Raw genomic sequence first — 121,896 nt, 5'->3', positions numbered from 1 at the left:
AGCAATAGGACTAATTCTGCTGTGTTTCTTGTGTCAGCTTCTCAGTGTTTGCCTGGAATTGACACTGGCTGTTCTCAGCATTCCTCTGGCAAGTCCTAAAAAGCCACATCAGCTGGAAGATGCAAGGAGAAATGCAGGGAAGATCTGCATAGAAGTTGCAAAAGATCTCTGCAAATGTATCTAAAACTTTATCTCTATAAACACTTCCAAGACCGTATGTCCAGATGAGCACCTTGACCTCATCCTGATGTGTTCCTTAGGTAAGGTCTGAGCACATTTCTGCCCCTTCTCTTATCTTCCTGTGTCTTAGCTGGGAAGACAACTTGGCTGTACAGAATGGCCAGAGCAAAAGGCATCCTTTGGTTAGTCCTTGATGTGTTCATCTGGGGAAGCCAGGGTCCCAAGGCAGGCTGCAAAGTTTGCTGCAGCACTGCTAGTGTGAATGTCCTTTGAAATAACTGGGCAAGGCTGACTCTGAAGTTTGCAGTTAAAGGCTGATTCACAGCATTTTATACCTCCTTTGAGACCGACCTGGGCTACAGGCGCAGGTGTCTGAGAATGTGGCTATAGCAAACCTCCAGTTCACCACTGATCACTCTGAGAAAATGGAAGGGACATGCATTCCTAGACAACAGATCTTGCAGATGTATGGCCACTGAACGGTGGGTGTTCTGACCTCCAATTAAGGACATTTCAATGTACAGTCTCTCTGGAGTTTCTGAGGAGCTCCAGCGGAATTGTGCCTGCTGACGGTGTCTTTTCTCCTGAGGAATTAGGGCAGCTCTTTACTGTCCCTGGCCTCAATCGGACACAACTTGCTGACCCATACTGTTTCTGCTGCTTCTCTGAAGAACTGATTTCCTGTACAGGTTCAGTGCTTTGAATTTATTTTGTGATGTGGTCTGTGTTTTGTGGGTCTTTGGATAGGAAGCAGCTGTGACTTAACCACTGTTTATCCCACAACTCCCAGTCATCTTTACTGTTGCTTTATTTTTGTGACATTCAGTGGCTCTCCTCTGTCTTGTATGCAAATCTTTGACTCTTTGGTGTAGGGATTTTTTTCTGTTTTGTTTGCTGAGCATCTTGTACAGCTCTCTTGCTGAGGCACTGGGTTTCACTGTAGAGCAACATCAGTATTAACCATGGTAATGAAGTACCAAGAATCAGCAGTACTCCAAAATGGAAAATAGCAACATACTGCTTTTGAATCTCGAAGGAGAGAGCAATGATGTGAGAGAATTAAGTCCAGTCAAGCCCAAAGATATAATTCCCAAGGGAATGCGTTCCACCAACGTGGCACTTGTTGCAAACTAGAGTATCACAAAGATGAAAATGCACTTTGCAGCATGTCTTGCGTCACATCTCTGACGTTTGTGATTTACCCAAGGTCAGGGTAACATTACCTTCTCTCAACCCCAGGTTGTTTGTTCTCCCTCTCTTTGACTGAGGGGAGTTTCACCTTTACTAGATATCTCTGTACACAAGCAATTTGCTCCATGGACAGATTTACTCTCTCTCGAGGGTCTGTAAGAGTTTGCCTTTTTCCAAAGGCTACATAACTACTAACACACTGAAGCAAACCCAGCTCCCGATTCATTTTACTTTCCCCGTTCTAAACGTTCCCATTCGGATCATGAAACGAACAGAACAGGGCGTGGGCTGGAGGCGCGGGGCAGCGGCTTCACCTCCGTCCCGCGGGAGCGGCGGAGGCTGTGCGGCCCGGCCCCGGGGTGGTGCCGGCCGGCCGTGGGTCCCGCCCCGCTCACCTGTGCGGATCGGATGGCCGCGCTGCTCCCGCTCCAGCTCCAGCCTGCTCCTCGGAGGATGAACGCGCCGAGGCTGCCGGCAGAGCCCGGCAGGGAGGTGAGAAGAGAAGGGGCTCCTCTCTCCGGAGGGACGGGCTGGTTTGGGCCGGCGGGCAGCTTGCGGGTCTCCTGCCTCTGGGGAGCGGGGAGGTCAGAGCTGGCCGGGACCGGTGCAGCGGGTCCAGGTGGAGGTGTGTCTGCCTGCTCCGGATGAAGCCTGGGCCCGTCCAGCGCGGCTCAGCTCGCCGGGAGTTGCGTTCAGCAGTGCTCCATGTGCAGAGCCAAATGCTTTAACCACCAGAGCCTTATTTGCTGAGCAAATACTCCCATGCAAACATAAATCAATGGGGAACAGTTGTGTTACTGAAGTTGTAACAAGCAAGTAACAAGCTGATGATGAGGAAATGAAGTGTTGCTGGGGGACTTTTCAGTGGTGCTATGGGAACTGCGGACTGATCTTTTTGACTCTGAGTGCTGTGAAGTATGTGGTTCACTCCTACTCTGAAGCAAACCAAAGGGAATGATGGAGAGCAGGAAACATCTAGGCTTCGTAAATGTGATGTGATCACTGCTGCCCTACAAATTTTGCTTATAACTGCTGGCATCTGGCCAGCGTGCTGCCCAGAGTTCTGCTCCTTGAGGGGGTTAACAATAACACATAGTGGCAGTGCAAATGACCAAAGCCTATATATATCTATGTCTCTATACATTACTTTTCCTCTTCAGAGACATAGGATATCTGTGTCTCTCAAGAATGAGCTGAGCTGAAGTAGAGTGCTGTGTTAGCCCATTTTAGGGAAAACAACTGCAGGTGTCTGTCTCCTGGAGGTAGTCTGCATCCCAGACTACTCTGAGGCAGCCTGTGGCTTGGGCTTCCGCCCCTATCAGCACTGAGGTGCAAAAGCCCAGGACTGCACATCTGCCTGCCCTAGGGGAGAGAAACAGCTGCAGATGTGGGGAGGTGGGAGTGCAGCCCTGCATCGCTTCTGCAGGAAGAGCTAGAGGTGAAGAGCAAAGGAGGGCCCCTGCCTTTCTGTATTCTGTGCCAAGCAGTACTTACTCTGACACAGGTTGCTAGTGGAAGGGCAAATGCTCTGGGGTCCCTCTTCAGCTCTGCTCCCTTGAGGAGTTTTGGTACTGGACTTCTCTGTGACTAAGTCTTCCCATTTGCAAAATATCCATCGAGCAAAGTATTCTATGTACTTACAGTGAAAACTGAGATAGCTGTTATAGTCCAAGCCAGTCAAATATGCCTGTGAAAGAAGACCAAATTTGCTTATAAGTTTTACAGTGTGATCATCCCAGCAAAACCATTCAGTTTGAGCGGTACCTGCCTAAAAGGATATTATTGTAGTGTGATATTTATTCATAGCACTCACAGAATTTAGTATACAAACGCAGAATTTAGTATACAAACACAAACATGTAATATATTAAAAAAAAAAAAAAAAAAAAAAGCCACAGCATTATTTTTTCAAAGTTACGAAATAGAGGAGTTTTGAGCAGAGAAAAGAAATACAGGACTTGAGTTTGCTTTCTAGATGAACTGGAAGAAACTATTTGCTTGCAGTGAGTTACTCTTGTTTACACTGATGTGAGAATCATCACACAATTGTGGGCTGAAAGGTAATTCTGCTCTTCCTCAGGCAGAAGAAATAACCCTCACTCTTGTATTTAACATCTTCCTTTTTCTTCAAGTAACATCATTTCTTGTATTGTCAGTGACTAAAAGCATGAGGTAAGCATTTGATAATTTGTTATTACAGAGCTGTGTTTTTTCTTTGGTTTCTTTGGTTTAGTCAGTTGCTTTGTTTTGTTTTCAACAAAATAGAGGTATACATAGAAGGCTTTCATTCTAGCTACCATGATTTTTTCCTCATATCTATTTTGAGTTACAAACACAGCATGTAGTCTGACTAATTTAAATTAATATTTAGGTATTTACTTTGCTCCCATATGGGCATGCATGTTAGTTTTTAGTGTACTTTTGAAATCCATTGGACCAATATGAAAGGGTTGAGAAACCGTTGAGCCTCCTCAGAGCCCAGAAGATTTTTTTGAGATATACAAGCTAATTTGTACCTTCTTAAACTGGTTTACAGTAAAAGAACTATGAATAGAGGTAACTGTCTTCAGAAGCTGGCTATGAAGTACAAGATTTTCTGTAAAATGTGACCTCTGAAGTAGTATATTCTTACTGCAATGAACTCAGACTTGCAGATGTTACTTCCAATAGCGCCAACGTAAGCTTACCAACCTTACTAACCTACGTGGTTAATATTGAGGTCAGAGTGAAGCCTCTGACTGAATTTGGAAGGGATACAAAGTTTGGAGCAGTATATTTTCCTCATTATGGGGAGATTTGCAGATGTAAATGCCATAGAGAGTGTGTATCTCTTGCTTTTTACTGGAAAAATAGACAAGGTTGTACAGATGTTCCACTGAAATCTTCCAGAATCACTCATATGCTTAAAGTCACCATGCTGAAATTAGTCCTGTAAGAAACTGGTTTCCTGTACAGCGTAAAATTTATTGTATAGTTGCAACTAAAGGCAGTGAAGAATCTTTAATAGTGGAAAAATGGGTGCGTATGCGTATCTTCCAGTGTCTGGATGCCCTGGTTAAATGCTGAGGCCATATGAAATACACAATTCTGAGGGAAGAATCTGCATCAGTACCTTACCTGTCCCTCCTAGGTAGGTCCCTGGTTGAATGCTATTTAGAGTAAAACCTTCCATGTTAGTGGACATAAGCCAGGATAAGTAAGCCATAAGACATTGTACAAGGAAGGATGTATGTGTGTGTGTTATATGTTCCCTCTCTACCCTGTTCAATAAATCTATGGCTGTATTCTCACAGGCAAGATGCAGCAAAAGTAGCAATATTAGAAGAAAATCTTTAACCTGCCTCTCCATTTCTTCTGTTCCAGCTGTGGACAGTCATCCTATTCCTCTGAATCCACCTACTTTGCCTCAGCCTCTGCTCATACTGGTCATCACTTGCATGTTCCATTCCTCAAAGTTCCTCCTGCTGTCAGATGAAGCAGCAAGTGACTCTTCTTTCTATTGCCTTTTGGCCGTCCATGTAGCTCTCTGTCCTGCAGCCTTCCCTCCTCTCAAGCATTCTGGCACTCTGCACAGGCAATTTCATTACTTTGGTGGTAATTCTTCCCCATTAGCCAAAAATCAGTGGAACAGAACAGGGAGGGCTACTCAACAGTTGCATTTAGTCAAGATTTTCCAGACATGTGACTTATACTCTATTCCTACGATTAAATCTCTGACAAATATCATGCCCAGACAGAGGAAGTCCACATGAGGTGCCTGCAATGCTGTCTAAAATAAATAGCAAAATTGTAACAGAGCTGAGTAAGAACAATATAGAATGTTGAGCATTGGGAAGCTATGGAAACCTAAGTATTCCCTGTCTGATGAAATAACTTAGCAGTGAATCTATCTGAAGAAATGGACTGCAAATAGCTGAGAATATAATCTAGGATGAGATGTGACATCTTTGAAGTCAAAATACAGTTTACTCCCACATTCTTTTTTTATTAGCTAAGTCTCAACCTAAGTAGCGAACAATTCTTAGGAGTCTTTTTGGGACGTTTCATTTACAGTGTATGTATGGATTTCATGTGGGATGGTCATGGTTCTGTTCTAAATCTCCAGTGTGACCCACAGCAAGTTATTCAGATGCTAAGCTTATTTTTCCCATTCATTAAAGAAAGGTTAGTTCTTCAGTATAGTAACACTAAAATGAGAAAGAACTATGATATACTGCAAAAAAATGAACTTATTGCTCTATTCATAGAATCAAAGAATCACTAAGGTTGGAAAAGACCCCTAAGATTATCTAATCCAACCATCAGCCCATTCCCACCATGCTCATTGAACCATGCCCCGCAGTATTACCTCTTCATGTTTCTTGAGCACCTCCAAGAATGGTGATTCCTCCACCTCCAGGGGCAGCCATTCCAGCACCTGACCATTCTTTCTGAGAAGAAATTTTTCCTAATATCCAACCTGAACCTCAACTAGTGCAACTTGAAGACATTCCCTCTTCTCTCGTTACCTGGGAAAAGAGGTCAAACCCCAGCTCACTACCGCCCCCCTTCAGAAAGTTGTAGAGAGCAGTAAGGTCTCTCCTGAGCTTTCTCTTCTCCAGTATGGACAATCACAGTTCCCTCAGCCGCTCCCCATAGGTCTTGTGCTCCAAACCCTTCACAGCTTTGATGCTCTTCTCTGGACATGCCCTGGGGTCTCAATGTCTTTCTTGTAGTGAGGGGCTCAACAATGAATGCAGTACTCAAGATGTGGCCTCACCAAGGCTGAGTACATAGGAGCAATCACCTGCTCCAGCTGACAACACTATTTTGATACATGTCAGCATGCCATTGTTCTTCTTGGCCACCTGGGCACACTGCTGGCTCATGTTCAGCCAGCTGTCAACTAGAACCCCCAGACCCTTTTCCTCCTTGCAGCTTTCCAGCCACTCTGCCACAAACCTGTAGCAATGAGTGGGGTTTTTGTGACCAACGTGCAGGACCCAGCACACGGTCTCGTTGAACCTTTGGCCTCAGCACACCAATCCAGCCTATGGATTTTACAGGACATGTTCATCTGCAGCTAAGTGTCTTAGGCTCTGGTAGACTGAAAGACCTCCACCCAGAACTGCAGCCTAAGCAGCAACAACTGCTGCACCAATTGGGTGGGGATGAGGCATTGTTCTCTTTATTTCCCTCACAACCAAGCCTGATTTCACACTGGGTGTCAAAGGCAGCCGTCAGTAGGGCAGTGCTGCAAACATGCAGTATGTGCAGGACATGAGCCACAATTTTGTGAACTTAGACAAGAGGGGAAAAAACTACTGAGAGAAATGTGTTTGCTAGGGCCAGCATGGACAGGCTCTCTCTGGTAAAGTCATTATTTGTCCTATAGGTTGGTAATCTCAGACTGGTTCTTGATGGATGACTGAGTGTTCATATTGCTACAATGGAATTGACTGGCACAAGCAGAAGACCAAGCAGCCTCCCTGTGCTGAGGCATTTTGTCTATGAAGCCATCACTCCTATGGCAATGAGTGAACTGGTCTCTGATCATCATGGGACTGCTTTTGGTGCACCAGGAAGTGAAATGGAAAGCTTAGAGCATATTGTTTGGCATCACAGTACCTATACCAGTCTATTTTTGTTTTTCTACTGTATTTACAATGCTTATTAAAAACTGGAGGGAGGAAGAGTGACCAAATATCAAGAGATGTTCCAAGGAGTGAAAAGATGTATAGAGACACACTGTTTGCTAACTGGATGTTGGGTAAATGTTGTATTAGGCAGCAAGTGTAGAGGCTGGATGACAGTACCAATTCTTGAAGGATTTATAAAGTGCCATGGAAAACAGGAGTTTAAACTAAAATGTACCAAAGACTTAAGAACCATGGATAGCTTTACACCTTGTGTGCACTTTCACTGAGCTCAATGACACTTCATTGTAGGAAGCCGAGGAGGTGTGCAGATCCCTGCCAGACTGAGCCTGATGGTCTCCGGGACTGGATGCAGGGGCTGGTACTAACTGGGCATACAAGCTGAGGCTGCAGGGGCAGCTCTGAGCCCTGACTGAAAAGCCGCATTCACAGCCGTTGAGCAGTCCTGGCCTTATTCCCACACCTGCGGTAGATGCTGTGTGGCTCCGAGCTCGTACCTGCAGTCCCGCAAAATAACCAACACTTGCTTACCAATGGCTAAGAGAAGTAAACGCAGTCAGATTTTTCTGTAGAAGCACTTTAGAGACCTTTCGCAAACGAAGCGAGTTGACGGAACGGGGTCGAGGGGACCGGACGGGGCCGAGAGAATGCCGAGAGCCGTGGGGCGGCCCCAGAGGGGAGGGAGCGGCGCCTCGCTCCGCCGGGCGGGCGCGGCGACGGCCGGGAGGCGTTGCGGGCGAGGTGGGCGCCGAACGAGCGGAGCGGCCGGGCAGAGCTGCAGGCTGGGCGGCGGCAGGGGGTGGCGCCACGGGAAGCGCGGCGCAAGGCGGCGGCCCCGCAGCCCGGGCGGGCGGCAGGTGGGAGCGGGCCGCGGCCGGCAGTGAGCGGAGCGGGGCGGGGACGGGATGGGCTGCGCGCCCAGCATCCACGTCTCGCAGAGCGGTGTGATTTACTGCCGGGACTCGGACGAGTCCAGTTCCCCCCACCAGACCACCACCGTTTCGCAGGGTGCCGCCACGCTGCACGGCCTCTTCGTCAAGAGCGACGCAGCCGACTCCATCCTCGCTTATCAGAGCCGGCAGCCGCCGCCGCCCTGCTCCGACTCCCGCCGCAGGGAGCCCAGGGCGCCGCGCTGCTGCGGCATCGAGGCGGAGACCCAGACCGGCAGCGCCAGCCTCAAGGTGAGCGCCGAGCGGAGCGCGGTGGGAGAGCCGCTCCGGCGCTGGGGTGCAGCTGTCCCCCCAGGCTCACCGCTCCCTGCCCGCCTGCAGAGCCCTGGGGCGGAGAACTGCGCGGCCGGAGGGGAAGGGCTGCTCCCGGCGCTGCGGTGGGTGGCGGGGAGCGGGCGTCCGGGAGAGGTCCGCTGGTTGGTTCCCCTTAGAGAAACGCGCCTCCTGGATGCTGCGCTCTTCCATTCCTCTGTCGGTCGGAATGAGCTGTTGCCGTCCGCAGGAACTCAGCCACCCCATTCTCACGGCCGAGGCTCCAGCAGCGGGCGGACAGCGGCCGTCTGCCGGCTCCGCTCCGAACCGGGGGGTCTGCGGCAGCGGCCGGAGGTTCGGCGCCGCGCTCTGAGCAGGCGGGCAAGGAGCTGCTCCGGGATGCTGCATTGACTCACCGCGTGCTCCCGGCGTCGTGGGGCACTGGTTTCCCTGCGAGCTCCCTGTAGGGTTCTGTTTTGCAGCGTCGCCCCGCTCCAAAACTTGCTCACAAAACAAGCGGTGTAGTGTTCACAGAAGCACCCCAGGGTGTGCCTCCTCACTCGTATTAATAAAGCCAGGTATCGTGCCGTAAAGTTGTTCTCTGGGCTTAAGTAGATTCTAGTACTCGGTTATAATTAAGAAATTAGGAGATTAGGTTAACTTAAAATATACTCTGTAATTAAAAAAATAAATCAGAAAACATCTAATGCAAATGTAGGTTAAGTCACGGAAAAAAAAGAACAACCAAAGCAACTGAATCCACTTCAATCCACAAATAAAAAAAAAAAAAAAAAAGTTGATTTTTTTTTTCTACTCACAGTGGGATGCTTCGTGAGATAAACTACAACTCTTTAAAATGCAGAATAGAATAGTTGTGCAAATTAGAAATTATTGCACAGTTCTTTAAGTTGAAATTTGGAAGGAGGTTCTGAAAGTGGCAATACGATTTTTTGTTCTTAGGGATTGTTTATATTTTGTTTACATTTTTACTGTTACACCATGCACTCTTGTAAGCAAATGTACTTGTCAGCTTTCTGGTTGTCAGAAGTGAGTGTATTTCAGATGTTTCTCGGCTTCGTAATTGGCACCCAAATGTCACTGCTTCAGTGACACTGTTCAGTGTGGGGACCATACTCAGGGAGATGGTGCTTCTGTTTAGTTAAGAACTGCTCCAGTGACACAGTGGAGATGTTTCCATGTTACATGCATTAAGATCTTTAAAATATTTTTCGTCATTTTAAAACCAAGTCAGAGCTCCCCATTTTTGCCACCATTCCTTCCACTATTTCCTCTGGGATAATATCTTCTTTTGTGTCCAAAAGAATATTACAGAACTATCACAAAGGCAAAGTAATATTTGGTATCTGGCTATATAAAACAAAAGAGCATGGAAATACAGTTCTTCAATTAGATTACAAAATTTACTAACATTTGAAGAAGTTTTCTTTATTTTGGTAGAGAATATGTGTCTAGGAATACCTAAGGGCTTCAGCTGCTACAGAGCTTGGTTGCACGTATTGGCAGTGTTGAAATGTCATCTAACTGTTCAGGCAATGAAACAGACAGGGGTCAGAAGGCTTGTAGATGTATGGCAGATTGATATAATATTCCAGTTGTGTAACTGATCAGCCCACTTAAGCCATGCTGCTTCATTTGTCTTCATTTCCTGCTCTAAACTGTTCCTTAGTTGTTTACACAATTGAGTACTGCATTATTTGCATTTGAACTTATAGAATGTTTTAAAACTGGTCCACATCTCAGTATCAATCTGGCACTGAAAGAAATCAACTCATAATGACTTCAACTCACTGTAATACAAACAAAAAAACAGAACATATCGCTTGTCTCTTACAATGTCTTGCCTAAATTTCAGATTTTAATATAATTATTTATAATCTGTTCTTGCTGGGGAGAGATCTGTGTTAGAAAGACAGTTTGTTTTGCTCTTCTTTCTTTCATTAAAAAGTTCTGAGTTGTTCCAGCCATTCAGATGTGTTGGTCACATCCTGCTTAAGATTATGAGTAGTCGTTTTGTATTTCTAGCATGAGTGCATTGCTCTGTGGCTCTGAGAACCTTGCTAACCAACACCTACAGATCAGCTGACAGAGAAGTTAAGGGGACTTGCTGAGTATTATAGATGATAGAGATGATAGACTGTGTAAGATGAGTCTGCATCATAACTTGAAATAGGACCCCCAATTTGAGGTTCCCAGTCATATGCTGTACTACTAAAATATTTATGCGCAAGCACTGAAGTGAAAAACTGCCATCCCTTGCCCATGTTTAATTCTTAATAAAACACATGCTTTATGTATTAGCTATGGCCAACTGATAACATACTCACTGACATCATATCACTGCAGACAGTAGATGCAGTCTTCTGTGATGAGTTGACTGCAACACGAAAACCTACTTGTAAACAATACAAACAGTCTCATGGCAGCAAACTATTAACATCTCAAACCTTTCATTAGCCTTTATAAAGATACGATGCACTTAATTTGCTTAATTGAAGGCTAACATTGAGTATGAGATGATACTGAGTGAATAATATTTGCTTGATCCACTGTCTAAATATCACCAGTGTTCAAATGCAAATATACCAGCTGTTCAGCAAGAAGAAAAGGCTTTTTGGACATTTCTTTGGTGATGTGAAAAGATAATTAAGTATTTCCGCTGTAGGACTTAAAGAATGCAAATGCATATTTTTATTATGGCCAGTACAGATCTTGAGCAAAAGTTTGTGCATGGATGGACACTTCTTGCACACTAAAGTACTTAAGCATTGGCCAGAGGACTACAAGGACAAACAAGCTTTACAGCTCTTATCACTAAAACATAGCAACAAATGGGAAAGCAAAACAAACAAACAACTCCACAGTCTTTCATTGACTGATTACTTTATCCTCTTCTTGAAATGACAGGAAGCTTCTTTGTGGAAGAGAAAAATGTGTCTGTGAACCTCCAAAGCTTTTGACGGTTTTCAAGCATTTCCGTATCAAAACAGAAGCGAAGCTCAGGAATAATAAGAAATGAAATGGACCAGTATCTCTAGTACTAGTACTAGTTCATGAGAGGAGACCTTGTTGCTCTCTTCCAATATCTGAAAGGTGCTTACAGCGAGAGTGGGGCTTATCTCTTCTCACTGGTGACAGGTGACAGGATGAGGGGAAATGGCCTCAAGTTGCACTAGGGTAAGTTTAGGTTGGATATCAGGAAACACTTCTTTACAGAAAGGGTTGTTAAGCACTGGAATAGGCTCCCCATGGAGGTGGTTGAGTCACCATCCCTGGATGTGTTTAAAAGCCATTTGGATGTAGCACTTAAGGACATGATTTAGCAGAGGGTTGTTAGGGTAGTATGTTTAGGTTGTGGTTGGACTCGATGATCTCTAAGGTCTTTTTCAACCTGAACACTTTTATGATTCTATGATTCTATGTTAAGTTCTGATGTAGAAGCACAGAGAAGATGATCCTCCTCAATATATAAAGCACCTAGCTTTTCTGATTTACTTATTTATGTTTTTATTTTATTGGGAAATATCAGAAATGATGCAGCTGTCGGTTACAAATCTGAGGACATCAAAGTGCTATGGAGAGTACTGAGAAACTCAGGTACAGACAGTGCTGTCCCGAGGTCCACAGGCCCTGGTGAAACATAGCCCTGTGCACTGCCTTGATCTAAAGTATGTTTCTTCTTTTTACAGAAGTGTCATGTCCAAGAGTGCAAGAAGTCTGTACTGCACTGCCGGCACTTTTTGTTTTTTTTAAACTGTACTACTGTGCAACTACTGGCTGGTAGTACATTCTGTAGAACATGGGACATGTTAGACACAAAGTAAGCTTGAAAAACAAAGCTCTTGACAACACTAGGAGAAGCTGTCCTGCTCTGTGACTCAGTGTGACAATCTTGATTTGACATCTGAGACATCATAGTTCTCTTGAGCATACTGTGGGACTGCAGACCTGGGAAATGAAAATTAGGGGAAATCCAAAACGTATTGGTATGTTGAAGCTATGAGACAGTGCAGGCTATTTTCAATTTAGCCCAGATGGTCTGTGAGAGGTGCTATCTGGAACAACTCTTGCCATAAAAAAGGTTGCTAGTTGAGAAGTGCTTTTCTTGGACTAAGTCTGGGGACTTCCTATATCAGCATATTGAAGTAACTTTTGCAAAGATTTGCTGCTGTATTCGCCCTTTTCAGTCCTCCTTAACAGGTGCTGTAGTTGTACTCTTAAACACTGACAGTGGAAGTGTGTAGACTGAAGTGTTACAGAATGCAGAAAACTGTCATCAGAAAATAATAAGCTGCTTGGCAAAGGAAAAAGAGCAGTCTGATAGATTAAATTTAGCATTGAGTCAAACAGCATTCTGGATTTCCAGAACTATTCTAGGTGATAGACATTTCTATCATTTTATATAAAGCATGCCTGTTTTTTGTTTATTTGTTTCCTTTTTCCTTAGCTAGTATAGGAAATGTGTTGTAAGAGATCAATTTGACTCAATCATTTGGACACGGAATCAACAGTCATCTCAGGATGACTGCACCCCCATAAGTCTTTCAGAGCCCAAAGTAACCAACTAATAGTAGCATCTGTTTCCTACTTTGTACCATTTGCTATGTGCAAAATAAGACTCTGACACTTTATTGTTTGAGGAGCCTGATTTGGATGATATGTCAATTTCTAATACCCTTTGGAGCACTGAATGCAGATGAGAGGGGTTTCAAACTGACCACGCAGGTGAAAGAAATAATGCAAACTGAGACATTATGCAGTGCATCCTGAGAATAATGCATGTTCTTGGGATGTAGAAGGAAACTTGAATCCCTGCAGTTGATAATATCTTTCAATTTCTGCGTGCTTTGTAATTGCTAGGGTGTCATACAGAAAATGGGTGCATCATTTCCCCTCTTCTCTCCTTGAGGAAAGGAATAACGTAGCAAGCTATATACTAGCAGTAGCGGATTGGTTTAGAAAGTGAAGTAACTCAGCAGTTTTAGGCTGTACAACTAAACCTTACACCTGCTCTGCAGGTACCCTAACCCACGGCAGATGTGCCAAAAAGCTAACATAAACCCTTCCTTACAGGTGGCTTCTCTACATTCATCATCAGTTTGCCCTATTGCTGTAATGAGTGTTGAGGTGCCAGACTCTCAGCTGTGCTTAATCCTCTTGAGGGTCTTTCAAGTTCTCCGTGTTTTATTTCAGGCAGGTTGCTGTACCTCTTCTAGTTCCATGGGTATGAGTGATCCCAGATCAGGTAGCTACACACTCAGCAGAATAAGAATTGGTGAGAGCGAGCAGTGAGGCAGATGCAGCATGGAGCCAGGAGTGAAAAAGCAGCCATGCTTTGGGCTGCATTTTCCTCTGATGTCACCTGTGGTGCTGCCAGATTTCAGGGTATTTTATTTTTGTAGACCATTCTCTGCTTGTATTTCTTGGCTACCTGTTGATCTCTCCTCCTTTCCCAAAGGCTCAGCTCTGTCTCAGTAACAGGCTTATTTAGTGAAGCCCAAAATGAAGGGTGCATATTATATGTGAAACTTGTAGGTGTTTTTTTAATGTACGTGTAACTTTTCTGAAATTTCCTTTGACGAAGGCTCTATGTACCTGTGTGGTTGCTAGGAGATAGTATGTGAAGTGTTTTGTAGTGTAGCAGAGTTTGCCTCTTTGGGGGGATTGCTGTCATGGTAACCAAGGCCCAGAATTTTCTGGACTTCAAAATAAGTCAATGGTAGCAAGGTTGTGGCTTCGGAAAATCAACTGTTACCTTTACAGATGCATAAATAAACATAGAGTGCACTGTGGTATGCAGGGTGTGTGTTTAAAGTGCACTGTGTTGTGGTTGAGGACATAAGTTTGCAGTAGTGAGTGCTACACAGTGATCTCTTGTGTGTTGCTGTCTCCCTCTGGCTCAGTTTAGGAGCTGCATTTCTAGCCCAGCAAGACACCTGTCCTGCAGGGCCACAGCAGCTGGCTGTGCCTCACTGCTCTGTGGGATGGTGTTTGGGGGCAGTTCTTACAGGCTATGAAGTACAATCATTCTGTAGGAGCTCCTGCTTCTCCCCAAAACACTGCAGTGCTGTAGGCTTCTGGACCTTGAGCCACCTTTGCTTCTGGGTGAGTGAAGGGCACAGTATTATTTCTAAATGAGTCAGAATGCTGCACAGCCTTTTGGAGGCACTGTCTAGTGCAGGTAACTCTCTTCACGTGAGAAAAGCAGCTGGACAAGTTCAAGTTCCTTCACAGGTCAACCATTTGTGTCAGCCACTGCTTCAGCCTTCTGCATCCACTTATTCATACTCTTCCTTCTCACCCATGTTGACAGCTGTAAAAGAAAAAAAATGCATTATTGATATTCTGTTCCTTTAGGTTACCTCTGTATCTGTGAAGAGAGGATTACTCTGGAAAATTGATCAAAAAGAATCCTATGTACCTCAACCTATTGATTTGCCCATCAGGTGCCAAATATTTTATATCTTCAATATAGAAGTAGAACTAAGAACTTACTGCAACCCATCGGCTAAAAGGTGCTACTTTAGAGGCAGTCTCAAGTATGAAACTCCTGATAGTAATTTGAGTTATTCCTTTGAAAATACAAAACTGATTTTGTCGATTCACAATCTGTTGATTTCTTGCCCTGGATTCCTATTGCCTCTTAAAATGACAGCATTCTTTCTAAAGGAGGAATGGGAAAATCAGGCCCGAATCAGGTGTTTTTAACATGGAAGGGAGGAGCAGAAGTTGCAGAGATATGGGCCACTATGACTGCACACCAAATCCCAAGCAGATCCACAGGGATTCCACAGAACCACTGTTTCTTCCTGGTTCCTGTGAGTTTACAGAGTGTGAGTGTGCATAAATATTATGAAATATTACAAAATTATATTTAAATGAGAAATGCAAAGAAGTGGCTGAGTCTGTAATGTCCACTGCGAGGTAGGGGAATGAGATGAAATGGGCAGAAGAGAGCTTTGAAGTACTGTAGCTATTGGAAAGCAAGCTACTGAACAGCTATTTATAAGCGTAGGACAAAACTGTGCTCATAGCCAGTTTGTATGTGGAGCTGTAACCTGTTAGATTTAATTGCAACTTATTTATTTTTGGAGGAGCAGTGTCTGACTTCCTTCTTATCTTACAGCCATTTTAATGAAAATATTGGTATACTTACCAATGGCACATGGCCACTATTAAAAAATAAGCTTAGTTTAATGTGGAATTGGGCATGAGGCCTATTAACTTAACTTTGGAGCTGCTTTCAGTACTCCTTTTTCCCTTTCTTTGGAGGTCAACAATTTGGCTACAAGAGCAACAGAAAAGCTTTCTGTTTCCCCCGTTACTAGAGCAAATGACTTTTGGAAGGCACCGTAAACTTGAAAGTTGTCAATAAGATTTCTTTTGAAACTGACAGAAATGTTCCTCAGGGTTGGTGATAATATGGCAGTTAGGCTACCTTCTGGAGAACAGACACCCAGGTTCAGTCCTCTGATTTCAAAGAATGTGTCTCCTGCCTCCTGAAGTGCTGACAGTAGTGGATTCCTCCTTCTGTATGTCTGAGACAGCTTCTGTGAAATCCACCATTTGCAAAGAACTCTTCCTGCTTATCCACTTGTGTCACAAAGAAAAGAGTTACCTAAGAAGTTGCTTGATTATTGTGGAAAATAACACAGGCTTTCAGGAGAAAGTGTTATGTTCTATCTCAGAATAAAACTGTTCAGATGCATTAAATAATTAAGGCTGTGTTTATGTGCTGAACTGTGTTGTGACTTGTGGAACCAGTGAGTTAATTGGTGAGGGGCGTGTTTCTGCAGTCTGTCTTCAAGCTACTTCTCTTTACCTCAGAGAACACAGTGAGGGAAACCACGATGACCAAAAGTCTCAGAAGGTCCAGTTTCCTAGGTTCTTGAAGACTTGGTGAGGTGGGGACTTGCAGAGGCAGTACTGAGCAGGATATCAACAGCATCCAGTGAGCACTGCCTTTTAGGGAGACTGAAGGATCTGCTTGACTGTCTTTGTTCTGGGGAGGGGTTCATAGAATCACAGAATGGTTTGGGTTGGAAGGGACATTTAAGATCATCTAGTTCCAACCCCCTGCTATAGGCAGGGACACCTCCCTCTAAACCAGGTTGCTCGAAGCCCCATCCAGCCTGGCCTTGAATGCTTCCAGGGAGGGGGCATCCACAGCCCCACTGGGCAATCTGTTCCACCACCCTCACAGTAAAGAATTCCTTCCTGATATCTAGTCTAAATCTACCCTCTTCCAGTTCAAAACCATTTCTCCTCATCCTCTCACTATATGCCTTTATAAAATGCCCCCCTCCAGCTTTTCTTCAGGTGCTGGAAGGCCACTATAAGTCCCCATGGAGCCTTTTCTTCTCCAGGCTGAAGAGCCCAACACTCTCAGAGTGTCCTCATAGGAGGGGTGCTCCTGGGCTCATCTTTGTGGCTCTCCTCTGAACCCACTCCAACAGCTCCATGTTCTTTTCTTCTTCTGTTGGGGGCTTCAGAACTGGACACAGTACTCCAGGTGGGATCTCACAAGAGCAAAGTAATGGGGCAGCTCCCTCGACCTGCTGGGTTGGAGGCACAGAAAGGTCAGCAGAACACTACTGAGTCCAGTGGGTGCTTGGAGGAGAGACGGTGAAGGCCTGAGATTGATTAAAGCCTTTAATACTTTTTTTTTTGCCTAAATATATAAGAGTAATGACAAATGACAGAACTTGGGCTGCCCAGACCTCAGAGTCAGAGGATTAGGAGTGAGGGAGCACATACTTTCCATCTGTGATCAAGGAAATTATAAGGGAACAGCTGTAATAGCTCAGCATTCATAAGTCCACAGGGCCTGAGGGGATTCGTCACAGACTACTGAAGGAATTAGTGGGTGTTACAGCTTAAAACCTCTTAACAGTTTACTGAAAGCTGTGGGGTCTGAGGAGGTCCCTGTGGCGGGAAGGTAGCAAGCATTATACCTAGCTGCAAAAAGAGTGTGAGAGAAGACCCAGAAAGTTACAGACCTGTCAGTCCAACTGTCTCTGGAAAAGTTATGGAGAAGACTGTCATGGAAGATATTGAAAGCATTCAAAGAACAAAACTGTTATCACATGTAGCCAGCATGGGTTAGTGAAAGGGAGAACCGTACCTCAGTAATCTGATCTCCTTTGTGATGAGGTCTCCCATATAGATGGATGAAGGGAGTCAGCAGGTGTTGTCTTTCTGGGTTTTAGTAAGACCTTTGATATTTTCCTCACAGCTTCCTTCTGGACAAATTGTCCCACTGTGAGATTTGTTCATGTTGCCTTGGGTGATGAAGTGGCTCGATGGCAGAGCATGAAAGGGTAGTATGGGGTATACTGAATGGAGGCTACATTTGGTTGGCTGGTTTGCTGACAGTCACCAGCTGTGTCTGGTGTTCATTCTAAGGCCTATCCTGTTGCACATTTCAATGATTTGTATGCAAGAATGGAGTGCACCCTAAGCAAGTTTGCTGATGACACTGAACTGGGAGGGGCTATTGCCTCCGTGTAGGGAGGAGAGGCCTTGTAGAGGGATCCAGAGACATTGGAGCATTGGATAATCATCATGAGCATGAAATTCAACAAAGAAGAATGCTGGATGCTGCACCTGGGGCAGAGTGATGCTGTACACAGGCGTAAATGGGAATCAAATGGGGAGCAGCTCAGGAGGAGGGGACTTGAGAGTGCTGGTACCAGCAGCTCAGCCTCAGCCAGCAGTGTGTCCTGGCAGCCAAGGGGCAAACAGTGTCTTGGAGTGCATTAACACAGCACAACCATATGGTCAAAAGAGGTGACTCTCAATGTGTTCAATGTTGGTGCGGTCTCACCTTGAATACTGTGTGCAATTCTGGGCTTCACAGTATAAGAAGGGTGTTGAGGTCCTTGAAAATGTCCAGAGGAGGCAATAAAGCTGGTAACTGGACTAGAAGACATGAAACATTTCCTAGTGTGGTGTCTGCACCCCATGGATGTTAGTGTTCAAGAGGCATTTGGACAATGCCATCAATAAATGCTGTAACTTTTGGTTAGCCCTGACGTGGTCAGGCAATTGGACTTTGAAGACCACTTCCAGCTGTTCCGTTCTGTTCCATTCCATTCCATGCAAAGCAGGACGTAATTGTTCAAAAGAAAATCAATTCATCTGCAGCATTTGTGGAAGGACCATCTCTTATAGGGTAGAAAAGACCTGGATTTAGACATAAGACAAGGGTAGTGGGGCTGAAGAAGCATATGGGAAGGAAAACGTTTTGGGGAAAATATTTTTCCTGGTGTCACTGATTGCTGATGACACCTAAAAGTCCTGAGGATGTCTGAATTTAGGTATTCTCATACAAATCTTATATCTACACTACAGGAGTGTAGTTTGCAACTCACTGCTGAGAAGTTTGTTTTATAGTGGTCTTCTTGAAAATGCTACTTCTGAAGTTTTATTGTGGTATTCTTAAGATATTTCTAAAGCCATTCAGTTACACATCTGTTTCACTGCAACAGGGAATTCATAGATGGGTTCACTGTTGCCTGAGGTCATCTAAATAGTCTGGGCTTTTTCTGTGTTTTTATTTTTCCTTCTCCACAGTGATATAGGGCTACTAAATCTATGTCATCTTGTATTTGAGAACAAGGCAAAAGTATCTAATAATTATCCAGACAAGTTGGAGGATTCTGATCAGTCTGTTTGGAAGATGTACATTCTTGAAAGTAAAGTCTTTGTCAAGATATTTTTTCACTGGAGTACTGCTCCAAGCAAACCATCACCATCCTGATTTACAGTAGTGTTGTACCTGGGAGATACCTGGGGGAAAAGTGCTGGTAGCTCAACCACTGCTTTTACAGGAAAAGCAGCTTACTGCAAGGTCTTGTTGATCTAAGAGAGCTTGACAAAAAGGAAAAAAAAAGGAACAAAAATAAACAAGTATATAAACAATAAAAATAAACCAGTCAGGGATAAGGATGAAACTTGTAAATATGAAGATACTTCTGGTATAACTTCGTGAAATTACTCCTGTGCTCTAGCATGAAGGGTTAACACAACCTTTTAGCTCTGTGGGAATTAATTTTATGTTAGTGTCAGCTTTTTTTTTTGAAAGTGACTTTGTATTAACGTCACTTTATCTAGTGCAATATTTTTTCCTGATGCATTCTGCTCATTTTAGTGACAGAGCTACATTTTACTATGCTGGTCCTTCAGCTGTGCAACAGAATTTGTTTACTGTACCATTAGTGGAATTGTTCTCATTTAAAAAGATATTTTTTTCTAATGCAGTTGAAAACAATAGGTTTGATAAATATTGTTAAGGTCACAAGCTGGAGGCAAGCAAGATATATGCCAATTTTAAAATACACTTAAAATTTCATAATTGTAAGTTAGAGTTTAGGCATTCTGGTTTTGAAATTGTCATGCAGCAAGCTTAGTTGTTTAACTGAAGTACTCAGGTGTGAAGCCAGATACTTAAGAAAGTAAAATATCTTAACATTAGCAATAAAATAAAAACTAGGGAGCTGACCAATGTTACATTCAACTGTAAAACGTGAGGATATTGCACGACCTCTAGTAAGATCCTGCAATGGACTACGCCTGTGTGATGCCCTTGGATCCTCATTAATTTATGTTTCTGTATTTCTCTGTGTTCCTGGATTTTGCCATAATAATTAACAGTTTGTCCAGGCAAATCCTTGCAGAGTTAAGAGGAGGAAAAAAAAAAAAAAAAGAAAAAAAAAAAGCAGGTGAAAATCTTAAAAATAGTTCAAACCAACAGTTTTAGCCTTCAGGCTTAAATTTGTTTCTTTCCTACTCTATCAACTTGGAAGATTCTTTTGTTGTCTCTTTGCAGATATGTGTTAACTGGAACAGCTGATACACACGTAGATCTTTTTTGGCCCTCTGGCATCTCAGTGGCTTAGGGACTATCCATATAGTTCAAAGAGTTCAGTAATGAATCATCTTCAAAGGAGAGAATCTTTTTCATGGGTTCCACCAAATTTATACAAGGGACTATTTTTAGATCAAGGACCTTTTTTTATTATTTATTTTTTATTTTTTACCCTTGGGACTTAAAGGCATCTGTGGCCTTGCATAAGATTTGAAAAATCTGCTGTTCTGAAAGTAGGTTCTTCAAGGCTATCCTTTCATGTTCACATTATTGCATTATTGTTATTTTTAATTTAATTGCAAATAGTCTGCAGATAGGTTAAAATTGTGAAGAGCTCTGTATTTCTATATCTTACATGTAAACCAGAGAAGGCTGATTCCCTGTACTGTGAATGCAGATGTCTGCCTGTGACAGGATGGTGCTTAATTACTATGCTTATGTTTATTTTCTTATGTCAGTAAATGATGCAGTTTATCTGTCCAAGCCTAAGATACACTTGTGTTTACAACTTGGTGCTTTATGATACACATACGGTCTGGAATATAGCTTGTTAAATATCAAGTGAGTGAAGAGTATCTTCAATGTACCCTTATTTTATTTTTGAATGTAAGTAGTATAGTTGTACAGGATCTGCTGGGACAAAATGGAGGAGAGTGCAAACAATTTTCTGTCATTTGCAAGGTGTTTCATCTGTGTAATCAGTGTTTTGAAAGGATAGTAGTGGAATACAGGATCATAGAATCACCAAGGTTGGAAAAGGCCTCCAAGATCAGCCCGTCCAAACATCCATCCATCACCATTATTTCCTACTAAACCATGTCCCTCAGTACAACATATAAATGTTTCTTGAATACCCCCAGGGGACAGTCATTTTTGAGTTTGAGTAAAAACAAACTATCCTTGCAAGATACTGTCACCAGGCACATTTAGGAATACTTGAATGGTAAGGTAGATGGCCATGAACTTAAGCGTAGGAAGTTCCACGCCAATATGTGAAGAAACTTCTTCACAGTGAGGTGTCAGAGCACTGGAACAGACTGCCCAGAGGGGTTGTGGATTCTCCTTCTCTGGAGATATTCAAGAAAATATCCGCTTGGATGCCTACCTGAGCAGCTTGCTGTAGGTGGCCTACTTTGCAGTGGGGATGGACTCAGTGATCTCTGAAGGTCCCTTCCAACCCCTACAATTCTGTGATTTGCGATTCTGTGCATTTCAAAAGCTTATGTGAGACATCAGGTTAAATTTGATTGCAGACATTTGTTTGTAAGAACGTTTAACAGGTAACAGAACTAGCTTTCTGACTGAACACCAGAAAATTAAGAAAACAAATGTGATTATCTTTTTAAGGTGCTTGACAAAGAATACTCTAGAATTTCTTGTGTATCAAGAACAGTATATTTTTTTTCAAAAAAGAAAAAAAAAAAATAAAAGAGATTAAACTACAAACCAGTGTTCAGTAATGCAACAGTAAAACCTTTATGCCTTTTTGTACTTTTCTGCCCCAGTGCAGAAATGTGTGATTTGTACATTGAGTGGCAAATTTGAAGTTCACCACGTTAGGATCCAGATCTTGCTTCGAGAAGACTCCACTGGCATCAGTGAGATGAAGACTTGGTCTCTTGCAGAGAAGATGATGGCAATGGGTAAATGGACCTTGATATCTTCTCTTCCTGTTAATGAGCAGTCATGGTCCAAAATCACTTCCCTCTTACATAGCCCTTATCTGTTATAGCTGTAGCTAGTAGTTGGGCTAGGCAGTGTAGCATCTCCAAATATTTTGTTCCTAATTCTCCCTTGTAAGTCTTAAATATTTGTTGATGATTAAAGGAGGCAGTGGCATGCCACCAGTACTGTATTCTAGCTTTACATCAGTTCAAGATGTCACCAGTTCACTCATTCTTTCAGTACAAGATCACTGAAGAGGATATTCTGCCATTTTTGGTTGTTTTTTTTGTTTGTTTGTTCTGTTTTGTTTTGTTTTGATGGCAGATCCTTATGTATGGTTGCTTAGTTTATGCTCATCTTCAAGTGAGGATGATCAGGGTGAGCCATTTTCTGGTATCTGCAATCCATTTTTTGTGGTTGTTCTTTTTTTCTTTTCTTGATCTTGTTTTTTCTTTTCCATACGACCAGTTGCAGAGGTGTTTCTGCTGCTGAGAATGAGATCAAAGCTGAATACTTTTAAATGTGTGAGCTCCTTGGTTCTTTCTGGTCACAGTTCACATCCTGTGTCTACTCACTGCCAAGCCTTTGCAATTATTCTTTGATGATCAATTACTTTCTTACTATGGAGGAGAGGAGTTCTGCCTCCTTATTCCAACTGTTACGAAAGCAGTTGAGTATCTGGCAACAGATCTTATCCTACCAGCTTGTATGCCATTAACAGCATCAGACAGGATAATCTCATGTCACAGACATGTGGCTTAAAACAGTATTTTCATTACTGACCATTACAGGATTGAGCATAAAAGAGGGATGATAATCTTCCATGCATCTTGTCTTAACTTCTTCCAAATTTTTGCTGCTTTTCTCTCAGAAATTTGCTTGGCAAGTGACTTGTTTATGGGAAATGGATACTGTATGGAAATATCACTTCAAAAAGAGAAATATTTCTGAGATAAAATTTTGGAAATAAGTGTGAAGTCAATCAAAACTTAGTAAAGTTAACCTTAGATTCTGTTTATACTTACATAAAAACGTCCACCTGAATTACTGCATCTACAAAGGTTTTACTCCTGGTGGCTTGGAAGATCCAGCTGAAAAACTTCCATCTGTCTGGCAATGCTAACTAACTTAAATCATTTCATGCTGCATCTGGGAGGTCCAAAGACATGTTGTCATAGAGATACACACATTCATTTTAAACCAGCTTTACACTGCTACAGCTTGAGGCGTAATGATTACAGCAACATCAAGTGTGAATCACACTGAGAAGCTGATCCAGTGTGGAAACTGATACGCTTCAGCAGCTGGCTGCACTGAGTACGCATAATTACTGCCCTTCAGTGAGCAATCTTGAGGTTGGAAGCAGAGGACACAGCTCAGTTCTTGCTGAGACAGTTAGCCTTGTGCTGAGGGGCCTGACCAGGTGCCTTAATTTCTCAGTTGTGTCACCCCTGTAGAGAACAACCAAGTGGCATTTGACAAATGGATCAGACCTAGCTAGAAAGACTCACTCATTCCACAGATGGGATTGTTCTACCTGTTGCTACTCCTCTTCATTTGGTGACTTTTTTTAAAGTTTGGTCAGTAGGCTGCTATTTGATCCATTGTTGTTATGCTTCTTTCTATGGAGAACCTAGTCATATGAGGGAAGCATATGAATGGTTATCTGATGTAACTGTCAGCAACGGAAATGGAAAGTGACTGACAGTAGTGTGTGTTCTGTACTTAAAAAATCATGAAGACTCTGTACTGCTTCATGCTGTACACATTTCAATGATAATTAATCTCAGAAGGAAATGTCTGCAGTCTACCTTTCGAGAGTAGCACAGGCAATCATTAAACCAAGCCATCTTAAATAAGACAGATGTTCTTGCAGCTGTTTTATTTTCTCAGAATCAGTCTTTTCACTAGAGCTCATTTATTAGTCCTTGCCTAGTAAAGTATATTTATCCTATTTCTGTACTCAGTTGCAGCATCTTGCAGCATTCAAGGATAATAAGATAATTTGTGGTGGCTACCAATGAAATTAGTTTGTTCATGCTATAATCTAGTTACTTGGACCTGCATACATTTTCATTGTAATTACTGCAAATGTCTTATGCACCAAAGGGAAAAGTCAGTTGAAGTCTCTGGCATGCATAAGAAATGGAGGAACAATTCTTATCTGCTGAGTGCATAGGTGAGGTTTCCATTCTGACATCATATTTTCACTTTCTGAATTTGTTCAAGTGACGACACTTGAACACTTGTTACACTTGTTACACAACTACAAAATCATACGTTTTATTAACTGTTGAAGTAAGGAAACTTTTTATATAAAGTAAGTTCAGGAGTTAAGGACTCAAAATTCTGAGATGGCCTGATGTCTTTAATGCTGTGGCTTTTGGCTCCTCTGAGATGTCTGGCTGCAGAAAGAGTTCCTAATTTTCAATCATGTATGTATCGTGAGTGAAATTAAAATATCAGGGTTGGGGACAACTTTTTATTATTATTTTTAGGGGCAAAGCATATAACGATATGTCTTGGGCTCTTGCCATAAAGTCAGACACAAAAGTGTTGGTTATTATGAATGTGTTTCAGTAGAACTTTTGCAGGAAGAACTGGTCTGCAAATATATGTGCCTCTTTACTGGAAGCTGTGAGAGGAGATGGAAGAGAAGGAACTTCTAGAACAGGAAATATTAACCATAAACCAGTTCAGACATTTATATGGAAATGGCACTTTTTCAACAATTCAGCAATTCAACAAACAACAAGTGTGTTTCCATTAGTGTTTTTTTTTTTTAAATTGACCCTGAAATGGGTCAACACTGCACTCTTACATAAAGTCTCTACAGTTCTCATCACCAGAAAAATGACTTCTCACCTTTCTCACCCTTAATGCTAAATTATTTTGAATTCCTTTCCCACGACCTCCTAAAATCAAGTAAAGATCATAATTTGGACCTGAGAAGCAGCATTCGCCTTTCCATAGGGAAACAAAAATCAATAGCCAAGATGTACATAAATGTTGTATCAAGGCCATTTTTAGACTTTGAGAAGCAAACTCCCGTTCTTCAGTGTCTGCAGGATAAAGTAACCATGCTGGCTGTTAAATTGCCTTAAAGGCTTTTAGATCTATTGTCTCATACCTGCTGAAGAACTAGAAATACGTTGGTTCACAGAAACTTTGAAAATGAGACCTTTCATCTAATTTGAGAACTTCAAATGGCTTTGCTTTATTGGTAGAAATGGCTGTTTCTGTGAAAAGTATGTTAACTGATATATGATCCAGCAGTGTGGAAGGCCAGCTGCATCCTGGGCAGCACCAGAAGAGATGACAGCAGAGAGAGGGAGGTGGTTGTCCCCTCTGCTCTACTCTCATGAGGTCCCACCTACAGTACTGCATCCAAGCTGGTGCCTTCGTGCAAGACAAACATGGAGCTGTTGGAGTGAGCCCAAATTATTTCCTGAGGTACAGTCAATTTTCAAAGAAGTTAAGAAATATTTCATTGACATAAATGGAGGGAAAGAAGCTTCCGGGAGGGGCAGAGAAAGTTATTTAGGCAACCACAGATTTACCATGTTGTCACACATGGTAAAAAGCAGTGCCAGAGTTCCTAAAGACATTGTGTTACACTGAACAGAAGATGCAATTCACTATAATGTTATTAAGCTTACTGGTCAGCCTAATGTGAGCACTGATAAAAGCAAAGAGATTTTTCTAAAGAAAGGAAAGTTAATAACCTTCAAGGTTTCGGGAAAGAATTTGTGTTATCAAAGGCAAAGCTATTCAAAAAGCTACAGCAAATGGGATGAAAGTAATTTAGGTAAGGTAACAGAGAACCTTGAGGGCACAATAGTAGAAATGGACTGAAATTCAAACAATATGAAGTGCTGCACTGTGCACTTTGGTTTGCTGCAGTATGCTGGAAGACTCTTGGCTGAATACATCAGAAAAATCAGAGGTGATGTGAGGAGTAGCAGGTTTTAAAAGTGAAAGGAAGTTTCTCTTATTCAGAGTAGTGTTCCAGGACTTCAGTCAAGTAACGCCAGAGATGAACAGAAACAAACTTTTCCAAAACAGGTGAGATTAAAGGGATTATAAAAGATGACTTCCCACAGTTGCAGGGACCTGCTCTCTGACTGTTTAATCCTTTCTTGAAAATGCATTTGGCTTCACATAGCAAGTTTCTGTTAAAGTTCAAATGTTTCTTATGAAATAAAAGAGACATTGAGCTGGAGGCCTCCTAACAAAATAAGTAGTGAAATATCTGTAATTGTTACAGTCATTGAACATAAAAAGCTCCTTTGTGGTCATACACAAAAGTCAGACTGGCTTGATGATCACATTGTGGAATCCCTGTGATGAATTGATAGTACAGTAGGAAAGCTGAATTCTCCGCACTGAGTAACACAGGAATATCATTGGTTATTTCAGTTGTGGTATTACAAATATTTTAATACTGCTCACTACAGAATCTAGGTCTAAAGTCTTCAGGGTCACATAACATAATCTGAACAAGAAATTTCCACATTCACAACTCCTCCCAGTGAAGTAGCGCTTTTCATCTGTGCTCCTTTTTAGACCTTCGTAGTGTCACAGAGCCAACCAGTTGTTCTATATTTATCTGCCAAATGCAGGTTGTAACCACTTCAAGGTTGTTTAAGGATTCTTCCAAGTGCAATGACCCTGTAGAAATGTAAGTCCAGCCACTGCTCTGGTTTTTCCAGTCAAGCTGGATGGTTCTACTGGTGTGCTTAAATATCTTGCTAAGTTAGGCTTCAGTGAAGGGCAGGATTGCAAATACATAATAGCAGGTGTAATGGATCAGATCAAACTGCCAAGATAATATCGTGTCTCTCAGAATGGTCTACACTGGATAATAACATGAGGGCAAGCTCATGATACCTCCTGCAGCCACTGCTGACCACAAAATACAGAGATCTCTTAAATATATAGAAGTCATTTTTTATTTATTAATCCTCAAAAAGTACAATGTATATTTTCAGTGTCCCCCTGAACACAAGTTTTGTGTTTTATGGAACACTCACTCCTTTTTGTATTTGTAAATAATAAAGCAGGGCACAGTCTGATGTATTTTGTAATTTGTAGTCATAGAATCACAGAAGGGGTCGAGTTGGAAGGGACATCAAAGATCATCCAGTTCTATACCCTCTGCCATGGGCAGGGTTGCCAACTACTAAATCAATCACCAGGCTGCCCAGGGGCCCATTCAACCGAGCTTTGAAACCCTCTGGGGATGGGGCATCCACAGCTTTACTGGGCAGTCAGTGCTGACATCTAATCTAAATATGTCCTCTTTCAGTTTAAAACCATTCCTCCTTGTCTTACCGCTATCTACCTGTGTAAAAAATTGGTCTCCTTCTTGCTTATAAATTCCAAGTATTGGAAGGCTGCTTTCAGGTTTTCCTGGAGCCTTCTCTACTCAAGACTGAACTAGCCCATCTTCCTCAATCTTTCTTCATAGGAAAGGTGCTCCAGCCCTCTGATGATCTTTCTGGCCCTTTTCTAGACCCACTCCAACAGTTCTGCGCCCTTGTTTTGCTGGGGGCCCCAGCCTGGACACACCCAATCCCATAATCTATCTCCTTGATGAAGGTGTGAAAGAGTACTGTCCCAGGACAGACCTCTGGGGAACACCACTCATCACTCATCTAGACCTGGACATAGAGCCATTGAGAACAACCTTCTAGCTATGACCATCCAGCTAATCCTTTATCCATCAAACTGTCCAAACTTCAAACCCATACTTCTCCAATTCTTAGATAAGGATGTGTTGTAGGAGCATGTCAAAAGCCTTGCACGTGTCAAGGCAGATGACATCAGTTGTCCTTCCACTGTCCACTGACGCTGTCACTCCATCACAGAATGCTACCAGATTGATAAGGCACAGTTTGCCCTCGGTGAAGCCTTGCAGGCTCTTGTGATCACCACCTCATCCCTCATGTGCCTTAACATAGCTTCCAGGATGATTTGTTCCATGATCCTCCCAGGCACAGAGGTGAGGCTCATCAGCATGTATTTCCCTGGATTTTCCTTTCTTCTTTTCTTAAAAATGGAATGGTGTATCCCTTCTTCCGGTCACTGAGGACTTTGCCTGATAGCCATGATTTTTCAAATATGGTGGAGAACAGCCTGGCAGCCACATCAGCCAGCTCCATCAGGGCCATGAGATACATGCCTTTGAGCCCCAGAGACTTAACGAACATTTATTCTCATTCTTGAGAATTCAGAATTTATGCACAAGTAGCTCTTCAGTGGAGTTATGTGTAATATTGACTCTAATCCACTAAAATGGGGAAATGATACTTGAATAAAAGCTTAATTGCCAAACAGTTTGTCAGTAAATTGGAACTGAAATCTTCCGTGGCTTTCAGGGACATGATTTCTAGATAGAGGTGATTGGAAATTTTCAGAACTTATATATTGCAGAGGAAATTAATTTTCTTTTAGAGTTCACTATGTACATACTTCCTGTTGTTACTACTTACTTAATTCTGGGAGAAAAAAAAACAAACAAAAACAAAAAAACAAAAACAAAAACAAAAAACCACTAATCATTTGGAGAAGAAGTTTTTTCAGAAAGCTTTTGGTGATTTCCTCCCTGCATGTGAAAATAACGCTGAGTAATACAGAAACTATTATTGCTTATTGCTTAAGTAATAATTTGCTCCAGTGCAGCAGGCTAGCTCAGGGCTATGTAATGCCTTCCTTCTATACTTTTGCAGAGCTTATTTGGATTGTATTTGCAGGCAGTGTTAAATCTTAACATTAGATGTTGTTTCTACCACTATTTGCATGAGTAGAGTAGGGACAGTGAAATTAGTATGACTGAATTCTGGTGTTTAAGACTGAGTAGTTAAGTTTCCAGATTTGTAAGACTGGGTAATTAACTTTCCAAGCTTATCAGGGCACTTCTTACTTTTTGCATCTGCTACTCCCTCTTCGTCTGAGTCAGATTTTCCCCTTCTTCTGACCATTTCATTTGTACCACTAAGCCGAACTTGTACAGATGTTACTCCCTCTTTCTCACTTTTTGTCTTTTTTTGGGTAGGTTTATAGGATCAGACAATCCGTATTCCCTTATAAAAATACCTGAGGTGAGGTGAGTTTTCCCTCTGTGATTTATAACCTAAATAGATGAGACAAGCTTCATGAACACTTTAGTCTTGAATGACAAAATAGAGAGGTTAATAATGCTGGTCTTGAGTAACATCCATGCAGTGATCCATTCATGCCATTAGATGATTCACCAGGGAGCAAGGCATTGTGCACTTCCCAGGAGGTGATATATGAATTGATATATGAATGTATTTGACATCTCTTAGATTCATACAATACTGCTGCTGTCTGGATTATCTGCAATGGTTTTGTCAAAGTTAAAATAGAATGAAATTAAATGTGATCATGAATTATTCAGTCAGTATGTAAGCCTCTGGGTTGTTTTGATATGTGCTTTGTTGTCTGCACAATTTTTTTAGTGTGAGACATGGCACATGCGATCATTGACTGTATCTGCATAAAAAAAGGTAATGTTTAGCTGGAAGCTGTTTTCTTGAGAGAACCTTAGTCTTCATACTTGAGATGGTACAGTCTACTCAGAATAATTTTTTTATCTGGACTTCCGATAAAAACAGTAAAACAGTTAATTCTAACAGGGAATTATGTTAGGAAATTTTAGGAAAAAAAAAAAGTGTACATACATAACTCAGGGAGATAATGATTCTTGCTTTATATGGTGGTGGTACTCTGTGCAATCGGAAGTTTTGAGATTTTTTGTTTGTTTCTTTGATTGTTCGTTTCTGGTTTAGGGGTTTGTTTTTTTTTTAGTGGAGTTTCTATGTTTAATGCATTAAAACATTGAAGTAGTCATCTTCGGTTGAAGACAACTCAAACAATCCATCCTCGTAAACAGTCATTCACCCTCCTGTTTATACACTCTCTTCAAGTACTAGAAGGCCACAATGAGGTCTCCCCAGAGCTTTCTCTTCCCCAAGCTAAACAAGCCCAGTTCCCTACAGGAGAGGTGCTCCAGCCCTCTGATCATCTTAGTGGCCCTCCTCTGGACCCGCTCCACGTCCTTCCTGTGCTGGAGACTCCAGGCCTGGACGCAGTACTCCAGAAGGGGCCTCACAAGAGCCGAGTAGAGGGGGACAATCACCTCCCTCTCCCTGCTGGCCACCTCTTTTTTAATGCAGCCCAGAACACAGTTGGCCTTCCGGGCTGCAGCCGCACACTGCTGGCTCATGTCCAGCTTCTCATCCACCAGGACACCCAAGTCCTTCTCCACAGGGCTGCTCTCAAGTGGCTCTTCTTCGAGTTTGTATAAATACCTGGTTTTTCTGAAATAGTTTAGACTTAGTTGCTGTATTTTTCCCTGAGACTGATGTCATAAGGTTTGACTGGATTCATCAGTAAAGTATGAGACTCATTTTCTTACTAAGTTAAGACTGGACAATAATGACAAATAGACTTACAGAAAGAAGTCTCTTCAGACTGAGATCCACAGATGTTGAGTGTATTGTGTGCACTTCGTCAGATGTTTGTTTTCTCTACGCCAAGTGTCTCCCTGCAAAGACATTAACAAAACCTGAAATGTGCATGCGAACAGAAAAAATACACTTTCAGAGAAACCTCTGCTGACAAAGTCAGTATTCAAAATAAATGTCATTGGAGACAGTACTCCAATAAATAGTTTTCTTTCCACAAGTCTAAAAATTTTGCTGTTTGTGAAACAAGTCTATCTCTTCAGTACCTTTGTGCTGCTGCTGGATTGAAACATGGAAGCTTATTTTTCTTAAAGAATATTATTAATGACCTTGCCCTAGCAAATATACTCAGAGTTGCTAAAGTTTTATTTCTCTGAAGGAGTCCATAGGAGTTCATTGTTAACCTTTAAAACAGGTTTCACAGAATCACAGAATTGCAGGGATTGGAAGAGACCTAAGGGATTATCAAGTCCAACCACCCTGCTACAACAGGTTGCCTACAGTAGATCATTTCAATTTAAAATGAAATATGCTAGGGGTTTTCCCAAAACTTGGGCTGGAATTGCTCGATATTACAGGTGGGTAGAAGAAGTAAGGTAAGACGTAACTACATTATGATAGCAGATATTTCTCTCTTACGTTGTAGTTTACAAGTCAATAATTTTGGTCATTCTTTAGATTTTAATTCCTTTTTCATCAGTACAGGCTGGGAGGTGGTTGTCAGAGCAGCAGTTGAACTGGAAAGGCATAGACAAAAGCATGGCTGGCCTGATGTAGTGTTACAATAGCACCAGTTGGAGCAATTAAATGACCTCCAGGGGTCTCTTCCAAAAAATGTTTTTGTGATTCTTTACTCATTGGGATTACAGTGAGTATCTCTAAGCATTAGTCAAGGCCCCTTTTCCTGTTTGGGTTCTGAATACCTAGTTGTAACAGAGGGAGTTTACTCCTGTTCCAGACCTTAAATGCCTGTGCTTTGCTGCTCTGTGAGCAGGAAAATGTAGTAAAAATTTAGAGAAAATACTGTTGAAAATTGATACATTAGATTTTTGCTGTGACTTGTTCCCTGGTTAGAAAAAATATGTTGCAGCATAAGCTTTGTTTTGTTTTGTTTTGTTGGTTTTTTCTGTAAGAGATAACCAGCACCTATGATAAGTGGTGTCTTGAAATGTCACCTTGTCACGGCTAGCTTGGTTTCATAAATACTTTATTACAATAGTGTAGATATCAAGCCAGTTTTAATTAAATATACCTTTAAAATTCTACTTAATCACAAGACTGAAAAACTTGCAATACCTTAAAATAGTTTGATGTCCAAAGGAAGAAACTCCTGGCTTTCTCATAAAAGATAGGAAGTAAAATGTTAAGCAGGAAATCCAATAAGAAATGGGACTCTTTTTTCTTAAAATCAGTACTGAAATTAAAGAAAAAAAAATGTAAGATCCATTGAAGGTAGGATTTCTTGAAAGAAAAGTGTTTGGTATCAGAGTGCGATGCAACATTTTATATTTTGATGTCTTCCTAGGTGCACATTTTTCATTTATGACATTTTTATTAATTTTATGTTATTGCTATAAAAACATCCTTGACAGTTAGTACTCTGATAATGTTATGAGACTATGTCCTTCTCAAGTTGCACAAATGGCTGACAAGGCAACTGAGCCAGCTATCCTCTGGGTACTCTGCTCTTGGGAAACCTGAGAAGCAGATCATCTGGGTATGATCTGTGTACTGCTGTGGGGATGAGAAGAGATTATTAGGACTTAGTTGGCATATTCACCCAGGAATTCATATAAACCTGAAATTACTATATAACTAACTACTAATGGTGATGTGTCACCTGTTCTTGAAACTGATCTCAGTGGCAGCCAGCAGAATAAAAACTGGATAATCATAGATTCAAAGAATCACCAAGATTGAAAAGACCTTCAAGATCATCTAGTCCAACTGTCCAACTATCACCAATATCTCCCCACTAAACCATGTCCCTTAGTACACATGTAAACATACATTAGCTCTCCTTAGGGGGTTCAAAATGTCATCTAGGAACTACATTTTCTTTCCTTTAATCTTTAAAGGAACCTTTAACGATCACCCAGTCCAATTCCCCTGCATTGAACAAGGACATCCACAGCTAGATATGTTGCTCAGAGTGTGGTCCAGGCTGGCCTTGAATGCCTCCTGCGATGCAGCATCTACCACCTCTCAGGGCAGCCTGTTTCAGTGCCTCACCACTCTCACTGTGGAAGACTTTTTCCTTATATCCCATCAAAACCTACCATCTTTAAGTTTGAAACCATTTCCCCTTGTCCTCTATGCTTTTAATTTTTATTTACTAGTTCCTGTGTATCTGCTGTTAAGCACTGTAAAAGGTGTTCATGACATACTGAGGGGTCAGGCTTCTCTTATGGATGGATGCCTGCAGTTTGCAGTGGCTAATAGCTAAATCAACAACAAGGCCTTATTTTTGCTAAGCAGTATGTGCATTTGATCATTATTTTCAATTAATAAAGTAACATAATTCCATGTTAACCTTAGCTATCCAAATGTTCAATGCTCTTCTGAACTCTGGGAAGATGGCAGCAGGCTGTCATTGAAGAGAGCAGTGGTTTTACAGCCCTTTAGTGGGAACTAAGGAAATCCAGGGCCTGAGCAGCTGGGAAAGCAAAACCACAAATCAACTGAAAGCTGCAGAAAACGATGAATAAAAAGTCAGATGGAAGCATTCTGAATTACTGAGGAGTATACTACAACAGAGCTAGCTCTCTGCTGTGTTGGTGAGAGGGGAAAATTATCTGAGATAACTGATTAAATGAATGAATCAGGGAGGAATGGTGTCTGTGAAAGCCATCTAGCCAGGACCAGATCTCAAAACGCCAAAAACCATCTAGCTCAGGACCAGATCTCCAGCAGCAGGAGCCCTAAGAGGAGCAGATAGCGATTTGTTTTGTTTATTCTCCCAGCCACTGACAGATTATGATTGAGGGTCTTACTGAGGCTGAGGTGGCATCTTTCTGAAAACATTTAATTTTTATTTTGTGAATGTGTCCTTATTTCAACACATGTAAATTGCCAAACAGGACAAGAAAGATATTTCCTGTAATAGCTGATGCTCACAAAAGAAGCATGTGAGAGACCCTAAGCATAGAAAGACTGAGCTCAAGTGATTACACAAGAACATCAGTGAATGAACAAGAAATTATTTCAAAGACAGAAAGAAAGAAGGAATGAAGGAGAGAAAGAAAAAAAGAAAGAAAAAAGAGAAAGAGAAGAAAGTTTGGGGTATAGTTCTGCTGAACAACATGAGACAGTTAAAGAAGGGAAAGAAGAGAGGCACATAACATCGCTCAACAATGGAAGAGGACATGTTCACTCAGGTTGTTGACAGCTACACGCTGGGGATGTTTTAGAAAAGCTGTGAGCCCTATGTCTCAGAAGGGAATTCAAGCCATCGAGTGAATGGAAGGTCAGAGGTCCAGTATGGAGGTCACTTGTGATTGTAATCTTTTTCAGGGCCAGTTCTCGGTCAGGGAAAAAGGGAGATCTCTACCAGGCATGTTTTTCCTGTGCCTGTCCAGAAGACTGTGCTATACCATTTTGCTGGCTCCAGCTGCTGTTGTTTCTCTGGAACAACAAAGAGTTATTCAAGATTATTTTGCTGTGCTAATTAGTCACCATGTTTACAATAGTTGTGCTATTAATTATTGATGATTCATAAACTGCAGGGGCCTTAAGTCTTCAGTCTCATGAGGAGTAAAGCTTTTTGTATTAGTGATTTAAAAGAGTAGAACTTAATTATTAGTGCTGATTCCATTTTGCTTAGTGCACTGCTTTGAAAGGAAGGTAATTGATAATCACCGATTTATATAAAAAGAAAGGATTTAAGAAAATACCATTTGCTTTGTCTTTAATTCTTTGATTAGTAGCTGATTCCTCTGGAGGTTACAGTGACACTGGAAATAATGGTAGACAGTTTGAAATGTTAAAACAAAAATTTCTTTACAGTTTTTAAGCTCTCTGTTATCCCCAGATGGATAGTTTATTTATGATGTCTGTTCCTCTGCACTGTGAAAACAGGAATTTTCTCAGTGACCTCTTTGGAAACAAGCTCTGCATGTTTTACCAGAAAAGTTTGTCATGAAATACTGTACTAATCGAGTTAGGATGCAAGTCTATTAGCAGTCCTTCCTGCCAGTCAATAAAATAATGGGAGATTTATTTTAATTGGAAATCATCAGCAATGAGATGTTCACTTGAGCCAGGAAATGAGCAGAGGTATGGTCATGGTATCATTAATGTGCAGCATCCACATCATCATACTTTTCTAGGATTTAGGAAGATTTGAAATTAGTTCTTTCTGGCCAAGGAGAAATCCATGCTACTTTTTTGAAGGCGAGGCACTTGTGCCTCTTCTAGCAATGTTTTGAAAGAAAAATGAGACTGTTATTTCTACCAAATGCAATTTAGGCATACAAATCTAGGAGATTGATTTAGTTAGTAAAATGAAACTCAAAAGTCCAAGTCCATGAAGGAAGATTTTGAACATACTCCTTGTTATATCCGATGAGATGGTTTATGAATCCTTCCCATGTTCAGTCCTATTATCAGCCTTAATTTGAAGATGCCCCTCTTATTTCCATGTGCTGTATAAAGAATGGCTTAAAGGTCATTCTTTCAGAATGTCAGTCTTTCAGGAAGAGCAGCACCGTTTCTACATCCCTATATACAGCTGTGACTCTGCATCTCTCTGCAGAGCAGGACTGTGACAAGCTTACCTATGTTGTGACTCTCAGATTTTTCTAATCCTCATGAAGCTCTCCTATTGCCAGCAGAGACAGGAACACTCTCAAATACTAGAGGGAAGAAAAAAAAAACACAGGATCTGATTTTCAGGTCCTTCCATTCAGGTATTTTCTGTTCACAAGTCTGACGTGAAAGCAGCACGAAGAGAAGATCCTAGTCACAGTTATGTGAATTTTTATTTTATTTTTTGAATACCTGGGTGAAGATAAGTGACACAATCTCTGAAAAGAATCTGTTAGACTTGACGGTGGAGATCTGTTTCTTAGGCACAGTTATTCCATCTTGGACAAAACTAAGAAATGAAAATTGAATGCACTCTGAAGTGGTAGCAAAGAAGAGATCGCGTAGTTAGAATGTTACTTCCATAGTGGCACTGCTAAATGAATCATAAAATGGTTATTGATGTCCTAAGTGTACTTTGTGAAAAATGATAGACTCTTATCAATATGTTTTTTTAAAACATACATTTTAAAAAGAAGCTTTTGGACTGATATAGACCAAAGCCTCTTCTGTATCTGTTGACTGTTCCCCTTACTATCGATTCTACAAATGAGACTACTTAAGAACATTTATTTAAATCAAAGTGATTCACAATTTAAAAAATATTTTAGTTTTTTAAATAATGCACTGTAATATGAACGTACTTTTTTCTGATTTTTATCTGTTTGCTTGTGGGGGGAGAGGAGTTAGGAGCTTTGAGAGAACTCTGTTTCCCCAGCTTTATTAATTACTTCACAGCTTATGATCAGCGCTAACTTCCATTTCTATACTAATCTCTCTCCTTGTGTTATGTTCCCTTCCAACATGGCAGGAGATAAAGTGGGATGTTGTGTGTGGAAAGGTTAGCTATTCTTATATTAGAGGCAGTTTTTGCTGTGGAAAACAATGGCAAGGCTTTGTGGTTTAATATTCTGGAGAACTGCCTGCTACCTTCTGCCATACGAGGGACTCAAAAGATCAATGCTCAGGGATGCATGAAAATCCAACGTGTCATTTGTCACTATGCATAATTCCACTGTCTCAAGTGCAAGACAAGGCTGCTAATACCTGCAACACGGGTGTGTTCTCCAGGGAATAAAACCAAATACTAGTAACTTCATCCATGTTGAATATTTATGTAAAGTCCTTTGAAAAAATACTATATTTGAGGATAAGGTAATACCCAAGTAAAAGGTTTGACCTAACAAGCAGTACACAGCAAAGTGGTGCAGAAATAAGAATCCAGGACACCTGGGAGTCAAGGAAAGTTCTGGAAATAAGCCTGCAGTTAGGGCTTTGTTGAAATACCTGACCTGCAAGGCAGTTGCTTGAACTACCAACCCCAAGCACATGGAGTAACTGGTATCAGGAAAGCAGAGAACCTGCCCCCTCAAATATTGCTAACTTGTTAGTAATCTTCTGTAGTGTGAGGAGAGCAACATTCAAAGGGTTCAAAGACATTTTTAAGTACATACATCTGTGGGAGGACATAGACATTGTTCAGTTGCTTGAGAACAGTCTGTAACTAATCTAAAGTGAAGCAAATCAGCATTACAGGAGGAGTATATTGAAATGTATCAGTACACAAAAAGCACGAAGGTAGTCCAGCTACTGGGAAATAAGGGTACAAAACATTGAAAGCCAACGTTCACTGATTTTGTTGCTGTAGTTTTAAACTGTGATGTGCTCTCAAGTCTTCTGAAAACACCCTGATTAGAGATATCAATGTTGTTTGGTTTTTTTCCCCCCTGTAAATTAAAGGCTACATTTCTGGAAAACAGCTTTAAAACTATTATCCAAACAAACTGTCTTGTCTGAAAACTCACTTTTTTTTTTAACCAAACATATTAAAATATTACTCTCAATATACATTAAAAAATCTTGAAGGTGTGTATTGCATTCAAACGAATAGGGCAATATTTGGCCAGAAAAATAATAGTTTTCCATAATCTTAAACAAAATAAAAGTCCTTTGTAATCGAAATGCTCTGGGGAAGGAGGAAGATGGTGGTCAGATTTTTACTGTATTAAGCCCTACAATGTTTAACTTAGAAGTAAATGAAACAAAATTGTGAGCGTGGTTATGTGTTATCAAAGCTACACTTACAGCAGCTGAATAAAGGCTGCATGTTTGTGGCTATCCTTACTGGCTAGTCTTACTGGCTATGCTTGATCTTTCATTCTTGCTTGCAAAATGCTGTCTTGCCGAGAAGTAGAGTGGAAAAAAATCTCTATTACTCTTACTTAGCAGGCTTCAGCTACAGAGGTACAAATTGGGCCTATGAGACTGACACAAGATCCAGTTCAGGTAAGATGTTCTCTCAGTTTTTTGATACAGTCAATTCAGTGCTAATGGGTGAAAAAATTAAGGTGTAGCCCTCATGGTTATGCATAATGTTTTAATTTTACTTCTGCAAGGTCTGTGAGTTGGATAATTGGTGTTTTGGTTCATCTGAGTGCTTGAGAAGAGACCTGTGGCTAAATTAACTTGGTAAAGAAGGTGCTCACATTTCCATTAACATCAAATCATTTGTTTTGTGTCCTGTCAGTGGGAGTGTGTCCATGTGTGTGTGCACCAGCAAGGAAAACAGCTGCTTCTGAATGTTAAAAGCTGCGGAGTTCTGATTAGCCACAGCAGAAAGCAGTATTATATAGTTTAGGTACCAGGCAAGTTTTGCTGGGTTTTGTACAGCAGAACAGAGAGCTATGCTTTTACAGGTCACAGACGCAAGAAGTCACATGTGTTCCAAAAAGAGCATTGAATTTTGTCTCACAAGCATCAGCTCTACCCATACTCATTACTGTTTCTGTACAATTTATACCTCTGTCTGTAAACAGAGGAATGTCAAGAATATTATTTTTAACATATAGTGTAATCTTTAATACTGCTCCTGTAAAGCTGTGTCTATTAGAAGTAACTTTTAGTCTTGGTCATTTAACTGCAAAATGCAGAGATATTTAGCAGCCATTCTTTTTGTGTTTGTTGTTTTTGTTCTTGCCATGCCTGCCTACAAGTAGAAAAATCTACGCATGGAATCTACGCTATGCTATTCCTGAGGTCATAAAGCCTTAAATTTTCTTTATATATTAAATATGATAATAATACGTATAATTCAGTCTTAACAGCGGCTTGATCCGCTGTTGATACCATGTATGTCATAAAAAGACTGCATAACAGTGGGGTCAGCAGTAGACCAATCTTCATTTTAGCAAGTAATTTAAACATAAGTATGTGGAACTTATTTTAGAAGAATGCTGAGTAGACTGTGCTAATCTGCAGTAAGATGCTCAAGATAATACTCGAATAAGAGTACTCATTCTCTATGGCAACATTTTACTTTATTTACTTTGTAGAAATTGGATTTGCAAAAATATACTAGCTGTATTTGCTGTTATTATGCAGTTTAATCATGTAATAGTTCTTCATGTAAGAAGGGAAATTGTTCTGGGCTTTGTTTAGAAACTTTCTTGACATTCATCTTTATATTTAGTTAGCTGTGGGTGTTATTTTGTCCCTTAGTTAGTTAGTGAAGAGATGAATTGTGGTGCTACAGAAATCCCAGAATCACAGAATCACAGAATGGCCAGGGTTGGAAGGGACCTCAAGGATCATGAATCTCCTACCTCCTGCCACATATCTAATACTAGACCAGCTGCCCAGAGCCCCATCCAGCTGGCCTTGAACACCTCCAGGGACAGGGCATCCACAACCTCTCTGGGCAGCCTGTTCCAGCACCTCACTACTCTCTCTGTAAAGAACTTCCCCCTGACATCCAACCTAAATCTTCCTTCCCTCAACTTAAAACCATTTCCCCTTGTCCTGCTGTTATCTAACCTTCCAGAGTTGACTTCTCTCCTGTTCATAGGCTCTCTTTAAGTACTGAAAAGCTGAAATCAGGCCTTAAGTAAAACTTGCACCTGAAGAGTATTTTGTAAAGACTATGCCATACTCTAAATTAATTGCACTAAAAGAAAAATACTTTCTGTAAACTCAGTTCCTTTATGGAACAAGTGACATGACCTCAGCTTATTTGACAAGGATGGCACATACCTATTCATTTAAATAATGTGTGCTAACCTTTTATATTCCATCTTAATGAATGATCTATGTATTTCTCTGTGAAGTGCAAAGATCTACCAACTATCCATTTTAAATATCTTTATGTGGTGCTTAATCATGTTCTTAATTGTCTAGTAAGGTAATACACTTTGTTAAAACAATTGTCACCGGAGCTTTTCATAGCAATGTTCATTGTATGCTTGTGCATTTTTTGAACTGTTGTTTGGCACCAGACCTATGCCAGCTGGCAAATGGGTTGTGTTTTTTTGTCTGGGAGGTGACCTTTGTTATGGCTATGACTTGCCATAAACCATTTAATAGATTTCACCTCAGATTTTATGACCATCTGTGTTAGAGGACAAATCTGTTTTGGTTTGTACCAGCTTTTACCCTCCAAATGCCCTCCCAGCATGCAGCTTATGTGTCTGCCCCAATTTTGTACCAGCGCTTACAAATTGCCTTAATTTGAGACCTTAGAAGTGACTGAAAAAAATGTACATACATAGGTCACTCTGAAAGTAATGCCTCCTATTGGTTTCCATGGAAAATAACACAGATACAAAGAGCACAATAACACTATTTGATAGAGCAAATTCTCAGCTACAAAACACTATTTTTCAACACATTCACCATCGTTAGCTGTGCATTTTAATTGAAAAAGAGCCTGCAGGCTGCACTTGAAAGAGTATGCACTAGTGTAAGTTACCCACTGTTTCACAGTTGCTGCGGTGGTGTTGGTAGGAAAATGTTGACCACACAGTTCATCCTTTATCAGCTTTACCAATAGCAGTCAGAAAGCACCAAATCTGGACTATACAGTAGATGCAATAGGAATTCCAGCCGTGTCGATGTGCTCCATGGTCTTCAAACTTGTATGGGGCCTGGCATTATTGTTTTGCAAGGGAAAGGTTGTCTTCTTCTCTGACATTAGTCTGGAATTTCAGATCTTCAGCTTAGACAGCATTTTGTAGCAGTCTGAGTTGATGGTTTGTCTGGGTTCCAGGAAATCCAAAAGGATCACCCCTTTTGTATTCCAAAAGATAGTGCACATCACTTTACTTGCTGAGGGCTATGTCTTGAACCTTTTCTTCAGTGGGGAATTCCATGTTGCTAATCCATGGACTACCATTTTGACCCTGTCTTGTAGTGGTAACACCACATCTTATCACCAGTAATGATGCAGTCCAGGAGACTGTCACCTTCAGGCTTGTATTGGTTCAGTAGGTCCTGAAAAAACTTGCTTATGATGTTCATTCTCTTCCTGTGTGAGCATTGGAGGAGCCTACCTGGCACAAACATAGCCATATTCTAACATTGTCACCATTGTTTCCAACACACTGAAGCTGATATTCAGCTCTCTACACAGTTCCCAGGTCAGAATCTGCCAATTCACATGGATGAGCTGATCAAAATGCTCTTCAGTTTGTGATGTGAATGCTGTGCATGGCTGTCCAAAATGTGGCTTATCTTTCATGTCACTGTCACCACTGCTGAAACACAACACACCACCTACTGCCTCACTGTGTTCATATCCACTGTTTGACCTCCTTAAATGCTCAGCAGGCATCAATGGATGACGGTGGGTCAATAAATGTCATTTTTTTCTGCATGGAAGAATTCAGTGACTCACCTTTGCTTCATACACACTTGCACGTCAGACACGATTTCATCAGAGTGCCTCTCTGCCTCCATCTGTCATATGGCAACAAAATGGAAAGGAATACTGGCAGGAAGGTTCAACCTCTACTGCCATAGCACCAACATCTGCCTCTGACGTCATGGGACATCATAGAATAGAGGCATTACTTTCAGAGCAGACTCATTCTAAATGTGCTGCTTCCCCCAGCAACATGAGAGAAAGATGTGTTAACATCCAGTGCATATAAAAAAGAAATATGGTACTCATTTGCAGAACTAGGCCTGGCAGAGGTTGGTATATGGGACTTTCCTATATGATTTTTAAGTCAGTGCCCTATATGATTTAAAGATTAGGAGAAAACAGGATCAGTGATTGTCAGGAAAAATCGGTGGATGTGATCAGGAAATTCTGTTGGGTTTAACACTTTTGATAGAGGAGATAATTCCTTAATGGCCAAAGAGTTGGCTTGCATCAAATGCCTTCACATGAAATCAAATGGATTGAATGGGAATCTTTTCAGCTGATGATTAATAGGAGCTTAGCTTATGAGATCAGACCATAGGTAGAAACTTATCAACTACTGGGGACAACGTTGCAGAACAGGAAGCCAATTTACATCTGCAACCTTAATGATTGTTAAAGCAAGGGCAGAGATAGAAGGTCAGACTATGTTATGTTTCAGCATACAATCTGAATGTCTTTTAAAGCAATGACTAATGGAAAAACTCTTGTTCCATTATTTTTATATCAAATTAGAATGAAACCATGTATGAGCTGTAGTTTTCCCTAATGACCAATGAGTTAACAGTTTGGAATGAGAAGGAGTGGAAGGTGAGGAAGGCACAGAAATTATAGTAATTATCACTCCTAAAGCTTTTATTAGCATTTGAGTTGAAGTTTGTCATCATCTCCTCACAGAATTTAATGTACTGGAAGTGAATGTGGTTGTTTCCTGCAGTTAATCTGGTGTTTTTCTGCGCTCATGGCTTTAACACAAAAACTGAAATGCTTACTCTTTTTTTTCCCCATAGTCCTTGTCTTCTATATTAATAAGTGCATTTCTTTCTTGTTTGGTCTAAGCAAATACCTCTTGCTTCCTTCCAGAGAACTGCTGTAGAATTTGTCTGCCACCTGTCATCATTCGCTCACTTTGTTTTACTGTCTAATCCTGTTCCCCCTTCAAATACTGCATTTTCTCCCCTTTTACGACAGTCGTTGGTCATCATCACTTTCACAGTGTTGATTCTGAGCTCCATGTCTGTTCTGATCGTGATGATCTTCCCTCATGAGCCGCAGCCAAAGTGTTGATCATGTCCAGTGTCTAATTGTTTGTCCTGCCCATTGAAGGTTTCACACAGTATCCCCCTGGCTGTATTAAAGACAGTATTAAAATAATTTCACTGGGATACTGCAAGGGCATAAAAAGGTTTAGGTATCAGGTTATATGACTTCTTAAGTTCTATTTCTGGTTTTCTCATTGTTTCCTTCTGGTGTATATGCACCTGTGCTCACCGGGCTGTATTTTGAGATTTTCAAAGCAGATCTCTGTCCATTTTCTGTATTTGCATGATAAACTGGGAACAAGGCATCCAATAGCTGTGCAAAACAAATTCGGAAAAATGTGGTAGGAGTTCCAGTAGATTACAAAAAAAAAAAAAAAATCCCAGCAGGAGAAGTCTATGATATTCCTATATCAAAGCAGCACTGGATAAAAAAGATCTCTTCACGGCAAGGCTAACAAACCATACACCAAAACATATAAATGTTTTCCATCAAGAAATACAGATTAAATTCAATTTCCTGTCATACTGTCAGTCTGATTTACACAGATTGCTGTATTTTCATTTTGATTTGGGGAGCATTAGCTTGCAACGTATTTGCATAATTCAAGTTTTGCTGTTCTCATTCTTTACAGTAAGCTTCATACAAAATTTAATGAGAAGGTATGGTAGCAATGCTTTAATGGTACTTTTTAAAGTTAATATTCTCTGAACGATTCACACACTGATACTTAGTTTCCAGCGGGGGATCAGGTGGTTTAACTAAACTCCAGTATTTTGCATCTGGTAGATGGCTGAATTTTGCAATCTTGTATTTCCAAATAGGGAATGTTGGGAGAAGAAAGATATCAAAATGTGTTCAATGAAAAACCTGTTCTCTAACACCAGCTGGAGCCAAACAGGATTGAATCGGAGTAGCTAGTTTACCAGAGTATATGCAAAGTATAAGCAGAACCATGTAACTGCTTTGAATGTTTGGTAACTGGAAAACATTATAGATTAGGTAGAGTAACAGTTGCTACCTTGGATGATGAGTGGCAGTAACCCAGCATATCCTTACTGATAAATTAAAACTTCCAGATGAATTTCTTAATATTTATTGAAGTTCCAAAGATACAATTTTTTACTACTTTTTAGTGAAATCTTGAATGGTCCTGCCTGGGTAACATTAATGGATCTGTTTGTTTAGAATTCACCATTGCAGACTGCTCAGGATAAAAGAAAGGGTATGGTTACACTGTCCAGCTTCTAGGCTGTTGGTGTTGAATTTCATGTGATGATATCACAGGCATACAACATCACAGATGAAAGGTTATTAGCCTTCCTTGTGAGCATTTTTGGAAAATCTTGCTCAGATTGTTTCAGTGAAGTTGGGGGTTACTTTTGTTTGTAAAATGAACAGGATTTTGCTTTATATATAGATTATCCTCAGTCTTCTGCCTTTTTGTGCAATACCTATAGTTGAACTTTTGACTTCTTAAAGCCTTTCTTTTTCACAGCATTTTTTCAATAATTTGATATTTTTCTTTATCTGTCACATGGAGTGGCCTGGTTAGTGATCATCTGCGATGTCTGAATCATCATTTTCCTACTATCCAGCCCTGTCTCTACCTGCTTGTCTATTGTTCTTTGCTGTTTTGAAAGAAAAAGGCAATTAATTTCCAAAAGTTTCTTACAATTTAAAATGTGTGTAACTCCAACAACCTGAAAATGGGAATGATGTTTGAACATATGCTCGGTGAGTCTGGCAGCTGTTTAGATAGGTGCCTGTGTGTCAAAACTGCCTGAATAGTCGTAGTGCTCCTGAAGCCATGATGCTCTAAGAGCGAGCACAGCAAGGTAACTTGTCACCTGCCAACATGTTTACATCCAGAACAATCACAACTTATTCAAAAGCAGTAAATATCAGTCCTACACCGTTAATGCTATGTTGATAATCACTCTATTAATGAAGTTATCCACTGTGACAGCTCTTTTATCATCTGTAATCCAATATTTCCACTTTCTGAGTGGACTTGATCTTTCAAATAGTAGAAGTGGTTGTTAAGATTTTTGCCATGTGGATAACTGTTCTGTATGTTTAAACTGATGTTGCTCTGCATGCTTTGCAGGTTTTGCTGATTTTCGCAAAAGAAGACAGCCAAAGTGACGGCTTCTGGTGGGCCTGCGACAGAGCTGGTTACAGGTGCAACATTGCCCGGACTCCAGAATCAGCACTTGAATGTTTCCTTGATAAGCACCAAGAAATAATTGTTATAGATCACAGGAACTCCAGATATTTTGATGCAGAAGATATCTGCAGGTAACTACAGGGTCTTATGCTATTCTTGAATTCTGGAATATATTATACAAAATCCATACTCTTGATTATAAGAAAAAAAAAAAAAAAAGAAGAATGCACAAATTGGAAATTTGGGCATTGAGTACAAGAGGTTTTCTTCCCTCTTTAAGAGGAATAGAATTTGAAAAATAAGCTTTTGGCCAGAGTGACATTTGACCTGTAGAATTCTCTCTTCAAATCATGAGCATTATTCAGAGCATAAGCCACAGCTGTTGTGCAATCACTCTGTGCTTTCTGTATCTGCTTCTCCCCAAGTCTCCTTTCCTGAGTTAGTGCTATAACAAGATTTTAAGCTGCAAGGCTTGAAACTAATGCTATTGTTTGTCCAATACGTCACGCACACGTCAGTGAGAGCTCTTCACATCACTCTTCTGTACATGTGGAAATGGAAAATCAGTTTTACCATGCAGCATGCTACATTTCTCAGTCCTGCATGAACTGAAATTTCTGTTGCTTATAAATATTGTTGACAAATATTTTAAAGTTCACATATTTAAGGTTACGGAAGTGTTTCTGGAAGAAGTACACATGTATATGACAACTCTTTATTCAGGAGAGACTGACGTGTTTGAAAAAAACATATCTTTCGCTGGTGAAAGATGGAGTGTTCTTGGTTGTGTTTTTTTCAGTCTCTCAGTAACATAAAGTGGTGATATTTTGTTAACCATGGTGGTCGTAGTCTTTTATAGAGAAGTGTATTTGCTATGCCTTCTTTTCTTATCAGTGTGCCCCAAAAGCACTTTGTACACTTCAAAGAAAATATTACAGTATTTATAAGGACAGTTGTGTAGGTGGGAGAAGGTGATGGAGATTCTTGTTTAATTAGTTTTTGAACTAACAGATATTGAGAGTGCATTGTATAGACATTGCATCTTGTCAACCCCTGCTTTCAGGGCAGCCTGCCCTGCCCTTACCTAGGTAAGAAGGACAAACTTTTACTAGGTTTGAAGAGTATTTGGAGTTGTTGTGTATATACTGCAGTATATTTTGCAGATTCTGAGGAGGCTGATACGAAAAGAAATTGAATGTCTAAGTGAGGACTGCTTGGTCCTATTTTCATAACTCGTTGGACTCTTTCAGTACTGTTTTTCATTTATATTGCCTGTGAAGACATTGTTGTAATACTGAGAAAGCACGTGGTGTAACTGAGAAAATGTTGTTTTCTTAGGTCTATTCGTGCCACAAAGCCATCAGAACACACTGTAATACTTGCTGTGGTTCCACGCACGTACGTTTTACTCTGTGTTGTGAAATATTTTTGTTTTACTTTAAGAGAATGAGATATAAAAATTAGCTAATAAAAGAAGGTATCTCATAGTTAAGATATAAACTCCTAAGTTTAAAAACTTACAGAATTAGTTTAATGTTAGTTATTTTTTACCTGAAATGGTTAAGTGATGTATATGGCCTATTTAAGTATTCAATTACTTTCATTCATATAGACTAATATATCACCTTGACTTCAGAGAATTATTATGAAGTGGCTTGCATACTGAAAAAAAAAAAATAGACACCGATACATTTGTTTTTAAAATGAAAAAGTAGAAAGCTGTTTATTGTGTAAAGAAAATAGATCAGATAACAGCTGTGGTTATTAGGTAACTAGGTAATGGAGTAAATGGTACTAAACTTGGTATTGTATTGTCCTGAATTCCTTATTGAGTAATTCATACTTAATGCGTTCTTACGGACTTAAATACATCTTTTATCAAATATCTTAGAAAAAGAGTGGTTTCCCATCATTATTAATACTGCTAAATCCATTCTAATTTTGTTAACTTCCTAGTTCAATTAAAACATTTGCAAATTGAGTTGGCAGGAGAAATTTTCCTGACAAGTTTAGAAAATAGATTATGTTTGCTGCTTAACAGGACCTTATAGCTTGTTTCACATGTCACTTAATAGCATTATTTTAGTTTCTTTCTTGTAGAATATCACAGGATATCCTTTGTTTTGTTAAACTATCTATCTATTTATTTATTGGAACATCCCTGTGTGTCTATGAAGAGAATAGGGACCTCTGTGTAATACCTATCAAATTTACTGTAGAAGTTATTTTCTGGCTATAATAACAGCTGCAAGTATATATAAAAGACTGTATCATCTTTGACAGGCAGAAGATCAACTTCTGTAATATCATGATTTGATGTGTGTATTTTATGCAAGAGCATTCGTAGTACATTATATTTGGGTAACTGCTGAATTGATGCCATCTAGTTCCTGCATGTTGTGTGACCAGCATTTTGTCTTGTAGATCTGCTGATCAAGAAGAGACTTCTGTTCTTCCCCTTCTTAATGCAGGCTTTGATAGGGTATGTCTTCTTTCATATATTATGTATTCAATAAAGTAACTGTGATTGCTTTGTAAATTAGAGGCACTTCAACTTCCTCACATTTAAATCCTTCATGTAAATCCTTCATGTAAACTATATGTTTGCTTCTATCAAAAATGAATTTATGAGATAGTAGTCATGGTTGATTGGATACTCTTGTTTTCAGAAATGTATTGGAAAAGCGTATGAGTAAGAGGGTCTGTGATCCAGGTAGTCCTTCCAGAATAAGCAGGGGTATGGCTCTTCTTTAGGTAACAGCAATAGGATAAATGGGCCTCAATTTTCACCAGCAGAGGTTCAGGTTGGATATTAGGAAAAATTTCTTTTCAGAAATAGTGGCGAAGTACTGGAGCAGACTGCCCAGGGGGGTGTTGGAGTCGCTGTCCCCGGTGGTCTTTAAAGAAAGGGTAGATACAGTACTAAGGAGTATGGTTTAGTGAACGGGATTGATGGTAGGTGGATGGTTGTAGTGGATGATCTTAGAGAGCTTTTCCAACCTTAATGATTCTGTGATTAAATCCATGAGCTTTGGACAGATGGTGAGTAGATTTTGTTTATGAGCGCATTTAAAAATCGAAGACATGGCACCCTAATTAATGTGTGCCTAGTCATCTAGACATGTCTGTGTGCATGCTAGGAATCTTTTCTGAATGGAGTAACAGCCTAGTCCTGCTCCTGCTGAATTGAAAAAAGATAATGTTTTGTTTTGTTTTGTTTTCAGTAAGGTTTGAATTGAGTTGTTACCTTGGGTGAATCCTTTCTATTCAGAACATTATAAGCTGTCCTGTACAAGAAACCAGAGAAGGAAATAATTGTTTATTGCTTTTCTTAAAATGTCTTTGTAGTGGAGAGCAGTGATTCTCAGTTCTGAAGAAACAAGCTGAAGTTTTTGAAGCTGAAAATCTAGCTTCATTTGCTTACCATCTTCTAGCCTTTGTTTGAGTAGCTTTGGGTGGTCATTAATGTTTCCTAATGTAACATAAAGCATCTATAATATTAAAGCTAGCTCTTCATAAGAAAGTTAATCAGTAGGAGCTCATCAGTAGGCTCTGTAGTTAGGGGGTATTAAATATATATATTTAGAAGAATTATCCCAGTCAGAACATTATCCTGAGTTCATACTGAGTCCAGTATCTGAGCTAATTCATGCTAAGCCTGAGTTTCTTCGCAAAAAGAATATGCACCTGAGTCACCACTGTGGAACACTGCCAGAAAGAGGTAATAGATCTTGCCTCTCTTGCAAATATATATAAAACAAAAGCATACAAAAACCCCAAATAAACAGCTTCTCCAAATAGAGGGACAGCACATACAGGGATCTTTTCCTCAACAATGTCATAAAATTGATTTTTGAAAAATCCCACCTGCTCAAATTACAACTTTATCTTCCCTAACTTTATTTTTATACTCCACCTTTTCCAGTAGTTTACTTTGCATTATCACTATTCAGTGTATCAGCATTTGTCATACTAGTTCCCATTCTTCGTCCTTCTCTTGACAAAACTTAATCGTAATTGTTCTGTTTGATGGTACCTGTCTTTTAAGTGCAACTCCAAATTGATTAATAAAGTGTCTGATGCTGTAGCCAATTAGTTTATCACTTTTTTTCTAGAATTTTATAGACAAAACCTCAATTTTTACATTAGATTCAGAGCTGAAGATTCTCAAGAGCTCCCTTAATATTTTGGGGGGAATATACCTACAAATACATCAATCTTAATATCTTTTTCCTGCTGTGAAAAGTGACAGTTATAGAAATATTTAATATCTTAACATGAGGAGTCAAGTAGGCCCATGGTAAATTACTTTTAAATTTGGGCTTAAGCCGTTGGTTCCCAAATCACATTTTTTCATGAAGGGGAGAAGCAAAGATTCCTCAGACAATGCTCTTTGTTCTTCACAGATCTGACTGCTGGCTTTTGACTCAGCATGCAGCTGTACTCTGAAAACTAATGATGTCACAGAGTATTTTCTGTGAAAAGCAGAGTCTGCAGATGTATTTACAAATCACTGATGTAAATCCTCACAGCAGAAGTTTACTAGTGAGCAGTAAACTTGAACTGAAGTCAGAGAATGTGCTGATACTTTTGTGATGAATGTTAAGTTTCTCATTGCAGCTGGACCAAGCACAATACCTCTCTGCTAACTGCTTCTGCATAACAAATAGAGGACATTCTTTCCATCTGGAGCATATAAAAGAGGTCTTGTTAACAACTGTCAAATTTTACTTTTCTGCACTTCTGAATTCAAAAGTGAGAGCTCATTGACATTACTTATGAATTAAGGTTACTGCAGTTTGTGAGTTTCAGCTGCAACACTTACTTGAAAACAGATGAAATGACAAATGTCATTACATTTATTTTAATTTTTAGCATGGATATTTTATGTCTTTAAGGTATTCTGTTCCTGTTTTGAATTAGGGCATAGGTGTTCCTAATGAAACATCCAAATGCTACTGATTTTATTTGAGACTGTTTTGTTTTGTTTTTTAGATTATCTATTTCTAACTGAATACCTAGAACCTAGTGGCAAAGATCACAGTTGTGGTTTCAACGTATTTTTATACTTGCTTTGTATTTATCTAGCAATATTGTCATAGTGACTAGAGAATCATTCCCATGGAATAGATGATTGCTTAACACAAAAGGCGCAATGAAAGCATTTCTACAGAATCCCAGAATAGCTGAGGTTGGCAGGGACCTTTGGGTCCATCTGGCCCAACCCCTGCCCAAGCAGGACACCCAGAGTGGATTACCCACGTCCAAGTGGCTTTTGCACATCTCCAAGGAGGAGACTCACAGCCTTTTTGGGCAACTTGTGCCAGTGCTCAGCCACCCACACAGCACAGAATCATAAAATCATTTAGGCTGGAAAAGATCCTTACGATCATCAAGTCCAGCTATCATCCTGACACTGGCAAGTTGGTGTTGGGAGGAACCTCTGGAACTCCATTTTGTGCCCGTTGCCTCTCATCCTAACACTGGGCACCACTGAGGAGAGCTTGACTGTTCTTTTTGCACTCTCTTCAGGTATTTATTTTATCTCAATGAGGTCTGTCCTGTGCCTTCTCTGTACTGACCAGTCTCAGCTTCTCCAGTCATTCCTCATATGAAGGATGTTCCGGCCCCATTTTCGTGGCCCTTTGTTGTCCTGTTGCCAGCTCTCTTTATAATGTTAGAGTTTTAGATGCAAGAACAGGAATAATAGATTACAAACCTTCCATTCTATTTCATGCACTCTTGGTTTGTTTTCCAGCGATTCATGGAGAATAGCAGCATAACTGCTTGTTACAATGAACTCATGCAAATAGAACATGGGGAAGCGCGGTCTCAGTTCAAATTACGGTATGTAGATGTATAAGAAGGCATAAGAAATAAAGACTGTTTGGTCTACATTTCCAACTGCAGATATATGTACTTCATATGCTAACATTTCCTACAGCCTTGTTCCCTGATCAGTGACAAAACAGGACAAATTTAAGGGCTTTAGTAAGTGGTACCTTTAGAAAGCTTTGTTGATGTGCTTCATTCACTGCTGGTTTAAATGAGAGTTTTCGTTAATGCAGAATGCAGTACTTGTCCTTTATTCTGATGCTTGCCTGTGCCCTTGTGTCTTGAGATGCCCACGTTGAGTTTGGCAATAGTACAGCAGCCATCACTGGTATTGCAATCAGAATGAGATCCCTTAGCAGAAATATTGCAGAACAGCTTCTGTTCATTTAATTGAAGGGTAGCACTTTAATGCTGACTTGTGTGTAAGAAAGGTTTATGGGCTGCAAAGTGACACAACAGGAAAATTTCTCAAAGTCAATTTTATATGTGTGAGATTTCATGTCTTGAGCTGAGCTCAGTCTTGTGCTGGCTCTTCATACTCTGTTTGTGCCAAATCAAGACCACGTAAGAAATATTTAATTGTAAAATTACCTTCCTAAAATAAAAAGGATACATAATTATATAATCAGTTTAATATGACTGATTTTATATTTAATACTGGTGCTTACACCTACATGTAAATACCTTTACAATTCTACTATATATAAAAAAAGACCTTTGAGTTGTCACACAGAGAAAGCATATCTGTCTGGATTATCATAAATGAGTTGCAGTTCCTTCTACAGAAAATACTGTCACTTCTCTACCGGAGTCAGTGTTGCTGTTTAAGCAGTAGATTTTTTTAAGATTCCATTCAAAAACCTATCACAGAGGAACTTAATGTTCAAGCAAATATGTGTTTGTGTATGCAAAATATAATTGTAGAAGAATTTTCAGGAAAAAAAAATGGGATTCATGCTGTCACAATTTTAGTATGTATTTTCCAAAGCTCAGCAGAAAAAAAAAAAAAAAAAAAAAAAAAAAAACAGAAATTTTAGAATTTAACTAGAGCTGAATCTGACTTGGTTCAGTTGTAAATGCAGTGTGAAATGTGTGACTTGTGAATTTAGTTAGCAAACATCAGTTTATGTTCATACAAGCAATACCTGTAGCTTGTGTTTAGGTCCAATAAACCAGATTTTGTAGTAACAAGCATACTGTAGACAAAAAGGAAACTTCTTCCAGCTGTTGGATATCATCTTGAGGATTACTCTTCTCACTGTTCAGACAGCATTCCACTTTGCTGCCTGACGATGTCTCAAGTAAGATTCTTAGAGAAACCATAAAAATATGTGCAGATGACCTTAATTTCTTAGCTGAGGACATTCATTGCTTATTACTCTGTGTGTAGTAGCTTTTTGTCATTTCCATCTTTCTCTTAGTGTTTATCGAAACATAAAAGAGTGGAAATTATCCTTCTGTTTCCCTAAAACATCAGTGTATGTGTCAATGACTTCTTGTGTTTGTTTTGTTTTCCTTTATTTCTTTTTGTTATAAACTTTATGTCCTTCTCACTGAAAATTACCTGCTGTAACATATAGAATAACCTACTTTAAGAATTTGGTGCCAGTAGAGTTTAAGCATCTCTGTTCGTGATATCAACTATAAATGCAGATAATTAAAACTCAGAAACAGGGAAGTGTGACTCACATATTGGTTGCCATATTTTTCTGTGACATTATTTAAAACTATCACCAATAAAAAAAATCTTGAAATTTGGAGGAGAGTGTCAGTCCTCAGAAGCTTTTCAGCTACTGACAATTCTCTCTTCTGTGTTATTTATGTAAACAGTGTTGTACCATCCGCTTTAATTTGGCTTGCTTTTACTCTTCTAACATTAGTTATGTAAACTGTGAACTTCCCTTTAATTTATGTGAACGTATAGCAAATTAGATGTTTTCTGTGTTATCATATGTTTTGCATATTAGTAACACAGCATGCATATATGTACACATGTGTATGTCTGTATATGTACATCAGCTCTGTGCACTACTGTTTCAGAAAGCTTTGGTAACACAGCAGCACAGCTGTGGTATTTTGGAGTTTGTTGCTGCCACTGCCCGAGGCAGACCTAGAGGAGTTAAATACTACTTTTTTTTAAAATGCAACAAGCTTTGTGCTAACATCTGGGGGATCGAAGTAGCCTTCTGAAAGATGAATTTTCTGAGAAGGCATGCTTGTAATTTAGAGAAGCTGATGCCTTGCAACTTCTTCCTGCCTTTACCGAAAGAGGCAGATATTCTGATTGAGTTTACCATGAAAAAATAAGCACAACTAGATTTGCTAGCCCTACTTGGGTACAATTTGCTTTCATCTCTGTGATTTAATGAAATGGGGGAAAAAAATGTTGCACTGGGTATTTGTCTCACAGGGTTCCTGGTCTTTGATATGTCTTTGTATATGTGAAAAGAAAGACATAATGTTCTCAGAAAGTAAACCAGTGGGACAAAACCCAGGATTTTTTAGGTGTATGCATAGAAGAGAAAGTCTGTGAGATTTTTGGACCAACCCAGGGAAGCAGTATCTGAAGTCATTTCAGTGAACAGAACTGTCTTTCTTATTCCGGATGGGTACACTGTTTCTTAGACAGATTTTTTGTTTCTTTTGTTCTAAAGTTTTTTTGGGCATCTGTGGGACGTGTGCCTTTACCAAAGCTAGGCTTAATTGCCAGATCAAATGAAAAAGTACATTTTGAATATTGCGAACAGTTCAAAACAGCTCTGTGTTTTCTTGCAGAAAGCTTACTTAATGACTTGTTAGTGCTGGTGTTCCAGATGAGCATCTACCACTGAGATAACTCAGTTATTTTGCACAGCACAAAATCACACCATGGAGCAAACTTGAACTGCTAGGTTGTCCCTTGTAAAATTACACTGGTAGTTCATTTTATTGCATAAACTGAAGGAGTACAGTTGTCTTCTGCATACAGTGCTTCTTCCTACAAATCTTCGACCACATCATTGTGTATGTATGTCTTCGTGTGTATTTCCTTTCCAATTTGTTTCTGAGTTACTTCCATGATGAGCAAAGCTACCAATATCCTATATTCCTTGATGCAGAGGTAGAATACTTCTGTGCTAACCATGTACAGATCATCAGTATTAATCACAGTCTGTGAGCAAGACATTTCCACTAGGTTATAGCTGTATACAAGGATGTTTATGCATGGTGCATTTTATGCTCCCTGCAGTGAGACATACACAGCAGATAATTGCTCTGAATTTAGGCCAGGAAAAGGACAGGAATCTATCACAGTACGTTGTCTGAGTTGTGTCTTTTAGTATGCACTAAATCTCCATAGTTTTATTGTGTTAATTAATACATTGTTTTAATTAACATAATTAATTAGCATTAAATAACATTATTTCAATCCCATTCTGTGTAAATTATAGTTTAAGCAGTATCAGTCCTGTAGCAAAAAAGTAAAGATTTTGTTTTCCTGCATTAGTTCAGGGATAGCCCTGAAAAAATGGAAGGTGGGGATTATTTTGCTCTTAATTAAGACTAGCCTGTATTAAAGTCAAGCCACTGAATTATAAATTGAAAGCAGGAAAAGTGATATTTTTCTGACTAGGATTTTGTGATGGCTTAAGTCATTTCCTCTATTGTGTAGCATTACAACTTCTTTGATAATCAAGGTTGCTGTACTGAAAAATTTACATTTATGCTTATATGTATGTGTGTATATACACATGTAAAATAAGCACAGCACATTTTACATATGTGTATGTCAGCACATATTTTATTGGGGTATATATTAGGATATATTTTATATACATAGATTCACAAAATTTGCTGCGCTGATTTTTGTGTTCCCTATCCTTGTTGTTCACAAAACTTTCTATTGCATGTGTATGCAGCCATTTGTTATTTTTACTAATTTTTATTTCCTGCTCTACAGAGGGTGTTTGGAAAAGGCAGCGCGCTATTGAGTGGTGCGGTGCCTGTGAGCAATTTTACAATGTGACCACAGAAAAATATGTCAGCAACGGGAATGTCCAAAGATTAAATTCCTCAGAAAATTATAATGGTGGTGGCTACCTGGTTTGGTTGAAACAGCATGCTTATTTGTGATTAATCCATGGATAAGTACAGTGCAATAATCTGTTTACGATAAGCAAAATGTTCTAACAATAAAACTAATGTGAATCATTTGCTAATTTCAGGGCATGTAATGCAGTATTTACAGCATTAGAACACTGTCAGGAAGCTATAGAAATAACCAGTGAAGATCGTGTTATTCAGGTATGGGGAAAAGATCAATCATTTTGTAGAATTCAAAGACAGAAACCCCGAAGAGATCTTTGTTCTGTAATGTCTCTTCTAACTCAGTGTTTTGCTTTTGTTGCCATATTTCTGCAGCATTTCTGGATGCTGCCTGTTGACACTTGCTGAATTTCTAGAACATTTCCTTTTCTAACTTTACTCAGATGATCATTTCCAGTTGCTAATAGTAAAATGAACATGAAATCTATTGCAGAAATACATACCCTGTACAGTAAAGGGGCTTGTTTCTTTCCATGTTTTCTATATCAGATTCTATGTTCAACTCCGTCTGTTAAATAAATAAATAAATAAATAAATAAATAAATAAATAAATAAATAATATGTCTCTAACAAATGTAAGTGAAGTGTTTCACTATTTGCATAATATTTTATGTGACAGACTGCAGGGATGTTGGTTTTGGATTTAGGTGTGAACCCTAAAATACTTTGATAGGCTTATGTGAATAATTATCTTCTAAGTATGCCCTTCTTATCCCTAATTTCTTTTGTTTCACAGTATGTTAATCCAGCTTTCGAGCAGATGATGGGGTATCAAAAGGGAGAGCTCATTGGCAAGGAATTTACTGAGCTACCAAAAAGTGACAAAAACCGTGCAGATCTGTCAGACACAATCAACGCATGTATTAAAAAAGGAAAGGTAAGTAGCTAAAATCAGCTTGGGCAATTCTAATTTGGATTTCCAGTCTATTTTATTTTTTAAATTCTGGGTTTAAAAACGCGAGACTGTGTTCTCTCGAGTTGCACATCTGAATTCTGTTCCTCTGATTCCTGAACTTTTTTGAAAATATCAGGCAATTTTTCACAACAGAAATATATGAAGAAGTTTACACTGTCCTTAGACAAGCAAATATCTGCTTAGCTACACTGAGGATTACAAGATTTTACACTTTTTTAGAATATAAACATGAACTGGTATGTAATTATTTACTACACAAGGACTAAGCGATAATAAATGAATATTTGACTGCAAACTATGTATTATTAGATGCTTTCTGTTGTGCATATTTTCTCAGGAATGGCAAGGGGTTTACTATGCAAGAAGAAAATCTGGAGACAGTATCCAGCAACATGTGAAGATAACACCAGTGATCGGTCAAGGAGGGTAATTAACATCTCCAGAGTACAGTTGCTTTTATTTTTTTTAATCCTTCTGTGTGCTTTCCCTATCCGTGCATTTGACATGAACCTCCATGTATTAAGGAGCAGGATGGTGATAACACTGCTGACTTCAAGCTGTGCAAGAAAAAAATGCAATATTAAGAAGGCCATGATTTTTACTGATTTGTCCATTTTGGTGTCTTCCCTTCCTGGCTAAAGAACTGTGAAATCATAAGAATGGATAATGTTGCTATTATACAGACAGCTGAAAATTGGTGTTTGGGTTGATTTTACCATGCATTTCTCTGTGAAGTTACTCCAAAGTATTCAAACTGTTAACCAGACAATTGGAAGAGTCAGCAGCCAAGTGATTCATTTTTATGCACACTTGCATGTGCTTGCACTTTTGTCATGTATGATGTGCATGTTGCCAAATTCTGCTCCTAGATGTGTGAGTGAACTCTTTCAGCATCAGCATAGTCATGTATCTTAGAACAAAAACACAACTGTTTCACTGCTTGTTGCTCAGTCAGTTGTTTGGTGTTGGTTTTAGTATCTTGTTCCATTAAAGCATCTAGAATTCAGCTTAAAAAAATAGCAGTATGTCATTTCACTTCCCTCTTTACCATCTGATGTGATAACAATAGATTATTTCTGTTGGTAGGAAGATCAGACACTTGGTATCCCTCAAAAGGCTATGTTGTACTAATGAGAACAACAAGCAGGTACTGTGTTTCTTTGATATCATAATTCTCATCTCTTTTAGTAATTATATTTTTTGCTTAAGAAGTTGATGTAGATCACATTCTCTCATAAAAAATGTTGCGAGTGAGATTATCACTGGTTGCTGGATCAAGCAAAAAAATATATATATTTGCATTGAGCTTAGCCTTTTTCTGCTGGGCTGTTCTCTTATTGTAGGACTGCTGAGTTGAGAAAGACTGTTACTCTATGGAACGTGGATAAGACAGCTGTCTGTGGTACTAGGGAGCATCATGTACTGTAATGGAAGGGAGTTCAAGGTATTTTTTCTACAACAGCTCTTGACAGTCTGATCTGACTTATGTTTGATAATGACCTACGCTCAGCTGTTACAAGATCTGTAAATATGTGGATCTTGAATAAAATAAAAATTGTGTAGTATTGCCTTCGGTGTAGGACCTGAGATATCATATACTCCACAGTGTGTCTGTTGTGGAGGAATGTAATTGCAGTCCAAGCCATAATTTGAGCCTCTCTCAGTGATTCTTGGCTGCACTCAGCAAAGTACTCCCAGCAGGTTAAAGGTGATTCCTCCCCTCTGCTCAGCCCTGGTGCAGCCACACCTGGAGTGTGTGTCCAGTCCTTGGCCACCCATACAAGTGCATAGCGGAGGGGGTCCAACAAAGGTCAGCAAAGATGATGAAAGGACTGGAGCATTTCTTCTGTGAGACAAGGCTGAAAGAGCTGGGACTGTACAATCCAGAGAAGAGGAAGCTCCAGGGAATCTCATCAATGTCTGTAAATACCTGAAAGGGAGGTTGCAAAGTGAATGCAGCCAGGCCCTTTTCAGTGGTGCCTAGTGCCAGGACAAGGTGCAGTGGGCACGCACTGGAAGACTGGAGGTTCCTTGCACATGTATTCACATGTGGTCAGGCACGTATCCACCAGGTCCTGTAAAAACTGTGGAGGCATGAGAAGCTGTTTGGCTGATCTGCTCCTGCACACTATTTGAAATAGCCTTTGAAGCCACTGAGCATGTTGTATGTTTTGCTTCAAAAACCAGTGGAATAAGAAATTTTGGACTTCTCTGAGTCAAAGAGTGAAATCTATCTGTGGTCTATGAGAGTGAGATTGAAGGTAGGGAGCATAAGGGGTAGCTATTAAAATTTAAAGTGAGGATGTGCTTATGGAATATGATACATTTCCTATAATTTCCATTTTTTCCTAGAAACGTGGGTTTTAGGAAATGAGTATATTTTTTTATTTAAAATTTTAAATGTGTTTTTATGTATCTGAGAATAAAGACCATGTGTGCATAAAGATGCATGGAAGATCACTAGGATTTCTAGATGCCTGTTCTTCAGTATAACAAGCCTATCCTAATTAATAGATTACTGAAAAAAAAGTATTGGACGTTAATAGGTAATATTCTGTAAAATTGTCTGTTAGTTGAAACCATAGAATCAAGTCAACAAAGAAATATGCATAGCTTTTGGAAGAAATTTGAACCTCTGCCACTTAAAAACAAAGCTTGAAATGTTATGAACTGACCTCCTATTTGGATCAAAAAAAGATTTTAGTATTAGCAGCATAATTTACAGTAGCAGGATTTTAAAAGTACAGCCTAGAGTGCAGGAGACTTTTGTAATGGAAGAAGTACTAATGTTACACAGTATTTCTTTTTTTATTCATTAGTAAAACCTCATTGTTCATGTTGTTTCATTTACAGCTGCTTTGATGTTGATTTGAAAGCAAAGTACCATTTGATGTATTTTTCTACAGTGTACACACAGCTGAAAGGCTGGTGCAGTGTAAATGTAATACTCTTTATGTAAGGTGATCAGTACAAAACAATTACAGACTTGCAGTCATCTGTTAAAAAAAAAAAAAATAAAAAATAAACAGCAGTGCAAGTCTTCCAGTTCTTTGGACTAAGTAGGTAAACTTAACAATAAATATTATTTACAAATACGTGTTAAAGGCCTTGCTCTCTATACTACTGGCACTGTTGGAAAGCACTATCAGTTTGTGTTTTTCAGTGCTGAATCACGAGCAGTTATCAGTAAATAAAGCAAAATGCAATGATCTTTATGCCTGGGCATCTTAGACAAGGTTGTATGACCTCTGAAACATTCTGAACAGATATAGAAATCTACTAAATGATTAAAGATTACAGCCTGACAGAAGTTATATTCTGTAGAGATTGAAGGTCTATAGGGAAAAAATTAAGGTACAACCCACAAAACTAGGTGGGTTTTTTGTTGTTGTTGTTTGGTTGGGGTTTTTGTGTGTATGTGTGTGTATGTGTGTGTTTCTGTTCTGTGGTAGAAATCTCTCCTGCCTCTAGTACAGTATCAGATGCTCTGGCATCAAATAGAAAACTCTTAACAGCATCTTGAGGTCTTCTTATGGTTTAGATTGGGAATGGTGGTTATGTGTAACAATATCTGTACTGTATTTGTAAGACTTCCTAAATTATTTTTGCAGTGATGCTGCTCAGATTTTTTTGATTGTGATCAGCATTTGAACACTGCAGTTTTGCACCCTCTAGTGGTAAAGAGAAGTTCAACAAAAGAGAAAGCACTGCTGAGCACTGCAGGAGCACTTCATTTTCTGCAGCAGTTGGTGGGACAGACTGAAAAACCATGAAAACGTGATGAAAACTAAATAAGTTTATCAATTATTTAATACACATACAGTGTTAATAAAACGGTCTCTGGGGTATAAAAGTTACCTGTTGGATTTGATTCACTTAGCCTTGTGATACTCCCTATGTTTCCAGTTCTCAGTACACTGCAGTATTTTCAAATGCTGTACACCATCCTCTTGGAAACAGTTTCAGGGAAACGAGGGCAAGTGTCTACCTGTGTAGGCTTTCTGCATTTGTGAAAGAAATGTTTTCAGAAGTTGAGGAATTCAACAGTTAATGGCATTCTGTCTGCAATTGCAAAGAATTTGGGTAAGAAGACCACAGACAGAGCTTGCACTGAAATACAGCCACTTTCTCCGTTCCTCCCTAATGCACTGAAGATGTGCTGCCATTGAGTCAAATGGGACTTGAGCAAAGAATTGTATAGAATGAAGTTCCGGTGTAGGCAAGGCCATTACAAGCACTCCTATTCTTTGGTTTCAGAGCAAGTAATCTTATCTATTTCTTTAGATGCTCTGACTTCATCCTTGGGTTCTATCGGAAGGCAGTCCCTTGCTTTCATCTGCTGTTTTGTGTCAGTATGTTCCCATAAAAAGAGCATACCCCTTCCTTGATAATGCAGCAGCTGGGTGAGTTGATTATGTGCCCTCAGGCACTAGAAATTGGTTCAGGTGCAACAGGGTGCTTCTTAATTTTTCTATGCCATGGGGCTCAAATAGCCCATGCTTGCCTTGACATCCTTTCATGAGTTGCCACCTATGTGTTGGGAACACCAGCATTGCAGCTGCAGCTTCTGCTGGCCAGGAGGCCTCAGCCTGCCAGGGACATTCAGAATATATAGTCCTTCTAAGCTACTGCCTCTTGCTGAGATGTCTTGTTCTGTCCAGATGGTGGACAGTTCATGAAGTTTTGAGGCTGCCATTCTTTGGGGATTTCCTTGAAAGATTGGTACCCTGTGCGATAAACAATGAGAGTGGCCCAAATTCTTTTTTTTTTTCCAGCACTGGTCAGTGTGTGGGTCTGATGAGATTTGTATTTTATGTTGGACACTCACCTAGTTCCTGACCGAGGAGCCCACACCACAGCACTGTCAATGTATGTGGTGGCTCCACCATCTTGCTCAGACCATGTTCAACAGGCCAGCTGCCTTTGGGAGGCTAGTGCAAGGCGATGGCTCTGGGCAGCTCAAGGCAATGGGTGCCTGCCAGGGGAGCTGGGACCCCAATGCTTGCTGCAAGTACACTGCTGTTGTCTTCAGTGAAGCAAAAGAGAAACACATTTCTTAACATTTCACTATTTCTTGTTTTGAAAAACAACTCTGGAAAGACATTTTCTGTGGCAAATAGAATATTTGCACAATTGGTTTCCTCCATTGTTTTTTTTCCTCCAGTTCAGTTTGTATTCAGCTTTTGTTAAGGATTTTAATTATTCTCTCAGAACACTTTCTGCAGAAAATTAAAAATATAGAGAAGTTATGTACTTGGCAAAAACTGAGATCCACTTCTGAATACTTAAATAAATAAAAATTTATTCTGCCATAAAATATATCAGGGTTATTTTCAGAACAAAAATAGTTTGTTATGGAAGCATGCAAGGAAATCAAATGATGTACATATTTAATTACAAGATAGTATCTGTCATGGTTCAAGTTTAGATCCAAATCATTAATGCTACAGTGCCTCAGCATAATTATATATGGCTTAAACTCAACTTTCAGATAACTTTCTTTAGGAGGAAGTTTTTCACTCAGAGAGTGGTGACACATTGAACAGGTTGCCCAACGAGGTTGTGGATGCCCCATCTCTGGAGGCATTCAAGGCCAGGCTGGATGTGGCTCTAGGCAATCTGGTCTGGTGGTTGGTGACCCTGCCTGTGGCAGGGGCTTTGAAACTAGATGATCTTTGAGGTTCTTTTCAATCCAGGCACACGCCCACAACATCATTTTCTATGATTCTATGCTATGATTCTGTGATAGCGTATGGAAGGTTACAAACATTCATGAATTACTATGAATACAGTCTGGGAGAAGAACTCATTGGGAGCAACCCTGTGGAGAAGGACTTAAGAGTTCTGGTGCACAATAAACTGGACACAAGTCAGCAGCATAAGCTTGCAGCTCGGAAGGTCAACTATGTTCTGGGCTACATCAAAAGAGTAGTGGCCAGCAGGAAGAGGGAGGTGATTGTCCCCCGCTACTCTGCTCTTGTGAGGACCCGACTGGAGCACTACATCCAGGTCTACGTCTCCCAGTACAGCAGGGATACAGAGCTATTGGAGTGGGTCCAGACAAGAGCCACTAGGATTATCAGAGGGCTGGAACTCTTCTTCTATGAAGATAGGTTGAGGGAGCTGAGTTTCTTTAGCTTGGAGAAGATAAGGCTCCATAGAGACATCATTGTAGCCTTCCAATCATAAAATCATAGAATGATTTGGGTTGGAAGGAACTTTCAAGATCATCTAGTTCCAACCTCCCTGCCACAGGCAGAGACATCTCCCTCTAGACCAGGTTGCTCAAAGCCCCATTCAGCCTGGCCTTCAATGCTTCCAGAGAGGGGGTATCCACAACCTCTCTTGTGCAGCCTGTTCCAGTGTCTCATCACCCTCATAGTAAAGAATTTTTTCCTACTGTCTGGTTTAAATCTACTCTTCCAGTTTATAACCATTTCCCCTTGTCCTGTCACTATCTGCTGTTATAAAAAAGTGCCTCCCCAGCTTTCCTGTAGGCCCACTTCAGTACTGGAAGGCCGCTGTAAGGTCTCCTTGGAGCCTTCTCTTCTCCAGGTTGAAGAGTCCCAGCTCTGTCAGCCTGTCCTCATAGGAAAGGTGCTCCAGCCCTCTGATCGTCTTCGTAGCCCTTCTCTGGACCTCCTCCAACAGCTCCATGTCCTTCTTGTGTTGGGGGATCCAGAACTGGACACAGTAGTCCACGTGGAGTCTCACGAGAGCAGAGAAGAGGGGCAGCATCACCTCCCTCGACCTGCTGGTCACACTCCTCTTGATGCAACCCAAGATATGGTGGCCTTCTGAGCTGCAAGCGCACATTGCTGGCTCATGATGAATCTTTCCTCAACTGACACTCCTAAATCCTTCTCAGCAGGGCTGCTCTCAAGCCATTCTCCATCCAACCTGTGTCTGTATTTGGGACTGTCCCAACCCAGGTGCAGGACTTTACATTTGGCCTTGTTGGACTTCATGAGGTTGGCACAGGCCCACCTCTCATGGAAAGATCAGGATAGAACTGGGCAAAACGGTTTTAAACTACAAGTGGAGAGATATAGATGAGAGAAGAGAAGGACATTTTTTAGTCAGGGCAGTGGGTCCCTGTCACAGCTGCCCAGAGGAGCTGTGGTGCCCCATCCCTGGAGGTGCTCAAGGCCAGATTGGTTGGGTCCCAGGGCAGACTGAGCTGGTGGGAGGGCAGCCCTGCCCACAGGCAGGGGGTTGGTATTAGATGGTCTTTAAGTCACTTCCAACTACTGCCATTCTATGTTTCTTTGAGTCTGTACATTGTCTGTACATTTTAAAATTTAAATAAACATGTTCTTCATCTTACTGATAGTCTCTCTAAAGCATATCACAGCATTTGAGATTACAGTGTAATTAAAAATCACTGTGAGAAGCCATTGTACCATGTATAATACACAATACAAAATGAAAAACGAACAGATTTATTCACAGAAAATAATACATCTGAGACTGTACTAAGTGTTCATATTGTGGAGATTTGCGAATGGAGATTGACATTCATGTGACTGTTCCTATGTGCTGAAGCCTAGGTAAGGACTAATTAAGTTTGTGAATTGAGGCCTGGCAGGATTGTCTCCAGTGTTTGTGCATCCTTGTATTTATAACAGAAGTGTTGTTTCTCCTTTTATGAGCTTATCAGTTCAAGATAAACTATGTAACAGCTCTCATTTCTTAACTTACATGGCTCTTCGACGTCATGCCTACAGCAAGGGGTAAGAGAAATACTCTAGAAGTACTGATATGCAGTTTATTTTTCATATAAATGAGGAATGTGCCAGGGTTTTCTTTCAGTAGTGGGAAGTGGGAAGTGATATATTCAAGAACTCCAGTTTTGGACTGGAATGAGCAGTTCAGATGCCTTGTATCAATGTAGTTTATGACAAGCTTGCACAATCTTATTCTGTTGAGATATTTTCTGTGAGAGTTTCTGCATAATTGTAGGAGAGATGTTTAAGCTTTTAAAATGATTTTTATGAGGGAAGAATGCCATCTTAAATTCCCTCGAACAAGATTTATGTAGAACATTCCTGCAGGATTTCCTCTTCCTTTTTTAATTCTTACCGCACAAAGTAACGCACTCCTTAATTTTGTTTTTGTCCTTCATTCTCTTCTGTTTCTTTATCTTCTGTCCCCAGAAGCAGAAAGGAAAACAAGATGGAAGGGGCTCGGGAGTGATGAAAAAGAGGTTTCATGTAATTCTTTTCTTTCCTGAGTAATCCCTGCAGCAGCACAACACTGTGCTCTGTCACATTGACATGGACACAGAGTGCATAGATGCTATCTTGCTGTACTTCACTTTTTACTCATTGGTTGCAGCCATGAGTTTGCAATCTAGTGCTTTGTTATAGGCAGGCAGGCAGGCAGGCAGGCAACGGATTTGATCAAAGGAACTACCTACCACAGATGAGATAACTGCACTGGATTCCTCGGTATAATGTATAATGAAAGATGTGCAAATGCAGCACGAAGGATTGCTCATCTTGAGTAGAGTTGAGTTGAGTTTCAAGGCTTGTTTGTCTAGAGTAGGTGGGAATGGGCTAAAGTGGCCAGCAGATATTAAGCTGTCACATGTTGGACAGACTGTGTGTTTGTTTCTGAAAGGAATGGAAAACCAGAAGAGCTTTTAATTTGTTATTGTACTACCAAGCAGTAGGTGGAAACATTAAGATGATGGAAAAGTCCTACTTAAGTTCTAGAAAAACTGAAATATCTATTAAATTTTCAGTTGTTTCAGAAACACAAACAAATTAGATATTGGGTTTTTTTTGTTGTTGTTGTTTTTCGTTGTTTTGTTGTTTGTTTTTGTTTTGCTTTTTTTCATTCATGGGAGTGATTAAAAATCACTGAGAAATAAATTTCTGATTGATGAGACCTACCTTTTCCTCAGTATCTCAACTGTTCTTTTTTTGTCTTTTTTGAAAATGATCCACTGTATCACTAGTCCATGAAAGAGTGTATACAAAATTGGCTTAGACAGTACAAAGAAAATAATGTAAAAAACACTGTACAGAGGACAAGAAATGAATAACATCTTAGGTTTTTTTTCCTCTAATTTTGCATTTTATTTCTGGAATCTTTCATGTTCGTATGAAATTTGTACTTAAAACGCTACCTAAAAAGAAACCTCAGATCTCTTACAGACCTTGGCATTAAACAGGAACTGATTGTTTCTACATAAAAGCACTGTTGTATCTGTAATTTCCTGCATTGAATGTTTGTTTGCTTTCATATTATTTCTCTACTTCTAATTACACGTGAAGGACAGTCTTTTTCTACACACACACACATATACATATATATATATTAATAATAGTAAATGTTGGATAAGGCTGGTGTTGAATGTAGCTCTTTTTAAATCTCTGTGTGTTGTTTTTTTTTTCTTTACATACATAATTTACTCTTGGTGCATCTTCAGCTCTGCAAGAGTCACCGCGATGAGAATTATTCAGGAGACAATTCTCAGTCAGGTTAGAATGCTATCATTTACCTTTATATACTTCTGTCCTTGAAGTCGTGGCCAGTCTTTGCTGCTCTGAAATGTTGTCTCCTCCCTCTGTGGAGCCTATGCTCAGAGAAGAAGGCCAGCTGCTCAAATGTTGCACCGTAACTGGGTTTGTAATAGTCAATAACAATTCGGTCTACTGTGGAGAGTGCTCAGAAAAAAAGTTGTGTTGCTGTTTGTTGTATTAAAGCATTGTATCTCATCCCAAAGCTTATGTACCTTGTCACTTCCTGCTGCTTGAAATAAAAGTGAAGCTGTGCCGATTTGTGCCAGAGTATCTGCCCTGTCTACAGTGTGCAGGCTGAAGCTACTCATGTCCCATCAGCCCTGAGCGTGGTGGTGGTGTTGCAGAACATCTGCACAGCCCTTACTCCATGTCTTAGGAAGCTCTGTTTACTTGCAGACAGATTCAAGATCTCAGCCAAGAGCTGTCTGCAGAAGTTACTAAAGGTGACTTCAGGAAGGAACATAAGGAGATAATCACTCCTTTCCAATGCTGTTTAAATAACACTTTTCCCTAGACATCCCTGGTCTCCTAGAGGAGACTCTAAAAGGATGATTTGAAGTTCGCAGTGGTCTTCTGTTGATCTGAGGAAGATGCAGCACTACTGCCTTATTCTGAGAGAAAGGTCCTTGCACTCTGTTGCTTTCTAGAACTCAAGACCCTTCCCACAGAAAACACTGGGAAGCATCGCTGTGCATTATCAGGCAGCTTCTGATTTTCACTTGGGAAGATATATCATCCTGAGAGATTAGGAAGTGAATTCATGACATTCACTGCTTTTCAAAGTAACATGAGAATATGCAGAAACACTGGAGAACTTTGTGGTGCAGAATAAAATCTGCAAGGGAGGGTGAGAGTGGGGATAAGTGACCACACATGCAATTTGATATCCTCATTCTCATTGTTGCCGTTAGAACTGATCCATGTTGTGTTAAATGGTTTGCTGCTGTGTTTGCTGTATTAAATGCAGGTTTTCTTTCTCACTATTCCTTTCCTAGTAATGGAGTCTGCAAACAGAGGAAGATGAGAATGCCTGTGAATTAAATTGCAGAATACTTCTTACTAGTTAACATAATGTTGTTAGTGTACTAATCTGTTTGAAAGATTTAGGTGTGTAGGCTTACTTGTTACTGTGACAAGCAAGACTGGAAAGCCATATCATATAAGTCATGTTGATAGCTATGGTACAATTAAAGCAAGTAGCCAAAAACTCACAGGGACTGTTAGTCTGGGCACAGCACAGGTAAGACAACCCCTCATCTTTCTTGTGCTGAGGATCCCAGTGGTGAATGCAGTACTCCAGATGGGACCTCACAAGAGTGGAGCAGAGGAAAACAACCACCTCCCTCTCCCCGCTAGCCAGGCCACATCCTCACAGAATACTCAGTACATGTGGATTATTTTTCTACCTTCAGCATAAACTGGTTTAAACTTTCAGGTGGCTTAGGTATTAGGGAGAAATTATTTACTTGGAGGGTGGTGAGGCACTGGCACAGGCTCCCCATAGAAACTGTGGATCCTCTGACCCTGGAGGAGTTCAAGGACAGACTGAGTGTGACCCTTCGCTGCCCACAGCAGGTGGGTTGGAACTGGATAGTCCTTAAGGTCCATTCCTATCCAAGACATTCTGTGATTCTATAATTCTTCACGGTTTGTAATAAATCCGGATGGGAAGAGATTCCACTCACCCAGTGAAGGGTAATTTATTTTATTTTATTTAATTTTTTAAGTATTTTCAACTGCTGTAGAGTAGCTTTTCTATGCCTCTCTGTAGGTGGCACCAGCAAAGTTTCCAGCTGGCTACCTGACATTTAGAACAAGGAGGGTTATCTTGCCTCTTACTGCCACTTGCAGCTCTGTAATATGTGTAAATGTTTGCTCTCGCTCTAGTGTCTTTTAAAATCCTGCAAAAGTTAAAGTAGGAAAGGGATTTAGAATTGGAGTCCTACTAAATAAATTAATAAAATGTCATGCTTTAATAAATTAATAAAATGGCATGCTTTAATTATCTAGCACTTAGATATCAATGGGAAAAGATGCTTTCAGTTTCTTCACAGTGAACAAGGACAAATTCTTAAGGCAAGAACTGTATTCATCATGTTTCATCATGTTTTTAATTCTGGAGGACTGTATACTAATGTTTTGTTACAAAGGGGCTGCATATATATGGTCTTGACAGAGGTGATGATGGTTGGTCCTGATTCTTCACATAGTGGTTATCTCCTTTTGAAAGCTTTCTGTGGTCTCTGATCTTTGAGTGTTATCTCAGATACTCTCTGAATAGGCACTATGAAGTTTTTTGCAGAGGTGCCTAGATACAGTGTTGTTGTTTTTGAGGGTAAAGGAGAGGGCAGACTGCATTGTGTTGGAGGAAAATAGCATTTTACTGAGTGCTCTTTTATATATAATTGAGACATTTTTCAGTCATTTACTTGAGTTTGTTTCATCTGGCTTTTCCATTTGTCTGAATATGATGGTTTCTATTTATTTTTTTATTTGTTTTAGTAAATTGCACTTTCAAGAAAGACAGCTTGGTGCATGGTTAATTTCCACAGCAACTGGTTAATTGTTTGTAATTGTTCTCAATATGTTGCATTTTTCTTAAATAGCATACAAATAATTACTGAAATTAAAAACAAAAGCTGTCTGAATATGGAGAGAGCAGAATAGTCCTTCTGCTGGGGCCAGGAGAGTGTTGGCTGAGATGGGATTTTTCTCGCTTATCAAACTTTCTGGGCAGTTAAGCTTAGGGTTGTCCAGTGCTCAGTGGAGAACGGCAGCAAGGGTTGCTGGAGGGGTCCACCCTGAAGTAGAATTAACTGTTCATGGGCATGCCACTGCCTATCTCTGTTACTGCAGAAGGGTCTTTGATAGCTACCTCAGGCAAAGACAGGCTGAAGGACTGCTGCTTTTAGGCAGCTGAAATTAGGCGAAGTGAGCTCCCTGCTCCATTAATGGTCTTGACCTTCTTCCACAGCATCTTTCCAGATGTCCTTAAGCAAGTTGCTATACCTTGGTGTACTCCAAGTTTGTATCTCAGTCCCTCAGTCCCCAGTTCTGAGCTGTAGATTACAGTATTTCCCCCACTTATGTAGTACTGTAAAGATTATTTAAATAGTGTTCAGAGTTTGGAGAAGCATTTATTACTGGCACATTTTAAAAGGTTTTGTTTTGCATTTACAGAATCCCATTCCTTCAAATGCAAGAACAGAAGGAAGGACTCAGCTGATGTTAAGTCAATATCTTCACAAAGTAGTGACGGTAAGAAAATAGAAAACAGTTAGGAATAAGGTTAGAAATAAAGAACAGAGGCAGCAAAAACACAGAGTGAAAGAGGAACCAGACAGGTTCATGGGTAATTGATCAGAGATTTCTTCAGTGTCTCACAACTTCTTTAAAAATTCTTTATTCTGAACTGCAAAGCAATGTCCCAGCATGAGCATCAGTGTAAACTGTGCTGCATGTCAGTGCCTTCACTGAGAGGACTCATGGCTTCATTGGTGGGGGACATGAAGGGACTGATTTCTGCTGGTTACTTGAGAGCAGAGCTGCTGTTGATCCCACCTATGACTGCCTGGCAAGCCTGGAATGGTGGTGGCAGAGATTTTCTTCTACTTCGGTGTGTAGTGAGAGAAGCACCTTATAGGGTGCAGTAAAGGGTTTCATTGGAACAACTGCAACACTGAAATGAGGGGGCTGCATTCTCTCACAGAAGAAGCTGTGGCTGACTCAAGTCCATCAGCACACAAGGGGAGAGTGGGAGTTGCTGGGCATGAAGTACAGTGTAGTGTAAGTACAGCTTTCTTTTGGTATAGCTGAAGTGTGGGATGGATGGATGGATGGATGGATGGATGGATGGATGGATGGATGGATGGATGGATGCTTGGATGGATGGATGCTTGGATGGATGGATGGATGGATGGAGAAAATCTGACAGCAGCAGTGAGAGGTGGCTGCACAGGAGGCAGCCTGCAATGCAGGAAAAAGAACAGCAAAGCATAAACTTGCAGAAGGTGAGATTCAGGAGAAACTAGTGGATTCCGGCACGTTGTTCCCTAATGGCAGCCTTTGGCACTGGATAAATGGTGCCAGATAATTAATTTATACTCTGCTACGCCTAAACAGTGCTCTCTCTAATGGCAGCTCCAAGTTTACAGACCCGGCGGTACTCTTCTATGGCAAGGATCCACTCAATGACAATAGAAGCTCCTATCACAAAGGTGAGTCCTGAGCATTGCCTTTTCTACAGGCTCAGAGTTTGGAGTTGTCTTTATAGGGAAATATATAGGTTTTGGCAGTACAGCTAGATCTTTACTGCATCTTGTATTTAACAAAATATTTAAAGTAAGACTTTGTTTTCTTAAACCTTTCTGCACCTCTCATTCCAAGACTTAATCATGAAGAAAAAGATAGAAGAGGTAAAAAGGGTGTCTGTCCGTGCTAGATGCTCTGCTTGTGGCAGGAAAAGAAACCTGCTTTGTTGTCTGTGCTTGTGTAGGAGAACAAGTACTTCACAGTCTCATTTTTGCTTTTGCCATTGGTATTTTTAAGAGCATACCGAAGAGGCAGCCTCTGCACTGCATTCTGCCTCCTACTTTCTTGCACTCATTTCTTCACCATCCATGTTACATTATCTGCTATCTCAAACCAGCTGCATGATAATTTATCCCACCAAACAGCGTGCCTGCTATCTCCTGTCCTCAAACTAGTGTTTACTCTCCCAGCTTTTTGCTTCCTACCATCTACCTGTCCATTGCAGCAGCTAACTCCTCTCCTTCTCCATAAGCACAGCCTGTCATGCCCTTGCAGCAGTTCTGACTGAGGTTTTATCTGAGTTCGGGCATTGCCAGGAGCAGTCCTTACGGCTGCTGTGCCATTGCTACTTTCCTGTATCTCAACTTAGACATATTGTGAATGGCAACAAAGGGCCATCCTCTTCTCCCTCGTTCGCAGCCCAGCTGTTGCTGCTCTCTGCCCTTTTTCACATGCACTGAGAAAATGATGGCTTTACATCCATTGTGAGGATATCTGATTCATAGGAGCTCTTGTTTTTTCTTTTTCTTGAGACTAAATGATTTCTTCTGAGCAGCCTTGGCGGTGCTGCAGAACTGTGATGTGGTTATGTGTTGGTCTGCTTGCCTCCAAATATTCTGAGTACTTCATACCTTTCTGCTTTCACTTCCCAAGGAGTCTGCCGTAACAAACAACAGATGGGTCCCAGGGACTCAAAACAAAGTTACATTTTCAGAGTTAAAGGACTGAGGGAAACTACACAGGATTTGCTAGATGATGGGAAGTAGTGTAATTCAGTTAGTAATGTTACATAGCAAGAAAAATATTTGGTATTCACTCTTCCTTGCCTACCTCCCTAATCTGCTTTCAGGTTATTAACATAATTAATGCTGCCCAGGAAAACAGCCCCATCACTGTAGCAGAGGCCTTGGACAGAGTTCTGGAAATCCTGCGGACAACAGAACTTTACTCCCCTCAGCTAGGGACCAAAGACGAGGATCCTCACACAAGTGATCTTGTTGGAGGTCTGATGACTGTAAGTAAAATTAGTAAAGATGAAATCACTGTTACCAGAGTCATGCATCACAGTTGAGTGATCTGCTACCACAAACAGCTGAAGCAGAACTGTAATGTATTGCTGTTTCACTTCATTGTTTTGGGTTACGTACCAGGATGTAGTAAGACACGGCTATATGTCAGTCTGTTGGATGCATTCATTCTCATACAAGAGTGAACATAGTCACCACTAGAAACCGTATCGTCTAATCTGCTTTGTCTCAAGTAGATACTTTTTAGATACTCTAGAAACTTAGATGGAATTAGATGGATTGTTCTACAGCTACTCAACCTGACAACTAGATGAGAATAGTGGCTTTTACTTTCATCAAGGTATGATTTTGGTCCTCTAACAGTAGCAAAGCTGTCTGCCAAAGACAGACTGCCTGGATTTCAATGTGGATTGCCCCATTCTGTAATGAACACTGAGCTAATTCTTGTCAAAATAATGAAAAGGAAACAAAATAAATGATGGTGGTTATCGTGAATGATGAAATGCTTCGAGTGTGAATGGAGGGGTCAAGAAGGGCAGTACATTGTATTGTTAGTAATATCCTTTCTGGAGGTCTTGTGCTAGTGTTCTTAGATTCTTTCGTGTCAGTTTTAAAAGACTTTAAAGCAAGAATGACACTTATAATTCTATTATAGTGCTACAAGTAGAAGCAGTACTTTCAGTGCCCAGGTGCAGTAGCTAAGAGGGAGTACATGTATAGTGTTTTTGCAGGCAATGAGACATGGAAATTATTTTTGCCACCTTGCCTCTAATAACCTTGTTTATTTTAGGATGGCTTGAGAAGACTGTCCGGAAATGAGCATGTGTTTTCCAAGAGTAAGCCACCATTTTAAATTTCTCTTTGCATGTGTGATTTCATTTGTAAATGCTAATGACAGAGAAATTCATGCTAGCAGTGGGATGTATGTCTTCAGAAATGATCATCTAAGTGACTGCAGAGCGAGTGTTGGACTGCCTCCATTTTGGATCTGAAGCAGATTCAAATAGCTAAAACAATGCATTTAAAATGTAGAAAATCAGGCCAGAAATTTAACTAAATTATCATTTGTTGATCTATTTCATTTATTTCCAGATAATCAGAAGTGACAAAAGCCACATATAGTAGGCATTTACAAACTTTGTACTGTAAGGGAAGGAGTCGTTTTTCTTAAAAGAATTGTTTTCTAAATAGAATACTGCATGTAGGAAGAAAAAATCCATAAATGCTGTAATTCCCAAATTCTATTTCAACAGATATGAACCTGAGCCATAGTCACCTTTCAGTGCCAAATACTATCAGTGATGTTCCACCTTGTATTGCACAGCTCCTGGATAATGAGGAAAGCTGGGACTTCAATATCTTTGAATTGGAAGCTGTTACGAATAAAAGGTACTTGATTCCTTTCTCTGGGTGCCCATAAAACTGTCGCTGAGGTGCTATAGCATGAAGTGCTCTACTCAGGAAAACTGAAGAAAGATATTGCAAGTCTGTGAGAGTTGTCTTCCTATTTTGTGTGTGCATGCATGTACATGTCCATACCACCTACAACATCTACAAACCAAGCATGCATCAGCTTTAAGATATATGCACAGGCCACAGGAAGCTTTTTGCAGGCTGTTGTCTTCCCTGACATCATCTCTGATCCTTCCAGGTTCAACTCCTGTTCAATTCCTACCTTGTTTGACTCTCCCCAGTTTTCTCAGGTCACAGCCCACTGCCGTTACATTCTAGATGTCCCACCAATGCCCTCATTCCTGCTATTGCACAAATGGTCAGGCTGGAAAAAGCAAGCTGCTCCCCTCCATTGCCTAAATCACCCTATGATTTTGTGAGCTGTGATACAACTGTGGCTTTTGATTATAAGGACAAAAACTGGGCTGGAGGATAAGCCAGTGATAGGATCAAGAGCCTGAGATCGATTAATTGATTGTAATGATTTTAAGACGTAATCAATATAGTTTGCATATTGCCAACCTGATATATTCAGGAAGTAGAAATCTGTACCCATGGAGTCGTAAGATTATGTGAAACTCTGTTTCGCACTTTATCTTATTGTTTCTTAGCCTTTGGGATGTGGCTGTGTTGAAATTGTGCTTTTTTCTCTTCAAAAGAAAATGTATTTTTGATTGATTGACAGATACTCAAAACACAAAGGAACAGAGCTTTTAAGCATTTTTATCTGAGGCTTCTTTAAACCCAAGATAAAATCTTAAGAATCGGTGAATCTGTAGTGGAACTGTGCCACTTTGCAAAACACATCAAGTCTGAAAGAAGACATAACCATTTGAAACCTGATTGATTAGGCTTTATAGAGGTTCAGGTGCGCAATAGAGGTGCTCGATATTCCCCCCACCTTTTATTGTTAAAATCTTGGTTTCTTTGACGAAAACATCATTCTTTAGAAGTACTTACATTACAGCAGTGCTATTTTCTGTTGTTGTTTTCTAGGCCACTAGTTTATTTAGGCTTAAAAGTTTTTGGCCGGTTTGGGGTTTCTGAGTTTTTGAACTGCTCAGAAGCCACACTGCGAGCATGGCTGCAGGTGATGGAAGCCAACTACCACTCCTCCAATGCATACCACAACTCCACACACGCTGCGGACGTCCTGCACGCTACTGCCTTCTTTCTGGGAAAGGAGAGAGTTAAGGTAAAACTGTTGCCTAGGAGCTAAGAGTTGGGTATTCTTGCTCAGGTGCCATACTGAACTGCCATTTTATATGCAACGTTCAAAGTCATTTGTTTACTCAAATAATGGTCCTGGATCCATGAAGTTACTCTGCCCTTGAAGACTTTTCCTGTGATGCCTGCAGGCCCACACAGTTTCTCTGAAGTCTGCTGATTGGAGGAAGGAATTTATAGTTACAACTAGCGACAATAAGAAAAAATCTTTTCTCTCTTTTATTAACTGACTGTTAGTTCTTTGTAAAGCTTTGCAGAACATACAAGGTCTGTAGGAGTACAGTCAGTATAGAGTCATTCAGAAAGATGTGCAAAGTGGAAGTGTGCCTACAAGAGGATGTTGTGACAACACAGTAAAATGTAAATTAATAAAGTAGGGTTTGGGTGAGGATAGAGGATTTTGGAGAAGGTAACCAGTGTGCACAGTGAGTGAAAAATGACTGCAAGGAGGTGGGTCCCTGCGCTCAAGCTTAAGGATGTGTATTTGTGGATACAAGAAATGAGCATAAATTATTTTGTCGTAATTTTTGTGCCATGTCATGATCTCTCTCTCATCTGTAGGGAAGCCTTGGCCATTTAGATGAAGTGGCTGCATTAATAGCAGCCACCATTCATGATGTAGATCACCCTGGACGGACCAACTCTTTCCTGTGCAACGCAGGCAGTGAATTAGCTGTCCTTTACAATGATACTGCTGTGCTAGAGAGCCATCACACTGCACTAGCATTTCAGCTGACGGCTAAAGACAGCAAATGCAACATTTTCAAGAATATTGATAGGTGAGTCTGCTGGAGAAGGGCAGTATGTCTGCATGGGCTAGTTGTTTGGGGATTTCAGTCTGGGGCAAATTAAGAGCCTAACTTTTGAACCAAGAAATGTAATTTGAATGGAGACATTGATAATCAATCGTTTCCAGAATCCCAAGTAAATATTATTTTAAAATAGGTTTTTATTCCCCCACCCCCTTGCTCTGCATTTTGTCGCACTGTATGTTTTGTATTGTTTGGAAGCACATGGGTATTTGTTAATCTTTCATGGACTGCAGTGGCATGGTCCAGCTGGCAGGCCCTTCTCAAACTCTGCACCTTTCATAGCCATGAAGGCATCAGCTCATGTGGGTGAGCCCATGAGCCATGTTTTGCAACAGTCTGGGAAGGGACAAGGGAAGGACAAGGTTCAGTCTGGCAGGACTGTGAGCAAGAACAACTTTTGTTTCCTAGAAATCACTATCGGACATTGCGCCAGGCCATCATTGATATGGTTCTGGCAACAGAGATGACGAAGCACTTTGAACACGTGAACAAATTTGTGAACAGCATCAACAAGCCAATGGCGTCTGAGGAGACCAGCTCACATGTAAGTGCCTACATGACTGACTTTGCATCTTTCGGCATTTCAGTGAAGTTTTTCCAAGACAACATAAGGTATCATTTCATTCACATTGTATTGACTTGTCCAAAGGACACAACTGGATTTGTAATCTCACACTTTAGTGTGAAAAAATATTTTCTGTGCATGTCTGGACTCTACTTTTAGCTTACTTCTATTTTATAAGCCTTGATCTCAAGGCCATTTTGTGTTCCCAGGACATGGAAGTAGATGATTTTGTTACATGCAAAAAAAAAAAAAAAAAGCCCATGCCTACAATCCTCTGAGGAGAGGGACCTCCCTAAGCCTGGGGCTCTAACTGAGGAAACTGCAGTTTTGTTCCTATGTCATCAGGAGTCTTCAAGCGTCAAGGAACAGCGCTGTTGCTTCCTGACATCTCTCCATCCCAGCCCCATTTCTGATTTCAACAAAAGCAATCTGAGCCATTTTTCTTGTCAACTCATGTACTTTAATGCTCCACAGCCAGCCCAGGCCTATTTCATGTATTGTCTATATGTTTACTAGCTCAGGCCCCTCTTTGCCTTCATTTGTTGCCTCTTGAGTTTGAACATTGTCTGACATGGTTCTCCTGGCAGCGTTACTCACCTAAACAAAGATCATCTTATCACCACTTGGTGAAAGAAGCATTTAATTAGAAATGGGAAAAAGAAATAAGAAAAAGGTAAAGTTCAGTTATGCTAAAAAATTAAAATAGCTTCCATTACTTCCCCATAACTCAACTTCTTCCTTCATAAACTGTCACAGATGCAGAAACCAACCAGGACCAGTGAGGTTTATGACTTCAGAATCACTTTAACTGGCCTGCCTGGAGGGACCACTGAGCTCCATTCTCCCAGCAGTCTGAGCTGGAAATCACAAATGCATCTGAATTTTATTTGCTTTGTGTACCCTTTGCACTGTTAGCCCCAGCACTTCCAAGCTCTGGAGGGCTCACTGGATGTGGAACTGCGTCTGACTTTGCCTGATGCATCTGTGCTACCAGAACTCACATGGCGCAGAGGGACAATGGTTAAACACCACAGAGGTCTCCATCACGGTTCTGCATCGTGCTGCCATCACACCACCTAAGCAGAGCTTTTCACAGGCTAGTTCTCATGGGAAGGCCAGCCAAGACAGCAGTGATTCCACTCTACATCAAAGCACACAGAACAATAATGCCTCGCTTTGCAGAATCAGACACTTTCAGATTTCTCTGCCCGTGTTTAAAACACTTGCCAGACAGCAACTTGCTCCAATTTCTGAAAAGCCTCCTTCAGCCTCCTTTATCTTACCTGGCTTTTTTAAAACATACATGTGTTAGAAGCAATACAAGTGCAGCAAAAGCCACAAATCTTAGAGATTTGTTTTTTTCCCTAGTGTAGGTTGTTCTGTTCCTTATTTTTAATGGTAGCTCTTTTAATCTTTTTAATCTTGAACAGCAGTGTACAAGCAGGTCTAATCTAGCCGCTCTTTGCCAGGCTGCCCATGCTGAAAAAATTAACTGCTAAGCATAAAGTTAAAAGATTAATGCTGAATTGGCAACTGCAAAGTATCTGCCCATAAACCACAAAGATATTAATTTAGCAGTGGTAGTAAAAAGTATTTATGTTCAATTTTTGACTCAGAGTTGAATTTAGCAGTGAAGGGAGACCATAATTACACAAATGTATTATTTTGAGTATAGCATTAATGCCATGTTGAGCTAAGATAGAGGCTTTTTATTACTCAGTAAGGGGCATAAGATACCTGTGCCCTTCTAATCTATTCAGGACCCAGAAGATGATGTCACAGCAGACATTTCACAAATGCTCAGTTCCCTCCATTCATTCTCCACAGCAGTCAGTGGATGCTTCAGTATGTGGCTGCCTTGTCAGCAAGCAGAGACTGTCTGCCCTCAATCTGCCACTACTCCATTTTCCTACTCTTGATCTCCTAGATTAAGTGAGGCTCAAATTTAGCAGGCACCAAAGACAAAAGGTATTCCAGGCCTAAGGCACAAAGTCCAGCACAAAAAGGGGCAAGTGTCATTGAAAACACAATGGAACTGAACGCAATGAAACTGAGTGGCATACACTTGCTTTTCTGCCTCTAAAAGAAATTGTGCAAATCAAATCACTCCTCTGTGCCTGCCTCAGTTTTCTAATCTGTGAATTAAATCTGAAAACACCCACATGGATGAAGCAGGCTCTTCCCATCACAGCCCACAAACTCTAAACACGGCAGTGACAATGGCCTGTCAGCTTGCTGTAGATGGATGACTCCCTGCTCTGATCCAGTTCCCAGAAGGCAAGGCTGGGATGCAGAGAAGGGCGACCTACCCTAGCTAACAGAGCCTCTGTTTATTTCACAAAATACATTATTTCTGAGAACCTCCCAAACTACTATTAATGGTGCTGCTACCATCAGCTACTCTGCAAGGCTGCTGTTCTGAGACACTGCTTTCTCCTCTGACTTCCTGGTACTCTGCATGGAGGGAGAAGGCTGGGTACCTACCTGCCACATAAGTACTGCTAATAATGATACATTTAATCCTAGCAGGGATGCTGACCATCAGTATTTATAACCAATTCTCTGTTACAGAGTGAAGGCAGTGACTGTGAATGTACAGCCAACATGAAGAACTTTCCAGATAACCAAACACTGATCAAGCGTATGATGATTAAATGTGCAGATGTAGCAAACCCATGTCGTCCCCTAGAACTATGTATTGAATGGGCAGGGAGGATTTCAGAGGAATATTTTGCACAGGTATGTACATTTTTATTCCTGGATTACTATCCTGTAATAAGAAGGCAGCTATTAATTGGTCTGTTGTTCCAGTGGAATCTGTCTGGCATCACTGAGGACTCTACAGTAGTTTTCTCCCCATTCATGAGAAGAATTCACTCCAAAGTTAGTTCATTTGTTTCTTCTGAAGCTCGGGGTACAGAGTGGTAGAAAGGCTTTATACATTCAACTTTCTCCATCTAACAGAAACCAAGTTACTTGATTAACTTCAGTAAATTTATTTGTCTAACATTCAATCATCATCACTGTTCTAGCTTCTGGTCCCAGTCAATACCTGCCCTGAATAGAGCATGATGAGCAATTCCATGCCTGATAAACCCCTCAACTGAATCTGATGCTGATGCTTTCTCTTCTAAGATGATACCTGAAGGATCATTACCATAGGCAGAGGATGGGGCAGGCCACTATGCAGGCACATGGGCATAAAAATGCTTATTGCATGGGATCCCTAAGAACAGAACTGGAAACCCAATGTCCTTTCTTAATACTTAATTTTTTTTTAACACAAACAGCAGTGTCTTTGCAGTGAAGCACTCTTCAGATGATGTTAATTTTAGTCCATGTTCCAGAGGAAATAAAGCACAGGAAGTTCACCTTTGGGGTTCAACGTTTTGTCTGAAGCCTCCCACTGCAATTCACCTAGTCCCCTGGCCTTTGCTCTTCCAACATGAAAGGCAGGAAAGCTGCAGAGGCTAACTGGTGTTTCATTTTCTTAGACAGATGAAGAGAAGAGACAAGGTCTGCCTGTTGTGATGCCAGTATTTGACAGAAACACCTGCAGCATTCCCAAGTCACAGATTTCCTTCATCGATTATTTTATAACAGACATGTTTGATGCATGGGATGGTAAGTAGTTCTGCATCTTTTTCCTGGCTCTGAGGCAGCAATTTGTGCAGATTAAAAAGAATAATCTCAAGCTAGCCATTAGTCTGTTTTTCCACAGGGGCAGCTCAGTATTCAGTATGCAGCCTTGAGTCTGCAGTACAGCACATGATGTTGAATTTGGTTTGTGTCACCATGCAGTATGACACTTCCCATTTCACAAAAGCTGAGTACTTACCAATTATGCAAGGAGGGAAGGAATAGTAGCATAAATCCGAGTTTTTCTATCTAGGTCTTTTTTTCTGAAAAGCAGAAACCAACATCAAAGTATTTGCATGATAGGAATAAATGGCTAAACTCCTTATAAACTAAGAAAGGGATTAACTTGAAGGAGAAAGACTGAAAAAAAAATCTTTCTCTGCTAGCATTAACTTACAAGAGATAGGAGAACATTGGCTTTAGACAAGGCTGGGCTGTTCTGCTGTACTTTTTGTATATGTAGCAAAATTGTTCTTCTGTTTCAGCATTTGCACACCTGCCTGTTTTGATGCAACACCTGGCCAACAACTACAAACACTGGAAAATGCTGGATGAGTTAAAATGCAAGAGCCTCAGGCTTCCATCAGAAAACAACAACTGACACTAAAACAAGAAAAACAGACCTCCCAATCTACCAGTTCCACTGTGAATTGCTTATTAACTTGGATACAAAGGGGATAGTGTTTCCGTTCAAGTGAAACTAAGACTGTGTGTCAAGAACAAAGTATTTTATCTATCATTTTTAAGCTTCTCTGAATTCTATACAAAAATATTTTCAAAAAAGGCCATAAGCAAGTGCACTTTGGAAATATCATTTTATGGCAGATAAGTATTTCCAAAACTAATTTCTAGTACTGAATGTAAATCTGCTAAATCTTGTATCAAATACAACTGTGTCCACTAACACTTCACACAGCTGTTTCTCAGACACAGGTAATCTAGTCACCAGGAAAATAATAAGCTGAAAAACAACCATATACACTTCTCAGTTACCTAGCGTAAATTTATTCCAATTCTGCCAGTGTTCTTTAGCTCTTTCAATCACAGTTGTAGAGAGAGCATGCACAGTAGAACAAGTAAACCTCAAGAAACTGGGCACACTAAAAACAAATCCAGCACCATTTAAAGTAAAACCTTCATTATAGATAATATAAACCTGCTCTTCCTTTTCTATATAGGAAGTGAAATTCCCGTACAATGGTTATACAGAGGAGGAAAATAAGCATGTTCTGTGTAATTGGTGCCATCCACATTTTTCTCTGCCATCTTAGACGTTAACATGTGATACTTTGTCAAGTTTTACATATAAACCTTTGTGGCAGTTGATTGACATCCCATTTTATAATGTGATGGTTGTACACAGTCATCAATTTTATTAAACTGATCTAAACTTTATGAGAAGGCCATATATTGTGTTACTCACTTATCAGATGAGCCTCCATCTTTTTTTTAAAAAAAGTTTCCAGGTTATAATTTATAACAGCATTACAGTTTGTACTGCTTCTTCCCTCCTAACAAAATGCTGCTTTGTTTGGTCATGTAAAAAAAAAAAAAAAAAAAAATTCCAAAAGTTGTAAATAAGTAAGTCAGAAATCAGACATAGTTTTTCATTGGTTTTAAAATATGAAATTTATGCTAAAGCTTCCTAAGCACAAATGCATATTTTTGTACATCTCATTTTAACCACATGCAGACCATGAACATGAGTTCAGATTTTAGACTATTGTCAGATTATTCAATTAATAATGGCAGAACTGCTGATTTTTAAACACTTTGCACTGCAGGCAAAAGCATCAAATCAGTGACTCGAGTTGAAACGAAGGGTCTCGAGGCAGACTCTTTTCCACACCCTTACACTCTATCTACAACTGAACTAAGAAAAAAAACAATAAAAGGAGCTTAGATTGCTGTGGAAGAAAAGTGACAGTGACTGTTTACTGCAAGTAGCTTGTGTAATGTGCCAACCTTTTTTGTATGTTTTGTACCAAGTTTGGAAAACAAAATGAAACATTCATAAAATGTGTGTGCAGAAAAAAAATGTATATAAGGTATATTTTTGTTAGAATTGTAAAAGAACCTTACTTTTGGTTGCTATGTGTTAAAATGCTGCACTGTGCATATTTGAAGAATGGTGTTTCTGGTGAAAGATATATATTCATTATTTCTTACTATATAGGCAACATTTTTTCAATGGATTTTTATTCAGATGAGTTGAACCTCTGTTTTTTATACAGTAAACTGCTTTTACCATTCCTTTATCTAGAATTAGCGCTCTCCGTGGTTGTATCTTAACTATTCCAATGACTGAATGCTCACTGCAGCATGCATTAGAGAAAAGAATTTAAACTTTCAAAACTTTGTCCTCTTAATTTATTAAACTGTAAGATCATACTGCGTAAATGTAAGATCATAGCCATGTAAAACATTTCAATTCAGTATTGTCACAGCTCTGTCACACAAAGAGGAATGTCAATGGTAGAAGGGACGTAAGAAATAAAGTTCAGCCTCAGTACCTGAGTTAAAGCATTAATGTGAAATACTTGTTGCAAGATGCTGTGTATTTCTTTTACCCAAAGTAAAAAAGTAATTGATGTGAAGTAATGTCCTCTTTAAGAGTAGAAGAAATAAGCATGAATTAATTTTTATGTACCACTTTTGTCAGACTCCTACCTGTCCAGTGACTAAAGTCTGTTGCTTCATACTGTTATCAGTACATATATAAGAAGCTTAAATTGCCTCTTTTCTCTGTACAGATATTAAGGCTACTTCTGACATTTACTTTCACAAGAACATACAGAATTCTGCTTTACTGAGATCTGGAAAAAAAAACTTAAAAAGGAATCATAGTAACACTGAAACGCCCGCTGCTCTCCTGACCTTTCACCAGCTTTGCAGTTTGGACACTCTCTTTATCTCGTGTCACCCCAATGGCACCCAGTGCAGGAGGTGAGGCCGCACAGCATAGAGCAGAGTGGCACAACACCTCCCTTCACCTATTGGCAATGCTGGGCCTGGTGCTCTCCAGGGTGCAGTTGGCCCTCTGGGCTGCCTGGGCACACAGGGGAAAAAGAGCCAAAGAGGAACTTCCTCTCCCACTTTGTACCTCAGTTGCAAGAGTGCAACACTTGCTGGTGAACACTATCTGAAACAGTGCATTAGATAGAGACTAATGAGCAGATGAGGTTAACGTGCTTTCATCCTCACATGTGTAGTAACACATACCCAAAGGCATGCTATAACCATCTGTAATCCAGTCTCTTTCCCTATCATAGGATAGCCATCTCGAGAAAAAAACATGCAGTTCAAGATTTAAAGCTGACTTCACCTTCCTGAATATAAAAGGAAACATTACTTAACAATTTCTCCATTTTCTTTTTTGTTTGTTTTTTTTTAATGCCATTTGGGATTCCAAATTCAACAGACTCACAAAAGCAGGGAAAAATACAGCCTAAAATGTTATTGTTCTCTGCCTCCCCTTCCAGGGATAATTATGTTCAGACTCAAGAGGCAACGTTTGTCTTTTCGGTGCTACGGGAAATGCATGTAACCATGTGAGCTGGGGGAAGCAAATCAATGTTTCTTTAGTTCCTCCTAGAAAGTTGGGAATGCTTCCTTTTGCTTTTGCTCTCGTTGGGATCCACTTAGCTCTTTGTTTTAATTACATATACTGCAGCTGCTGGACTTTAAATCTGGAATTAAACCACTGGAGTCTACAGTACTGAGAACAGTTAACTCACTGATTCAAAAGGAAGCGATGGTATTGGAAAGTTCCAGAAGACTTATCCTGAGCTATTTTAAGCACTGGGTCTGAGGAGCAGAACTGAGGACAGTGGAGCCCTATTTTAAATTCCTCAAGTCTTCTTGACCCTAGGTCCTCTCTGTTCCAGAAGAAACAGTAGAAGGATGGTAATCCATCCTCCTTCCCACTGACTTTCTCATGATTTTGATAATTCCTTCCTCTATTCCCCATCTCACGATGATTATAAATAACTGTTCTGAATTTAACTTAGTGGAGGGTTTTGGGGGACTGGAGAGTTTTTGGTTGGTTGGTTGTTTTTTTCCCCAGCGCTTTTCTTTTTTTAATTATGTTTGTTGTTAAATCTGCTCAGCTTTGTAGATTACTGCTTCTTTCCCAGACTTGAAAAAGGCACTGTGTGTTTGGAGGCTTTAAGTTTTTTTTTTAACTCTAAAATACTATTTGGGCTTACACACATAGTGTAAGTTTCTTTGCAGTCAAATTTTATTCAAGAACTCAGTGCTCAGCTGGCAGAACAGATCAATTACTACTGGTTATGAAAATATTTTTACATCATGAAAATCCCCAGTAAGGACAGCACCTTCATGACAGACAAATGAATTCAATGAGTACACTATGTAATGACTAACTTGAATCAATCACACTTCATGCTAGACATCATAGTGGTGTACTATCAACTCCAGTGTAGGTTAACCCACAGTAAAACTGCAGACTTCCCTTCACATTCACATGTAATGTATATCCAGTTATGCATATTTAGCCTGTATTCAAGCAATTTAAAATTTTGATTGCAAATCACCATTTTGTGCCAGTTTCTGGAATAACGTTAAACTGCGGAGTCTAGATTCTCGTTCACCATCCTTCCACAGAATAATGAGATGGTCAGCAGAGCATGTAACCAGACCCAGTTCACTGAAGTACAGGAACATCTGCAATGAAACCATTACGATTATTATGACACTCACATGATATTATCAGCTGATTTAAATGTTCAGCATAAACTGGACTTAAAAGGTACATGTGTCTGAAATGGTTTTGTTCAAACATCAGGCATTCAAAATTACAACATACATTTTCTGTATGTTTGAGATTGTCATAAAATATCTCTATGAATACAACCCTTAAATAACACTTTTCCCTGAAAGATTTCCATGTGAAGGAGGAAGTAAAGCTTTACAGATAGAGAAGCTAAGGTGCAGCAAATTGAATAAAACATTTTCTAAGTCAGCAGTAGAAGGGGCATGAGTTGCATGACCTCTGTCTTACAGTTTCTGCTCAGAAATAGAAGCCACCGTACTGTTCATTTGACTACACAGTACCCACACTACAACACAAGCTACTCCCACCAGACCTAGAGGAATCAAGAATAAATACCTCTATCAGAGACACTGACACGTACCTGGCCACACACAGAGGGCAATAGGCCAGTGAGAACTGTGATAAAGGAGAAATATAGAAGTAGTGGAGAAATTCCACAAGAGCAGTGGAGCCAGTAAGATAAGTAGTGATCCCTAACTTCAATGACCACAAGGCTGCCTCTCATCAGCTAACATTTCAATATAGCATCCAGTGGAACAAGGCCACACACAGACATCATGGCATGCTTGCAATGCTCTGACCTCTGAAGATACTGAGAGATTTGCCTGGAGGAAGGACCAAGACTGTGCCACAGCCTATCTGCCCCAGGAACAGCCAGTTATTAGCTCTGATTCCAGTAAAACACACAGGCCAAGCGCACATCTTTGACCATCACATTTCATCCACCACTCAACATCTCCAGCCTCAACTGCTCCAGTCTGTCTAGAGTCCATACTTTCTATATGTAGAGCACTGCAGGAAATCATTTTCACCATTAGGTTACCTGCTACTTGATTCTAAAGCATCGCAATAAAGACAAAACATATTAGGACAAAGCAAAGAAGGCAAGAGACAAACAAGACACTATATCTCCTTTTGTAGGTACCTACTTTTCTTACTGCTAAGATAGTCTTTTCTAATAGTTTTAGAAATAGTTTTAGAGAAAAAGATGGGAAAGAGAGGCAGAAAGATTTGCAGAAATCTCTGTAGCAGATGGGATCATTCTATCTATTAGTGAGAATCTTCCAGCTTTTACCAGTTCTGCAGCTAGTCTCATGCAATACTTTCGAGCAAAATTACTCCAGGACCTGCCCCCTCCTCCCTTCCTCATTACCAAACCTTTCTCCTGCTCCTACCAAGAATATAACAGCTCACTGTAAGAAAGCTATCTTTCTTTCCCTCCAATATTTTTGCTAAACATTAACATTGAAAACACAAGTGTGGAAGGGGAAATGCCATTTAAAAAAATACTATACTCTGTTAGGCAGCATGATACCTGATGTAAACCTAAAAGACAACCTTAATGCTTACAGCACAGGGGGTACAATTACAGAATTGATTTCATTTTTTATGAGAAAAGTTTACAGACTGTAAACTTAAGGAAATTTTGAATAAACATCCAGTTCCCAGTTGTACTGTTTGCAGTCTCCAAAGGAACCCAAAATCCTACCATATTTTTCTACAGCATTTTTGTACAGTCACAGTCTTCATGCATATGTCACTGTCTGAGCTCTAATGAACTTTAATTTACTAGTATTATAATTTTCACACTGTTCTACATATTCCACACAATCAATGTGTCTATTAATTAGTTGCTAAATTTCTGATGAATTTAGAAGGACCTAAAGCCCAAGACTCTCCTACAGCTCCATAGTATGATGAGGACAGTCCCAGCCTCCAGACCTACAGAGTCAAAAGTTACAGCGTTTTAAAGAACGTAAGTATTGCATAAGTAATTAATGGACATAAAATTACATAAGTGAATGAAATTCTTTTTTTCACCCTACTAAAACTGGCCTACCTGTACAGCTGATGAATGACCAATCAGATCACCAACCAGCTCCAAAAAATGCATAGGTGTATTCTCCTGCACCTTCTTAGCTTGGTTTGCCTGCTTGTTTGCCCTTCCAAATCCCCACATGTTGAAGAACCCTGTAGGAGAAAAAAAAAAAGTTTTCTTTTGGAAAACAAACAAAAAAAAAGCAATTTTTATTTCCATTGGCTAAAAAGAAATCTTTGAGAGTTGCTTCTAATCTAAAAGTAGGATAGTCTGCATGGCAAAGTAACTGAAGCATTATACTGCACAGCATTTCGGAATCAGAATTACTCATTTTTATGGCAGAGGAAAACACAGATATTTTCAATCTTGTTATAATGTGGCAAATTTTGAATTACTCACTTGGATGAGAAAATACATGTATTCAGCAGAAAAATCCAGAAGATGCTTAAATGGCAAAGGCAGATGCAGGACAGTGATGCTCTGATCTCCTTAACTGCCCAGCTGTCATTTGTGCTCAGAAGAGAAAAATGAAGTGCCAATCTCGTCCCTGTGTGTCCTCCACTGCACATTAGAGCACTGCACACAAGTAGCAAGCAAGTTTTTGGTGCTGAATTGCCGTTTTCATACCACTTACTGACTTCTCATTTAGTCTTAAAATCATCACCCAAAATGTGCAACAATAATCCTCGACGCATTCCACTTATGTACAAGAAAATACATATCTGAAGAACTGTGTAATGACATTTACAGAATGAGAAATTTGAGTTCTGTACACAATGAAGTTCCATCTTTGTTCCTAACCCTTCAAGCCTCTCTACATCTGAATAGAGTTCTCCGATTTTCTAAATGCTGTTTTCACCCCACACTCCAAGCAAACCTGCTGGAACTGGTTCATTTGGCAGCTGCTGCTTTTCCCGGAGCTCCCAGATGCGTACACTGCCATCTTCTGAACAGGATATCAGCTGCCTGTCAAAACAGTTGATAGGCAATGCAAGCATAGATACAAATAAGCTGTATCTGTAGCAGGACAAACTATAATGAACTTGAAACATAAATGGAAAAATTTATGTTTTCAAACTTTTTTTTTTTTTTTAAATCACACTAAAACACATCTAGGCTCTGCAAACACACAAGATGACTTCAGCAAGCTTTCTTTCATTAAGCAAAACCATATTATTTATGGAAAGAGAAAATAAGGAAAAATAGCCTTTTTCATTACACATGAACAATGTGCTTTGAAAAATGTGAATTTTCAAAATCAAGACCCCAATTTTTAGCTTCTAATAGAATTTTACTCCATCAAACTTAAAAATAAAGGGATTTAAAAATGCAACTCATAGATAACATTAAAAACTTGTTATATATGTAATTTTCGTTAATTTTTTTTTAAACTTGGCTGTCCAAAATATGTTCTAGTCAGAAATTCCACTCTAATGAAAGAAGACTGGAAGTTGTTATTTTTTGCTAATATATTTTGTTAGTCCTTAGATATTTAATGAAAATGATTTATCAGATCTGCCACAGGTCTTTGCTTTATGTAAGTTAAACACCATTAAGCTGTATTTTCACAATGTAGACAAAAGTGTTCATGAATTCTGACTTTGAAAATAGCCAAGATATTTTATTTTGAATCTGTCTATCAAGCACACGGGATTAGTTATTTCGCATTGAATTTCGAAGATAAATCAACAAGTTCTACCTTGTAAAAGCAGATCAAGCTAAAGATTAAGTCTCTGCCCTAGAAATTAGATGTAGCTTTGTAGACTGTATCTAGTCACTCTGCCAAGTTTTGAGCTTCTTTACTGCATGACAAGATGTACCATGACTTGTACCTGTTTGGAAGCATCTCAATGTGCAGTACAGAAGAGTCGTGAGCAGTTCTCTGGCAGGCAATCACACGCTTCATTTGAAGATTATATACGTATATGCCTTTCCCAACTGCAGCATACACGTACTGGAAAGAAAATTCAATGGAACAACTTATAGAAACAGACAGTGAAATATCACCCTGTGTGTTATGGATTTCCAGCAGGCCTTATGATATCATCTAGTCAGCATTACATGGCTAGTTTCTGTACTCACGTTAACTGCTTTATCCTACGCACATGGGAACAAGAAGTTTCAGAAAAAAAGATGGATCTTTTGGAAGAAATGAGAGATACTCTACTACAAGCAGTTATTTAATTTCAGTACTTTCATCCTCTGTCCTATAGTCTAAAGAGAAATCAGGAATATCAACAAATTAACACATTTCTACAATTAAACATTTATATTCTTACACTAAAAGTATAGCTCTGTGTTTTAACAAAACCTATTTTTCTCAAGGATGAGTGAGAATCCAGAATTCTAAGGATTTCTGGAGAAATCTGAGAATTCTACATTTATTGTTTTGTTTTTTAATTTAATAAATCTGCACAAAAGGGTCTTACCCAAGGATCCACTCCATATATTACACAATACTGTGAAGACCAGTAAGCATTTTACACGCAATGTTGTCCTTCAGTGAAACAGAGGGATTCTATCTGATAACCACCACAGTTCTAAGAAGCCAGAAATACCTTGCACATCATTGGACCTGGATCTTACTGTGACTTAGCTGTTACGATTTCAGAAAAGAACAGCCATACCTGATAAATACTTGGCGCCAAACAGGAATGAAAAACACTCCCACTCAATGTATTCCAGGACATACCTTGTTTAAGCAACAGTATCCTGGATCTTTTTCCTGAATGGCCTGCTTCCAGCCACAGAGCCTCAACATCAATGTCTCATAAGCAGTTCACTCCACACACTTGTCAACATTTCGTAACGCTGGTAATCTAGATTTTTTTTTTAACTAAAATTTTCTATTTATACATGAGAAGGAATGCTCCAAAATAATGCCTCCTATTTTATTATGTTGGCTCATTTCACCAGATACAGATGTTGGTAGTATGGAAGTAGAGGTTGAACTTTCCCACCAATATTCCATTACATTTGGTTGCTGTGTGATAGATGGCAGCAGACGGGCAGTATGAAGCAAAGGCGTGTCACTGAAGAAAAGGTGATTCTAGTGCTACCATTCAAACCTCACAATAGAGAGAAATACAGTTCAAAATTCTGCAGCAATTTGTTTAGTTCAGTTCCACGAATGGAAGAAAGTTCTCAGCAGACTTAGATTCCACCCCATTCAATACTTTTAACTACGTCTGAACTTCCAAAATTCTTTTTCTCCTACAAGCTCCATTTTGTGCATCCTTTGAACAAGGAGTCAGAATGCTTTGAAGCCAAATCACAGAACTCCTGAACAAGACTGACTTTTTATTCCTCAGCACTGACAACAGAACGACATGAAACCCTACATTAAAACACAGCTACATCTCTCTCCTTCTATTCCCACTCAGTGCTTCTATTTGCAGTATTTTTGAGAATAATCCATAATCATGCAAGACTCTGAATGACGACTTGGCCCTCAGGCTGCGTTCAGGCTTTCCCACAGTTTTCATTCTGTTATAGCTTACAACTTCAAGTCATTTCCAGAAATCTTTTTCTTAATCATTTCCTTGCAATGCACCTTCCTGCTCCAGAACAGAATCCCACTGTACTCCAACAATGAAATATTTTTTCCTTTGTCACTAACAGGCAGTGACATTTCTCAAAAGTCAATAGCAATCAGACGATTTTTACCATTTCCTCAACAATGACTGAGCTCTCCTTAGTCATCTCCAAAGTAACTGTACAAGAGATGCACGGTTTTGAAAAATGCCATTCCAGAACCATGACATGAAAGAGATCTACACCATCAGAATGTGTTTGGCTTTTTTTTTTTTCTAGTGGTTCTGCAAACAGTTGATTTTCTTTTTTCAGTCAAAAAATAGTTGTTCCAACAGTCCATAATGTTAGCTCCCATACAGCCAACATCCTACAATCTGCAGTTAGCTCAATGACCAAAATGTACCCATTTTAAAGAAGTCTATCCAACTGCTTAAAACAGCAACAAAACTGAAAACACAGAACATTCGCTCTTTTCAGTATTCACTCAGCTTAAGAATTCTTACCTTGTCATCAGATGCTAAGTGTTGAACTGAAGTTTCATTTGGACTTTGGGATAGTTTTATTTCTGTCCGTGCATCTGGTTGGACTGAAGAGTCCCAGAAGTTGCACTCAGATGCCTGCTTTGTCCAGTCAAGTGCATCCCAAACTATTAACTCACCCACATGAGAACCTGTTGCAAAAGTCAAATCTAAAGAGGAAAAAAAAAAAAAAAAAAATCACATTGAAATCATATTATTTTAAAACAAACAAACAAACCCATCCATTTCAAACAAGGTTATAGCCCTACACAACAAAAAAAGCTTATGTTAGCATAACTGACTGACTGAACAAAATCCTCTCCCCCTTGAGAAAATTTTTGTTTGATTACTTAGAATAGCTGAGACAATCGAAAGGAGATGAGCTCTCTCTTGTAAAATCAGATCTAGCAAAGAGGACATTCACTTGCTGCAAAGCACAGTATGACATAGGCAGAGACCATCACTGAAAGTATTTACAAGTATTTGAAGTTCATATGTTGCTTACATGAAAAAGCCTCTTATTCATTTGATAAGTAGGTACATCACTAACCCAGAAACAACCACCAGAGAATCCAAGTTTTATTCCCTCCATCTCTGCTCAATAGGCCCTTTGTGCCAATCTGGCTGGCACATATTAGCCAGAGTACAAATATACACTCTATCACAATGGGAATAACTTGTCCTGGGCTCAGAGGGAACTCAAAGAGACAGGTAAGACAATAAAGCAGAAGGGTAATGCAGTCTTTACCTCGGCAGAATTTCAGGCAGTCCCTTGGTCCAGTCAAAATAAGCAACAGAGATTGGATCATCTTCTAGAGCCTCTAAATAATGCATTTAAGTGCAGGCCCACATCTGTACCCCCCTAAGCCTTTTCTACATCATAAACCTAACTGGTTTCATTTCACATTTCACTGCCTTCACAGCTACCACAGAAAGGATCACCTACTAGTTATAAAGCTTCACTCCAGTTACAAGTTTGTTCCCAACAAGAAGCGTGCAGTTGAAATATTCCACCAAAACCCCACTTACCATTGATACTGACCAATGACAAGATGTTATCCTGATGATCGACAAGGCGTTTTACTTCAAGGATATTCCAATCTTTGGACTTATCACTGGAACCAATCAACCTAAAAATGACTTCCAAGATAATGAGAGAAACTGACTAAATAAGCTTTATCATTTGTCAGAATAAAATATAGATATGCTCAAATAAAATAGATCATATTCAGACAGACACAAATTTAAGCACATTAAAAGTGAGACAGTGCAAGATGCGCACTGCCATTTATGATCATCTCTTTAACTGCTTTCCTCATAAGACAAAAATGTGAATAATTTATTAGAGTGTTATTATTAATGTCTCCTATTACAGCTGTAGGGATCGAGATTTCGACCTAGTAACTTTGAAATTTAGAGAACTCAATGATCAACATTAGAAGTTGTACAAAGCAGAAGTGGAAAGTATTAAACATCTGTATTGATAAGTAAGGTAAAAAACAATCACTGTCTCAAAGGATGTAATTCTCTGTAATAACGCAATCAAAATCTCCAAGAATTAAGACTTCCTTTCAGTCAGTCTTGGAATTTCAGAATGTCAGAACTGACAGAACTTCAGATGGAAGTTTATTCTGTATACCCAAGTCTAAACACAAGACTATTTCTAGTTTGCTCCAAACTCTTTGATCACATTATTAGATGTTTTTTTTTTTTTTTTCATCCAAGTATATTTAATAATATCGGGCAAAATCTGTTTTTTGGACTCTTTGTACACTTTATCTCCTGAAACTTTTTCTACATTTTGGCATTTCAGTAGTTTCATAAAACACTTCTAAAAGGCTCCCCACAAACAGCTAGCAAATGATTTACAGTTTGCATACATAGAAAAGCCTGTCTAAGTGAGGTTCAAATATGCCAACATCATCTCCTTGCAGCTTTGGATATTGTTTTATTAGCAATACTGCACTCTGTATCTTAGGATGGAGTTCCTAGGCATTGAACAGGTATGAAAACAAGTTCCAGACCAGAAGGACAAATGCAGATATCCACAATCAGATCTGGACAAGTGGCATAATAGTAAAAGAATGCAGAAAAGTTTTGACCATTTCTCAATGAAATTTTCATCTTAATGAAAGGAGATGACATAGGAAAGTTGCTAATTACACCTTAGTACCTTTCACTTTTCCTATACAACTCCAGCAATGTTCTGTGTACAGGTATCTCTGATAAGCAATGACAGAGGATACAAAGACCTAACAGAAATCCAGAATACTCACTTAGCTCTTTGCCAACAGCAGCCGCAACACAATTTTTAGGCAATTCAACCAAAGCACTAATCCCTTTGAAAAATAAAGGAAATATTATTGATCGAAAGAAAACACAGTTAACTGACAAATCCTTTTCAGTAATGTTTTTCATAATTTTCTGTGCAAATTACTAGCAAAACAAAATCATACTGCACGAAGCCAAAGTAAAACTGCAACAGAAGTGAACAGATTATTTCAGATGGAGGTAGAGTTTGGTTCAAAAACCAGCAGAATTCTTAGCACTGAACTTGAGATAGGAGCTAAAGTTCCTACAAATCATCTTTTTATTTTAAGTAGGGCTAAGATGTATATGTCCTAATGCTGGACAACATAAAGGACACTGTGGTAATTACTAGGACTTTAAATACGAGTTGTTGAAGTTATTAGATACTGATATTGCCACAATATATGTTAAATTAAAATATTAAGCAGAGCCAGCCAAAGCAAAACACTGCATAAGAGAAGACGTCCAGCTTACTGTTATCCTGCCCTTGTTCCACATAGACATCCCCCAACCTGTGTTGTCACATTTATATGGAAAAATTCCTTAAAGAATAAAACAGTCTCTTTCTTCCCCCAAAAAGGAAGCAAGGGATCAGGAGAGTCAATGCAGCACATTCCATTGGTCAACCCTACATACAAAAGTGTAAATAGCACTCTATGCTACCAACTACAAACACCAATTAGAACTGCTATTTGGTAGGATAGCTTGCATCAAACCTAAAGAAATACTGGTATTCTCAAAGATTCAGAAGGGTTTTACTTATGACTATTACATTATATGACAAAAATAAGGAAAATATTGGTTTTAGCTCTGAATTTGATTAACAGCTTCAGAGCTATCTTTGTAAAGCATAGCAATAATGTGTAACTATTTTCTTTGCACAGCTAGATAATATAAGTTTATTAAAAGAAAAGCATGACTGACATTGAGGTTTTGATAGAAATACAGTAAATATAATCTGATCTCAACATTCCACAAAAAAAAAAAAATCACTGATTCTTAATAATAAAAAGAAATTTTACTACTCTACTACTAATACCATTAAGTTCTAAATAGAAATAATAAGAGGAAGTGAAAGGATCTGGCCCGCATTACAGCAAATACATGTGAGTCAGCAATAGAGGGTACAGCCTTCTAAGATTTCAAATCAATTGGAATACAGTTCTTGCAAAATATTTAGAGTAACTGTAAAGTATTATACTTACTGTGGTTTGACATACTCTAAAATTCACACAGCACAGGAGACTAAAAGCAGTCTTAATTTTGAAATGATTAAGTTTGACATTTTTTAAAAGTGGCTCTAATACATAATGTTATCATTAAAATTAAAGAGAATTTGCCAAGTTGGTTTTGCATCATTATACAGATCCATTTTACTTGCACTTTAACTGCTATAATGAGTCATTTACATTTTTACCTGCATCAGTAAGATGACTGGTCTTACACAAGAGATCTAATTTTCGGTTCCAAACACATAGATCACTCCCTCCAGACAACCATACATCCAGTCTTTGAAGGACTGTCAAACACTGTAGAACAAAAATCAGATATATGTCCCCTGCAAAAGTTCTGCAGGGAATTTTTCACTAAAGTGATCGTGAGCTTTAGCTAGATGAACCTGTAAGTACTATGAAATACACTACTAAATGTCAGATTCTTGAGAAATACAGAATTAATTACATACTATATGTTACATTTATTCTATCAACAACACAAGATCTGATCTCTAATGATATTTTCAATTAACATTCAAAAATAGTTTGATTGCAGATTGCCTTTTCCAATGCAATAACAAAACAGAGTTATAAAATCACCCTTAATCTATAGCCTTTCAAAAACAAAACTGAGGAATTCAAAGTTCCAGAAAGAAATTAAGAACTTCTTAAGAACAGTTCTCAAGCAGTCACTGTTAAAGGGTTACATCTTCTAAAATTACCCTGTTGTTCATTTAAATACACCTCCCCATAGGAAGACCCATACAGAAAAGATTACTGTGCACAAAAAGACAGGCAGACTTAGGGTTTCCTCAGCTTACCTTTACAGTAGAATGGAAACATGACACTTTTTGCACCTGTCTGCCAGTAGTGCAGTCCCAAACCTGACTTAATTCATTAAGGAAACTGATGTTATATATTTATTATAACTGCTGTGTTTATAACTAAAGGGGAGTTTGGGACATAGATATGCAGAAACTCAGTATTATAGCTTCGGACTGTCTTTTCAAAAGACCAAAATGACATACTAATAATTGCCTATCATTAAGATTCATTTTCATAGTAAGGATTACATCTAATTGTGAGCAATGACAAGAAGAAAATCCTAGTTTGATCCAACTATACATACTGCATATAACCAGCCAATAAATTCAAACAACATGTAGCCTCTGTAAATGCTTCCAGTAAAAACATAATACAAAAAAAAAAAAAAAGAAGTTCAAAACCTCTCCAGATCTAAGGATACAATAACTGTTCTATCAGCTGACGCTGTTAAAATCAAATGACTGTTTTCGTCAGAAGCATCTGATGAAAAAAACGGTGCTATAGCTGTAATCTTGTGTGTGTGACCATGAAGTTCAAAAAGTTTCTCTCCACTCTGAAAAATAAGAAAAGGGAAAATTAAGGGTAAAACTTGGATTAAATCTATTGTAATACATGACATACGTACCAAAGTACTTTTGAAAACAAAAATTCCTAAGAGTCTAAAATCTCAATTTCCAAAATTATTTATGTTTCTCTTCACTAGACCTCCAACACTTTCCAAGATCTTACCTTGTTAAACTTAAGTTAAATAACATATTAAGTACATACATGAAGAGTACTACATAGCAAATACAGTGGTTTTCACATTTACAGAGAACAATTTCCAGAATAATTACTTTACTTCAGAAGATTTTCAAAAATTATAATGAAATTTTTATCACAGCAAGCAAGGCCTTGCTTTGGCACTGAGTGAAGAATTTAACTATCACCGATTGGTGTTTTTCCAATAAAGTTTTGCATTAGCTCTCCGTTTAGTCTCATCAGTTTTAATGCAGTTATTGCAAACAGAGCTATTAAGATATCCTTAAAGAGATAAATACTGGGATCTTGCTATATAATCATAGAGTCCACAGTTAGCAGCTTAGTGTTTTCAGCAAGCACTAAGCATATATTAAAAGAAGAATTAGTCGTAAGTTCATATTCACTTCTGCTTTTCACATCAACATATAATTTCCCAATATGTGTAAAATCATTATGCCACCACAAAACATTTTAACTTCTAAAAATTGTTTTTTTTCTTATGTCCACAACACAACTTTTATTTTCCTAGTTCTTCTTTTAAAACTGAGATTTGACAAACTCCACTTCTACACTCTCAAATAGTATTTCTGATACAAATGAACGCAGCAATTGTTTTATGCTAGCAGACATTTCAAACAGCTCTCCGTAATGCTTACCCCCTCTGAAACAAATCAGCTACCCCCACACACACTAAAAAAGAGCAAACCTGAGCATTCCACAGAAAAATGATTCCGTCATCTCCTGCAGATGCAAACCTGATAAGAAATACAAAGTGAAACCTTAAATGTATCATAATATAACGGAACAGAAGTAAAATTATACATAAAAAAATATCTGAAATATCAGACTCTTGATTTTGATCTAAGGAATAAATAAATATCCATAAATCTCAATTAGTTTTCAAATTGAAGTCCTGAAGTCAGTACATTTAAATAGGTGTTTGCCAACAAAGAACAAAGCTAGAGAATTCCAATAAATGCTGTTATAAACAGAAGCCCACATTGCAGAACCAATTCTTTTGCTGTTTGAAAATTTGATGAAAGATGTTATATACAGAATAACCTCACACCCTAAAGCCAAATATTATCAGTCAGAGCCAATTGACTGCACGACATCAAACAAGTTAGAAACCACTCATCTGAGTTCAGCACCGGAGTAGAGGAGCCCAGTATTTATTGGTACTTGCATGTAGCTTAAAAAACCTCCCAGAAGGTCTGTATTTAAGGTGCCAGCAGGGAGAGAGAAGCAATTGTCCCCTTCTACTCTGCCCTTGTGAGGCCCCATCTGCAGTACTGTGTACAAACCTGGGTCCTCCAGCTGAGGAGGGATGTGGACTTCTTGGGTCAGTTCCAGAGGAGGGCCATGAAAATGACTGAACAACTCTTATTACAAAATGCAGAGGGAACTGGGCTTGTTTAGCTTGGAGAAAGCTCCAGGGACACTTCACCACGGTCTTCTAGTATTTAAAAGGAGCATCTAAACAGGAAGGATGCAGGCTTTTTACATGGAAAGATAATGATAGGACAAGGGGGATCGGTTTTAAACTGGGGAGATTTAGATTAGATATGTGGAGGAAATTTTTTACAGTGTGGTGAGGCACAGGAACAGGCTGCCCAGAAAAGCTGTGGTGTCCCATCCCTGGAGGCTCTTAATGTCAGGTTGGATGAGGCCCAGGGCAGCGTGAGCTGGAGGGTGGCAGCCCTGCCCATGGCAGAGCATTGGAACTTGATGGCCTTAAGATCTCTTCCAACTCAAGCCATTCTATGTTCGATGAACTAAAATATCTACTTATGTGCAAGAAAATAGTGAAGAAAATTTATATCACTTCTGTGTTTTTTTTTCTATTGCCAGACATGAATGTTTTCATTAATTACATAGAAATCCTTTCTTTTGAACTCTTACTTTGTAGTTACATTGCCTGTGAAACCTGCTAACAAAGTAAGTCTTCTGGCAGAAAGCTGTACTCCCTCAGCCCCAATTATTTTCAAATGCCCTCTTTTTTTTTTTTCCTGTTACAGTAAGAAAAATGGCTAAATACACTTTTTTTGTATCTTTTGTTATATTACATCCAATCACACATCTTCTTTAAAAAGAATATAGTGAAAAAAAATCTTCCATGCGTGCCCTTAATAACAGTAATATCTCATCTTTAGTGTACTTTTAGCTGAATTACGCACTGTTTTGCCACAAGGTCAAGAACTTAATCAGACTCTCACATTTCAGCATGATCCCTTTAAATTCCAGTTGCTTCTCAACTAACATTGGAACTGTGTGCTGCTTTACAAAAACCTGAGAAAGAAACTGGTGTCTGAAGGAAGTTTTGAGCACGATTTATCAGCACAGAAGTTTAATGCAGTGCTCTTCTGTACTTTTTCCTCTTCAACATCTAACCAGGATTTCTGTTTAAGCAAAGAGGTACACTGGAGGGTAGCTGACTCTACAAGTACATCCTGTTCACCAAGGTGAAGTTTTGCAGGTGACCTGATTCTTTTCCAGTCATGATCACCATCCTCTGTAAACGCATCTGCTTCCTGAAGGAGTAAGGAATGGTCAAACAAGCAACAAAGAAAGCTATTCTTAAAATGTGTTAAGAAATCTCTTTAGTTTAATGTGTCAAATGCTAGAGTATTACATGCAATTTTATCTCACTCATTTTTTGGAAGACACTTGCTGAGTCTTAGCCTTCTTTAGCAATCTCCCAATCAATACAACCCTTACTTCATGATCAAAAAAATACAAGATAAAAGGGGAAAGAAAAAAAAAAAGAAAAGAAACAGCTTTCTGTTACATTTATACAGGATTTATTTAGTATCTTCAAAAACCAATCTGAGAAAATTTTCCACTCACTGGTTTTAGCTGAGCCACTGAGAAAACAAGAAAATCCTTCTGCAAAATTCTCAATAAGATGATATTATCTAAAGATCTGAAGCGTGAAACTTGGCTTACAACAGTTGACAAAAAGCACACAATGGAATAGCAGCAGAAACTAAATAAAAACATTTCAGAAGCTGAGTAACAATACTAATTTTACTGAAAAGAATCAAGTGAAAAATATTATCAGCTGTTTAACAACCCAGAAACTACAATATTCTTCATAAATAAAACCCTTGAATTACTGTTCAGTGAGGTGACTATCAAACTTCCCAAACTCTCAGAATATTAACCACCTATGTAACTTACTCCTCATCCAGATGCTATTTCACAATCTATCTTCCATGGAGCCAACCAGGCTATAGTTTTACGCTGGTTACCATTAGTTTAACTCCAGTAATTTACCTACTACCATAAAATGGTGCCCAAATGATAAAAGATTTCTTTACCTCAGAAAGTGCCTGAAAACTAAGAACAGTCTGGCATTTTATTCAGTGTATGTTTTAAGAAAAATGTAACTTGAAAAAAATTTATTTTTATAACTTTTCTGAAAAGGAAGGGAAAGGAGTGAGGAAAAACAAATCACAATCTTCTAGTTTTAAATGAATTTTACTTCTGGTCAAATTGTGTAATGAAATTGTCGTGGAAATGAATGAAATTTTCTGCTAAACAGTTGCAAATTAAGAATGAAAACTAAAAATCTTACACAAAGTGAAATATATATATATATATATATATATATTCTACATCTTGGAGTCACAGGATCACCAAGGTTGGAACTGATCTCCAAGATCATCTAGTCCAAGCGTCCACCTATCACCAATACTTCCCTACAGAACATAAATGAAGTTATTGGGGAAAAAATGAATTAAGGGGAAAAGACGTACCTTGCAAGTATATTATTAATATATTATTAATTACAATATTTCTTCACAAAACGCCTGTTTAACACTATGAAGATAAAGTGTAGGTAAGAGCTTGGTTTCTGTTTGTGTATTGTACTGAACGGTAGGTCAGAGATATTCATCTGTACACAACCCATAGAAGACAATAAATACTCCTCAGCAAATAGACTCCTAACTATTATGTAACATAACTAGTTCTGAGAGTTTTCTATTTAATTCTTCAAGACAGGTAAGAGTCATTCTGGTTACAATTGATTAAAAGCTTCACAACTTTATTCTAAGGCGGTTAATTAATTCCTCTGTTTAATGATTAGGTTAAATGAGAGAGCATGCAAGGTTAATTTTACACTAAGAAAAAAGAACCGTATTTCATTCTCCTAGTCACACTTCCAAAGAGATAAAGGTAAAGCTAGTGACCTCATCTTTGCTTCATAATCAGATTTTTTTTTTAGATGACATCTTCCTTGGAATTTAACTAGTTACAAAAAAAATAAGAACAGAACAAAGATATCGGGAAATACATTAAAAAATCCACAAAGTTAAAACTGTGTAAGAGAGATAATGGAACTGTAAGATATCAAGTAATTACAGCAAATTGAAAACAGGAATTTGGAGTAAATATATAATATAGCGATTAGCCCCTTTTCAAATTTCAGTAGTCGTTACGCATAGAACTAAACTTCTGAACACTTCAAGATTTGAGAATTTCAGTTGCTTCAGTTGCAGGTCAAGTGAATTAAGCACTGGCATTTCAGAACAAAGGACAACAGATGCATTGCTTTTGACTCAGGAATAGCAACATTCAGTATCACTGAGAATATACCGTTCAATTACTACATTGAGGGACTCTGTAAGAGATGCACGGTCATTTGTGGAACCAAATGCTGAAATGTAACAAATAAACTCAAATCAAGAACACAGAACACATCAGACTACTCAGGAAAAAAAAAGGAAGCACTAGTCTGTAACGTTTCAGGAGAAGGCATGTGTATGCATATACAGAAGGGAAAGTTCAGCCCAGAAAACTATGGGCTCAATTAGCTAAAGGTGTTTCTTTCAAATAAAAGAGCTTGAGAAATGAAAATAACTTCTTCACCATTCTTTTTTCATTAAAAGACAAACAATGGAAAAACATAATAAAACAAGAGTACACCCCATGTCTTTTTAAAACCAGTCTTTTCCCCACCCTTCCCCAGCAAAAACAGAGAACTGAAAACATTTCTACATTTTCAAAACTATTATCTGAAGCATTCCCAAGAACACTATAGAACAACTTATGACGCAATTTCATACCTGTAATCATCTATTTGTACAAGAAAACGTACTATATCTTGATGACCTTTCAACACAAGGAGTTCAGTGTAAGGATTTTGTACTTGCTCTTCACCGATGGTCTGTACTGATGATTTCTAAAATTCATTAAAAAAAAAAAAAACAGATTTATTTTGTGCTGACACAAAAACCTGATGAAAGTAATTATAACATTTAACAATCTATTTATAGCCTCATGTGGAAACGTACAGTTATATCTGAAGTTAAATTAATTTTCTGAAATAATAACTTAACTTTAATTAAGATAGCCAGAAAGGCTCATTTCTTATCACTTCAAGTAAATAATATCCTTCTGGAGAATGTATTTTAAATCAAAATAGAGCATATTCTGCTTGAAAAACATTTTGTACTGCTTTATTCACTGATCTATCAAGACAAAAAGCCAGTTCAGCCTCCAGCTACCATATGGAGCCAGCTACATACACCATACCTTTAGTTTTTCTTTAAATTACATACCCTCCTGAGAGGTTTCTGCATCTCCCATATATATTTCACCTATCATTCAATTTTGAAGTTATATATAAGACAACACCTTCAATGATGTATCTATATTTATATGTCTCATCCACTGAACTCTATTCACAAAATACTAAAGCCAACAGCTTAAAAAAAAACATGGAGGACGATTAATCACTTCATAGAACAGCATCTACAATTACGTCAAGACAATTAAAAGCACTACAAATCACTCAGAGCAAGCTGATCACCCGGCAGGGTCAACAAAACATTGTATAAGCACTGCAGCGTTGAATAGGACAGTTCTGCTAATGTCAGTCATCAGTTTGTTCAATAGAAGGCAATTTCTTTGTGCTTACAGTCCTCAGCATTACGGAACAATTTGCTTTTTGGCATAAATTTTAAAAATGCCAAGGACATACAAATTGCTAAGCAGTAACTCAGTGACAAAATTCTTCCACTTCCTAACTTTATTACCTCTAGGACCATCTATTCTTTAAAGGTATCACAGAAACTACACTGTAAAACTGTAATTACCGAACGCTATAGCATAAGTGAGAGATAAACCTACATGAGACAAACATCCTCAGAAACATCAATATTTTCTTGCAGGAACAACCAATTATTTTCCATTATTTCTGTGTTGGTACTTCACAAGTTAAGAACAACAAAATTAATAAAAAGGGAAGGAAATCTGTGTTATATTTAAAATGAAGAGGTTGTCAAAATGCTAGTTCTTGCAATTTTATCTTGGTTTTGTGGTATCTGATGCATTTCATGAAGCAACTGTTCCTCATTTTATGCAATTATGTGAGAATAGCAGTTCCCATTTAAAACAATGGAAGTATAGTCCTCAGAGGTATAGAGAAAAGTCAGAGAAATATGAAAACTAACAATTCGGCCATGAAAAGCAAATCAAAATATTTCTTAAAAAAAAAAAAAAAAAAAAAAAAAAAAACTAGCATTTTAAAAATCCTAAAATATCTCAGTAGCATTGAGCTGACGACATAAGCAGTACTGTAGTGAAAAGAGTCCAGTTCTTTTATTAAATAACAGAAACATATATTCACAAAACAATTGCACCACTGCTTTGAAAAAGCCAGGACTTGTAACACTAACATCCTAATTCTATATTCTGTCTTCACTTCTTCTTCAGGATAACACAGTGATACTTCCTTTGAACCTGCCTAATTTCATTTTTTCTTACTTCCGCTTCACCTAAGATTGCCCACGAATACTGAAAGGTACAGTGCTGCAATGTGATATAGAGAACAACAACAACAACCAAAAAAACAAATTTTTCCTCCAGTTGTGTCATACTGCAAGCCATTCTTGCTTCAGATCTTCACCAGTATCTTCTCAAGTGTTAGATTATACTTGCATTCTTTCTCTAAAGAAGTCTGCTTGATGTAAACTAATTGTTAACTGAACCCTCCTGTAGCAACACCAAGTTTTTACAAGAGAAGATTAGATGCCGACCCTAATGGAATCCATTCCCAACTTACACATTTTTATGCAGGGCCTATAACCATCACTGCAATAATAACATTCAACACAGCTTCACAACTTTTTGATAATCCCTGAGATTAGAAGCACTTAAAGGTGAGATGTTCAAAAGCAATCTAACAAAACTGGATACAAAAGGATATAGAGATTCTTCTGTAGTTACCCTGTACTCCGGAGCACAATAAAACAGTTTATATGGACTATCAAGCACATACTGCGGCCATAAACATAAGAAATTCAGGAGCTCAAGTCTAAATCACATACTGTGAAACTGAAAGAATGGAATGGCTAAATAGAAATTCATATTTCCCGAATTTAAAATTAAAAACCTTTGCCAGAGGTTTTCACTATTCTCTCAGACTCTAGTGCTTCTGCCTCTTTGTGACCGACTGAAGCCACAGCAACAAACCAAACGCAACCAGCCCAAAGCCTACTGACTGTTACGGACTTCCTCATCTATGCTGTTGGAGTACAAAGAGAATTAATGCTTATGAAGATCATCTTCACATTGTCTGTAGCACAACACAGTGCAAAGCAGAAAATAATCTTCAGAAATCATCTTTATGTGTACTTATTTGTCAGTTTTCCACTGAGGGAAAATACCATCACACGGCACGTGGAATGAACACTGATATCAGCAGTGGGAGAAAAGTCCCATGAATCATGCTTATGAAAGCCAAGAAAGGCAGCATGGGAGAACTCGACCACACTTACACCTTGTTAAGATACGGCGTGCCTTGAAAGTAGCTCAAAACTCCGGAGAGCAGCAAACAGCAGGGGAGCCGCCTACTCCATTTCAGCACTGCCTTTACCAACTCCCGCCCTGAACACAAACCTGCTGAATACAACCGCAGTATAAGTGAGGACTGGACTGATGACACAGGTCAGTGGCACTGCCACTGACATTAGAAACAAAACGAGATGTTGTCACGGCTTGCTCACGCACAGCAGCTGAAGAATGATTTCCTCGTGCCTGTCTGCGTTACGAAAGCATTCAGAGTGAAAATCCCTGCAGCAGCGTTGCTAATTCCTGTTAAACACAGGCTCGGTGCAGCATTCCTCGGGACGAGGCAATGCCGTCAGCGCCACCCTCACACAGCACAACACAGAACCAGCCCACACACCGGCCATGTCAACACCGTCACCGCCCGCCGCGCGCCTTATCTCTGGGCGCGCCCCCGGCGCGGGGCTCACAGCGCCACCCCGCAGCGCAGCACGGAACGCGCACGGCCGGCTCACAGACACCCCGCGCGGCGCGGCGCAGCACGCCCCACTGCTTCCTCCCGCGGGGCTGAAGGGAGATTTCTCCCCACCAACGGCCCTACTCGGCCACGCCGTACCTCCGCCAGGCCCTGCGGCTCCCGGCCGCCCCCGATCAGCCACCGCAGCATCCCCCTGCTGCCGCCTCGCTGGAACCACGGGCCAGCTCCTGGCTGCGCGCCGCCCGGGCGCACGGTTTCCCCGCCGCTGGAAGGGCCCCCTTAATCGAGCTCTGCGCCGACGAACGAGCGGGCCGGGGAGAGGCCTGAGCAATCGAGTGCCGAGTGCCCTGATTGCACACGGTGACAAAGTAATCCTTCACTAGGTTCTGATCTCCCGGCTTCCAGCTGCAGAGGAAATGTGTTACGAACTGAGAATAACAATCCCGTGTTATTGCTACCCTCTTGCCTGTTTCCTGAAGTAAAAATCCCCCGAACTGCCTGTGTCTAACATTTTCTTGCATTTAGCAGCTTCCCTTGGCTGTAGCTGCTTTCATTCTCCACTGCTGAGCTGCCCTGGGCTCCACGATGTCTGCCTTGAACTGGAGGATCCAACACTCTGTCTGGCCTCCAAAATGGGGATATGCCATCAGGTTAAATGCCAGTCTCACACCCCTCAGTCCTGCCCTCACCTCCCTTACAAACGTCTTGGAAGCCTTTAAGCTTAAGTCAAAGCTTGTGTTCCAAAGGCTCAAGGGGACAGGATTACAAATACAAACCAACCCAAAAGACTATGCAAACCCCATTTTTGGGCAAACACAGGAAGCCAAGAAAGTAAAAACCCATCTGATGAGCTCTACTCACTACCTCTGAGCCACATATTTTGTTTGCCATCCTGCTGACTGCTCACCCATGTTGTTACAGATAATCAGTGCCCCACTGCATCCTGAGATGTATTTGAGATTTCCAAAATACTACAGCGAGAGAGAATAGTGGCTTGCTCAGACTTGACCTAGCAGTGACAGACCTGTGTGGAAAGCATGGCAAGGTCTGGTATGAAGTGCCTGCATTGGCATGTTCATCAAGCAGAGGGTGGCATGCAATCTGAATATTGCTATTTGTTAGAAGCTGTGAATTCTCCACTGCTTCTCGGAAGACTGAAGCTGGTGACCACCATGAAACAGTTTTAAAGAGGAGTTTACTCCTATAGCAGCACACCTCTGATTTTCTACTTAGTCACTGCAAATTTCACTGAAGCTGGATTGTCAGCTCAGCAGCATTCTGGATTGTCAGTTAAGGGATACACCGGGATGACTGTATGCCTGCAGCTACACCTGCAGGGGTTTCCATGGTAATATTTTATCCTCGCTAATCTGTTCTTTAACAGTCTCTCTAAATAATTTGTTATCTTCTCCATATGGGCACTTGTTATCTTCTCCAGTGGGCATTTAATTGCAGCTGATTTACTGGAAGGAAGCGCAGTACAATGTAACACTTCTTACAGTTGTATGAGCTGTAATCTGCATATATAATATCCCCATCCCACCACCCAAAAAAAAAAGGAGAGAACACTTAGTAGAACAGGTGCAGGAACAGGGAATGGTGCTTACTCAGATCAGAAGCAAGAACATGGATCTTCTTTCTTCTTTAACGCAGTGAGAAAAATACACACCTCAACTTCACTTTTCCTTTCCCACCACACCTCCCTGCTTTAACCTATGTTGTTGTAATGGCATTCACACACTGGAAGGAACAGGATAGAATAAAACACAGAGCTGCACTGTGTAGGATTATGTGGAGAAAGACAGAGTTTTGTTGTTCATGGCAGCCAGCCTGAAAGACTGTAGATGTCATGCATTCACAAAAATTGCTGGAAAATATTCTTGAAAACATATGAGATGGAAGTGTACCATGTTCCAGCATAGTCTACATGGATTGAAGAGCATTATGTGGCTTTGAAGGACTTCAGGAGCACTCCTTTTGTCATTTTAATTAAATTTGACTTCAGAGCTCTGCTTCCAAACATCTTTAAAATCTTTCATTAAACTAAGAGCATAGTCTGCTTCTGTCTCTTACTCCAGTCTCCATTTCTCTGTCTTTGTGTGTTGTTTGAATTTCAATATTTGTCTTTTTTAAATCCATTTCTCAATACTTAAATAAATAAATAAATAAATAAATAAATAAATAAATAAATAAATAAATAAGTGTCCATTTCCCGGAGCAGCTTGTACAGTTACTATGTTCGTAAAGATGTTAGGTAACAATGTGTTACACCACTGCATACCAGTTGCCAGGCTGAGATGAAGTTTCCTTTTAAATGTAATGGTTTATTGTCAACCATTGCCTTTTGGTAAAGAGTTGTGCTAAGGCTCTTAAGCAATATCAGAATAATGTTTGAAGGCATCTGTCACTTCAGGAAATCTACGTAATCTAGTTTAGAAAAAGACCTTCTTCCTCAAGCTTGTCATTTCTGGACCCTAGCTAGATGGAGAAACACTTTTTCTTTCCAACTTCTAGCACAATTTCTTCCATTGTAACATCCTGGCCTCATGCTGCATGCATAAAAATCTGCATGAGTGGAGGTGAACCACTGCCACTGTTGCCACTGCTGAAATGCATCACCCACTACCTCCCTGAGCTCACATCCACTGTTTGGTCTCCATAAATGTTCAGCAAGAGTCAATGAGTATCAGTAGGTGCCATTTTTTCTGCATAGAGGAGCTCAGTGACACACCTCTTCATGTCAGATGCCATTTTGTCAGTACCCCTCTGCTGCCATCTGTGACATAGCAACAAAACATAACAGAATGAGTATTGGTGGGGAGGTTCAGCCTCTGCCGCCATACAACCATCTGCCTCAGACGTCATGGGCCAACATCATGAAGTAGGGAATATTACTTTCAGAGCAGCCCTCGTACATTTAAAAATCCAAATTCTTCAGAAACAGCAATTCTGTAGTTACTTTAGACTGACAACATTAATATTCCTGAGAGCTTTTCATAGTAAGAATACTGAAAAGCAATACCACTGGGTCTGGGTGCTTAGTATTTGTTACTCTTCTCCAAATACTCTCAGATTTGTGTCACAGACACATATGGCACTTCTATTTCCCATCATTTTATCTCTCAAATGATCATCAATAATAAGAAGCTTTTCACACAGTCACCCGCAGTCCTGTTAACAAACTGTGTAATGGCCTAGAGTTTACCATATAAATTAGTAAACTAGACATTTAAACAAATGAACCAATATGTTTGCTGCCTGAACATGCATGTATGTGTAGGATCTCCATGTACATATATCTACATATAAAACATACAGGTACAGATCTTTGTAACTATGCCTAACATATGCATACATCAGAATTTAATTTCATATACTGGAAGGAAAAGATTATTAATGCACTAATGTTTTTCTGTTACCATATTGTTGAAGATGTATCACAGTTTCCTCAAGTTACAAATTTTACTTTTTCAATAAACTACATTTATTGAATTGAATAGTAAGGTACAATAAACAGTTACAAATGTCTTCTTAAGATGCAGTTGGAAGCACTTCTACAAAGAAGGTACGAGAAAATACTTGTTTTTTTTTCAAAGAAGAGTTCTCTGAGTCAAACCGTATACCTTTGAGATATAGTCAGCTGTGCTTCAGTTTCAAAATCCATACCTAATCCAGACAGTATTTTCCCCTATGTCTAATAAATATGTCAGTTGAAAAGTGCCTGCAAGGGTTTCGCACTCTGCCAGAATCAAATATAGTCTTTTACATATTAAAGAAACAGAGTATTCCAACCAACATGTGATATTTTAAGAGTATGTTACACTCCTCTATGACCAGCAGACATGCCTTAAAAATCCATTCTACTCTTCTTCATACTCAATTTCTATCAAATTCATCCACTTAGGAAATAACTAAGAGGTCATTAAGTCATGTTTCCAAGATCAAGTAAGCAACACAAATGCTGAGATACACTCTTTTGCTGCAGAGATGTTACCCCTCTGTGAGGTTGGAGCTGAATGCTTCTAGGAACCTGCTAGATAATAGTTGGAAGTCCAACCATGGGTGATAATTAGCTTAAATCTGTGTGTCTTGAGAGTGTTTCTGCAATTTCAGTCTGTCTTGTCTGAGAGGGAGGAAATGTCTTTTCTCTGAAGAAGGGGTCGCTGGCATACATAGGGTTTGCCGTGGGCCAAAGAAGTGAGGGGATTCAGATCCACAAATGCAAACAAATAATATTGCCTTTTACCAGATACGAGGAGACTGCAAGCGAGGGTTTTGACACTCCAACCATTCAAACACTCCAACTAGACTTAAAGGGACGTTAGAAACTCACGTTTTACCCATCTATATGGGATCCTTCTTACTCTATTGTTCAGGTGATGAATCCATGATGTAGACAAATACAAAATAGCACCAGCCACCACCATTAGATACAGACTTACTTCATGCTCCATCTTGCCACAATGTCCACCTGGAGTAGGATAGCCAGGTTTCCAGACCTTTGGCCTCAGAGCAGCTCATGTAGTGCAAAGATCCAGCAGTAAGTACCTGAGTGTTTTCAGTTCTTGTGACTATGTTGTAGCTCGTGCCATTGACTGCTGGAGTCAGGTTGTGCAGTTCTACAGTTCACTTCTTCAAGGAGAACCTCACAAGACTGGGAAGGAGAGGAGAAAGGTGTTGAATTGTCTTTAACTGAAGCAAAGCTTAGTTGTGACTTAGAAAAATTTTCAGAGAAATAAGACTACCTCTTCTTCTCTAGCTTTAACACCTAAATGGGCAAAATGAATGCTTGGTTCTCCTGTCTGGTCTGAGCCATAATGAAGGGTATAAGAGTTCACATAATTGCATGTTAACACTAATGATGGGGAGAGATTACCCACATTTTTCTAACTGCAAGAATTTTTGCATGTAGTTGTACTTTTTGGCAAAGATTAAGGTCAGTTCTCATTTTTTGTCACTCTAGGCTCATAATGCCCTAAATTAAAGTAAGGAAAGACTTTAACACTAATTCAGTGGATTGGAAATGTGGTTTGTGTATTTCCATTTTAATGCTTTGATTTGTCACATTACAAAGTTTATTTGTACTTGAATGATCCCATATCTGCTTGCAAGAACTCTGTGGCCTTGTGTAACTGATATCATCAAGAGTTTTCTAATGTATATTATGAAGAAAAATGCTTTTTTTGTGTGTGTATATTGTGTTTGTCTTAAATTTATTTTTTTTTTAATGTATCGTCCTACATACAGTCGTGTTGCTGTGTCTCCCTTTGCAATACGTATTAATTTTACTTCTACAATGCTCATTTATCCTTTTATATGTTTGTTGAAGGACTAAGGAAGAAGATGCCATAAAATGGAATAATGCCTTCCTGAAAGTCTTGCCATAATTCATGAAGAAAATGAACAGAATTTTTTTTTTAATCTGACAATACAAATCACAGGCAGCTCTGATCTTAAGTGGGGTGTGATGGCAATAGAAGCCCCCAGGTGGCATTCTAACCTTGTTTTTCTAAAATCATTTGTTTTCATAAGGAATAGATCTGATTCTTTTGTTTAAAAAGATATTTTCCTCACCCTCATGGTAGATTTGGACAAAGAAATTAAAGCTGTAGTCTGCTTCTTTTTTTTTTAAGTTTCCAATTTGTGTATGTTTTAATAATTTAAATTCAGTGGCCTTAAACCCAGCTTGACATCTGATAGACATTTAATGGAATCATGTAAATTTTACTATATTCTAGATACTGAAGTCTGTAAGCTGATGATGTCCTGCAACAGCTATTCAATAAAAGATACCATTCAAATTTTAGAGATCACTATTACATTAAAATTAGTTACATTTCAACAACTTTACAAGAAAAGTTAAATCCAATTAAGACTAATACGTTACAACACGTGGATATTAACTTATGCCAGATCATGATGAAATTCAGACAGAATTTGATACTATGGCTACATGAAACCAGAGGGATTCTGTTATGGTTTACGTTCCAATCCAGAAGCACAAACAAGAAGCTTGACTTGCTCCTTCCTAACTTAGGCACTTAATGTAGGTGCTGCAGGTGTTCGTGGTTTTTCTTTTTCTTCAGCTCTCTCTGCCATCAGAGGAAAAAATGTACCACAGAGACTGACTTTGGCCATTCCAGGCACATTCTTGTGCAAGTTGATTCCTCCTGAAGTATTTATGCCCCTGTCAGTTTTTATATTCAAAGGCTGGAGCTTGATGCTGAGCAGTGAAAATGCCCTTTCTTTTGCTTTTCCCCTTTCAGCCATTTCACACCCTGTCATTACTTTGCTGGCAAACATTTACTTATATTCTTTCCCCACACTTTACTGAACTTATGGGAGAAATGTCTGTGAAGAGAAAATGTCTGTGTCTCTTTAATCCTTTCTTCCAGTTCTCACCCATAACTTCCCCACTAACTGCTGGGCTGGTGTGCTGCATGTTGTCCTTACAGCACTGACCATAAGAGTCACCGAGTCACACACCCCGTGCTGCACTTTCTGTGTCTCTCTGTGGTCTCCTTGCTTGTATTTCTCTTATAACCTTTTTGAAAGGTAGACTATTTAAATTTGTTTTTGTGCAGCACTTGGATGAAAGGAGTTCTAGAACCTGCTTAGGATGCCAATGGGATACACAAAAGAAGAAGCACGAATACACAGCAATCATATTTAATAAAGCAAACAGAGCTAATCTAAATTACTGCTTAAAATACATTTGTGCATGAGTCATAAATAAAAATAAGCCTACATGATGCCCTCAAAATCTTTCAGAGCACACTGCTGGAGGATACAGTAAGTCAGATTATCATCAACCATACTTTCTAAAGCAAAATTGCTGCAGCAACATAAGGCTAGTGGTAGCCATGAGATGCAGAAGAAAAGTTTAAAGATCAAATCTGTGTCTGCTCTTTTGTGTTTCAACCTTAAAAATCTCAGTAGCTCACCTGAAAAGTAATTTCACTATCAATTAAGAAGCTAGGCTTTATTTTGTTTTAGTCAGTTGCAGGTGATTTTATTACTGAGCTTTGGACTGGACCAATGAAGAATTCCTTTGATTTTGAAACAATGTCTTGTGTACTTGTGAACAAAATTTACAAATAACCCTTTTTAGACAGTCTCGCTCTGTGTATATAACATTTCTATTATCTTCCTCCTTGCCAATAACAATTTTTCATGCTCTGTTGTCTGGTGGCATATGTACTTGAGTATTAAGCAGAGATTCATAATTTTAACACGTAAGTCCCTGCACAATAAGTGCGAAAAGGACCATAGCTTGTTCTTTCTTCCCTAATTCAGAAGTGGCTGAGAAGATTCTTGACCCTTAAAAATAAATAAATAAATAAAATTACTCTTCAGAGGAAAAGCACAGTCTGAGAGCTGATCGAAGTAAAATTTCTTCTGTGTACTGAAGAGGTCCAAAATGGAAAAGCAATGAACCCTAGACGGGCAACAGCAAAAGTCTTCAATATTTACATCCCGGTAAGTAACAAAGATGTGAAATCTGGCTGCTTCTTGTTGGACTTGGAGGGCCTTGCCTCAGAAGAAGTTCTTGAGCATATGAATACATTGGCAATGTAAAGTAAGTCTGCAAATGATTTATACAACTTCCATGGTAGGATACTTCTAGTATATATATGGATCTATAAAGACCAGTGTACAGGATAGTAGCAAGATTTCACTCAGTGTTATGTACCAGTCTGGTCATCTAGACAGATTAATGCCATAATGTGAGCTGGACCATAAGACCCAAGGCTGATTACAGCAAATGACATCTGAAGTTTATTTCAGCCAAGCACAAGCAGAAAGGGGAGAACAACTCTTCCTGGATTATCATGGAGACACTAGAAAGGAGAAGAAAAAGCTGATGTTGTATCAGAGTGAGTGGTCATTGTGCTGTGAATAAATTTGTACTAGGATGTGGAGGGTTTGTTTGTTTGTTTGTTTGTTTGTTTGTTTGTTTGTTTGTTTTTTAAATAAATGCAAAATTTCAGTGGGAGAAGCCCCTAAGTCAATAACCTGCTGTGTAACGGCACATAGTCAGACTAGGAAAAATGCCTGAAGGGACAGAGTTGGCTACTCTAGGAAAGTCCTTTCCTAAATGTATCTTCTCACTCACCAGGCTGGGATAAGGCCCTTAGGCAACAACCTCAGCCATAGGATCAGATGGAAATAAAAGATATATGCCTTGCTCCAATCTCTAAATGAGAGAGGGAATGATGTGGACATTTCAACATTCATTTGACAAATCCAATCTAGCAAAATACTTTCATCACGTTTCCAATGTGTGTATCTGAGTTGTCCGACCGAAACAGTAGAAGGTAAATTTCTATTTTAAGCACATTGAGCTCTATGTGGGTCACATGCTGATACTAGTTTTCAAGTAGAGCATCATTTACCCTATTCAAGAGGAGTCTTCCCACATAGAACAACAGAATAAAGACAAAGTCTTTAAAATATTTTGGTATTTCATCCACTCATTCAAATTAAGCTACAGGATAGCAAGTAACTAAATACCTAGAAGAGTAAAGGTTCCATCACAGAAAGCAATCACCAAACCCAAACTTAGTTCCACAATTCCAGTTAAGAAATATGTTGAAGTGTATGTTACACGTGCACTATACACTGAGATTTTTTCTTTCACATTTCAGTCTACACATTTCGAGAGAAAATGTCATTCAATTTTACATAATAAGTTCAGAAAAATTATAATTGATGAGCCATAATGATTTAGAAGATTGGCTAGGGAACAGTTCTTTTCTACACATAACATGGTTAAAAAATATTACTATATTAATTCATAGTATGTCATTAAATGAAATGGTTTTCTCATTCTGATTCCCTTCCCTGTATGAAACCACTGAAATGCCACCAAAGACAGCAGTACTAGACCATATACTTTGCACCTTCTTCATGCAAATTGTCCCTTGAAGTAATGAGTAAGCTTAAGTCAGGGGAGGGCCTCATTTTCTCCGCACAACTGAAAGTTGTAGAGAGATGTTTTCAGGGCTAATTTTTGCCAGAAAAGTCTAAGTGGTGCAGAAGAGTGTGTCTGAGCACCAGCTAAGTGGTTGCGTCACCTGTTCTGTTGCTATGCTGGCCTTCCTCACTACTCCTTCAAGAAATTTGCCTTCATTGTTTTCCAGTACAAGTTGGGGCAGAGGCTGCATTTGAGCTGCAGAGAAAGTTGGGTAATAGTTGCCATCTTCCACTTGGTGCACAAATGATTCCTGAGAGGGTGTTCTCTTATAGCGTTCTCTTCATCACCACAGTGGCAAAAAATGGCTTGAAGGGCACGGGCCAATATGTGATGAAGATCGTCTCCCATATGTGGTCACTGGCAGCACTGGAACATCCAGGTCAGCTTTCGAGCTCTGCTGATGGTGTATTTGATACCAACACTGCTACCACACACTCTCTTCCCCGTGACAGCCTTAGGGTGAGGTTTGGATGCCCAATGAACTGGATGACCTCTTTCTTTTTTCAGGTTGGATTAGAAACAAACTCTCTGATAACAACATTTTGTGAAGCAAAACTGTTTAACTGGATTTGTGATAGAAGGCTCTTCTTGTGCCACAGTTTTAGATACTTATTTACTCCCCTTGTCTGCTCTCCTCTTGGCTGCAGGCAATGGGGATTGTTTTCTCTGGCCTCAGACAGCCAAGAGGTACTAACAGCTAAACGAATACAACGTTACAAATCCAAGGCTTGCAGCTCCCTGTAGGCAGACATCCCCACCTTTGCCAGACGGCTCAGCTCCTGTTGTCATCTCCCAAGTTAGACAAAGAGCCTGTCAAAGCCAAACAGATTGGTACATTCAACAAAATCCCCTCTGACCCAGTCTTTTTTCTCCAGAGGCTTCAGCTTCTCTCAGCTTTTACATCATTAGCACTCTAAGGGCAGGCAGGGGGTCATTTCTAATTTGTGAATGCCCTTGGATGGCAAGCTGGGATTTTAATTTGTTTACCTTGCATATTAAACAGGACTTTCAAAGGTACTGTCAATAAATCCTCTATGAATAGGGATCTTCATTCCAAACCTAGTAGTTACTTTAACTTTTTTGTTTTGATTAAAGGAGAGAAAAAATTTCCTTGAGGGCAATCTCATTTACCAGGCACAGTGCCATCACCAAAATCCCCAGAGGATGGAGGGCAAACCTCAGGCTTTGTGATGTTAGGGAAGAGTGCTGCTTTGCAAAGAAGGGGTCAAACTAAGCCACTACTTCAGACCCAGAAGTGGGCACTCAGCTTATAGGCATGCGGTAGTGAGAATAAAACTAAAGGAAAAGCAACATAGATCAACACCCTGAGAGGTCAGCTCTGGGTGGATCGGCTGCAATGACAGAAGTAAATACTCTCTGCTATCCCCTTCTGTTTTCAAGACCCACATGTAGTTCGTTGCATGGTATCTTGTCAGTGTGCTTCTCCCTCCTCTTTCTTCTCCAGGATAAAACAGGAGCTTTTATTTACTTCTCAGCTTTTCATTTCCAAAAATACTTTTATTAAGCTTACAGGGCAAAAAGGGGAATGTTTCCATATGGTCAAACATAAAACAATGCATGGTAATCGATCAGTATCTCTCTTTCTGCATGATGTGTGGTATTACAAGGCTACTGAGCTGCAGCACTGGTGTCATAAACAGAGACAGGTGATATTCAATGGTTTTGGTTCACAGAGTTTGAGCTAACCTTGTTCCCACTTTCAGCTCCTGTGAAGTTTGCTGACATATATGGATATGACCAGATCTGAGGACGTTTTTTTAAAGAAAACTTACGTGAAATCACCTGTGCTCAGTTTCTCGTGGAAGCTGTGGGAAAGCTGTCAAACTTTAAATAATATGTCGTAAAAGCGCTATTTGAAAGAGGGGTAGTCAAACTTTTCCAGTTTTGCTCCTTCTTAGTCTGAGAGTTCAAAATGGTACTCATCCATCCAAAAGATGCAGGAATGAAGAGAAATCTTAAAGGACCGAAGAGATGCCTGTAGACCACACATGAGTGTGAGGTAAATTGGCCTCTGGGTCATTTTACCCTAGAAAATACCAAAGGGAAAAAAAAAAAAAAAGATTTAAAAATAGAAAACAAGCTAGAAACTACCTCATATCCAGCTACAATTTGACCTCACTGGGCAAGGAGTAAGCTACCTTTCAAATAACTGTGTTAAGAAGTTGAGTAGTATCTTGAAACATCAAGGATTTTCTCTAACTAGGCACGGAGAAAGAGAAAGTGCATTGTCAAACAAACACCCCAAGCAAATGCTGCTAGCAGAGGAATAAGGACAAGTTCCTTCCCATTTTCAGGGAAGGATGGAACTCGTGAACCATCATGCAATTCCAGCCATTGGAAAGCCATCAGCAACTCCTGGGCTCCTTACCACAAGTGAGCTCTGCAGATCACTGCTCCCTCTCTCACCTGCCGCCCTGCTGACAACACCTGGGACTTCCAGTTAGGGCTGCTGCAGTGTGAAGAGGTGGTTTCATTAAGCAGTCTGTCCAGTGAAGGCAGCAGGATTGTGAACAAGAAAACAAGACTAAAAAAGAGACAAGAGAGTCAGTGGCTAGCCTTGTCCATGCCCCTCCACAATGGGCGCTACCACTGCTCTACAGGAAGTCAATAAAGGCACAGGATCTTCTGCTACATGCCTGATGCAGAAACACAAGCACAGTGGTGCAGCCTGCCTGGACTTGGGACTGTGACCATCTTGGTGATGGGCACAGCACCCCAGTGGCAAACATCCCTGCAGAGTAGTGTGCTGGAGTGGAGGGACTGTGTCTGTGACTGTGGGGACGGCAACCCAATGGACTCGGCCCACTGACACAGGGAGGAGAGGCCAGAGGAGCCGCTTGGACTATGGATTACCTGCATCAGCTAGTAAGGTGTAGCACTGATTAAGAAGCTTGTTCAAATTGCTTTCACTGTGATTCATAAACTCTTCATGCAAATTCATATGTTGGGATGAGGAAGCTGGATATTTAATTTAAATAAGAGACATGGTTGTGAATATTAGGCTTTTACACTGTTAGCAGTTACCCATCAGATGTTAACAAAATCTGATATGCAACAGTTTTACATATCCCCTTGTGGGAGAAAGATCAACTTGCAAACCGCTTTATAAATCAGCCACACTGTTAGAGTTAGGCTACTGTATCTAAATGGCTTTTAGATATGCTTCCTCTTTTAAGCCACCATATTTACAAATGAAAGCTTTTTCAAACCACGTCTTTTAATATAATTTGCATATTTAGTAATACATTGATTAACATTAAACACGGATTATTGCAATTTATTTCAGAAACAGATGGGATGCATTAAGTGAAAAGCCAGAGCGTTTAAACACAGTGCACTCACAGGCTGACTCCTGATGAGTGATGAATGCAGGAACTTTATTAACTAACAAGAAAAAGAGAAAGGAAAGAGGAAAGGACACTTGTCATGCTGCCTACTTCTCAAGTGCCTTCCTCACTTGAGAGTCCAAGAATAATTTCCCTTAAAGATACTTTAAAACAAATGCTCTTCGCGTGAGTGAGTTTGGCGAAGGCGAAGCGGTGCCCGCGGGTCGCGCGGAGCGGACGGAGCTGCCCCAGCCGCGGGACCGGCCCCGCGTGCCGCCAGGTGGCAGCCGCCCCCCAGGCACATTTCTCCATCACCGTCCTTTTTTCCGCGACCCCAGGGAACTTCTCGGGATGGTGGAAAACTCCGTTTGTTTTCCCGATATTCGAAATAGTCTCAAAGCATCTGCTTTTCGCATACGCAGCCTTTAGATAACTGGAGGAGCACCCCGCCTCTGCTATAGGCTGTGAAGCTCTTTGCGCTTGCAAGCACATCGGCAATATGCAGTATTCTGAGACAAAAATAAGGTTTACATAACCTGCAGTAATCAACTATGTGGATGCACATGCTTTTTCGATTGCAAAATGAGCATTAAGAGCAGCACTATTAATCATTACTCAAACCTTATTTGTTCACAGATACTCTTTGCTCAGAGAAAGCATCCTTTCCAAAAAACACTTCAGCGGTCGTTCTTTTGTTTTGTCTTGTTTTGTTCGTTTTGTTTTGTTTTTCCTATTTATTTAGAAAAAGGACATTGAAATAATTCCAAGAAAGGAGTAGATAGGCCTGTGGAAGGCAAGTCTGTAGATATGCAGTATTAAATATGTTACGTTAAATGTTAAATGTTTATGTTAAATGTTATTAAATATAACAGTCCAACATCTGAGTGGACTGACTCCCATATCCAGAGAGGAACATTGAGGAAGGGATTGCTTACGTGTGCCCCACTTCCTACAGCGTTAAGAAGGTATGTTTGCTGCCGTGCACCAGCAGACTTGAAGCCTGACTCAATGCCTTTGTTTATATCTTACTTAAATTAGCTTTCTGTATAATTAACAATGCAGCCAAATAGCCTGTCAAAAATTGAAGTGCTACAGTTAAAATAAGCTTTGACACTTAATAGATCTGTTCTTGTAGGTTATATAAATGTTGTTTATGTAATACCCATTCCTTTTGTTTTATGCCCTTTACGCTTTTAACAGAAATTCCTGAAGCAGGAGGTAGAGATCTCCAAGGGGAGCAGTTCTGCCTTCCTGCCCTGGCTTTTGCTTCCAAGGGACTCTATTCTCCTCCCACACAGTGGCACAGAGGCTGACCGTTTTGAACTGTGTAGGAAGGAAACCATCCTGCCCTTCCACACATCCTGCATGCCGTACTCAGACAGGCAGGCAGCATATTTGTGTTTCTTCTTCCTTGTTACCAAACATAAATTGTTGCAGATATGGGAAATGCAGACTGTATCTGTCAGAGCACACAGCTGAGGGGTGGGGAAGCATTCTCCTTCAGCAAAGCCTAAGGGAAGAAACCAGGGAAAGCATTGTACTGCAGAGGTTACTTGGGAAGGAGTTTGCTCCACTGTTTTTTTGTTTTTGTTTTTGTTTTTCCCTTCCACCCCAAATAGAAGATGTAAAATCAGTGGAATCCTTCTGAAGTTTAGCTCTCAAATCCCAACATTTCCCCAGACTCTATGTGGACCAAGGGGAACTTGCAGAAGGACAGAAACATCTGTGCTCCAGTCACTGTGGACAGTCAACCAACCCAGTGTTGTGGCTCACAGGGACTGCTCAGGGAGATAAATATTTATTTTTCCACCCCAGTCTTCCCTCTCTGTCCTTTGGGATTGATGGAGTCCTTCAGAGGGGAGAGGTTTTAGAGCCATTTCTGTGCAAGGAAGGGATTGAGCCATGTACAACAAGGGCAACTCCTGCACAGTCCTAGGCACACATCTGCACTGGCATAGGGATTCATCCCCAGCACTGCTTCCTCTCCTGCAGTCCAAATGAGAGAAGGCACGTGGCTTTAGAAGTTCAGATCCTTCCCATATCTCTTCATCTCATTTCAGCTTAGGCTGTAGACCACCTTCACTAACTCACCTAAGCCTCTTAATCTCCTTGTCCCTCCACTATTTTCCCTTCATTTAGTTCTGTGCTACTGTTATAATATGCAATTCTGGCTACTGCTTTGGATTACACTTTTTTTTTTTTTTTTTTTTTAGGAAAGATGTTGCTCACAAAATAGCTGTGTTGTACCCTCATTTAAATCTCTTTCCCGTTAACCAACCATTTGAAGACACCTGGGTAAGCTTCAGAGCATTCAACAGAAAATTATTCTGAAAAGAGATCATGATGTATTTAGGGGGGGAAACAAAGGATATGGAGAAGTAACTCATGAGCTTTTTAGAACATACTGGCTCTCCCAGCACCGGGAGAGAAATTCTTTGTTAACGTTCTGATTTGCTGTGGCACAGAGCCAACGTTTCAGTTACAATATAAAAAGCACCCCAAAATTACCAACATCTCCTTTCTTCTGCCTTCAAAGTTTTATTAAATACTCAGAAGTATTTTAAAAGGTCAGTTACCCATTTTGCTGCTATCAGGGGATTACTTTAACATGAAGTGTTTGTCTCCTGTTGTGAGTAGTGAAAATCCCCCTGTATCCAGCATGTTTTGTTTGGATTGAGATGGCATGCAGCTGATGGCTGTGACCTTCATGGTGGCTTAGATCCCTGGCTGGCACTGATTTTTGATTTAGTGCCGATCTGCTGCGCTTGTCACAGGCTGCAAGGTGCTTTCCATGCACTAATGGAACAGCTCAAGGGCAGAGGGGCCCTGTAAATGTCTATCTTTCACCAACACTGTGCTAAATAGAGAGCTGAGTTTTCTACATGTGAATGACAGACCCTGAGATTATATACAGTAGAGAACTGGGAGTTCTTCCGCCTGAGCTGATGCTTGGCGGTAAATAAATGTCACTGTAAAATGGGAAGTTTTTATTATTCTGAGTGGTAATTAATGTAAGTGTACAGTGTTAAACAGAATATGTAATATTGCCTATATATCCACATCCAGTGGCGGGACCTAGGCATACACAGACCACGTGCCCCATAACCAGCAGTGTATTTCCTTTGAATCCTAGAGGATTTGTACCACAGCTCGGTTTGACACATCTGCATTAATAACTCATTAATAAATCCTGATCCTTAATAACATATTCAGCTGAAAATGAATTCACCCCCAGCTCTGCCTTGAAGGAAACCAGCACATGGCAAAGGCTCTCAGGTTAACTCTTTGCTTATTCACCAATATAAGGAGCAGAGACAGCCCTGCAGTGCTTACCCAGGGAAGATCTCCAGTAAGGCTTGGTGGACTGTTCTTCTGTGGACAGGTGCAGGGAGAGGCCATTCAGTTTGTCAGCTGTAGAGAGAATAACACAATGCAGCTTACTACCTTAACAATTCTATAACCCTGACATTTTCCACAAAACAGGTCTATGGAGGATAAACATATTCTTTGTGCTTAGAACATCACATTGAGGTGATATACAATTTCCATATAATAAGTGCCAGTTGGAATATTCAGACTACACACACACACACACACACAGAAAGTGATAATAAATGCATACCCTCTTAAGTGCAATGGAGCAAATCATACCCTTAGCTTCTGCTTGCAAGTCCTGGATGAAATCATAATGAAGGAGAGCTCTGTGTTGAATTGAGGAATGAGGAACTCAAAGGCCAGAACTGTTTCTCTCTCAACTGGTCTGGTCTCTCTTGATCATTGGAAAGTGATCTGTTTGTTAACTATGAACTGCTTCTGAAAGTTGTTGGCTTAGTGATTAAAGTTGACATCACATTTCTGACAGACAGAAACAAACAAAACCTGTGCTTTACTTATGGATATTGCTGGGCTAATTAATTACTATTATTGGAATGGAACAAGAGTCTTATGGATGAAGAACACCATACAGGGCTAAAGCCCTGACTTCTTTCAGTGCTTTTCAGGCTGAGGGTACAAGGGCCACCTTCCCTGCCCTGACACCTGGGGCTGTGCCCACTCCCAGCTCTCAAGATCCACAGACATCTGAGTCTTTGGCCATGCCTGTTGGAAAGGTGCTGTCAAGAATCTGGCCCTGTTAGTGGAAGATACTGGGACTTCTGATCCAGGAAACTACCACTGGGGGAAAGGTTTGGGCATCAGTAACCAAAACTATATGAATCTTCATAGCAGTTGGCCTGTTGAGACACCACAGATAGGCACAATTATTAATACCTAGAAGACAATATACCTTCTGCTTTGGTGCAACTGTGATGTTCAAACACGAACAAACATCCCCAGGTAGTCCCATATGTACAATATCACAGGGCTTCATTAGCAGGGAACAAGAAAAGGACCCAGTTCACCTTTTGGTGTGTTCTTGTAATACAAGAATAAAGCAAGTATAGAGCAAATTTTCTTTGCCCCAGTCATAATAAAACTATTGCTGGAAATTAAAAAAATGTATAGACTGGACACAAAAGCATGACTTTACCTAGCACATAGATGACATTGTTCAAGAACATTTCATCTTTACATCAACTTCTCTCTGTGAAGCTGTCAAGGTCAGTAAAACCTTGGGTCATCTGCTGCATAAGTGCCAGCTGCTGAAGTCAGAGCTGCTGGAGGATGAGTCTCTCAGAACACTCCTGCCTCCCAAGCCTGTCAATTGTTGGAGAATCCCACATATGCTCTCCCAAAGCTCTTCCACCCTTCCTCGTCCCTTCCTGCCATTTAGGTTTCCTCACACAGTGTATGTTCCCGTGCTGCTCCAAACATGTCTACCTTCTGGGGTGGAAAAATGTGAGTTAAATTAGTTCTTTTAGCAGTGTTAGTTCAAAACCATTTTAGCAAAATTTGCTGGAGGTGTTCATTGCATTCTCTCTTGTTTGACTGAAGAGCAGTATGTACAGAACTTACCGCCTGTGAACCATAAATCCCTGCAGTTGATCCACTCCGCAGAGGCATCAATAGATAGATAATGCAGACCTTATATCCTATGGAAGACCTTCTCCTTATCTTCTTGTGTTTTTTTAAAGTGTCTAATTCAGGCTCATGTACCTAAGACCCACATTCTGTGACAATCTCTGGTCCTGGGGTCAGAGCAGGCATTGTGTACATGTGAGCCTGAGCACTCTGTCCCTGAAATGGCCAGAGAGTCCCAAAGTGAAGAATATTAAAAGCTAATTTTCAGTTTTAATTTTAGAAAAAGCTGCTTCAGTATTATGCAGTACAGAGATATCTCATTAGCTCTTAGAAGATCCCTGCCTTTGGAGAGCTCTTTCGCTGTGCTAATGGCACTTTGACATTTTGTGGATTACTCTTTCAGGTTCCATAATCAATTTAACATTAACATTCATGTAAACTATTAATGAAATAATATTAAAAAAGAAAAATGTTCCTACAATACTGCAACATTTTAATGCCTCATTAAAATCATTAGTAATGCTAATATTAAAGAACTTACTTCATCTTTCAGAGAACCCCAAAATAAATCATAATCAAATGTTTGCTAACGTACAGCCAGAGAAATAATTTATACATTGCTGGCATATAGGCATCACGTACACTAACGATGACACCATAAGGTCACATTATTAAGCACTACCAACTAGTTCTGGCTTTGGAAACTCGTGGTACACAGTATTATTTTATAATTATCATTAAACATACTGAATATTGTTTGTGTTTTTTCTTTAGGGGAAAAATACATAGTGTGCATCTCAGGCAGCCAGAGCTTTCATGGAATTCAAGTTGCAAACAATGACATGCTTCACCGACCTCAATGACTTAGAAAAGCCATTTATATTCAGTACTCTCATTTATGCTATCTTTAAAAATGAGTAAGAGACATATATTAATAGTAAGAAACTGGTAGAATGATTGCATCACGACCCGTCTCCAGACTTATTGCAACAGTTCATTCTCCATCAGCTGAACTGACACGGGAATGTAAATGCTGTATATAATAGCTATATAAATTTCTACAACACGTGTAAGAAAAGCAAAGAGGTGCTGTGGTCCCCCTTTGCTGGCCAACTTTTGTACCCCATCCCAGAGTGCCATGGCCGCACAGGTCACCTTTGCTCAGTGGGTCAAGGGGATGGGTCCCGGGAACACAACCCCAGCTGAGGGCCCAACTGGGGCACACCATGGCTCTCATCATTAGCAGAACCTTTGCGAAGGAGGGCAGCAGGAGAAGCAAGATGGAAGCACCATGGGGCTGCAGGCCCTGACCCCATCCCCCACCAGCACCCCCTGAGTACGTGGCCTGGGCAGGGATGCAACTGAGATGGAAACTCTATTACATTTGATGTAAAGCTTGTGTAGACATGCCAGACAGCCCAGAATCAGCAGACAAGAGATTGGTGACCACCCATCAAAACTCAATGCAATCAGAAGGAAGCTTTGCAGCTGTTCCTCAAGAGCTCCATTCTGCATAAAGGCTCAAGTGTCAGGATCCATCCCAGCCTCCCCTGGGCCCTGTGCCCACCTTCTGAACACACTCTCCTCTGGAGATAGGATGGCTTTCTCAGCCTCCTGCTATTTTGAGCATTGTCTCCTCCAAGCCTTCATTGCCTTATGGGGTTCACTTTGAAAACCTCATCAAAGAAGCTCAGCAAATAACTCCAGCAGTGTACCCTTGTGAATTCAAAATCAGAGAACTGATTCTGGCATTGTTTGCACTTTCTGTTTTAATTTGTCATTTGGTTTAGATGAAAGGTTAATTTATTTTCCTCTTAATATATTTAATACGTTGTGGTAACAAGCGAGCTCTAGAAATGATAAAGCCATTTGTTAAAAAATTCAGCTACATCATCTTTAGCCATTCATGTTCCCTTCAGAGAGAAAATTAATTGTTCCAATCTAGCAAGCTACAAAAGAAATGCAGTCGACAAAGGGTGAAATATGAACATCAATGGTAAGTTTTGAATTTACCCTATTTATTTTGAGTGTAAGATCTCATGACCCACTAAAATTCAGTTCACAATGTTTTATGAAAAATAATGGCTGAAATTGAATGTCTTAATTTACATTTAATGCAATTAAGAATGGTTTAAATTATGACTGATGAACAGCACACACAGATGTCAGTCAGTTTCATCAGAATAAATTGAAGTCAGTGTCAATGAATGCTCCACTGATAAATCCAACTTTACATAAAATTAATAAAAATAAGGAAATATAATCCTTAGCTAATTGCAAAATGTTATGGAATTCCCCTGAATTTTGGGGGGAAAAAATGTGTAACTAGAGAAAGCCACAAAGTAGTGTCTGAAAAGCAATTTATTTTCAAAGGTGCTCTGTGTGAAACTGCCAAAAGTGCCATTTAAAGGTTTACAACAGAAGACGCCTCTGTGGAGAAACACCTTATGTGGAAGGAAGGGAGATGGGTCCTGCCCAGAGCTGCAGGACTTGACCCAATCCGTGGCACAGCTCCCGCTGGTGCCGCTGCATGAGATGGCAATCATTCTGTGGAAGTCAGAAGGTCAGATTCCAGGTTTGCACTGATACAATTCAGCCTGGAGTTTCCAACCCATGAGCAAATGCAATGTTGTTCGGTGCTTGTGTGTCAGCAGTGTCACCTCCTTGACATGGACATCACCTTTCAGCTCCATGCATGGGACACTGCAGGATGGTGGCTTGTTGCTGATCCTCCTAAGCATTTTCAGAGTGTAAAGGACTGTGATAAAACTTCATTTACAG

At 39.7% G+C, this 121,896-nt stretch overlaps 2 protein-coding genes and 1 long non-coding RNA gene across 10 annotated transcripts; 2 read left to right on the top strand and 1 right to left on the bottom strand.

Moving 5' to 3' along the window:
* Positions 1–1,742: 1,742 nt before the first annotated feature.
* On the top strand, positions 1,743–7,581 carry LOC146542167 (uncharacterized). Its single transcript, XR_014880699.1, has 2 exons — positions 1,743–1,863; positions 7,299–7,581. It is a non-coding gene; the product is annotated as an uncharacterized LOC146542167 (long non-coding RNA).
* A 196-nt stretch (positions 7,582–7,777) lies between these two features.
* Positions 7,778–80,321, top strand: PDE8B (phosphodiesterase 8B). 4 transcript variants are annotated; one of them, XM_010725532.4, is made up of 22 exons: positions 7,779–8,188; positions 37,286–37,342; positions 44,125–44,315; positions 45,523–45,582; positions 46,609–46,666; positions 49,943–50,031; positions 54,225–54,303; positions 54,842–54,982; positions 55,359–55,447; positions 56,108–56,168; positions 64,458–64,509; positions 67,732–67,809; positions 68,692–68,768; positions 69,932–70,096; positions 70,900–70,945; positions 71,363–71,498; positions 72,558–72,756; positions 73,350–73,567; positions 74,009–74,144; positions 76,737–76,904; positions 77,660–77,789; positions 78,290–80,321. In XM_010725532.4, exons 1-22 carry the CDS (start codon positions 7,913–7,915, stop codon positions 78,403–78,405), a joined length of 2,622 nt encoding a protein of 873 aa, XP_010723834.2. In that variant the 5' UTR covers positions 7,779–7,912; the 3' UTR covers positions 78,406–80,321. The 4 variants fall into 4 exon arrangements, with proteins under 4 accessions (XP_085070688.1, XP_010723834.2, XP_085070686.1 ...); XM_085214560.1 differs by having other exon boundaries at positions 37,283–37,342; XM_085214562.1 differs by lacking the exon at positions 45,523–45,582 and having other exon boundaries at positions 7,778–8,188; positions 37,283–37,342.
* On the bottom strand, positions 72,269–102,186 carry WDR41 (WD repeat domain 41). Of its 5 annotated transcripts, none has more exons than XM_085214564.1 (14): positions 101,971–102,185; positions 98,630–98,745; positions 94,267–94,315; positions 93,241–93,372; positions 92,816–92,878; positions 92,198–92,309; positions 90,747–90,809; positions 89,500–89,610; positions 88,456–88,640; positions 86,251–86,372; positions 85,296–85,384; positions 84,440–84,570; positions 82,361–82,490; positions 72,269–72,944 (listed from the first exon to the last, which is right to left on the bottom strand). In XM_085214564.1, exons 1-14 carry the CDS (start codon positions 102,019–102,021, stop codon positions 72,850–72,852), a joined length of 1,449 nt encoding a protein of 482 aa, XP_085070690.1. In that variant the 5' UTR covers positions 102,022–102,185; the 3' UTR covers positions 72,269–72,849. The 5 variants fall into 5 exon arrangements, 4 of the variants coding, with proteins under 4 accessions (XP_085070690.1, XP_085070691.1, XP_085070693.1 ...); XM_085214565.1 differs by having other exon boundaries at positions 72,269–72,941; XM_085214567.1 differs by lacking the exon at positions 72,269–72,944 and adding an exon at positions 74,603–78,067 and having other exon boundaries at positions 101,971–102,183.
* Between the last annotated feature and the right edge of the window lie 19,710 nt (positions 102,187–121,896).

Source organism: Meleagris gallopavo, chromosome Z (assembly GCF_905368555.1).
Source record: "Meleagris gallopavo chromosome Z, MGAL_WU_HG_1.1, whole genome shotgun sequence".
NCBI classification, from domain to species: Eukaryota; Metazoa; Chordata; class Aves; order Galliformes; family Phasianidae; genus Meleagris; species Meleagris gallopavo.
Note: the sequence above shows the minus strand (reverse complement) of the source record. Positions and strands in the feature narration are given on the sequence as shown.

What these genes read in the sequence shown, in the direction of transcription:
- WDR41 (XM_085214564.1), bottom strand. Translation starts at nt 102,021, where the DNA reads ATGCTGCGGTGGCTGATCGGGGGCGGCCGGGAGCCGCAGGGCCTGGCG. An exon ending in GTCATTGGTCAGTATCAATG is followed by an intron (nt 88,641 to 89,499) that starts GTAAGTGGGGTT and finishes TTTCCTCTTTAG; the next exon opens with ATTTGACTTTTGCAACAGGT. An exon ending in ACTTAGCATCTGATGACAAG is followed by an intron (nt 86,373 to 88,455) that starts GTAAGAATTCTT and finishes TTTTCTTTCCAG; the next exon opens with TACGTGTATGCTGCAGTTGG.
- PDE8B (XM_085214560.1), top strand. Translation starts at nt 7,913, where the DNA reads ATGGGCTGCGCGCCCAGCATCCACGTCTCGCAGAGCGGTGTGATTTAC. An exon ending in ATTTTCAAGAATATTGATAG is followed by an intron (nt 73,568 to 74,008) that starts GTGAGTCTGCTG and finishes TTTGTTTCCTAG; the next exon opens with AAATCACTATCGGACATTGC. An exon ending in CATGTTTGATGCATGGGATG is followed by an intron (nt 77,790 to 78,289) that starts GTAAGTAGTTCT and finishes CTTCTGTTTCAG; the next exon opens with CATTTGCACACCTGCCTGTT.